Source organism: Globicephala melas, chromosome 3 (assembly GCF_963455315.2).
Source record: "Globicephala melas chromosome 3, mGloMel1.2, whole genome shotgun sequence".
NCBI lineage: Eukaryota > Metazoa > Chordata > Mammalia > Artiodactyla > Delphinidae > Globicephala > Globicephala melas.
In genome coordinates this window covers 49,508,708-49,625,845 of record NC_083316.1, presented here as the reverse complement: position 1 = coordinate 49,625,845, position 117,138 = coordinate 49,508,708, and the positions used below count along the sequence as shown (strand labels likewise).

Genomic DNA, 117,138 nt, shown 5'->3' with positions numbered 1-117,138 from the left:
ATCTATGACCAGAAATATTTCCATAACAAGTTATGGACAGACTGGGAAAAATCTCCTTGAGTTCAGAGTTAAATCTCCAACAATCTATATAAAAATTAAAATTTACACTGCAAAGGTGAAGAAGCAAAAGTAATAAAACTCAGTTACAATTAATTGATACATATAATTTGAAAACCAGCACACCAGTTGATTAGGCTGTATGGATTGAATAAGCATCCCAGCACCCACTCAAGGCACTGCTCCTTTGGGGATAAAACACCTTTCACTCTGAACAGATGACTTACAAATGGACTTTGGAAAAGATGCACTGTCCCCTTCTGATCATTGAAGCTTCCTAGGTCCACAGCCCTAAGTTCCCTATGTTTATATATCTATGCCATTTTAATAACCCATAACTGTTAAGAATAAAATAATTATTTTATTAAGAGATGGATCTGACTGAACCAAGAAACAATCAACTATGATTGAAAAGTACACCTCTCCTAAGCTATTCTTTAAAGCAAGCATAGTTCCCAGACCAGTAACATCAGCATCAGCATCACCTGGGAACTTGTGAGAAATGGAAATTCCAGGGATCTACTGTAGATTTACTAAATCAGAAATTCTGGGGGTGGGCCCCAGCAGTTTGGGTTTTAACAAGCCATCCAGGTGACTCTGATGTACACTCAAGTTTGAGAACCACTGGCCTAAAGGTTGACTCCAAGAAGCAGTTACTAAAGGTGTCTGTAAAGTACAGATTGTCAAACAATATTGTTTTCTACAATGTGCCTGAATTTACCTGTCATTTCAAAGAATTTGAAGTCTGCAACCTCATTTGAGTTATATTTTTCATGCCTCCAGAAAACTGTAAGACTGAGAGCAGGCAGGTTGTTGAGGTTCCTATCATGCTCAGCAATTCCTCTAAATGCTAATACCTTGGATGTCCCTGCTCTCCTTCTCCAGACTTTAAAACACAACTGCCCAGGCCCCAATGCCAGCAATTCTTATATAATAGATCTGGAGCAAGGCCTTGGTATCAGTATTTTTCAGCCCTGCACAACACACACATGTATGCAGCCCACCACCACCCCACAACGGCCCCCCACACACCTCCTCCTAATATATAGGCAGAGTTGAATACCATTGGCCATTGGCCTTTGAAACCATTGCTACATAGAGGTTAAAGAATCCAAATAAACTTTCAACAAGAGACAAGACAGGACACTGGATAATGATTAAGGGATCAATCCAAGAAGGAGATATAACAATTATAAATATTTATGCACCCAACATAGGAGCACCTCAATACATAAGGCAACTGTTAACAGCTATAAAAGAGGAAATCGACAGTAACACAATAATAATGGGCCTCTTTAACACCCCACTTACACCAATGGACAGATCAAACAGAAAATTAATAAGGAAACACAAGCTTTAAATGACACAATAGACCAGATAGATTTAATTGATATTTATAGGACATTCCATCCAAAAACAGCAGATTACACTTTCTTCTCAAGTGCACACAGAACATTCTCCAGGATAGATCACATCTTGCATCACAAATCAAGCCTCAGTAAATTTAAGAAAATTGAAATCATACCAAGCATCTTTTCTGACCACAACGCTATGAGATTATAAATCAATTACAGGGAAAAAAATGTAAAAAACACAAACACATGGAGGCTAAACAATACGTTACTAAATAACCAAAAGATCACTGAAGAAATCAAAGAGGAAATCAAAAAATACCTAGAGACAAATGACAATGAAAACACGACGATGCAAAACCTATGGGATGCAGCAAAAGCAGTTCTAAGGGAGAAGTTTATAGCTATACAAGCCTACCTCAAGAAACAAGAAAAATCTCAAATAAACAATCTAACCTTACACCTAAAGGAACTAGATAAAGAAGAACAAACAAAACACAAAGTTAGCAGAAGGAAAGAAATCATAAAGATCAGAGCAGAAATAAATGAAATAGAAACAAACAAAACAATAGCAAAGATCAATAAAACTAAAAGCTGGTTCTTTGAGAAGATAAACAAAATTGATAAACCATTAGCCAGACTCATCAAGAAAAAGAGGGAGAGCACTCAAATCAATAAAATTAGAAATGAAAAAGGAGAAGTTACAACAGACACCGCAGAAATACAAAGCATCCTAAGAGACTACTACAAGCAACTCTATGCCAATAAAATGGACAACCTGGAAGAAATGGACAAATTCTTAGAAAGGTATAACCTCCTAAGACTGAACCAGGAAGAAATAGAAAATATGAACAGACCAATCACAAGTAATGAAATTGAAACTGTGATTAAAAATCTTCCAACAAACAAAAGTCCAGGACCAGATGGCTTCACAGGTGAATTTTATCAACATATAGAGAAGAGATAACACCCATCCTTCTCAAACTCTTCCAAAAAATTGCGGAGGAAGGAACACTCCCAAACTCATTCTATGAGGCCACCATCACCCTGATACCAAAACCAGACAAAGATACTACAAAAAAAGAAAACTACAGACCAATACCACTGATGAATATAGATGCAAAAATCCTCAACAAAATACTAGCAAACAGAATCCAACAACACATTAAAAGGATCATACACCATGATCAAGTGGGATTTATCCCAGAGATGCAAGGATTCTTCAATATACAAAAATCAATCAATGTGATACACCATATTAACAAATTGAAGAGTAAAAACTATATGGTCATCTCAATAGATGCAGAAAAAGCTTTTGACAAAATTCAACACCCATTTAAGATAAAAACTCTCCAGAAAGTGGGCATAGAGGGAACCTACCTCAACATAATAAAGGCCATATACGACAAACCCACAGCAAACATCATTCTCAATGGTTAAAAAACTGAAAGCATTTCCTCTAAGATAAGGAAGAAGACAAGGATGTCCACTCTCACCACTGTTATTCAACATAGATTTGGAAGTCCAAGCCACGGCAGTCAGAGAAGAAAAAGAAATGAATGGAATGCAAATTGGAAAAGAAGAAGTAAAACTGTCACTGTTTGCAGATGACATGACACTATACATAGAGAATCCTCAAGATGCCACCAGAAAACTACTAGAGCTAATCAATGAATTTAGTAGAGTTGCAGGATATAAAATTAATGCACAGAAATCTCTTGCATTCCTATACACTAATGATGAAAAATCTGAAAGAGAAATTAAGGAAACACTCCCATTTACCACTGCAACAAAAAGAATAAAATACCTAGGAATAAACCTACCTAGGGAGACAAAAGACCTGTATGCAGAAAACTATAAGACACTGATAAAAGAAATTAAAGATGATACCAACAGATGGAGAGACATACCATGTTCTTGGATTGGAAGAATCAACGTTGTAAAAATGATTATACTATCGAAAGCAATCTACATAGTCAGTGCAATCCCTATCAAACTACCAATGGCATTTTTCACAGAGCTAGAACAAAATTTTCACAATTTGTATGGAAACACAAAAGACCTCAAATAGCCAAAGCAATCTTGAGAAAGAAAAACAGAGCTGGAGGAATCAGGCTCCCAGACTTCAAACTATACTACAAAGCTACAGTAATCAAGGTAATATGGTACTGGCACAAAAAGAGAAATATAGATCAATGGAACAGGATAGAAAGCCCAGAGATAAACCCACACACCTATGGTCAACTAATCTATGACAAAGGAGGCAAGCATATACAATGGAGAAAAGACAGTCTCTTCAATAAGTGGTGCTGGGAAAACTGGACAACTACATGTAAGAGGATGAAATTAGAACACTCCCTAACACCATACACAAAAATAAACTCAAAATGGATTCGAGGGCTTCCCTGGTGGCGCAGTGGTTGAGAGTCCACCTGCCGATGCAGGGGACACGGGTTTGTGCCCTAGTCCGGGAAGATCCCACATGCCATGGAGCAGCTGGGCCCGTTAGCCATGGCTGCTGAGCCTGCGTGTCAGGAGCCTGTGCTCCGCAACAGGAGAGGCCACAACGGTGAGAGGCCCGCATACTGGGAAAAAAAAAAAAAAAAGGATTCGAGACCTAAATGTAAGACCAGACACTATAAAACTCTTAGAGGAAAACATCGGAAGAACACTCTTTGACATAAATCACAGCAAGATCTTTTTTGATCCACCTCCTAGAATAATGGAAATAAAAACAAATATATACAAATGGGGCCTAATGAAACTTAAAAGCTTGTGCACACCAAAGGAAACCATAAACAAGACCAAAAGACAACCCTCAGAATGGGAGAAACTATTTGCAAATGAATCATCAGACAAAGGACTAATCTCCAAAATATATAAACAGCTCATGCAGCTCAATATTAAAAAAAACAAATAACCCAATCCAAAAATGGGACGAAGACCTAAATAGACATTTCTCCATAGAAGACATACAGATGGCCAAGATGCACATGAAAAGCTGCTCAACATCACTAATTATTAGAGAAATACAAATAAAAAGTACAATGAGGTATCACCTCACACCAGTTAGAATGGGCATCATCAGAAAATCTACAAAGAACAAATGCTGGAGAGGGTGTGGAGAAAAGGGAATCCTCTTGCACTGTTGGTGGGAATGTAAATTGATACAGCCACTGGGGAGAACAGTATGGAAGTTACTTAAAAAACTAAAAATAGAATTACCATATGACCCAGCAATCCCACTGCTGGGCATATACCCAGAGAAAACCATAATTCAAAAAGACACATGCACCCCAATGTTCATTGCAGCACTATTTACAATAGCCAGGTCATGGAAGCAACCTAAATGCCCATTGACAGATGAATGGATAAAGAAGGTATGGTACATATATACAATGGAATATTACTCAGCCATGAAAAGGAATGAAATTGGGTCATTTGTTCAGACATGGATGCATCTGGAGACTGTCATACAGAGTGAAGTAAGTCAGAAAGAGAAAAACAAATATCATATATTAACGCATATATGTGGAATCTAGAAAATGGTACAGATGAACCAGTTTGCAGAGCAGAAATTGAGACACAGAAGTAGGGAATAAACGTATGGACACCAAGGGGGGAAAGCAGTGGGGGGGGGGGTCGGGGAGGGTGCTGTGATGAATTGGGAGATTGGGATTGACATGTATACACTGATGTGTATAAAATGGATGACTAATAAGAAAACAAAGAAAGAAAAAAATATTTCAACTGGGGATCTGTGTGAGGAAGATTTAAACATTTCTGATGTTAAGTGCCCATGCTGTTCTTCTGCACTCTGCCTTATCTCCTCTTCACATTCCAAGGCAAATTATGATGGATAGGGGCAAAAGTGGAAGAATAGAAATAATTAGGATCATGAAGCTCCATACCACCATGTCCCACTTTCGTAACTCGTGTAAACTCCAGAGAAAGCATCAAACACGAGCCACTCATGGAAAGTAGAAAACATTTTTTTCAAAACCAAGAAGTTCCCTATTATACAGATTAGCACACTTACAGGACATTACTAGCAGTATTATTGTAAAAATCAGACCTTGATCTTATAAGAACATATCTCAACAGGAGTGACTTTTAGCCATTCAGACTCAATCTCTTCCTGAGTATTCCGTATTTAAGGAGAATTACATCACTGTTCTTATCCTCAGGTTTGACAGAAAGAAAAACTTGATAAGTTACAATGAAGATAAGCAAGTTTTTTTTCTCTCTTTTTTCTGAATTTATCTTCCCAATTATATCTGTTTTCTTTTATTCATCAGAAATTGACTTCAGATATTTCTCTAACATGTTTCAAAGACTCTTACTCAAATGGTTTAGCTGGGCCACTAGCCTGACACCAATCCTTGGCCTCTCTCTCCTTTAATTAGATAAATCAGATGAAAATGTTGCCCAGGGGGCTTGGGTGACTCATGTCACTAGACAGGATAATAGGCAGAGGAAAAGATATCAGACCAATACCACCATGGATACAGGGAAGCCTGCATTTCACTCAGTAGAAGTATAAAATCTCACAGAAAGCTTACACTATTATGACTTTTCTTTCAGCTCTTCAAGAGATAGATGGACAGGACTAAGCAGCATATTGCAACTTGAGTTTGCCATGGATCTGGAAGGAAAATTAAAATCTGTGCTGAACCACTAGTATTTAAGAGATGTCAACGGAGTAAAATATTTCCCCTGGCCAGAGGCCTCCTCACACTGTATAAATCTTAGGTAGTATCAAGGAAAGCCAAGTTTATAGTTATCAATATAAATGTCTAAAACCTCAGTTTTTAGACTAATTTTAGCTAATCATCTGAGGTCGAGAAGCCAACTTATGCAACTATTCAAGCAGAACAGACTGTCAGCACTAAAGAAGAAAGCTAACCATAGAAGATAATACCTATGTAAGACTCAGTGAGGTCTTCAATCCGATCAGCTGATTCTCATAGGTGAGGTAACTTGTGACTCCTCCCTGGAAAACTGCCTAGAGGCAAAAAGGTTCTGAGTACTTGAAGCTGGGAAGACAAGGCAGCCTAAGAAAGAATATCAGAAAGATGGGGAGCAATGGAGTCACATGTCACATATATTTAAATTGAGTAAATATTGTCCATTTATGTCTGTTTTTCTATGAAGGGACATGAACCATCAAAGACTGTACTCAGCTATTAAAAAAAATGGTCAAGCCTGGAAACCAGAATTACACTCATTCTCTGAAAATAAATCAAATAATGATGAAGTAATAACATTATATTTTATTTATGAGTAATTATCTTTTCCTTACTAATAAATATAACAATTTTCCCAATAGCCCTATGTGATGGACAAAGAAAGAGAAAACTATCCCCCATTTTATAGATGGGAAAATCAAGATCCCAAGTTATTGATTTGCTTAAATTAGCAATAAAATTGAGGACTCGGGACAACAGATTTCTTATTTCACAAGAGACACTAGAAGAGTTAATGTGATTCACACAAAAGGAATTTGGTTACAGTCACAAGGCAGAGAAATAGGATTTCCTTGACAGATTTGGAAACAAATCACATTCTGTGAAGCAGTGATGTTCATTTGCCTATTTTTCATTCTGAATCTACCCTTCTGTGTGCTTTTACCTGTGGAAAATATGAAAATTAATAAAAATGGACAACTATATCTAAACTACTATAATTAACAAACTTATTTAGGAAGTTTAGAATTTAAAAGTCATAGTACATCCAGGGGAATACAATGAAATACTGACATACTAAATTTTAAACGATGGGATACATAATGTGCCAAATAAAATACAATCAAGAATAGAAGGAAGTTTTTTAACATCATAAAGGAAATCTACTAGAACCTACAGTAATCATCATACTTAGTGATAGAAAATGTAAAGAATTCACATTCTTTACAGGAAAGAAATGCCTGCTACTACTTTTACTTTCCAACATTGTGCTCAATGTCTTAATAATTCAGTAAGAAAAGACAAAGACATTAAGAGAGGAAAAGCTTAAAACTGTCATTATTTTGAGGTAATGAGTTATAACTTACAAAAAAGCCAACAGAAAAGGCAATTAGCTCTAGTTAGAATTTATTAAGGAGACTTGATATAGATGTTAACACTAAAATCAATAGCTTTCCTACTCCTTATCAATATCCAATTACAAAATGTAATGTTTTAAGTTCCCATTTTTTAACTTTTTATTTGAACTAATTATAGATTCATAAAAGTTATAAAAATACTACTGACAGGTCCCACATACTCTTCACTTGGTTTGTCCCAATGGTTACCTTCTAGAATGAGAATATTATACCAAAGAAAGAAATTGATATTGGTATACAGTGTGTATGTATTCCTATGTCATGTTATCACGTGTAGATTCATGTAACCACCCTACAATCAAGAAACAGAATTAAAAGATGTACTTCATGCTACCTTGAGAAGATGTAGGTATAGATCTTACCTATCTCCTTCCTCCTCACCATCCCTAATGCTTGACAATAATTAATTTGTTCTCCATCTCTGTAATTTCTTCACATCAATAATGTTAAATAAATGGAATCATACAGCTACAGCATGTGACTTAAGTTTTTTTTTTTTCCTGTTCAGCATAATGCGCTTGATGAAAACTGGATATTTTGAATATTATAATGTAATAGCCCTGAAAATCAGACTCCTTCCCCCCCTTTGGAGTCTGTTTATGTAGCTTGATGTAGACACTAGCTCTTTCTTTATTTAGTGACTTTGTTTTGTGACTTTTCTAAACGATTTTTGTTAAACTGTACTTTTTTGTTCTATGTGGTCTCTGAAAGGAACTGTTCATTTAGCGTAGGTTCAGCTAGTATTTTGAAAGGTTTCCTTAAATGCCAGGAGCCAGTTGAGATAGGGGGGAGAGAGAGAGCTGAAAAAGAAGTAGAACAAGAAGGAGGAGGAGGAGAGGAAGACAAAGGAGAAGTAGAATAAAAGTAAGAAATAAAAAGAAAAGAAACCCTTTCCCAGTTTTTGAAGACTGGTACTCCTTCAATGCTTAACCAAGCTATTTACAACCCTGCCTTAGCTTTCACTTCTGCTTGCATTGTGCCTAGAGATAAGTCAGAGGTAAAAGCTTAAGGTCTTCTGAGGTCGTGCTAAGCATGCATTCTGCCCTGGTCATGTCTGTGGCATTCTAAAGTCCCCACTATACACAGACACTTTTGTATGCTCAAATTCCCCAAAGAACCTCTCTCCCCAGCTTTACCTCCCTGGCTCCCAGTGTCTATAGTTGGCCTCAATTTAACCTTTTGCCTCAGGTGGCTGCTGATTGTTCATTTACCTCATAATATTTTTGAACAGTGACCAGCACTTTTCTGCCCTCAGTGAGTTCCAAGGTAGGTGAAACAAACCTTGCCCTCAGGTAACCCCCAGATAGGTTAGAATAATAGTTTACGAATAAAGTCAGCTCTGCTCCCTCCAAAACCAGAGACTAAGGTCCCATGCTGGAAATGCAGGCTGCCATCTTTAAGACCGTCATCAAGCCTGGGAGAGGTATGGAACAAGGGCAAATAAAAGGCTGCCAAGCTTTCCTACCATTTTTAAGTTGCCTTTTTCCTGATTCAGCCTTTGTTTGGTTGGTATAAACCTTTGACTATTTTCCAGAATGCTGACGAAGTTGATTCTAATAGCATTTGCTTTCTTATTCAATGTTTCCATGGAGGCCTGAGCCCTTGGAGCTACCTGCTCCACCATTTTTGCTAATGCCACTCAGTTTAATGCCTTTGAGATGCACCTAAGCTCTTGTGTATATCAATAGCTTATTCCTTTTTATTGCTGAGTAGTATTTCAGGATATGGATCTACCATGGTTTGTTTACCCACTCACCTATGATAGGACACTTGGATTGCTTCCATTTGGGGCTATAATAAATGAAGCTGCTATGAGCTATCATGTACAGCTTTGTGTGGACCTAAGTTTTCATTTAGATGCGATGAATGCCCAGGATTATGTATGCTGAGTGACATAGTAAGTGTATGCTTACTTTTTTAAGAAACTGCCTATTTTCCAGAGTGACTATACCATTTCATAGTCCTATCAGTAACGTCTGAGAAGTACACTTTTCCACATCCTAACCAGTATTTGGTATTGTTACTATTTTTCATTTTAGTTATTCTAATAGGTGTGTACCAGTATCTCATTGTGGTCTTAATTTGCATTTCCTTAATAGTTAATGATGTTAAACACACACACACACACACACCACACACACACACACACACACACTGGAATATTATTCAGCCATGAGAAAAAAGGAAATCTTGCCATTTGTGACAGTATGGGTGAAACTTGAGTGCATTGTGCTAAGTAAAATAAGTCAGACAGAAAAAGACAAACCCTTATGGCTCTTACATGTGGAAACTAAGAAAACAAAACTCACAGAAATAGATAGTTTTATGGTGGCTGCCAGAGGCCAAGGGTGGGAAAAATGAGAAGATATTCATCAAAGGGTATAAATCGCCAGTTATAAGATGAATAGTTCTGGAGATTCCAAGGTACCACATGGTAACAATAGTTAACAGTACTGTATTATATAATTGCAGATGGCTAAGAAAGAAGGTCTTAAATGTTCTTACCATAAATAAGGAATGGTAATTATGTGAGGTAATGGAGATAATAACTAACCTTACTGTGGTAATCACTTTGAATATATGTGTATCAAATTATCATGATGTACATCTTAAACTTATACATGTCAATTATATCTCAATAAAGCTGGAATGAATGAATAAATAAATACATAAAATAACACAGGTTTCTGAGCCTCAAAAAAAACTGTAATGGGATAAGCAAATATATTTAATTAAAAAGACAAGTTGAATTGGAAAGCATATCTCTAAATACATTATATAATTATATGTTATTATATTTATTTATTTATGTTTTGTGGTACGTGGGCCTCTCACTGTTGTGGCCTCTCCCGTTGCGGAGCACAGGCTCCGGACGCGCAGGCTCAGCAGCCATGGCTCACAGTCCCAGCCACTCCGCGGCATGTGGGATCTTCCTGGACCGGGGCACGAACCCGTGTCCCCTGCATCGGCAAGCAGACTCTCAACCACTGCGCCACCAGGGAAGCCCTATATGTTATTATAGAGACATCTAAAGTACGGTGATTCTGAAAGCTTTGAAAGTAAAAGAATTAGAAGTTTGGTCATTTTGATTATAATTAACCAAAATCACAGCATTATCTGTATACAGACAGAACCAGTTTAGAAAGATTACTAAAAGGATAAAAGATCTACGTTAAAACTTATGCTTAGGAAAATATACAAGGAAAATGAACCAAAAGGCCAGTTGAAAACTGGGAAAAGTTATTTCCACCGCATATGATAGATGAAGGGTAAGATGTCCTTAACATTGTTAAAAGAAGACTAAAACCCTAGAAAAAAATTTTTCAAGCAGATCATAGAAAGGGAAATATAAATGGATCTGAATACTTGAGAAGATGCTCAACCTCATTCATTATGTAGCAAGTATAAATCCACACGGAGAGGCCCTTAGGCTATGTGGAAAGGAAGAGAAGCTCAGCTGAACCCAGTCTTCCAGTTGTCATTTTGAACCTCTAGAAAATACCAGCCACCAGCTGAACAGCAAGTGACCCCAGACAACACCATATGGAAAAGAAGAATAATCCAGCCAAGCCTTTCCCAAATTCCTGACCCACGTATTCAAGCACAAATTAAATGATTGTTGAATCTTAAGCCACTCAGATTTAGGGTGATTTGTTATACAGAAATAAGTAAACAGAAATTGGTCCCCAGAAGTGCTACTATAACAAAAAACTAAAACATGTGGCAATGACTTTAGGAACCAGCAGCAGGCAGAAGAAGCTGGAAGAGCTTTGAGGACACTATTGATGGAAGGAGAAGGGCACTGAGGCAGTGTCAGCAAAGAGTGGAAGGAAGGGGAAAGAGATACTAAATTCTAGAGTATCTGCCTCTCCAACTTTTCAGTCTGATATATCTTTTTCCCAGTTACAGCTTCCCAGGTAACTGGAAACTGTGTCTTGTCCACCATTCTCTTGACCCCGCCTGAGAAACCTACAATCTAGCTTGTTTTGTGTGCGGATGGGATAGCCTACACTTCAGAGAGGTTTGGCTTCTTTGCCTTTTGTTGGCTACTATTGGTTTGATCAAAAACAGCCACATAACCTGTCAGTGTTAATTCTTAATCCTCATTCCTCATGCTTCCATAGAGACAGAAATGATTTGTACACTACTGACCAGGAGGAGCCGGGTTGACTCTTCTCTGTCCCTCTTCATCCCTTCCCATGGAGGAGGAGACACTTGATGGGATGCTAAGTTCAAGAAAAGAATTCAAGTTCAAGAAAAGAATTCTTTCTGTTGAAAGAATTCAACAGTTGCTCCAGATTCTCTCCTCCATGTCTTTCTGCCTGGAAAGACTGCTGTGTGGTAAGCTTAGCTGGGAAGGCTATGCTGTGAGAGGGGAGACCTGCTGCTGTATCTCTCATCTCTCATTTGGTTCTAAACTATGGTGGAGACAAGGAGGATATTTACACCCCATTCCCCGAAAATTCAAAACTTCTAAGATGTTTACCTGTATCTTAGTTACAGGAAACTACTCGCTTACTTGACTCTATATCTACTCAATTGCATTCTAGAGCAGAGGTTTTTAATCATATAAGCTTAGAGGATCTTTGTGCACCATGAAAATATATGCATAATCTTGTCTTCATTTGTATTTTTTCTAGGAGAGTGTCAGTAGACTGCTCTCATCAGATTGTCCAAGAGGTCCATAACCTAACTCTGGTTAAGAACTAATGCTCTTGAAATATCCTGCTGAGCTCCTATTTCCTATTCCCACACCCTCACCCCACCCCATGCACCTAGTTCTTAATTGCAGAAGTAAAGGATCCTTTCCTCTTTCAGAGTATTCTCTGACAGGTGTCTGCTTTCAAGGATCTTAATTTTGCAATATCAGTGTATCCCAAATTTAGGAAAATAGGAAGATCATCTTCACCAAAGCTAAATATGGAAATGAAATTTGACAGTCTACAAGCCTCGGGAACAGATGTGTTTCAAAATTCACACTTTTTCAAACTTTAGAGAAGATGGTGCATATATTCTATGTTACCCAATGCCACCAACAAGGCCTGGAACAGTATTCCATGACCAAACACATAAGTATTTCTGCAACAAAACATGAATATTCACACCAAGTGGGAGAGAGACTGTAAATAGTGTCACCTCTATTCAGTCAGGTTTTTGCTATAAAATGAGTTACGAAATACTTCTTTTTCAGTGACTTGGGGGGAGCATGTGGTTAAAGAATTGTGAACCTATAACTAAATACCATCACTGCCTTCCTTTAATCTCCCCTTGTCCAAGACTAAATAATTCTAGTTTCTTAAATATTTCTTTGAAAGTCTGTTTGTCATCATCTTAATTATCCCCATAGCTGTCCTGTTTCAGCATAATCTGGCAAACAACAGAACTGAGAACACTGTATGTTATTATGCAGTAGGGTTTAAAGGGAAGATTACTTTTGACTTCCTAGGACTGTGATGATACCTGAAAATATTCAACTTCATATAGCCTCAGAGACAACACAATTTGCTCTGCATCACTCTTCCTAAACTTGATTATTAATCCCTGATCTAAACTCCAGTCTCCAAACATCTGCAAAAGTAATCTTCTTACAGCCCCTGGAAATAGGCCCAGTGATCCTTTTATCCTACAACAAAATGAGCTGTCCAAAAACGGAACAGGCTGTCTTAGAGTATAATGAGTTCCCTTTTATTAGAGGTTTTTAGGTGGAAGCTAGACAATGTAGTGAATGTGCTCATAATACTGAACAAATAAACAATGAAAGAAGTTCATTTAATCCCTATGTGATTGCACATTTCATCTTGTAAAGCCACGGACACAGAGTTCATAACTAAGCCTTGTTCCACATGCTCAAATTTATTAACTCACACTTGGGCAACTAAAGCTATGATCTCAATTGTTTTCTTGGCCACTGGGAGAATGAGTATTCTATTTGGACTCATAGGGTGCTCATGTCACAGGACTGCTCTTCCCTAGAAGAGGCAGACAACTAGAATCCGTTTCAATTCAAATCAGTTAATGAGTATTTATTGCTAACTTGCTTGATCTCTAATAAACAGCATAGAGTCTGTTGAGGAGAAATTTATGTGTATATATAATACCTGGAGAACCACACTAAGGACCACATAAGCATCTGTGAAATAATATGGTGAATTCCTTAGGCAAGAATACAGAAAAAATTTAAATTAAGAGTTAAGGCACTCAGATTGAGGAGTCTGAGTCTTGCTACGGACTGGGCCATCTCAGGGCAAAAGAGAAAACTAGATGGCATTTGTAAACAGGGGACCAACCTATTTTTCAACCTTTCTTCCACTGAGTATTCTTGGGTCTTCAGTCCAAAATTCTCACTGGATCTCGTTTTCTTCAAAACTTGATATCAGGAAAAATTCTGATCAGATTATTTTTTTATTTGTATCAGATTCTATTGAGGGTTCAATAGCATTTCGCACAGTGCTAGACCCCTTAATAAATCCTAAATAAATTGTAGCAATTATTATAAATAAAGCATTGTATTTCTAAGGGTATTATCAAGAGATAAAAAGTTGTAATACAATAGAAAAGAGCTTAAATGATGTATTATTATATGATTATAAAAAAGTTGCAAAAAGACATATGTAATATATTAACTTTGAAACACACAGAAAATTGCTATATGCTCAGATATATGTGGTGAAAAATATATAACTGTATATGGGAAATCTACTCTCCCACATAACAATAGTGATTTTTCTCTGGGAAAGAAGGAAGTGGAACTGTGCCTATAATATTACCTTTAAAAATTCAAACAAGGTATATACATTCTCTTCATAAACATTTGGCAACACATTGTGTGGGTCGGGGATGACAAGAGAAAATGGCCAAAGATAACAAAGTCCTTTGACTAGATTCCATTAGACAATAAATAATTCTTAAACATCATCTATATTCAAGTCCATAGTGGTGCTATGGTTGCTCCAACATGAACATGACAGAATCCTTGCCCCTGAGATGTTTGTGTTCTTACTCAGACACAGAAAACAACCAGGAATGATGTACAATCCTTTGGAAATTGATGACCCCTCAATATGAACAACATCTAGCATGTTGTAGTAACCAGAAATGCTTGCTTTATCAAAATTGGGCACTGTTTCAGGCCACATTTCCAAATATACTTCTGCCTACGTGCAGTCCAGTACAGTGAAATAAAATCAGGGTTTTCAGATGAGTATCCTGCGTTTAAGTCTTGGCCTTCATGCTAGACAGGCCATAGAAAAGTCTTTTTACTTCTTTAAGGCCTCAGTCTGTTCATCTGTAAGTTAGGGATCAGTAGTAATACCTGTATTACAGTTATTGTGGTTATTAAATATAGTAATTTTTTTCTAAAAGAAGTTCTTGATTGTATATAAATTGCTATACAAAAAAATTTTAGCACCAAGTAAGTACCCAGCACCATACTAAGTACTAATAATTCAGAGATAAATAAAATATGGACTTTGTCCTCAAGAAACTTATAGGCTGTTTTGAGAAATACTGATAACTAACTGTAAAACAAGGTATGATAAATGGTAACAACTTGTTATGAAGATCCAAAAGAGGGAGAGATTAATTAGGAAAGTAGGCAGATGAATGAGTCATAAAGATAACAAATAAGATGTTCCATATGAACTGTAAAGAATGACTAGAAATGTGTTGAATCAGCTGAAATTAAGGCAAGCTCATCATGAACTAAAGTTAGGAGATGGGCCAAAGCACTTGGAGAATAGTGAGATGGCCTTGTGTCTAGAGTAGGGGGTACATGGTAACAAAAAGTGGGAGACAAGTTCTCAGAATGAGGTTGTGCCTGATTTTAAAAGATATTGATGTGAAAAGAGTCAGGACCATGTTTGTTGGCCATGTGGGGCCATCAGAGCTTTTTGAGCAAGAGAGAAAATAATACCACCTTGGTTTTAGGAAAATTAATTTTTTGAAGACAGTATAAATGACAAATTGAAAAACCCAAATTGGGTATATTAGTAAGGATTATTTTTTGGCTCTAACCTGGATGAGGGATGATGTGACACTGGACAGAGCAAGAGATTGGGGCAGGGTTGTTTCAAGAGAATGGACGAATTGGAGAGCTATCTCAGAGGAAAATGAGATACACTTCATAACTGATTGTATATAGAAAGTGAAAGAAGTCAAAGATGACTCGAGGCTTCCACCAGGGGAACTGTGTGGATAGTAGTGCCATTAACCAAGACAATGCCCAGATAGAGAGATGTGTTTTGGAAAACGGAAGGGAATGAGTTCAATTTGGGGTAAGTTGAGTTTGACAAGCCAGCAGGATATCCAGATGGAAATGCCCAGAAGGCTGGGCACAGATGCAAAGTGAACAATTTACTTTGCCATTCTTTCCTCCACTGCAAAATGGATGGGATATTGCTTGCCACTTCTCTCCGAGGACCGTGGAGAGGATTAATGAGGCAGTGTTCACATTTATTCCACACCGAGGATCAGTGAGAGCTTGGCAAGATATTACGTTGAGTCCCATTATGTTAACTTGGAAACAAAGCAGCTTTGATATGAAAGCCATTGAAGGAGGAGAATGCAAACTACAAGGCAACTTTGTAGAATATAATTGTACCTCAGGCAGCCAGTCCAAGTACTGCCTTGATGTGGGTGAGCACTAACCTGTTTCCAGCTGAAGGCAAAGAAAGTGAAGCAGCCTTCCTATTGTCTGCATTTTCTTTTTGAATTCCTTCCCAAAGTCACCAGGACTCGGCCCAGATGTGAGCTCAGGAATTAGTTAAATAGAAACCTTACAACACTTTCTAGTGAAACTCATCTCACAATTTCTCCCATCATCAATAACACTGATTTCTGAAGCAGGACTGTTAGCTGCCTCTGTCCTATATAAAAGTAACTTTGTTTTATAAATAAGTTCCACAAATAAGTGATATCATATGATATTTGTCTTTCTCTGTCTGATTTAGTTCACTTAGTATGATCTCTAGGTCCATCAATGTTATTTGTGAATGGCATTATTTCATTCTCTTTTATGGCTGAGTAATGTTAGAAAAAAAATTTTATGGTTACCAAAGGGGCAAAAGGGGTTTTGGATTAAGAGATACACACTACTACACATAAAATAGATTAAAAAAACAAGGACTTACTGTATAGCACAGGGAACTATATTCAATATCTTGCAATAACCTAAATTTAATGGAAAAGAATTTGAAAAAGAATATATATTCTTTACACCTGAAACTAACACAACATTGTAAATCAACTATACTTCAATAAAAAAAATTGAAAAAGAAAAAGTAACTTTGTGTTGGCTCATATGCCAGTGATTAACTGGCAACACTGAGGTCACCAGGTAACATATGCTTGAGACCACTGCCAAGCCAGCAACTCATATCTGACATGTTCCTTCTAAAATGTGGACTCAGGCAGAGAATTATGCCTATTCATAAAATGGAACCTTCCAGAATATTTCAAAACCTTTTAATTTACAAATTTTATTTCCTCTTCCTACACTTCAGAGCGGGCAGAGAAACAAAACACAGAATTAAAGATATATGATACAATAGAAAGAACATGTTCTTTGAGGGTTCTGACAGATCTGATTTCCAATTTGCCGTTTACTGTGTCCCCTTGGTTCTGGTCTTTCTGGGCCTCAATGTCCTTAGTTGTAAACCGCAGTGTCATAAGGATTGAATTCTTGCCACTTGTTATCTCTGCGACCTAGTGCAGATTACTGAGACTCTTTCTGCTTCAGTTTTCTCTTCCATCAAATGAGGATAATGTTACCTGCCATAGTTTATGTAAGAGTTGGATGAAATAAAATTAGTCTTTAGCTTTGGTTCTGACACATAGTTATTTCTAAATAAATGGCAGCTGTTATACTGGTGGCAGTGGTACTTCTGCTGCTGATGTGCTAATATGAAGCAGATGGCTCATTAAAGGTCCTCAATAAATGTAAATTTAACTATGGAGTGTGAGTAGGGATATCACTATAAGTAGCTCCCATGTGATTCAGGTTACAATATACATCAGTGGTCATTTTATTTAATTTTAATTTTTTTTTTTGAGGAACAAGAGCCCAGTGTTTTTATTTGATCATTTCTTGCATTTGAAGTACTCCTCAATGGCATCCTTGGCCTGAGCCTCTTTGCCACAGCCCTTAACCACCACACAACTGCAACCAACCGCTTTACGGGTTTTCCCTCTCTGTCAGTTTTACAGAGGCCTACCCATCCCCCTAGTTTCTTGTTGTCATCAACCTTAATCAGATTGATTTGGTGCTCAGCACAAAGGGCCTCCACCAACTTGACATACATAGGCTCATCACAGTTGGATGCAAGCACGCAGAGATGGGCTTGACGCTTGTCTAAGGCTTTGGCAGCTTCGCATATTCCACGTGCTAGGCCATCGTGGATAAGGTTGGTCTTCAGCACCTCTTGCAGAGCAGGATTAACGTCCATTACACCTCCAGCAGCAGTGCCTTCCTCGGCCCTGGCAGTGGGTTATGGGTGGAGCCGAATCTTAAGTGCACCCGAGCCTCAGTCTCCGCGCGACTCCGTGGCGTTAGTGGTCATTTTAAATAGGAATAGAAACCACCAAAGGACAGCCTTGGGTGGATAAAAGTATATTACCTGCTTTGCCTTGGCTTTCAATGAGGAAACCTAATAAGTTGGATATTTTTTTAAATACTAAAATAAAATAAAATAAAACTTTGGAATTAAAAAAATAGTTATGGTAGAGCCAATTTCTTCATCTTCAGTGGTGGTTTCCCAGCTGCTCATAGTGAGGGTCTTCAAAGCAGGCCCAAGGAGCCTCTCTTGGCCTCATCCTAAGAAAACCTCTGTATATGAGATGTAAATGATGTTGGGGATATCCTGAGTAGCTGAGAAAATCAGCAGAGATGACAAGACAAAAACAGATGCCTCCCAACTTCAATTCCAGTGGTTTCAGGCACAGGTGGAGACATCTATGAAAGGCAGAAACACTTTCTTCTGCAACAATTTTCCTCTCTTTATTAGAAAAATAGGTGGTTTCTTGTCTAGTATTGTATTTGTTGCCATGTTGGCACTTTAGAATAGCTAAACCTTATATTCCTTAAAAACAAGGTCATTTGAGAAAGATTTAGGAATTAGGCAAAGATTGCCTCTTTCCTTCCTTTCCTGAAGTTCAGGTTGTTGGAACTAGAACTAACCCTCCCTTTTCATCCAAACCTAAGTCCACTACTAATCAGGAGCAGATTTACTAGCTGTTTCTTCTAAAGACTGCTGTTTCTGCACATACCTAATTTTAGAGGATTCTCAAACATCCCCTGCCATTGCCTTCCTCACCCTATCATCCTGTGCCTCAGAAAAGATTCAGTAATCTGTATGTCCTCAGGAAATAGGAATTTATTGTGTTTCATCCCCTAGAAGTACCTACTATATTTCCTGGAAAAAAGAATAATTGGTCTTAATGATGTCAATTCTGCTTAATCTTTTATTACATTTCATTAGAATTTGGAAGAGGTAGTTCACATCTCTCTTCCACTGCACCCCTCCCTGCAACCCTTCTAAAGACAGAATTTTAAGCAGGATGGCATCTAGGGAAGAAGGGAAGAAATATACAGTAGAATAAGTCTTTCTCACCACCACTTTAAGCCCTACCATGGGCACCATGATTTATTCCATCTCTTTATAAGACCTGTGTTTGTTATATGAAAACAAAAACTAAGCACTTCCTTGGTGGTCCAGTGGTTAAGAATCTGCCTTGCAATGCAGGGGACGTGGGTTCGAACTCTGGTCAGGGACCTAGGATCCCACATGCCACAGGGCAACTAAGCCTGTGTGCCTCAACTACTGAACCCACACACTCTAGAGCCCATGTGCCACAACTAGAGAGAAGCCCACTCACCACAATGAAAGATCCCATAGGCCGCAACTAATACCTGATGCAGCCAGATAGATAGAATTGATTTTTTTAATACTTTTTAAAAATAAATTTATTTATTTATTTCTGTATTTATTTTTGGCTACGTTGGGTCTTCGTTGTTGCGTGCAGGCTTTCTCTAGTTGCGGTGAGCAAGAGCTACTCTTCATTGCGGTGTGCAGGCTTCTCATTGCGGTGGCTTCTCTTGTTGCAGAGCATGGGGTCTAGGCACACAGGCTTCAGTAGTTGTGGCATGCGGGCTTCAGTAGTTGTGGCTTGTGGGCTGTACAGCGCAGGCTCAGTAGTTGTGATGCATGTATTAGTTGCTCTGTGGCACGTGGGATCTTCCGGGCCCAGGACTCGAACCCGTGCCCCCTGCATTGGCAGGTGGATTCTTAACCACTGCACCACCAGGAAAACCTCAGAATTGATTTTTTTAAAAAAGGAAAATAAAAACTATACATAATAACAGCAATGACTATAATTCCAGCCAAACAAATTAGTTTCAAGCACCCTAATGCAAGTTGTTGGATTTGTGAATGGTAAGGAACCTGCAATGGAAACAGGAAAATTTATATCAGACTCAAAATCAGTCTCATATTTAGGATGTACTTTTTGTTATATATGTCCTGAAAGCTATTCTTCCACGCAGGATGTCAAATTCTTCCATTAACTAACCTGTTGCCTTGCTGAATAGAGGAGTGAAATAAACACTTAGAAGTGTTTATTTTGATTTCCATTGTTAGCACCAAAGTTTCAAGGTTAAGATGTTGCCTTTTATTTTTGTACAATGTTGCTATTAAAGTTGTTGCACTTTCAAAGGTGATTGTGCAGTTGGCCAACTAACTGCTGTGGAGGTATAACTTTTACCAGTTACACTGAGAATTAATATTTTCACACAGAATTTTGTTCTAAAGAATATCAATGTTAGAAATGATTTGTAAAACTATAAATTCATTTGACTGACTTCATTAAAATATTGCTGCCAAACTCTAGATATCATAGAAACAAAATAAAGGATTATTATCAAAGGTGAAAGTGCCTGGAAAGAACAAGAAGTATGCAAATACTAGTGTATTATCATAATGTTCCTCAAAAAGAAATGTATTATAAATTTTTTTCCATACCTGGTCCCAAACATGGATTTTTAATGTAGGTTAAGCAAAAGTCATATGCAATAAAACCATTATGATAAGGATTATAACAATAAAAAACATGAAAATAAATGAAAGTCATGTATCATTTATGGTTAAGAATATAATCTTAAAGTGAGAAATTAAGTCTTATAACTGATTAGAAATTGTAGTGTTGAGATTCATGGCAGCCAAAGAAAAGAGGAAATCATTTATTTGCTCAGGAGACACAATTTTACCTAGCATTAAACTCTAAGAGGAACTTAAAAACTTTTCTTTATATAAAGAACATTTAACTAGCTATTGAGCAATGAATTAAATAGCTGTTTTACAAAAGATATGGAAACTATATTCATGTAACTGAGTTTTACACAAATTTACAACAAAAAAAATTGCCAAGAAAATAGTAAAATCATATTTCCATTAAGAGTTTCCACCTGGCTCTAAAACAATGCAATCCACAGGTGCTGTTTTATTTTTATTTTATTTTATTTTATTTTTTTGCCGTACGCGGGCCTCTCACTGTTGTGGCCTCTCCCATTGTGGAGCACAGGCTCCGGACGCACAGGCTCAGCAGCCATGGCTCACGGGTCTAGCCACTCCACGGCATGTGGGATCTTCCCGGATCGGGGCACGAACCTGTGTCCCCTGAATCAGTAGGCGGACTCTCAACCACTGCACCACCAGGGAAGCCCCCACAGGTGCTGTTTTAGGTAGCTTAATTGATAACAGGAAAAAAAAGCTCTCAACAAAAGAGGTTACCACTTTACATTTGAAACAAAAAGTTTAATGGATTATCTGGTAAGCAAGAGAGATCTGTATGAACAGAGCTCAGTATTACTGATCAAAGCAAGTTGCTGATCTTATACAGGGTTTGGGGAAGCAGAGATTTTGGGGACTGTTAGACTTTCAGAACTCGGAATGACTCAGAATTAGTTGATCTTTAGTAGTTATGGAAGTGTCTCTAAAAGTGGAAGCATTTCAAGCAGTAGAAGAGTCTCTAAAAGTCAGTCATAGTGAGGCTATTGCTGATTGCCTGGCCTTCAGCCAAGTGATGATGTTCCCAGTGGGTAGCTTTCAGAAGTGTAGTTAAAGAAGCAAATTTACAGGGATTGATTGAGATGGATTATGACCAACTTTTTTGAGTTTGAAGTACAAGAAGTTTTTCTTCTCAGAGCAGAGGATCTAGAAATGGATCACTATTTCTCCCCAACTTAACTTGGATAGGATTTTTAAGAAGTTCATTAGTAGTCAATTTGGATTTTAGTTCTTACTGAGTCCCTGAATAACAGATGTTATATGTTTGAGAGGAAATCAACATAACTTTGGAAACCAGATGTGTAGGTAATAAAGTTAACATATTGTTATAAAAAGTGAAGAATCTACATTGTTACTTTTCTATATGCCAGCAGTGAACAATAGGAATTTGAAATTAAAGGTACAAGCATTTGCCTTAGTGCCAAAAAATAATAATACTTGGGCATAAGGGTAAAAAAAGAAGTACAAGGTCTATATTAGGAAACCAAAAAACTGATAAAAGAAATTAAACAAAAAAATCTACACAAGTGGAGAGATATTCCATGTTCATGGATAGAAAAAGTCAATATTTTTAGAATTTCAGGTCTTCCCAACTTGATTTATAGAGTCAACAGAATCCCAATCAAAATCAACCCCTTATATAGCTACTAGGAAAATTAAAAGACAAAAGTAGTAAAATCATCTATATCCACAATAAGTAGTTAAAGGAAACAAAAAAATGTAAAATATGATATCAGAACATTAAATATACAGGAAGGGGAGTAAAAATGCAGGGTTGTTAAAATACCTTCAAACTAAAGAAATCAGCAACTTTAATCATATATATAATGGTAACACAAACCAAAAATCTATAATAGATACACATGTAAAAAGAGAAAGGAATCCAAATATAACACTAAAAATAGTCAGCAAATCATAAGGGGGTACAGAGTAAAAGAAGAAGAAAAGAACAGCTGCAAAAACAACCAAAAAAATGGAAATAAGTACATACTTATCAATAATTACTTTAAATGTAAATGAACCAAATGTTCCAATCAAAAGAATGAATACAAAAACAAGGTCCACATGTATGCCACCTACAGAGGATTCATTTCAGATCTAAAGACACACACACACTGAAAGTGAGGGGATGGAAAAAGTATAAATGGGAAATAGAAAGAAAACTATGATAGCAATTTAATATCAGATGAAATAGACTTTAAAATGAAGACTGTAATAAGAGACAAAGAAAGACATTATAAAATGATCAGGGGAGCAATCCAAGAACATATATCAATTGTAAATATATACGCACCCAACAAAGGAGCACCTAAACACATAAAACAAATATTAACAGACATAAAGGCAGAAAGTGACAGTAAAACAATAATGGTAGAGGACTTTAACACCCCACTTACATCAATGGATAGATGATCCAGCGAGAAAATGCTGGCCTTAAATGACATTAGACCAGCTGTACTTAACAGATATAGAGAGAGAACATTCCATGCAAAGCAGCAAAACACACATTCGTTTCAAGTGCACATGGAACATTCTCCAGTGTAGATCACATGCCAGACCACAAAACAGGTATCAATAAATTTAAGAGGACTGAAATCATATCAAGAATCTTTTCTGACCACAACACTATGAGAATAGATATCAACTGCAAGAAAAAAAATAGCAAAAGACACAAACACGTGGAGGCTAAACTATATGCTACTAAACAGGCAATGGGTTACTTAAGAAATCAAAAAATACATGGAGACAAAAGAAAAGGAAAACCCAACGATCCAAAGTCTATGGGACAGGAGGAGACCTTCAAGATGGTGGAGGAATAAGACATGGAGGTCACCTTCCTCCCAACAAATACATCACAAATACATCTACATGTGGAACAACTTCTACAGAACACGTACTGAATGCTGGCAGAAGACCTCAGATTTCCCAAACGGCAAGAAACTCCCCACGTACCTGGGTAGGGCAAAAGAAAAAAGAAAAGACAAAAGAATAGGGGTGGGACCTGCACCTCTGGAAGGGAGCTGCGAAGGAGGAAAAGCTTCCACACATTATGAAGCCCCTTCACTGGCGGAGACGGGGGGTGGGCGGGGGCAGGGGGAATCTTCGGAGCCACAGAGGAGAGCATAGCAACAGGGGTGTAGAAGCCAATGTGGAGAGATTCCCGCACAGAGGATCGGTACTGACCAACACTCACCAGCCTGAGAGGCTTGTTTGCTCACCTGCCAGGGCAAGTGGGGACTGGGAGCTGAGGCTCCAGCTTCGGAGGTCAGATCCCAGGGAGAGGACTGGGGTTGGCTGTGTGAACACAGCCTGAAGGGGGCTAGTGCGCCACAGCTAGCCAAGAGGGAGTCCAGGAAAAAGTTTGGAATTGCCTAAGAGGCAAGAGACCATTGTTTCGGGGTATGCTTGGAGAGGGGATTCAGAGCATTGCCTAAACGAGCTCCAGAGACCAGAGATGGGGTTGAAACACTAAGGCTGCTGCTGCAGCCACCATGAAGCCTGTGTGCAAGCACAGGTCACTATCCACACCTCCTCTCCTAGCAGCCTGTGCAGCCCATCACTGCCAGGGTCCCATGAAACAGGGACAAATTCCCCGGGAGAACACCTGGCATGCCTCATGCTGTTACAATGTCACACGAGCCTCTGCCACCAGAGGCTTGCCCCGCATTCCATAACCCTCCCTCCCACCAGCCTGAGTAAGCCAGAGCCCCCTAATCAGCTGCCACTTTAACCCTGACCTGTCTGAGCGAAGAACAGATGCCATCAGACAAGCTACATGCAGAGGTGGGGCCAAATCCAAAGCTGAACCCCAGGAGCTGTGTGAACAAAGAAGAGAAAGGGAAATCTCTCCCAGCAGCCTAAGGAGCAGTGGATTAAATCTTCACAATCAACTTGATGTACCCTACATCTCTGGAATACCTGAATAGAGAACGAATCATCCCCAAATTGAGGTGGTTTACTTTGGGGGCAACGGTAGACTTGGGGCTTGTTTTCTGAATCTAATTTGTTTCTGGTTTTATGTTTATCTTAGTTTAGTATTTAGAGTTTATTATCATTGGTAGATTTGTTTACTGATTTGGTTGCTCTCTTCCTTTTCATTTTTTTATATATAGATATATATGTTTTTTCCTTTTTCTCTTTTTGTGAGTGTGTATGTGTATGCTTCTTTGTGTGATTTTGTCTGTATAGCTTTGCTTTTATATTTGCCCTAACGTTCTGTTTATACTTTTTTTTGGGGGGGGGGTATAGTTTTTAGCACTTGTTATGATTGGTGGATTTCTTTTTTGGTTTGGTTGCCCTCTTCTTTCTTTCTTTCTTTTTTTCTTTTTTAAATTACTTTTTAATATTTTTTAATAACTTTTTTATTTTAATAACTTGTGTTTTATTTTTTCTTTCATTCTTTCTTTCTCCCATTTCTTTTCAGTGGTGTGGCTAACGGGGTCTTGGTGCTCCAGCCGGGTGTCAGGCCTGTGCCTCTGAGGTGGGAGAGCCGAGTTCAGGACACTGGTCCACCAGAGACCTCCTGGCTCCATGTAATATCAAATGGTGAAAGCTCTCCCAGAGATCTCCATCTCATTGCTAAGACCCAACTCCACTCAACGACGAGCAAGCTACAGTGCTGAACACCCTATGCCAAACAACTAGCAAGACTGGAACACAACCACACCCATTAGCAGAGAGGTTGGCTAAAATCATAATAAAGTCACAGGCACACCAAAACACACCACTGGACGTGATTCTGCCCACCAGAAAGACAAGATCCAAACTCATCCACCAGAACACAGGGACCAGTCCCCTCCACAAGGAAACCTACACAACCCACTGAACCAACCTTAGGCATTGGGGGCAGACACCAACAACAACGGGAACTACAAACCTGCAGCCTTCAAAAAGAAGACCTTAAACACAGTAACTTAAAATGAGAAGACAAAGAAACACACAGGAGATGAAGGGGCAAGGTAAAAACCCATCAGACCAAACAAATGAAGAGGAAATAGGCAGTCTATATGAAAAAGAATTCAGAGTAATGATAGTAAAGATGATCCAAAATCCCGGAAATAGAATGGAGAAAACACAAGAAACGTTTAACAAGGACTTAGAAGAACTAAAGAGCAAACAAACAAGGATGAACACAATAAATGGATTTAAAAATAATCTAGAAGGAATCAATAGCAGAATTACTGAGGAAGAAGAAGAGAGAAGTGACCTGGAAGATAAAATAGTGGAAATAACTACCACAGAGCAGAATAAAGAATGAAAAGAATTGAGGACAATCTCAGAGACTTCTGGAACAACTCTAAATGCACCAATATTCGAATTATAGTGTTCCCAGAAGAAGAGAAAAAGAAAGGAACTGAGAAAACATTTGAAGAGATTATAGTTGAAAACTACCTTAATATGTGAAAGGAAATACTCAATCAAGTCCAGGAAGTGCAGAGATAAATCAAGGAGAAACACGCCAAGACACATATTAATCAAACTATCAAAAATTAAATACAAAGAAAAAATATTAAAAGCAGCAAGGGAAAAACAACAAATAACATACAAGGGAATCCCAATAAGGTTAACAGCTGATCTTTCAGCAGAAACTCTGCAAGCCAGAAGGGAGTCACAGGACATATTTAAAGTGATGAAAGGGAAGAATCTACAACCAAGATTACTCTACCCAGCAAGGATCTCATTCAGATTCGACAGAGAAATTAAAACCTTTACAGACACGCAAAAGTTAAGAGAATTCAGCACTACCAAACCACCTTTACAACAAATGCTAAAGGAACTTTTCTAGGCAGGAAACACAACAGAAGGAAAAGAACTACAATAACAAACCCAAAACAATTAAGAAAATGGGAATAGGAACATATATATTAATTAATACCTTAAATGTAAATGGATTAAATGCTCCAACCAAAAGACATAGACTGGCTGAATGGAAACAAAACCAAGACCCATATACATGCTATCTACAAGAGACCCACTTCAGACCTAGGGACACATACAAACTGAAAGTGAGGGGACAGAAAAAGATATTCCATGCAAATTGAAATCAAAAGAAAGCTGGAGTAGCAATTCTCATATCAGACAAAATAGATTTTAATATAAAGACTATTAAAAGAGACAAAGAAGGATACTACATAATGATCAAGGGATAAATCCAAGAAGAAGATATAACAATTGTAAATATTTATGCACCCAACATAGGAGCACCTCAATACATAAGGCAAATACTAACAGCCATAAAAGGGGAAATCGACAGTAACACAATCATAGTAGGGGACTTTAACTCCCCACTTTCACCCATGGACAGATCATCCAAAATGAAAATAAATAAGGAAACACAAGCTTTAAATGATACATTAAGATGGACTTAATTGATATTTATAGGACATTCCATCCAAAAACAACAGAATACACATTATTCTCAAGTGCTCATGGAACATTCTCCAGGATAGATCATATCTTGGGTCACAAATCTAGCCTTGGTAAATTTCAAAAAGAAAATTGAAATCATATCAAGTACCTTTTCCGACCACAATGCTATGAAACTAGATATCAATTACAGGAAAAAATATGTAAAATACAAATACATGCAGGCTAAACAATACAATACTAAATAACCAAGAGATCACTGAAGAAATCAAAGAGGTAATCAGAAAATACCTAGAAACAAATGACAATGAAAACATGATGAACCAAAAACTATGGAATGCAGCAAAAGCAGTTCTAAGAGGGAAGTTTAAAGCAATACAATCCTACCTCAAGAAACAAGAAACATCTCAAATAAAGAACCTAAACATACACCTAAAGCAATTAGAGAAAGAAGAAAACAAAAAACCAAAGTCAGCAGAAGGAAAGAAATCATGAAGATCAGATCAGAAATAAATGAAAAAGAAATGAAGGAAACAATAGCAAAGATCAATAAAACTAAAAGCTGGTTTTTTGAGAAGATAAACAAAATTGATAAAGAATTAGCCAGACTCATGAAGAAAAAGAGGGAGAAGACTCAAATCAATAGAATTAGAAATAAACAATAAGTAACAACTGACACTGCAGAAATACAAAGGATCATGAGAGATTACTACAAGCAACTATATGCCAATAAAATGGACAACCTGGAAGAAATGGACAAATTCTTAAAAAGGTATAAACTTCCAAGACTGAACCAGGAAGAAATAGAAAATATGAACAGACCAATCACAAGTAATGAAATTGAAACTGTGATTTAAAATCTTCCAATAAACAAAAGTCCAGGACCAGATTCCTTCACAGGTGAATTTTATCAACATATAGAGAAGAGATAACACCCATCCTTCTCAAACTCTTCCAAAAATTTGCAGAGGAAGGAACACTCCCAAACTCATTCTATGAGGCCACCATCACCCGGATACCAAACCAGACAAAGATACTACCAAAAAAAAACACTACAGACCAATATCACTGATGAATATAGATGCAAAAATCCTCAACAAAATACTAGCAAACAGAATCCAACAACACATTAAAAGGATCATACACCAAGATCAAGTGGAATTTATCCCAAGGATGTAAGGATTCTTCAATATACGCAAATCAATCAATGTGATACACCATATTAACAAATTGAAGAATAAAAACCATATCATCATCTCAATAGATGCAGGAAAAGCTTTTGACAAAATTCAACACCGATTTATGACAAAAACTCTCTAGAAAGTGGGCATAGAGGGAACCTACCTCAATATAATAAAGGCCATATACGACAAACCCGCAGCAAATATTATTCTCAATGGTTAAAAACTGAAAGCATTTTCACTAAGATCAGGAACAAGACAAGGATGTCCACTCTGGCCACTATTATTCAACATAGTTTTGGAAGTCCTAGTCATGGCAAACAGAGAATAAAAAGAAATAAAAGGAATACAAAACAACAACAACAAAAAAAAAAACAAACAACCCAATCCAAAAATGGGCAGAAGACCTAAATAGACATTTCTCCAAAGAAGATATACTGATTGCCAACAAACACATGAAAAGATGCTCAACATCACTAATCATTAGAGAAATGCAAATCAAATTACAATGAGGTACCATGTGACACCACTCAGAATGGCCATCATGAAAAAGTCTACAAAGAATAAATGCTGGAGAGGGTGTGGAGAAAAGGGAACACTCTTGCACTGTTGGTGGGAATGTAAATTGATACAGCCACTATGGACAACAGTATGGAGGTTCCTTAAAAAACTAAAAATAGAACTACCATATGACCCAGCAATCCCACTACTGGGCATATACCCTGAGAAAACCATAATTCAAAAAGAGTCATGTACCACAATGTCCATTGCAGCTCTATTTACAATAGCCAGGTCATGGAAGCAATGTAAGTGTCCATCAACAGATGAATGGATGAAGAAAATGTGGTGCATATATACAATGGAATATTACTCAGCCTTAAAAAAAATGAAATTGAGTTATTTGTAGTGAGGTGGATGGACCTAGAGTCCATCGTACAGAGCGAAGTAAGTCAGAAAGAGAAAAACAAATATCATATGCTAACAAATATATACAGAATCTTAAAAAAAATGGTTCTGATGAACATTGTGGCAGGACAGGAATAAAGACGTAGACGTAGAGAATGGACTTGAGGACATGGGGAGGGGCAAGGGGAAGCTGGGACAAAGTGAGAGAGTGGCATGGACATATATACACTAACAAATGTAAAATAGAAAGCTAGTGGGAAGCAGCCACATTGCACAGGGAGATCAGCTCAGTGCTTTGTGTCCACCTAAATGGGTGGGATAAGAGGGTGGGAGGGAGATGCAAGAGGGAGGAGATATGGGGATATATGTATATGTATACCTGATTCACTTTGTTATAAAGCATAAACCAACACACCATTGTAAAGCAATTATACTCCGATAAAGATGTTAAAAAGAAAAAAAAAACTACATCTATGGGACACTGCAAAATCTGTTTTAAGAGGGAAGTTTAAAGCGATACAAGCATACCTGAGTAAAAAAGAAAAATCTTAAATAAACAAACTAACCTTACACCTAAAAAATAGAAATGATCAATGAAACTAAAGCTGGTTCTTTGAAAAGATAAAGTCAATAAACCGTTAGCCAGACTCATCAAGAGAGAGGATTCTTATGAATAAAATCAGAAATGAAAAAGGAAAAGTAACAACTAACAGCACAGATATACAAAGGGTCAGAAAATATCACTATGAATAATTATACACTAATAAAATGAACAACCTAGAAGAAGTGGACTCATTCCTAGAAATGAACAATCTCCCAAGACTGAATCAGGAATTAATAGAAAATATGGACAGACCAATTACCAGTAATGAAATTAAATCAATAATTTTAAAACTCCCAAGCAGCAAAAGTCCAGGACCAGATGACTTCAAAGGTGAATCCTATCAAACATTTAAAGAAGAGTTAAAACTTATCCTTCTCAAACTATCCCAAAAAATTGCAGAGGAAGAAATACTTCTGAACTCATTCTATGAGGCCAGCATCACCCTGATACTAAAATCAGACAAAGACATCATAAAAAAAGAAAATTTCAGGCCAATATTGCTGATGAACATAGATGCAAAAATCTTAAACAACATATTAGCAAATCAATTCCAACAGTACATTAAAAGGATCATACACCATGATCAAGTGGAATTTATCCCAGGGATGCAAGGATTTTTCAACATTCACAAATCAATCAATATGATACACCATATTAACAAACTGAAGAATAAAAACCATACAATCATTGCAATAGATGTAGAAAAAGATTTTGACAAAATTCGACATCCATTCATGATAAAAACTCTCGAAAAATTGGGTACAGAGGGAACGTACCTAACATAATAAAGGCCATGTATGACAAGCCCACAGCTAACATCATACTCAATGGTAAAAAGTTGACATTATTTCCTCTAAGATCAGGAACAAGACAAGGATGCCCACTCTCTCCACTTTTATCCAACATAGTATTGGAAATCCTAGATGCAGAAATCACACAAGAAAAAGAAATAAAAAGTATCCAAATTAGAAAGGAAGAAGTAAAACTGTCACTTTTTGCAGATGACATGGTACTGTACATAGAAAATCCTAAAGACACCACCAAAAAACTACTAGAACTCATCAATGAATTTTGTAAAGTTGCAGGATACAAAGTTAATATATAGAAATTCTTTGTGTTTCTATACACTAAGAACAAACAATCAGAAAGAGAAATTAAGAAAACAATCACATTTATAATTGCAGCAAAAAGAATAAAATACTTAGAAACAAATCTAACTAAGGAGGGCAAAGATCTATACTCAGAAAACTTTATGACAAAAAAAAAAATTGAAGATGGCGCAAGCAAATGAAAAGATATACCATGCTTTTAGGTTGGAAGAATTAATATTGTTAAAATTACCATATTACCCAAGGTAATCTACAGACATAATTCAACTCTTCTCAAAATAACAATGGCATTTTTCACAGAACTAGAACAAATAATTCTGAAGTTTGCATGGAAACACGAAAGACCCTGAATAGCCAAAGCAATCTTGAGAAAGAAAAACAAAATTGGAAGAATCAGGCTCCCTGACTTCAGACTATACTACAAAGCTACATTAATCAGAACCAGTACAAAAATATGCACATAGGTCAATGGAACAGAATAGAAAACCCTGAAATAAAGTCATACTTATATGGGCAATTAATCTACAACAAAGGAGGCAAGAATATACAATGGGGAAAAGACAGCCTCTCCAATAAGTGATATCAAGAAAATTGGACAGCTACATGCAAAGAATCAAACTGGACTACTCTCTCATACCATGCACAAAAATAAATTCAAAATGGATTAAACTCTTAAATATAAGACCTGAAACCATAAAAGTTTTAAAAGGAAACAGGCAGTACACTCTCTAACATTGTTCTTAGTAATATTTGTTTGGATATGTCTCCTCAGGCAAGGGAAACAAAAGCAAAAATAAACAAATGGAACTAAATCAAGTTAAAAACCTTTTGCACAGTGAAGGAAACTATCAACAAAATGAAAAGACCACCTACTGAATAGAGAAGATATTTGCAAATAATATACCCAATAAGGGGTTAATATTCAAAATATACAAAGAACGTATACAATTCAACACCAAACAAAGAAACAACATGATTAAAAAATGGTCAGAGGACCATAATAGACGTTTTTCCAAAGAAGACATACAATGGCCAACAGGCACATGAAAGATGCTCAGCAACACTAATCATCAGGAAAATGCAAATCAAAACCACAGTGAGATATCACCTCATACCTATCAGAATGGCCATTAACAAAAAGACAACAAATTACAAGTGTTGACAAGGATGTGGAGAAAAGGGAACACTCATGCACTGTTGGTGGGAATGTAAATTGGTGCAGCCACTATGGAAAACAGTACAGAGGTACCTCAAAAAATTAAAAATAGATCTACCATATAACCCAGCAATTCAATATTATATATATATATATAAAATATTACTATATGTATTCTATGTATAGAGAGAGAATATTAATATTACTCAGCCATAAAAAGATAATTATTACCATTTGCAAAAACATGGATGGACCTAGAGGGTATTGTGCTGAGTGAAATAAGTAAGGCAAAGACAAATATTATATGATTTCACTTATATGTGGAATCTAAAAAAACACCAAATGGACAAATATAACAAAATAGAATCATAGATACAGAGAACAAACGGTGGTTGTCAGAGGGGAGAGGGTGAGGGGAGGAGAGAAATATCTAAGGGAGATTAAGAGGTACAAACTTTTGATTACAAAATAAATGTGTCAAGGTACAATGTAGGGACTATAGTCAATAATAATATAATATATTTGTATGGTGACAGATGGTAACTAGACTTAACACAGTGATTATTTTGAAATGTATAGAAATATTGAATCACTATGTTGTGTGCCAGGAGCCAACATAGTGTTGTAAGTCAGTTATACTTCAAAAACAAACAAATAAACAAAGAACTCATAGAAAAGGAGATCAGATCTGTGGTTACCAGAGGCAGAGGGTGGGGGTAGGGGAAATTGGATGAAGGTGGTCAAAAGAAAAAAACTTCCAGTTATAAGATAAATAAGTACTAGGGATCTAATGTACAACATGATAAAGATAATTGATTATATTTCAATTACATGTGAAATTTGCTAAGAGAGTAAATCCTAAAAGTTCACATCACAAGGAAAAAAACTTTTTTCTATTTTTTTAATTTGATATCTATATGAATGATGGTCACTAAAGTTATTGTAGTAATAGCTTCAGGATAGTGTAAGTCAAATCATTTTGCTGTACACCCTAAACTTATACAGTGCTGTATATCAATTATATCTCAATATCTCAACAAAACAGGAACTAAAAAAAAACTTCTACTCTGTGAAAGGCACTGTTAAAAGAATTAAAAGACAAGTAACAGACTGGGAGAAAAATATTGTAAGATACATATTTGATAAAGGATCCTAAAATATGAAAAGAACTCTTAAAATTCAACCATATGGAAACAAAGAACCTAATCTAAGAAATGGACAAAAGATATGAACAGACATCTCACCAAAGAATACGTACCAATGGCCAACAAGCATATGAAAAGATGTTCAATATCATAAGTCATTAGGGAAATGCAAATTAAAACTACAACATGAATGCCAATCCACGTTTGGATTTGGTTAAAATCCAAAATACTGACAACATCAAATTCTGGTGAGGCTGCGGAGCACCAGGAACTCTCGTTTATTGCTTGTGAGTATAAAATGATACAGCCCATTTGGAAGACAGTTGAGCAGTTTCTTACAAAACTAAACATACTCTTACCATATGATATTGCAGTCACTCTCCTTGGTATTTACTCAAATGAGTTGAAAACATATCTACACAAAAACCTACACCCAGATGTTTACAGCAACTCTATTTATAACAGCCAAAACTTGGAAGAAAGCAAGATGTCCTTCAGTAAGTAAACGGATAAACTGTATACATTAATACAACGGAATATTATTCAGCAATAAAAAGAAATGAGCTATCAAATCACAAAAAGACATTAATTAGATCATTAAATGCATATCACTAAGTGAAAGATGACAATCTTTAGAGGCTACATACTGAATTATCCCAACTTTATGACATACTGGAAAATGCAGATCTATGGAGACAGTTTAAAGATCAGTGGTGCCCAGGGGCTTGGGGGAAGGGCAGGAGGGATGAATAGGTGGAGCACAGGAGATTTTCAGGGCAGTGAAACTATTCTGTATGATACTGTAATGTTAGTTACACTACATTATGCATTTGTCAAAATCTATTTAGCTGTATAACACAAAGCGTGAACCCTATTGTAAACTATGGACTTTAGTTTACAAACTATTAACATAGTTTAATACTATGTTATTAAACTATGTTAATAACACTGTACATATCAATAATAGTCATCAATTGTAACAAATGTACCACACTAATGCAGGATGTTAATAATAGGAGAAACTGGGGAAGGAGAGAGTATGTGGTAACTCTCTGTAATTTCAGATCAATTTTTCTGTAAGTCTAAAATTGCTCTAAAATATAAAGTCTATTAATTAAAAAAGAAGTGAAGAATCTAACTTGACTTCTTGCCCAAAGAAAAGGCATTCTATCCCTGCAAGGAAACAAGCTACATGAGTCAAAAGGTCAACAAGTAAGACAAAGCTCTTCTCAGGAAGCAGATTTAGATTTGCTAATATGTTCAAAACTACATAATCTAAACCTCTAAAGTATATTTTAAAAAGCCAATAGGACTCTGAGAATAGATGACTTACCCTTGGTTCTCCTACGTGTTCAGCATGTCAACAAACTACTTTTTCCTAAAGCCTTTGCCTTATATCTACCCTCAAGAAGTGGGTAAGGGTGTGTGTTGAAGGAAAGGTAGATCTTGTAAACCATCAGAGATGAAGCAACCCTGGGCACATGGCATGCTGGAGTATCCTGTCAGGGAGATAAGAAAAAGCAGAGACTGGTGTAAGATTGAGGCTAAGGATGAAATCACTGGGCAGAGAGTACCCTAGTACAAATTATAAAGTCCCAGATAGTACAAGAAAAGACTAAGCTGGATATTGATACACAAATGGTAGAATAATGTTTTGGGCATCATATGGGGACATAGACTTCTCAATAACAGAAGTGGTCAAGTCAGGTGGGGACCAGAAACCCAGCTCAATTCAGGGAGAGGCTTACTGTGAGAGGAAAGGAGTTGGGGCTCTATTCCTACACACTGAGTTCTACGGACAGGCTCAAGACCCATTAGGACCCAGACTAGAAACTAGTTGCCATGGCTTTGGCAGTGTGTCCATCATATGAGTGGAAATGGAGATTGTAGATCCAAGCTCATCAGTTGCTAGGCTTCCCTCCCTCCCTCCAGTTTCACTAGGCATTTTTTGGATATTCCAGACCACAGTCTGATGGGGAAAAAAGTCCATGATATTCTATAACATTTTGTTCTCAATGGTTTTGAAATTAAGTGGAACTGAGCCTGCGAGTAACAGACCTCTAGTATATCCTGCAGGTTGAGCAGAGGTAGTCATTTTCTGAAATACCTGATAGGAAGAGTAAGTTCTGAAGTGTTGAAGCGTTTGCTAGAGAGTACCTAACTGTGCGGGACTTCTGCATGGGCAAAAGATCAGCCCAAGAGCACTGGGAAAGATGGCTCTGCAAAGACTGGAAGGCTGGAAAAAAGGAAGTTATACACCAAGAGACTTCTCTTTATTGTCATCCCTCCCAACATACACTTTCAATTGTATGCAGACATCCTGACTCTTTTCCTAATGGAACCTGGGATCCCAAGATGTTGGGATCCTGGGATCTCAATATCCATTGTTCTTCTGAATCTCAGTTATTCCAACCTCCCTTCTCAACTACCAAAGCCAGTTCAGAAGGGAGAGTTCAAGGTACATGCTAAACAGGGGCTAAAAGGAGTGTGTGCATGTGTGTATCTGACAAAACATGCACCTCTAACTGAGTATGATCATGTTTTTAAATCATGAATGACTAGAATAGGAAACATAAAACAGCCATTATGTCTTGACAGGTCATTTCCAGGCCACAGGAATCATTAAAACTAGCGGTTTCAGGTGCCAATCAAGGAGCTTCCCTCCAGAGATGACACATATCAATCAGACTGATGAGTTTTCACAATCATGATATTTTACAGGACCAAAAGCTCGCTAAATTATAGATGTATTTCTTCATTCAATTCTATATAAATATTCCCCAAACCAGTGTTAGTGCCTTTCCATGGAGAGCAATCAATATGTGCTTACTTGATTGAATCAAAATGAATTATTTAATTGAATTGGCTCATACAAAGTAAATGCTCAATTAATTTATTTTTTGTATTGATTTAAGGACATCTTCATCTTCAGAACTGACTGTTAGCAATTAAGCCAGTCTCTGCACAGCCTTTAATGGGATTACTGCTCCACAAGTTTGACAGTTGTGCCTGTACTAATCAGGAACAAAGCCTTGATATTCAGGTGATTGAATAAGTGATCAATTATTCAGGTAATAAGTGATGTTAGGTCAAAAGAGAGGTGATAGAATCTTTGTATCTTTCCATTCATTTGTCAACAAATATTTTTTAGCACCTACAATGTGGCTTATAGTTTCATTTCTCCATTGTTAAAACAGTTCCTATCGAATTTTTGATATTTTATAAATTGTTGCCAAATGAAGTTATACAAACATTTGTAATGGACTTAGGTCAAAATCATTTTAGTGATTCCCTTATAAGGTTAGGAAAGCATTTAAACAAAGAAAGGGCACCTCAGAACATTATAGACTAATTCGTTAGCAGATTATGTTAATGCTATTGCCTACAGCTATTCCAGTGGAGTAATTTTTGGTAATTGTGCTTGCATACAACAAAGTAAAAAATTATTGAAATGTAGAAATCCATTAAAGTTTCAGAAAAGCACTAGAAGCCTTTTATATTTTATAGATCATGTAATGCAAAATTAGTTCAGCACTAAATTATTCATGTTCTATATAACTCTTCACTGAAATACCAAAAATCTCACCTTGGATACATTTTAATGAGCATTTTCTAATTTAAAAAAATAAAAATATTATCAAAGGCACCAACTGTATGCTGTGCTAATAAGATGCTGCCACATACAAAGATACCTCAGTTATGGGACTTCCCTGGTGGCACACTGGATAAGACTCCATGCTCCCAATGCAGGGTGCCTGGGTTCGATCCCTGGCTGGGGAACTAGATCCCACATGCGTGCCGCAACTAAGACCCGGTGCAACCAAATAAATAAATAATAAATAAATAAATAAATAAATAAATAAAAAGACACCTCAGTTAATGAAACTCTGGACACAAAGGTTATTTTTAATAGTAAAGAAAATTGACTAAGTCAAATAAACAACAGTCCTTTTAAATCATAAAAAAGCACTTTGGCATAGTTCATGTGTCTCAGGCCCAGAGACATTCATAAGATGCATCTACATATAGTTGTACCTGACATAATTACACACACACACACCAACACACACAGTGTTACAGGTATGCCAAGCAGAGAAAAACTGGGAAGTTTCCAGGGTCCTCATCTTTTCTTTCCCAAAGGAGGTACCCCTCCCCATCACCTTGCATGAATTCTCTAGCTCCTTAAACGCCGACTAGTTAGGTATAACCATATTACTGAGTTCTAGACACTGGAATAAATACCAATGGAAATATTTGCCACTTCAAGACCTGGCCCCTAAAAACATCCACATATGTTCCTCACTGCCTTTTTCCCTTTTATGGCTAGTTGAAATAGAGATGACCCTCCCACCCCTGCAGAGACCATGGAAGCTACATATTAAAGATGGCAAAGCCTCCATCAACCAAGTCCATGGAGAGCTACATGCAAGAAGGCCACCATGCCAACCTAGGCAAACACCCAGTGCTCTTAGCAAGAAATAAATCTCTTTTGGTTTGACACTGTACACATTGGGATCTATCTGTTATAACAGTTAGCCTCAGCTACCAACATGCGGAGATGTAAATCTAGTCATGCCTCTAGATTTTTTCATAATGGCCATTTTGACTGGCGTGAGGAGATACCTCATTGTAGTTTTGATTTGCATTTCTCTAATAATTAGTGATGTTGAATGTCTTTTAATGTGCCTCTTGGCCATGTGTATGTCTTCCTTGGTGAAATGTCTATTTAGGTCTTCTGCCCATTTTTTAATTGGATTGTTTGTTTTTTTGATATTGAGTTCCAAGAGTTGTTTGTATATTTTAGAGATTAATCCTTTGTCAGTTATTTCATTTGCAAATATTTTCTCCCATTCTGAGGGTTTTCTTTTTGTCTTGTTTATGGTTTCCTTTGCTGTGCAAAAGCTTTTAAGTTAAGGAAGTCCCATTTGTTTATTTTTGTTTTTATTTCCATTACTCTAGGAGGTGGGTCAAAAAAGATCTTGCTGTGGTTTATGTAAAAGAGTGTTTTTCCTCTGTTTTCCTCTAAGAGTTTTATAGTGTCTGGTCTTACATTTAGGTCTTTAATCCATTTGGAATTTAAAGGTGTGGTGAAAAGGGAACCCTCCTGCAGTGTTGGTGGGAATGCAAATTGATACAACCACTATGGACGACAGTATGGAGGTTCCTTAAAAAACTAAAACTAGAACTACCATATGACCCAGCAATCTCACTACTGGGCATATACCCTGAGAAAACCATAATTCAAAAATAGACATGTACCATAATGTTCATTGCAGCTCTATTTACAATAGCCAGGACATGGAACCAACCTAAATGTCTGTCGACAGACGAATAGATAAAAATGTGGCACATATATACAATGGAATATTACTCACCCATAAAAAATGAAATTGAGGTATTTGTAGTGAAATGATGGACCTAGAGTCTGTCATACAGAGTGAAGTAAGTCAGAAAGAGAAAAACAAATACCATATGCTAACACATATATATGGAATCTAAAGGGAGGGATGGTTCTGATGAACCTAGTGGCAGGACAGGAATAAAGATGCAGATGTAGAGAATGGACTTGAGGACACAGGGTGAGAGGGGGAAGCTGGGGCAAAGTGAAAGTAGCATCGACATATATATACTACCGAATGTAAAACAGTTAGCTAGTGGGAAGTAGCAGCATAGCACAGGGAGATCAGCTCGGTGCTTTGCGATGCCCTAGAGGGGTGGGATAGGGAGGGTGGGAGGGGGGCTCAAGAAGGAGGGGATATGGGGACATATGTAGGCATATGGCTGATTCACTTTGGTGTACAACAGAAACTAACACAGTATTGTGAAGCAATTATATCCCAATAAAGATCTATTAAAAATAATAACAATAAAAATAAATAAATAAATAAAGCTAGTCATGCCCACCTGTGTTTAGTGTTCTCTGGGTCTGCTTCCTTAGAGGGAATATTCAAAGAGTTAAAACAGCTCTAGCTACTTGAGATGTTTTCCCCTGAGCTCTGCAAGTCGATGAATTTATGCCAGATTTAACCTGGATTTTCCCATTGTCAAGTCTAAATACTCCATCCAGACCTCCTCCCCTACATCTTCCCCATTTTCCCTGTCTAACCACAGACCAATCCTCTTTACTCCCATTTCCAATTTAAGCCTGTCTTCTTTTCTGCCCTAGGACTTATAAGTACACTTTATACTTTTGACACTTTGGCCATAATTTTCATTATTACCAGCAATGTTTTATTTGCCTCATACAACCTGAACAGTTGTTATATAAAATACTTTTCACCACTTTTGAGCTGTCTGAAGGAAAATAAGACACTCCTTCTACCTCAGAGTGTGTCCCTGAGTTACACAGTAAGGTAAGTAAAGAAATAAAGTGCAGTGTGCTGCTCTACTGAGAAGGGGGAGTAAGGAGTGGTAGGGGTTAGACAGGGAATCCAGTTGGTTCACTAGCATGACAACTTATCAGCATTCCCTGGTTAGTGATACTTTCATGGTTCTTCTGCTCTCATACATTCTTAAAGATGATAAGCTAACTCAACTAAGCTTTATCAAATAAAAATGTATGGAATATATATTATATGCTGAAAATTATATTAAGGGTCAAAGAGAATACCAAGAAGTAGAGGCAGAGTCCTTTCCCACTAAAAGCATATGGCCTAATTAGAGACACAAGATATACACATTTATGTTACAAGACAGTGAGTGTACGATTAAGTGCTAAAATATATCACACAGATAATACAGGCCTGAGGTGGGTCAAAGATGGAGGAGATTGGTGTGAAGTGCATCTGTCAAGAGACATTTCAGGAAGTTATAGGAAAGGGATGAAACTTGAACCAGATCTGATTTCTCTTTTCCTGTACCCTAAGTGGTTTATTTTTGCCTCGACTCTATTCAACAGCATGCATAATTTGATAAAGTTCCAGGAACTAGAAAGCCTCCCCTCTGTTGACAGATATAGTTTACCTAAAAATGAGGATGTCAGAGATTCAGAGGGTATGAGCTCTACCTGGCTCTTGTCTTCATTATGAGTTCTCCTCTGGGCAAAAGCTATAAAAGAGCACAGCACTTACATATCTGAAACATAATGAAATGACATGTTTTTAAAAGGTCAAGATGCCAGAATGCAACATAACTATTGTGTTAAACTCATATTTTTAAAAATCAGCAACCTTAAAGTCTTTGCAGAAAATTACAATTAAATATTAGATAGAATGACATTAAAAACCCTTGAAAAACGTTATGAAAAATGGCATTCTAACAAAATCCAACCCCACCAGAGGTCTAAGGTAAAATTTCTTTCTCTAGCATCTTCCATTCTCAAAGAATTCCCTTTTGGGTTATAAAGTCTGACTTAGCACAATATTTTAGATCCATAACAGCTCAAAGAGTCAAATGTTAGGAACCAGGTGGAACTGTAGGTATTACAATCTTTAGCTTACAATTACTCATCTATTTGGACTCTACCAAAGTACTTGACTTTGAAAGTATTTCATTTGGTTGGCTGCTTTTAACTCTGAAGTCTTTCTAGTGGAGCCTGACTCCCTTGTCGGACTTTTTAGAGGCAAAAAATGACATTTAGAATGCCGTCAACACACTCAGTTTGTGACATATTAGTTGTCAAACCCAAAGCTTGGAGGTTGACCTCTTCAATGGTTTACCAAAAAAAATTATCAAAAACAAATCAAGGACAATGTATGTTTTTTAAAGTTTCAGGTTTTAAGTCAAACATTCATCATATTTTAGTTATTATTATTGGTGTGATGTTGTTAATATACTGAAGATTATTTAGTTCTTCATTTAAAATTAAATTACACAAAACTATGCCCCATCTCTACTAATATCCCGAAATATCTCACCCCTTTGCTCCTTCTTGCTGGCACACACATCCCGATAAACTCCTACTTCTAATTCAAGAGTCAGCTAAAAGCATCACCTCCTTTGGGGAGGCTTTCCTAGTCCCTCAGTCAAAATGAGACAGTCTAATATTTGTAGTTACCTGATATTTTGCATATTCCTTCATTTTAAAAATCATATTTCATTATATTCGTGCATTTTTCCACTAGGATTCCTTGAAGGGAAGGATTGTTTTTTATTCATCTTTGCTTTATGGTATCTGGTAAATGGTTACCATGCAGCAGGAATTTAATAAACATTTTTAAAGAAATATATAAATGAAGGGAACTAAATTCTTAAGTAAGAGGATCTGTTTTTTAAAGTATGCACTACATTATACAAAAGGACAAGAAGGTAGTTAACCACTACAAAGTGCAGAATTTATGCAAGTTGTTATAATAAAAATTAGTATCAAGTACATTATTTATAACAGAATCTACACTATAAACCCACAACCAACTTGGTTAATTTAAATCATATAATTAAAAGAAAGGATAAATGAGTATTTAATAAACAAATAAGAAAAGTGGTTGGTGAGTGATGTGAGCAGAAGGCTTGTATACTGCTACTATAAAAAAGAATATATATTTACATTATCAAATAATTTTCTGGAAAAATGTAATGAAAATGTTTCCCCTATGAATCTAAGTAACTGATCATTAAACTATAACACTCTGAGCTCTGATACATGTTCCTTTTTAGCACTGATCTAAATCTATGCCTGATCTGATTCATGACAACTATGCAGCTAAGGTAAAGACCAAGACCTGAAAGTGTAAAAGTGCTTATTGGATTCTTTCTCATTCCTGAGAATGATGAAAGTGACAAAAGCACACTGCATTGCAGAACGTACTTCCCAGTATTTTCTAAATCTTAAAATCTTATTTCTAAATTAGATAGGTAGGTGCATAAGTTGTGTAGCCTTGCCACTAGTTTGTCACCTAGAAGAAATAAAATGCTGCTACTGTCACTATTTCTTCCTGGTGCTCTCTTGTTCTGTTCTCATAATACATTTTCTCAGGGGCAATGCATTCTTTCACAATAGACCATGGGCTAGAAGTATCAAAGTGTCTGAGAAATTATTGTTCCCATTGCTCAGTAACACCATATACTGCATCTGAATTCAAATAATCCCAACATAGATCAAAATATTCATTTCTAATCCCACATTTTTCCTTAATAAAAATACATCAAAGATTGGAAAAGACATAAAACACTACCACAAGTTTATGGTGATTTGGCTATAAAGAGCTTCACAGAACTCGTTCTGCCAACTTGTGGTAGCTCCATCCCACATACTTTTATCCTCTTGCAAGGAAAAAACCATGGACCCTGCCTAGTTCTACTGACTTACAAAGAAAACACCATGGACATAACACAACAAACAATAAGAGGAAGATGCTGAAAGCCGGAAAGAAGGCAGCAGATTCTAGGCACCTTAGGACATAAGCAACAACATGGCAGTGAGTCCCCTGGGTTTCCTTAGTGCCTCTTCATATATCCCAGATAGAACACTGAGCCCCCAACTCAGAACTACTAACAGACACAGATTTTTTAAAAAGCTCCAAGAAAAACCTGTTTATACTACACTGTTTTCTACATCCAGTTGCTTATCCTAGAAAAGACATATGTATATTCATGTTTGAAGAACAGCTGACACTCAGAAAACATCACCAAGAACACAGAAGTCAGATCTTTACCTCCTACAGGAGAAATAATTATAAAGTATGTTTCTGTGTAGATCAGTGGTTCCCAAACTCTGTCTTTAATCACAATCTCCTAGAGGACTGGTTGAAATAAATTGCTGGAATTCAGCCCCGAAGTTTCTAACTCAGTAGATCTGGAGTGGGGTCCAAGAATTTACACTTCTGAAAAGTTAATACCAGCATAACTCCAAAGGCAATACCAGTGATACCAATCTGTACCGTGCAATGCCCAACTTAACTGTAATGTTAATACTCTCGCATTTAAGCCAAAATCCCAGCTACAAATGTACTGCTAATGGAGAATAATATTCTGTGTGTATCATGCACTGAAGACATAATCTTCCAAGTGGATAATACTGTTTGCCTGGAAGGTAGAGAATATTTCCACTGTCTATCATTTTGAGAAGAGTTAGGTTTGGGGGCAGGAAATGGGCATATAGAAGGCAAGCTTTAGAATATAAAATACAGTGAGGCAGCGGGATATTTCCCTGCTTGGGTACCATGGCTGTTGGAGTCTGAATACAAGAAGTATAGAGATGAAGCCCTAAAGTCATGGAAATTAGTCTTCTTTGGAAAGCTGAGGGATTAGTACCACAATCTGGGGAAAAGAAACAACAGCAGACATTATGCAGTTAGATAGTTGATTCCTATGTAGAAAAAGAAGACAGTGGTTTTGGATCTGTGAAGTAACAGCAATACATAGCTGATCCTGTCTTACCACTTCTGGGACGATGAGGAAACATGGAAGTAACTTATAAGAGAGCTGAAATATGTGGACACTAAAGATCCCATAATGTGGAGAGCTTTGGGGCACTCTTAGCCAAGCTTAGCACCAAGGGATTATCTATCCTCAAAGAACCATCGTAGTCTCCACAGGAATTTGGATCATCTAGGCTTCATAACATCAGTGATTCCATACTAATTGCATGACAGAGCAAGACTAAATGCAAAAGTCACACCACGTGGTAATAGATTTCATGGCAGTAGACTGGAAAACCCCAGGGTTCTTTCTTGTTGGTGTAAAAATGTGAACTGCTTTGGGGTTGTGTGAGATTCTGAAGTTTTTGGGCAAATTAAGGGTAGGGGAAACCCCAAGAGGGAGATTCTAGATTTCCTGATAAAGAAGGAAGTTGGGTACTGAAGTGATTAATTGAAAAAATTAAGGAGATGTGACCAAATTGGTCTTCTGAATCAGTGGAGCATTTCATACCAATTATGTGGTTGTTGTTCAGTTCCCTGTAGCTGGTTGGCTCATTGGTTAAATCATGATGCTAGGAAAGAGTGGATAGGAGATTTAATTTTACACTTGAATAGGCCTGTTTTGCTCATGACACAGGCTCTGGATTCCTCCCTAACACCGGCCAGGCATTTTACAAAAGGATGGTGATAATCCAGATTAGGAACTTGAAGAAATCATTGCTGATGAGTACAAATTCATTACCATGGCTGGAATAAACACCTCAAAAATGCACCTGATGTTAGTGGGTAGTTGTATTAGCTTCGTATTCCAAAAAATACAGCACTATTCTGAAAAAGCAGAATTCCAAATTGACTGAGAAATGCCAATTTGACTCTCATAGAGATCCTGGAAACTCGTTCAAAAAATGTATGCGCCAGATACCACTATGCTAAGTGCTTTACTGTATTCTCCATTTATTCCTTATAACAACCACATGAGATGGGTTTCATCCACCGATTACAGATGTAAGAACGTCTGTAATTTGATTACAATTTGAAAGTTTTCTAAAAGAAGGTTCTGAGTTATTAGGATGGTGCTATCTAACAAGCTTTATCTTTTTAATATGGATCCCATGAGTCCAATCAGTACAAAAGGCATGAAATAACCAGGGTCAGAATTTGGTCAAACTGACTTGTACCCATGTAATTATAAATTAACAGCATGCCTGATGAATCCCTCTGGGAGTCTTTTGAGTAGTTTAACGTTAGGTCCCAAACCTGTCTGTGGATAAAATTAACCTGGAAGAGTGTAAATCTATACCTTATTAAAAATTCCCAAGTTTTCTTCTGATATACAGCCAAGTTTAGAAACCATTAGTTCGTTCTGTTTTTTTTCTGAAAGAGCTGGAATAAGCAAGCATAGAGAGACGGGCCCAAGGGGTGCTACAGCTTTTGGTAATACAGCAGAAGTAGTAGGTTGAAAAGCCCTCCTGCTTCAAATCATATAGATTTTGGGTAGATTACCACAAAGAGTTTTGGTTTGGGTTTTGGTTTTTGAAGTTTTTATGGAATAATAAAAAATACAGTAAAGTATACAAATTGTGAGCATAAACTCAGTGAATTTTTACAAACTAAACAAAGCCATGTAAACAACAAATGGATCAAGAAACAATACTACACACATCCCAGAGGCCACCCTTATACTCCCTTCCTATCACTGACCTAACCCACTTCATCTCAGGATAACCACTACCCGATTTAAAATAGCACAGATTAGTTTTGCCTGGTTTTATATCTATATAAATAAACCATATAGTACAACTTTGCTATCTAGCTCCTTTTCATTGTTGTAGATGGTTCAGTCTCATTGCTGTATAGAATTCTACAATTTATCCATTCCTTACAACAATTTATTTTCCATTCTATGGTTGACAGACATTTGGGTGGTTCCCATTTTTTGGCTTTTACAAAAAGTGCTGCTAAGAAAATTCATGTATGTGAGTAAGTACATGAAATAAGTACATTGAAACATACACTTTTTTTCTGTTGGGCATAAACCTAGGAGTGAAATTTCAGCATCATAGGAATGAGTATATCAGTTATAGTAAACACTGTCAGTCTTACGAAGTGACTGTACTGATTTATGCTCCCATCAACAGTATAGGAGAATTCTAGGTGCCCTATATAAAAATCAACACTTAGTGTTTTCCATCTGTTTAACTGAAGCAAATTCAGTTGTATAGTGATATCTCACTCTGGTTTTCATTTTCATTTCCCTAATGGCTGATGAAGTTGATGATCTTTTCATATGCTTTCACATCTTCTCCCACTGCATAGGTTGTCTTTTCACTCTTCTAATGGTTTCATTTTATGTACAAAATTTTTAATTTCAATATCATCAAAAATATAAATCTTCTTTTTTTTTTTTCTTTTTTTTTTGCTATATGTGGGCCTCTCACTGTTGTGGCCTCTCCCCTTGCGGAGCACAGGCTCCGGACACGCAGGCTCAGCGGCCATGGCTCACGGGCCCAGCTGCTCCGCGGCACGTGGGATCCTCCTGGACCGGGGCACGAACCCGTGTCCCCGGCACCGGCAGGCAGACTCCCAACCACTGCACCACCAGGGAAGCCCCAAATCTTTTCTTTTTTGTTTCGTGTGTCTTGTTAAACATTTGTCTATCCCAAGGTGAATAATATTTTCTTATATATTTTATTCTGAAAATTTCATAGCTTTACCAGTCACAATTGGATCTTTGAGCTATTGTCATTTTGAATAAAATTTTGTGTGTGGCATGATATGAGTCAAGATTCTTTTTTTTCCATATATATATATATATATATATATATATATATATTCAGTACAATTTATTGAAAATACCTTCATATCCCCCATTGAATTGCAGTAATTCCTTCACTGTAAATCAGTAAATTATTTAGGTGTGACTACTTCTAGAATACTTTTTCCATTTGTATATTTGTCTATCTTTGCACCAATATCGCACTGCCAAATACTATGACTTCATAATATCTGCAGTCTCATAGACTATTCAGCAAATATTCACTTTCCAAAAGAGGAGGTCTCTGTGACAAAACTTATATGAGAAGTGCTGAGAGGTAACAGAACTCTAACTTTTCAGTAAGTGGAGAAAGAAGTTGCAGAAAGTGCCCAGGGGAGCCACAATGAGTGGCTTTCAGAAAACACTCCTTTAAAAGTGAGTCATCACTCGGGCAGGCAACAGTCCCTTGATGATGGCTGCCTCTGAGCCAGCCTGTGAGACTTCGCAGCCCCAGGAGTCACACTAGAAGTCGTCCTGAGCCAGATTATATTCTGAGATTCAGAGGCAGCCTCTCTATACAGAAGCATCAAACTCTATGGAAATAGGCTATAGCTATAGCAATAAAAGACCCTCTGAGCTGAGAGGCTTAGAAAACTACCCAGGCCTCTCCCCCCAACACCTCCCACAAAAACTTCCTGCTAGTACCTAAGAAAATTCAATGCCATCACCTTGGAATAACAACAGAAATATATGTTTAATAAGATATTATCAGAAAAAGGGGGAAATGAACAGCTTAACCATTTTACAGATGATGAAAATTCACCAAGAAAATGTACCTGCAAAGCAGATAAAAAATATAAAAAAGGATTCTGGCTTCAGCTCTGACATGTAAAAGGTTTGGAAACACTACTTCTATCCCTACAAGAAAAACTTTAACAAACTGAAAATCAAGTACTTTTCTTTAAGCTGTCAGAAAACTGAGGTTGAAGGGCATATAACCAGGCTGAAATCTGGACAGTCAGGTTGCATCCAGAGAGATATAGCTCCTGAGGTATGCTTACCTGGGGCAGAAGCTGCTGGATGTCATAAGTTGGTATAAATATTAAATTAAAAAATTCTGTCAAACTGCTGGATACTAGGTGTGGAGAGTTTGAGAGTGAGAAATTTCTGGGGCCCAGAGTCATTGGGGAACCCCCTCACACTAATAAATTAATTAATATTTATTATATAAATATCATTAAAATAAAAAATCTTAGAGTACAAAGTTCATTTGAGGTCTAAAGATTACTTTTAGAACATTTAGCCTAACAACATTTGGTAACAAATAGTTTTTTACTATAAAATAGTCCATATGAAGTTGAAAATTAATTTTAAAATGTTTCTACCTTACCTAAACAGAGTGATAAAAAGCAAAGTTTATTATAACCATTAATCCTGAAAACAGCTAATTTTAATAAGAATAAGGAAACAATAATTATAACAATACTACCGTAAAACTAATAAAGAAGATAGACATTAAAAAGACCTGAAAATAAAGGCTTTACTTATATCTGATTGGTTTATATAACTACTTTTTAAATAAATTTAATTTTTAAAACAAAACATTACTAAAAACTGTTAAAAAGTTGAATGACTTTTTTGTATTAAATGTATTAAATCAAGACAGTATGGTACTGGCACAAAAACAGAAATATAGATAAATGGAACAGGATAGAAAGCCCAGAGATAAACCCATGCACATATGGTCACCTTATCTTCGATAAAGGAGGCAGGAATATACAGTGGAGAAAGGACAGTCTCTTCAATAAGTGGTGCTGGGAGAACTGGACAGGTACATGTAAAAGAATGAAATTAGAACACTCCCTAACACCATACACAAAAATAAGCTCAAAATGGATTAAAGACCTAAATGTAAGACCAGACACCATCAAACTCTTAGAGGAAAACATAGGCAGAACACTCTATGACATAAATCACAGCAAGGTCCTTTTGACCCACCTCCTAGAGAAATGGAAATAAAAACAAAAATAAACAAATGGGACCTAATGAAACGTCAAAGCTTTTGCACAGCAAAGGAAACCATAAACAAGACCAAAAGACAACCCTCAGAATGGGAGAAAATATTTGCAAATGAAGCAACTGATAAAGGATTAATCTCCAAAATTTACAAGCAGCTCTTTCAGCTCAATAACAAAAAAACGAACAACCCAGTCCAAAAATGGGCAGAAGACCTAAATAGACATTTCTCCAAAGAAGATATACAGATTGCAAACAAACACATGAAAGAATGCTCAACATCATTAATCATTAGAGAAATGCAAATCAAAACAACAATGAGATATCATCTCACACCAGTCAGAATGGCCATCATCAAAAAATCTAGAAACAATAAATGCTGGAGAGGGTGTGGAGAAAAGGGAACACTCTTGCAGTGTTGGTGGGAATGTGAATTGGTACAGCCACTATGGAGAACAGTATGGAGGTTCCTTAAAAACTACAAATGGAACTACCATATGACCCAGCAATCCCACTACTGGGCATATACCCTAAGAAAACCATAATTCAAAAAGAGTCATGTACCAAAATGTTCATTGCAGCTCTATTTACAATAGCCAGGATATGGAAGCAACCTAAGTGTCCATCATTGGATGAATGGATAAAGAATATGTGGCACATATATACAATGGAATATTACTCAGCCATAAAAAGAAACGAAATTGAGTTATTTGCAGTGAGGTGAATGAACCTAAAGTCTGTCATACAGAGTGAAGTAAGTCAGAAAGAGAAAAACAAATACCATATGCTAACACATATATATGGAATCTAAGAAAAAAAAATGTCAGGAAGACCCTAGAGGTAAGATGGGAATAAAGACAGAGACCTACTAGAGAATGGACTTGAGGATATGGGGAGGGGTAATGGTAAGCTGTGACAAAGTGAGAGAGTGGCATGCACATATATACACTACCAAACGTAAAATAGATAGCTAGTGGGAAGCAGCTGCATAACACAGGGAGATCAGCTCGGTGGTTTGTGACGACCTAGAGGGGTGGGATAGGGAGGGGGGGAGGGAGGGAGATGCAAGAGGGAAGAGATATGGTAACATATGTATATGTATAACTGATTCACTTTGTTATAAAGCAGAAACTAACACACCACTCTAAAGCAATTATACTCCAATAAAAATGTTAAAAAAAAAAAGACCTGAAAATAAAGGCTTTATTTATATCTGATTGGTATATATGACTAGTTTTAAAATAAGTTTAATTTTTAAAACAAAACATTACTGGGCTTCCCTGGTGGCACAGTGGTTGAAAATCTGCCTGCTAATGCAGGGGACATGGGTTCGAGCCCTGGTCTGGGAAGATCCCACATGCCGTGGAGCAACTAGGCCCGTGAGCCACAACTACTGAGCCTGCGCGTCTGGAGCCTGTGCTCCACAACGAGAGGCCACGACAGTGAGAGGCTGCACACCATGATGAAGAGTGGCCCCTGCCTGCCACAACTAGGGAAAGCCCTTGCACAGAAACGAAGACCCCACACAGCCAAAAATAAAAATAAATTAATTAAACGAAGGCTCAACATTAAAAAAAAAACTTACTAAAAACTGTTAAAAAGTTGAATGACTTTTTATTATTAAATGTTATAAAACTTTTAAGAGAATTTTGTTTTTAAAACACTGAAATACTTTGATACAAATCTAACAAAAAATGTGTACAGAATCTGTACATGAAAAATTATAAAATAACAATGAAAGAAGTTAAATATCTGAGAGGGTGTGGAGAAAAGGGAACCCTCTTGCACTGTTGATGGGAATGTAAATTGATACAGCCACTATGGAGAACAGTATGGAGGTTCCTTAAAAAACTAAAAATAGAACTACCATTATGACCCAGTAATCCCACTACTGCACATATACCCTGAGAAAACCATAATTCAAAAAGAGTCAGGTACCACAATGGTCATTGCAGCTCTATTTACAATAGCCAGGACATGGAAGCAACCTAAGTGTCCATCAACAGATGAATGGATAAAGAATATGTGGCACATATATACAATGGAATATTACTGAGCCATAGAAAGAAACGAAACTGAGTTATTTGTAGTGAGGTGGATGGACCCAGAGTCTGTCATACAGAGTGAAGTAAGTCAGAAAGAAAAAAACAAATACCTTATGCTAACACATATATATGGAATCTTAAAAAAAAAACAATGGTTCTGATGAACCTAGGGGCAGGATAGGAATAAAGACGCAGATGTAGAGAATGGACTTGAGTACACGGGGAGGGGGAAGGGTAAGATGGGATGAAATGAGAGAATAGCATGGACATATACACACTACCAAATGTAAAATACATAGCTAGTGGGAAGCAATGGAAAACCACATGGAGATCAGCTCCGTGCTTTGCGACCACCTAGAGGGGTGGGATAGGGAGAGGGGGAGGGAGATGAAAGAGGAAGGGGATATGGGGATATATGTGTGTGTATAGCAGATTCACTTTGTTATACAGTAGAAACTAATATAACATTTTAAAGCAATTATACTCAAATAAAGATGGTTAAAAAAAAGAGAGAAATTAAATATCTAAATAAATGGAGACACAGATAGTCTATTTTTATAGATTGGAAGATTTTATATTGTTAAAATATCAATTATGCCCAATTTGATCTACAGATTCAATACAATCAAAATCAAAATCCCAGCAAGCTCTTTTTGTAGATATTAATAAATATATTCTAAAATCTATATGGAAAGGCAAAAGTACTAGAAGAACCAAAACTAGTACAGTTTTTAAAAGAAGAACAAAGTTGGTGGACTCCTTATAACCCAATTTTAAGATTAAGTATAAAGTTAATTAATCAATACAGCATATATCAGTGAAAGTATAAACAAGCATATCAATGTAATAGAATAGAAAGCCCATGAATAGACCCACACAAATATAGTCACTGATTTTTGACAAAGATGCAAAGGCAATTTAATTGAGTAAGGATGGTTTTTTTCAGCAAATGGTGCTTCTAACTGGATATTCACATACAAAGAAAAAAAAATGAGAATCAACACAGAACTCACACCTTACACAAAAATTAACTCCAAATGGATCATAGACTTAAATGGAAAATACAACTTATAAAACATCTAGACAAAAACAGGAGAAAATATGAATAACCTTGGGTTTGTTGATGAGTTTTCAGATACAACATACCACAGGCAAGATCCATGAAAGAAAAAAAATTAATCAGTTTAATTGTATTAAAATTAAAAGCTTTTGCTCTATGAAAGATGCTATTAAGAAATTAGAAGATAAGTTTCGGACTGGAGAAAATACTTGAAAATCACACATATGATAAAGGATTTGTATCCAGATATGCAAAGAACTCTTAAAACTCAACAATAAGAAATGATCTCCCAAAATGGACTAAAGATCTGAACAGACACCTCACCAAAGAAGATATGCAAATGACAAATAAGCATATGAAAAGACAGTCAACATCATTTGTCATTAGGGAAATGGAAATCAAAACAACAATGAGGGCTTCCCTGGTGGCACAGTGGTTGAGAGTCCACCTGCCGATGCAGTGGACACGGGTTCGTGCCCCAGTCTGAGAGGATCCCACATGCCGCAGAGCAGCTGGGCCCGTGAGCCATGGTCGCTGAGCCTGTGCGTCCGGAGCCTGTGCTCCACAACGGGAGAGGCCACAACAGTGAGAGGCCCGTGTACCGAAAAAAAAAAAAAAAAAAAAAACAATGAAACATCACTACACACCTATAAGAATGGCTAAAATCCAAAACACTGACAACCCCAAAGGCTGGCAAGGAGATGGAGCAGTAGGAACTCTCCCTCATTGCTGGCGGGAATGCAAAATGGTACAGCCACTTTAGAAGACAGCTTGATGGTTCTTATAAAACTTATCATAAACTTAAATATGACCCAGTATTCATGCTCTTAAATATTTACCTAATTGATTTGATAACTTATTTCTACACAAAAACCAGCAGGCAAATTTTTATAGCAGCTTTATTAATAATCACAGAAAGCCTTCAACAATCTAGATGTACTAAATAGGCAAATGCATAAACTTGGTACATTGATGCATAAACAAAGTTTGGTCCATTGATACTACGGAATACTATTTAGTATAAATAAACATAAATGAGCTATTAATCCACACTCAGCATGGATTAATCTTAAATATGCATTGCTGAGTGAAAGAAGCCGTTCTGAAAAGGCTACATACTGTATGATTCCAATTATATGACATTCTGAAAAAGGCAAAAGTATAGCTGTAGTAAAAAGATCAGTGTTTGCCAGAGGCTCAGGGGTAGAGGAAGGTAGCATGAGTAAAGCACAGGAGACTGATCTGTTTTTAGCATGGTCAATCTATTCTGTATGATATTATAATTGTGGATATGTAACACTATGCCTTTGTCACAAGCCATGAATTTTAAAGCACAGAGTGAACTTTACTGTATGCAAATTTTTAATAATATTTAGAAGGTTCTGGGATCCCAGGATATAGCCAATTATACAGGCTCCAAACAAAATGTTTTGAACTCTCAAGAAAACAGGGAATATTAGTCACATGAGTCTTTCATGAAGAACTACTAAGAGACAAATTTAGCCTACTTCACCCGAAAAATAAATGGAGAAAAATCAACAGAAGGACTAGTGAATAAAAACTTCAGTAAAATATAAAATAGAAGGAGTGCTCTCACAGATAATTATCTGGTTCCTGATTTTGAAAAGAATGTTCATATTTGCCTTCATTACCTCTGTATCCTATGGATTACTGGCAGTGCCTTTTATTAGGTGAAAAATTATTTTCTATACCTAATTCACTGTGTATTTTTCATCATGAATTGCTGTTGATTTTATGTTTTTTCTGTATCTACAATTATTTTTATATGTCCTTTCTTCTTTAATCTCTTTCTTATATTCCTGAGTTAAATCCTACTTAGTCACAGTATTTTAAGCTATTTTTACATTGCTGCTTTGAGTATGTACTCACTTTTTAAGAATATTTACTTTAAATTCACCTATAGCATTGTAAAACTTTTCCTATGTTCTATTCTTAAGAATAATGTGTGCATGACAGAGATGCTGAAGCTTTCAGAAAATTGCTTGAGTCTGCTAATATTTTGACATGTAAATTTTAACCACTGTACAATTTTTAATGGTTATAAATATATGCAGATAATTTTTAACTCAGGTTTGGTAAATTAGATTTTTAGAATATTTCCTGTTTTATTATGTTCTTAATCTACTGCCATTAAGTGATTTTCATTGTTTTCTTATTATATATGAATCTGAGTCCTATCCCGTTTCACTCCTAACATTATTTTATAGCTTTGAACTTTTTAAGTTGATAAATAGTGGTTTCTGTGTAGAAAATTATAGCATAGAAATATAATGTATAAATTGCAAACCTGTAAAGGAGAATAAATAGAATGAAAAGAAAATCAATCCAAAAGAAAGCTAGAAAGGAGGAAAACAGGATCCAAGATAAAGTGAGACAAGTAGAAATAAAAAAAAATAGGATACAAAAATAAAACCGAGCATGTAGTTATAAAAATAAATATGAATAGATCAAGTTCACAAAGCTAAGAACAAGAATAAATCCAAAGCATATGGAAGGATATAAAGATAAAAACAAAATTAATATTATGAAATATAAAATAATATTATAAAAGAGACTTTTTAAAAGTTAGATATTAATATTCTAAAATGACTGATAAAACAGACAAAACTCTGGTAAGAGTTACCAAGAAAAAAAAATAGAAGGCACAAATTAACAATATTTGGAATAGGGGATTCTGGAGAAGATGGCGGAAGAGTAAGACACAGAGATCACCTTCCTCCCCACAGATAACATCAGAAATACATCTACACGTGGAACTGCTCCTATAGAACACCAACTGATCACTGGCAGAAGACCTCAGACCTCCCAAAAGGCAAGAAAATCCCCTCCTACCTGGGTAGGGCAAAAGAAAAGAAGAAAAAACAGAGACAAAAGAATAGGGATGGGACCTGCACCAGTGGGAGGGAGCTGTGAAGGAGGAAAGGTTTCCACACACTAGGAAGCCCCTTCGCGGGCAGAGACTGCGGATGGTGGAGGCGGGGAGCTTCAGAGTCATGGAGGAGAGCACAGCAACAGGGGTGCGGAGGGCAAAGCGGAGAGATTCCCGCACAGAGGATGGGTGCTGACCAGCACTCACCAGCCCGAGAGGGTTGTCTGCTCCCCTGCCGGGACGGGCGGGGACTTGGAGCTGAGGCTCGGGCTTCAGAGGTCAGATTCCAGAGAGAGGACTGGGGTTGGCAGTGTGAACACAGCCTGAAGGGGGCTAGTGCACCACAGCTAGCCAGGAAGGAGTCCGGGAAAAAGTCTGGAGCTGCCGAAGAGAAAAGAGACTTTTTCTTGCCTCTTTGTTTCCTGGTGCACGAGGAGAGGGGATTAAGAGCGCTGCTTAAAGGAGCTCCAGAAATGGGCGTGAGCCGCGGCTATCAAAGTGGACACCAGACACGAGCATGAGATGCTAAGGCTGCTGCTACAGCCACAAAGAAACCTGTGTGCGAGCACAGGTCACTATCCACACCGCCCCTCCCGGGAGCCTGTGCAGCCCGCCACTGTCAGAATCCCGTGATACAGGGACAACTTCCCTGGGAGAACACACGGCACGCCTCAGGCTGGTGCAATGTCACGCAAGCCTCTGTGGCCGCAGGCTCGCCCGGCATTCGTACCCCTCTGTCCCCCTGGCCTGAGTGAGCTGGAGTCCCCGAATCAGCTGCTCCTTTAACCCTGTCCTGTCTGAGCGAAGAACAGACGCACTCAGGCAACCTACACACAGAGGTGGGGCCAAATCCAAAGCTGAACCGGGGAGCTGTGTGAACAAAGAAGAGAAAGGGAAATTTCTCCCAGCAACCTCCGGAGCAGTGGATTAAATCTCCACAATCAACATGACGTACCCTGCATCTGTGGAATACCTGAATAGATGACGAATCATCCCAAACTGAGGAGGTGGACTTTGGGAGCAAGATATATCATTTTTTCCCCTTTTCCTCTTTTTGTGAGTGTGTATGTGTATGCTTCTGTGTGAGATTTTGTCTGTATTGCTTTGCTTTCACGATTTGTCCTAGGGTTCTGACCATCCGGTTTTTTCTTTTTCTTTTTTGTTTTTTTACCCTTTAAAATTTTTTTTCATAATAATTATTTTTTATTTTAATAACTATTTTATTTTATCCTACTTTATTTTATCCTCTTCCTTCCTTCCTTCCTTCCTTTCTCTTTCTTTCTTTCTTTCTTTCTTTCTTATTTTTTCTCCCTTTTTCTGAGCCATGTGGATGAAAGGCTCTTGGTGCTCCAGCCAGTCATCAGGGCTGTGCCTCTGAAGTGGGAGAGCCAAGTTCAGGACATTGGTCCACAAGAGACCTCCAAGCTCCACATAATATCAAATGGCAAAAATCTCCCAGATATCTCCATCTCAACACCAAGACCCAGCTTCACTCAATGACCAGCAAGCTACAGTGCTGGAATCCCTCTGCCAAACAACTAGCAACACAGGAACACAGTTCCACCCATTAGCAGAGAGGCTGCCTAAAATCATAATAAGGCCAAAGGCACCCCAAAACACACCAGCAGACGTGGACCTGCCCACCAGAAAGACAAGATCCAGCCTCATCCACCAGAACACAGGCACTAGTCCCCTCCACCAGGAAACCTACACAATCCGCTGAACCAACCTTAGCCACTGGGGACAGACACCAAAAACAACAGGAACTACAAACCTGCAGACTGCGAAAAGGAGACCCCAAACACAGTAAGATAAGCAAGATGAAAAGACAGAAAAACACAGAGCAGTTGAAGGAGCAAGGTAAAAACCCACCAGACCTAACAAACGAAGAAGAAATAGGCAGTCTACCTGAAAAAGAATTCAGAATAATGATAGTAAAGATGATCCATAATCTTAGAAATAGAATAAAGAAAATGCAAGAAACATTTAACAAGGACCCAGAAGAACTAAAGAGGAAACAAGCAATGATGAACAACACAATAAATGAAATTAAAAATACTCTAGATGGGATCAATAGCAGAATAACTGAGGCAAAAGAACGGATAAGTGACCTGGAAGATAAAATAGTGGAAATAACTACTGCAGAGCAGAATAAAGAAAAAAGAATGAAAAGAACTGAGGATGATCTCAGAGACCCCTGGGACAACATTAAAAGCACCAATATTCGAATTATAGGGGTTCCAGAAGAAGAAGAGAAAAAGAAAGGGACTGAGAAAATATTTGAAGAGATTATAGTTGAAAACTTCCCTAATATGGGAAAGGAAACAGTTAATCAAGTCCAGGAAGCACAGAGAGCCCCATACAGGATAAATCCAAGGAAAACACACCAAGCCACATATTAATCAAACTGTCAAAATTTAATACAAAGAAAACATATTAAAAGCAGCAAGGGAAAAACAACAAATAACACACAGGGGAATCCCCATAAGGTTAACAGCTGACCTTTCAGCAGAAACTCTGCAAGCCAGATGGGAGTCACAGGACATATTTAAAGTGATGAAGGAGAAAAACCTACAACCAAGATTACTCTACCCAGCAAGGATCTCATTCAGATTTGATGGAGAAATTAAAACCTTTACACGCAAGCAAAAGCTGAGAGAGTTCAGCACCACCAAACCAGGTTTACACCATAATGCTAAAGGAACTTCTCTAGGCAAGAAACACAACAGAAGGAAAAGAACTACAATAACAAACCCAAAACAATTAAGAAAATGGTAATAGGGACATACATATCGATAATTACCTTCAATGTAAATGGCTTTAATGCTTGCACCAAAAGACACAGACTGGCTGAATGGATACAAAAACAAGACACATATATATGCTGTCTACAAGAGACCCACTTCAGACCTAGGGACACATACAGACTGAAAGTGAGGGGATGGAAAAAGATATTCCATGCAAATGGAGATCAGAAGAAAGCTGGAGTAGCAATTCTCATATCAGACAAAAGAGACTTTAAAATAAAGACTATCACAAGAGACAAAGAAGGACACTACATAATGATCAATGGATCGATCCAAAAAGAAGATATAACAATTGTAAATATTTATGCACCCAACATAGGAGCACCCCAATACATAAGGCAAATAGTAACAGCCATAAAAGGGGAAATCGACAGTAACACATTCATAGTAGGGGACTTTAACACCCCACTTTCACCAATGGACAGATCATCCAAAATGAAAATAAATAAGGAAACACAAGCTTTAAGTGATACATTAAACAAGATGGACTTAATAATATTTATAGGACATTCCATACAAAAACAACAGAATACATATTTTTCTCAAGTGCTCATGGAACATTCTCCAGGATAGATCATATCTTGGGTCACAAATCTAGCCTTGGTAAATTTAAGGAAATTGAAATCGTATCAAATACCTTTTCTGACCACAACACTATGAGACTAGATATCAATTACAGGAAAAGATCTGTAAAAAGTACAAACACATGGAGGCTAAGCAACACACTACTTAATAACAAAGTGATCACTGAAGAAATCAAAGAGGAAATCAAAAAATACCTAGAAACAAATGACAATGGAGACACAACAAGCCAAAACCTATGGGATGCAACAAAAACAGTTCTAAGAGGGAAGTTTATAGCAATACAATCCTACCTCAAGAAACAGGAAACATTTCAAATAAACAACCTAACCTTGCACCTAAAGCAATTAGAGAAAGAAGAACAAAAGAAACCCAAATTTAGCAGAAGGAAAGAAATCATAAAGATCAGAGCAGAAATAAATGAAAAAGAAATGAAGGAAACAATAGCAAAGATCAATAAAACTAAAAGCTGGTTCTTTGAGACGATAAACAAAATTGATAAACCATTAGCCAGACTCATCAAGAAAAAAAGGGAGAAGACTCAAATCAACAGAATTAGAAATGAAAAAGGAGAAGTAACAACTGACACTGCAGAAATACAAAAGATCATGAGAGATTACTACAAGCAACTCTATGCCAATAAAATGGACAACCTGGAAGAAATGGACAAATTCTTAGAAATGCACAACCTGCCAAGACTGAACCAGGAAGAAATAGAAAATATGAACAGACCAGTCACAAGCACTGAAATTGAAACTGTGATTAAAAATCTTCCAACAAACAAAAGCCCACTACCAGATGGCTTCACAGGCGAATTCTATCAAACATTTAGAGAAGAGCTAACACCTATCCTTCTCAAACTCTTCCAAAATATAGCAGAGGAAGGAACACTCCCAAACTCATTCTATGAGGCCAACATCACCCTGATACCAAAACCAGACAAAGATGTCACAAAGAAAGAAAACTACAGGCCAATATCACTGATGAACATAGATGCTAAATTCCTCAACAAAATACTAGCAAACAGAATCCAACAGCACATTTAAAGGATCATACACCATGATCAAGTGGGGTTTATTCCAGGAATGCAAGCATTCTTCAATATACACAAATCAATCAATGTGATACACCATATTAACAAATTGAAGGAGAAAAACCATATGGTCATCTCAATACGTGGAAGCTTTTGACAAAATTCAACACCCATTTACGACAAAAACCTTGCAGAAAGTGGGCATAGAGGGAACTTTCATCAACATAATAAAGGTCATAAATGACAAACCCACAGCCAACATTATCCTCAATGGTGAAAAACTGAAAGCATTTCCACTAAGATCAGGAACAAGACAAGGTTGCCCACTCTCACCACTCTTATTCAACATAGTTTTGGAAGTTCTAGCCACAGCAATCAGAGAAGAAAAATAAATAAAAGGAATCCAAATCGGAAAAGAAGTAAAGGTGTCACTGTTCGCAGGTGACATGATACTATACATAGAGAATCCTAAAGATGCTACCAGAAAACTACTAAAGCTAATCAATGAATTTGGTAAAGTAGCAGGATACAAAATTAATGCATAGAAATCTCTGGCATTCTTATACACTAATGATGAAAAATATGAAAGTGAAATCAAGAAAACACTCCCATTTACCACTGCAACAAAAAGAATAAAATATCTAGGAATAAATCTACCTAAGGAGATAAAAGACCTATATGCAGAAAATTATAAGACACTGATGAAAGAAATTAAAGATGATACAAAGGGATATACCATGTTCTTGAAATGGAAGAATCAACATTGTGAAAATGACTCTACTACACAAAGCAATCTACAGATTCAATGAAATCCCTATCAGACTACCACTGGCATTTTTTACAGAACTAGAACAAAAAAATTCACAATTTGTATGGAAACACAAAAGACCCCGAATAGCCAAAGCAATCTTGAGAACGAAAAATGGAGCTGGAGGAATCAGGCTCTCTGACTTCAGACTATACTACAAAGCTACAGTAATCAAGACAGTATGGTACTGGCACAAAAACAGAAATATAGATCAACGGAACAGGATAGAAAGCCCAGAGATAAACCCCTGTACATATGGTCCCCTTATCTTTGATAAAGGAGGCAAGAATATACAGTGGAGAAAAGACAGTTTCTTCAATAAATGGTGCTGTGAAAACTGGGCAGGTAAATGTAAAAGTATGAAATTAGAACACTCCCTAACACCATACACAAAAATAAACTCAAAATGGATTAAAGACCTAAATGTAAGGCCAGACACTACAAAATTCTTAGAGGAAAACATAGGCAGAACACTCTATGACATAAATCACAGCAAGGTCCTTTTTGACCCACCTCCTAGAGAAATGGAAATAAAAAAATATAAACAAATGGGACTTAATGAAACTTAAAAGCATTTGCACAGCAAAGGAAACCATAAACAAGATGAAAAGCCAACCCTCAGAATGGGAGAAAATATTTGCGAATGAAGCAACTGACAAAGGATTAACCTCCAGAATTTACAAGCAGCTCATGCAGCTCAAATAAAACAAAAAACAAACAAACAAAAAAAACAAAAAAAACCTACCAATCAAAAATGGGCAGATGACCTAAATAGACATTTCTCCAAAGAAGATAATCAGATTGCCAACAAACACATGAAAGAATGCTCAACATCATTAATCATTAGAGAAATACAAATCAAAACTACAATGAGATATCATCTCACACCAGTCAGAATGGCCATCATCAAAAAATCTAGAAACAATAAATGCTGGAGAGGGTGTGGAGAAAAGGGAACACTCTTGCAGTGTTGGTGGGAATGTGAATTGGTACAGCCACTATGGAGAACAGTATGGAGGTTCCTTAAAAAACTACAAATAGAACTACCATATGACCCAGCAATCCCACTACTGGGCATATACCCTGAGAAAACCAAAATTCAAAAAGAGTCATGTACCAAAATGTTCATTGCAGCTCTATTTACAATAACCCAGAGATGGAAACAACTTAAGTGTCCATCATTGGATGAATGGATAAAGAAGATGTGGCACATATATAGAATGGAATATTACTCAGCCATAAAAAGAAACGAAATTGAGCTATTTGTAATGATGTGGATAGACCTAGAGTATGTCATACAGAGTGAAGTAAGTCAGAAAGAAAAAGACAAATACCGTATGCTAACACATATATATGGAATTTAAGAAAAAAAAATGTCATGAAGAACCTAGGGGTAAGACAGGAATAAAGACACAGACCTACTGGAGAACGGACTTGAGGATATGGGGAGGGGGAAGGGTGAGCTGTGACAAAGTGAGAGAGAGGCATGGACATATATATATACACTAACAAATGTAAGGTAGATAGCTAGTGGGAAGCAGCCGCATGGCACAGGTATATCGGCTCGGTGCTTTGTGACTGCCTGGAGGGGTGGGATAGGGTGGGTGGGAGGGAGGGAGATGCAAGAGGGAAGAGATATGGTAACATATGTATATATATAACTGATTCACTTTGTTATAAAGCAGAAACTAACACACCATTGAAAAGCAATTATACCCCAATAAAGTTGTTAAAAAAAAAACTACAAATAGAACTACCATACAACCCAGCAATCCTACCACTGGGCATATACCCTGAGAATACCATAATTCAAAAAGAGTCATGTACCAAAATGTTCATTGCAGCTCTATTTACAATAGCCAGGACATGGAAGCAACCCAAGTGTCCATCAGCAGATGAATGGATAAAGAAGATGTGGCACATATATACAATGGAATATTACTCAGCCATACAAAGAAATGAAATTGAGTTATTTATAGTGAGGTGGATGGACCTGGAGTCTGTCATACAGAGTGAAGTAAGTCAGAAGGAGAAAAACAAATACCGTATGCTAACACATATATATAGAATCTAAGAAAAAAAATGTCATTAAGAGCCTAGGAGTAGGATGGGAATAAAGACACAGACCTACTAGAGCATGGCCTTGAGGATATGGGGAGAGGGAAGGGTAAGCTGTGACGAAGTGAGAGAGTGGCGTGGACATATATACACTACCAAACGTAGGGTGGATAGCTAGTGGGAAGCAGCCACGTGGCACAGGGAGATCAACTAGGTGGTTTGTGACCACCTAGATGGTGGGATAGGGAGGGTCAGTGGGAGGGAGATGCAAGAGGGAAGAGATATGGGAACATATGTATATGTATAACTGACTCACTTGGTTGTAAAGCAGAAACTAATACACCATTGTAAAGCAATTATACTCCAATAAAGATGTTAAAAAGATATTTGGAATAAAAGAGGGTAAATTGTAAGGCAAAAATTTTTATGTTAGAAGTCTATTGATATAATAGACCAGTAAAGATGAAAACACAGATGAGATGTCAAATTCCAAAAATACATATAACTTTCAAAAACTGGCTCAAGAAGACCCCTACTATTTACATAAACATTACATAATTTGAGTAAGAAGTTAAAAACATGTCTCCACAAAGAAAACTCCAGACCCAGACAGTCCAATAGGTGAGTTCCATGAAACTAGCAAGGAACAGGTAATTCCAATTTACAAGACTTGTCCAGAGTTTTATAAAAAAAAAAAAGAGGGCCAACTCCTGAAATTGTTTATGAAATTAGTGTAACTAGAAACCAAAACCAAGCAAGTACAATATGGGAAAAGAAAACAATAGACTGACCTCACGCAGGAACACACATTCAAAATCATAAACAAAATATAGACAAGCCAAATCCTGAATTATGTGAAAAATATAGTAAACCATAGGCAAGTTTTTTTTTTTACACAGGAATGCAAAGTTGGTTAACTTTTTAAAACTCCAATTAATTTAATTTATTACATTAATGGATTAAAGGAGAAAACAATAGAATCTTATCAATAATGAAGGAAAATAACTTAAAATTCATTACCCCTTTATGATAAACAATTCAGCACATCAGCCCAAAAAAGAAAAAAACCCAAACAAACAAACATAACAAGCTAGCAAAATAAGAGAACTATCTTACCTGATAAAATGATAAATGTGGTATTTATAAAATGTATAGCAAACACAGTGATATGGCCAGATTTGTGATTAGGGGCTTTATCTTACTGGTTAAACAAAGAACTCTGAACTTTGGGGGGACTATTTTGGAGAATATTAAAGGACTTCAAGCAGATTCTCTGTCCATTTTGAAAAGATATTTCTATGGAATATGTAAGAGAAAAATTAAAATATAGGTCATGGTCTACAATCTAGTGTGTAACTCAAATAGAGAGGAATTGGAAGATTTGGAAATGAAGGGAGCGATATGAGATATTGAAGTAAAACAAAGTAAAAGATATCTTAATCCCAAACTCCTAATTTATCATATACACATTACTATATATAACATAGATAATCAACAAGGACCTACTTTATAGCAGAGGGAACTCTACTCAATATTCCGTAATAACATATAAGGGAAAAAAATCTGGAAAAGGATGGATATATGTATATGTATAAGTGAACCACTTTGTTATACACTTGAAACTAACACAACATTGTAAATCAACTATATCCCAATATAAAATAAAAATTACATTTAAAAAAAAGTAAAAGACTTTTAAAGAATTGCCTGTAAAGGGAGGAGAAGCAGAAATAGTGAAGATGTTTAGCTTTATTGAGTAGACACTGGGGGAAACAGGTAAGTCTCACTACCTGGAGGTGGGACATAGAACTACCCTTTAGGCAGCTGTGTGTACAAGTGTAAAGCTCAGCAGAATTGTGAGTGGTAACAGTAAGTGTAGTGCTTGAAGCCATTCATTCAGAGGAGGTCATCCAAAGAGTAGGTACAGAGGTACGTTTAAATGGAAAACAAAAATAAAAAGAGGAGCATGAAAAGCCAAGGAAATCAGAGGAGAACTAAAGGAGACTTCTGTCATTAAAGGTTTTAAGAAGAAAAAACTGGCCAACCATGTAAAATACTACAAAGCTATAATTCCCTTTTGTTCCCTCATTTTTCACCAATCATAAATCTTCAAATCACACAAGATCTTTTGCAAAGACCATTAATGTATATCTGTGAGCCAGCACTATCAGATCTGTATAAAGAAAAAAAATAGATATTTATCCCCACCTCTTACCTTGCCTTAATAGAAAGCTAGTTAGCTTCATCTGCCCCAGCAGAGTAAAACAGCTGTCATTAAGGAGGCATTGGTTAGAACAAAGTCTCTACTAACTGAATTATACCTAAGACTACAACAGTACATTGGAAAATGTTTCTCACAGAAAATGAGACAAATAATATGACTGCAATTATCAATGGACTTCCAATTACTGAGCTTGATAAAGGGAGAATAGAACCCAACCAAGGCAAAATGTCAGGATAAAGGTGCCGTAAGTGGACAATGGCAAAAGTGTCCATGGGAGATTAATGCTAATTCATTTAAATCCACTTAAGAGCTAATTTCCAAGAATTTAATCAAGTACAATGTTTTCTTTCTTTTTCTCAGAAAAAAAAGAAACAGCAACATAGATAAAAGAAGGAAAATATATTCTATTTTGCTACTCTTTCAACAGGCCTCACTTAATTCCATTCTAAACCCAATTCTACTCGCCAGAAATGACTTTTTTAACAGCTTTATTGAGGTATAATTGACATACAATAAACTGCACATATTTGAAGTGCACATTATGCTGTTTCGATCACTGCAATCAAAATAATTAGTATGTCCATCACTCCCAAAATTTCCTTATGTCCCTTTGTAAACCTTTCCTCCTTCCTCCTGTCCCCAACATACCACCCCCATATTTCCAGCCAGCCACTGATCTAATTTCTGTCACTATAGATCAGTTTATATTTTCTAGAACTTCACATAAATAGAACCCTACCTTGTATTACGTTCTTAGGACTGCCGTAACAAATTACCACAGGCCAAGTGACTTAAAACAACAGAAATGTATTCTCTAATAGTTCTAGGACTAGAAGTCTGAAATGAATGTGTTGATAAGACCACATTCTCTCTGAAGGCCCTAAAGAAGATGCCCTCCTTGACTCTTCTAGCTTCTGATAGTTGCTGGCAATCCTTGGCATTTCCTGTCTTGTGGCAGCATAACTCCAGTATCTGCCTCCGCCTTCACATGGTCTTCTTCCCTGTGTCTCCTCTATGTCTCTGTGTGTCCCCAAAGCTCTCTCTCCTTATAAGGAAATCAGTCATTGGATAATCCAGCAAAGAGTCTATTTTCAAATAAGGTCACATTCACAAGTACCATGCCTTAGGATTTCAACACACCTTTTGGGGACCAGAATTCAATCCATAATAGTCTGCCCCTGGTCTCCCAAAATTCATATCCTTCCCAAGTACAAAATACATTCACCCCTTTCCAACCTCCTCAAAAGACTTAACCCATTCTAGCACCAACTCTAAATCCAAAAATCTCATCTAAATGTCATTAACACAAAAAGTCCCAAAACTCATCTTCTAAATTATCTAAATCAAGTATAATAAGACTTGGGTTATGCTCCATCTTGGGGTAAAATTCTTCCCCACCTGTGGGCCTGTGAAACTAACAAACTAGTTATTTGCTCCCAAAATACAATGGTGGGACAGGTATAGAATAGATATTCCCATTCCATTTGGGAAGGAATAAAGATGTTGCAGTTCCCAAGAACATCTCAAACCCAGCAAGGTAAATTTCATTAGGTTTCAAGGCATGAGAATACTCCTGGCGTCCTGAAAATGAGTCTATCTTTTCAGTCATCTGTGTTTTTTATACATTTAAGGTAAAAATAACTTTCTCTGAACCTGATTAATTCAGTGTTTATTGTAGTGACTCCTGGACCATCTCATAGGTAGATCAGGTAACAGAATTAAAGAGCTTCCAGGTCTTATGGTTTATACCTCTAGGGAGACACAAAGTCCTATTGGTGGGCAGGAAATGTAGACCAACTTCAACTCTATAATTCAGGTATTAAGATTTCTACCTCTCTACTTATTTAGATATAACTTTTTAGTCATGAAGAAGCTTCCTGCTTATCCCTAGATAGAATTTTATAGTAAGGATACCATGCCCTATTACAATGGACAAATTGTATGTCTTGATTTTAACTAACAAGAAACCGAGGTGACCTTCCAAAGGCATTCTTTAACTTACTCTGCTGTATTAATCATGGAAATGTAGGCTGAGGCCACGTTTACCATGACTAGTTGTTTCTCTAGATCTTTTTAAAATTTTCCTGGGCTTTCAAGCTGTTTATTCATGTCAAACTGCATCAATGTACTTATTTGCATACCCTGTATAGGACTTTTCTTAACCTCTCCAGTTCCTACTCCTAGGGCACCATTAACTGCAGTCTCTTTTTACTCTGTATGGTCCTTGTAGGGATCAGAGAGAAGTGAAGTTAGCATTATGTAGCCCCACACTGATGCTCTAGAGTTCAAAAAATTTGAAGCTAGACTCGGGGGGTAATAGTCAACGCTTATTATCCCCCTGTTGGTATAATGAAATATAATTACTGCACTTTAACAGTGTTTAGTAATTACAGAATCCCACTTTCATAAAAAGAGAGGGCACGATTAGTAAATAAGTTATATTTTTTGACCACCTTGAGGAACCAGTGCAGGGCTTGGCTAGAGTTGTTAGGGTGAATGTGTTGGAGTCTTCGAATCCCCCCAATATTCACAGATGCAGATGTCACTATTTGGGGATGACATCCTGCTCCACCAAGCTGGTCTACAGGTCTAGTACTTTATCTTCAAAGCCAACATCCAAAATACCTGTATCAACCTAAATGGGAAAAGAATTTGAAAAAGAATAGATACATATATGTATAACTGAATCACTTTGCTATACACCTGAAACTAACACAACATTGTTAATCAAATATACTCCAATATAAAATAAAACGTTTAAAAAAAGAAAAAAGACAATGACAGGAAAATAATTACTGCCAAATCCAGCAATTAGGAATCGTTTTGGTAAAATGGTAGGAATAGATGCCAAGACGCAATGAGTTGAAAAATTACAAATAAATTAAACTAATTATTAAAGAACACTCCTCAAAATTTTTTAGAAATAAAGAGAAGAAACGGGGTAGGAGCTAAAATTAGATGCTCTGATAAAGAAGCCAAGAAAGAAAAATGAAGATACTCCAAATGGGAGGCTGAGTGAGGCTGGAGATAATGGAAGACAATACACCAGATGAAGGTCACTCAACTGGGGCTCAAAGAACATCCAAATAAGTTAGCTGCTATTATCAGGGAAGTGATTTGTTTAGTTTTGTAGAGGAAGTTCTATAAGTAGTCAGTCAAGGTTCCAGAAGAAATGTGAATTCCCACTTTGAGATCCTGTGTTAGGGTTATTGCTCACACTGCCTTTTCTTTCAAGTCGTCACAGACTGTATATAAAGCTTTTTTAACTGATATATTCCATAACATGTTTTGTAATGAGCTATTAGAGAATGTACTATACTTGCAGCTAATAATCATTTTATAACACTGAATTAAACATTTTAAAAGCATATTAATTTCTATGTTATCAACAAGACCTTAACATCCTTATGCATAACAAACATACCAAAAAGGTAGAATTCTTCTAAAAACTACCAGAAAGTGTTAGAAGATGAGGTCTCATTTAAATGCTAATTAATTTTTTTTTTCACATAGCAGACATTTTCAGAGTTAACCTTATTTGGCCATAGTTTATAGCAAAATAATAAAACTGACTTTCAAAAGAGTTTAACTTTTTGCATTTCTAGAAGATTATAATTATTCCTCTGTCCTCTGAGGCTTATAATTTGATAGCCTGTCACTCTTAATAAATAGACCAGTTTTGCAATTCTAATATAATCCTATCACATCTTATTATTAGATGATCATTAATACTTAAACCCAATGATCTATTCTTGCCCTCTGTTAATATATACTGTCATCCCTTATAAAAGAGATTAAAGGAAACAGAGAGTGTGTTCTCCCTGGGGAGAGGGATGAAATTTGTAATAAACTGGCAAGTAAACCTCATGAATAGCTTCTACACAGTGTCCCCATTCTGATCTAAATCTTTAACCAGTTCAAAAAATAAATAACTAAAAAGTAAAAATACGGATAGGACATAATGAGCCCAAGCACAAACCATGTCAAGAGAGAATCTACTGGAACAATGTCCTTGCTCAGACAACTAAAGGACCACATCTACGTTTCTACCTCTAACTCACTTCTACTTTAGATTTGAGGAGCCTGTGGAATAGTCCAAGTGTCCAAATATTGAACAGGATGCTAAATATCTCACAAGAAAGGGTAGCTGGAAACAACTTGATTTCTGTTTTAGCACTTTCTGTGTTAGCCTTTGATGTTCTAGTGATGAGGCTTTCATGTCTGCTTATTTTCTGGACTCTCAGACCTAGCATTCACTCCTTCATGTTACCTCAAAGCCAAGAGTATTTATACAAAAAGAAATTGGGGAAAAAACAAAGTGGAAGACCAAGTGTATTTGCTTCAGTAGGAGTGGGTTAATAAGGGGGAGAAAGAGTCAAGCAGGAGAGCACCACTGGAGAAAACCCCTCAAACTCTTTTTCTTCTCATGAGTCTCCCTCCAAGATGTGATAACTACTTTTAAAGGTGAGGTTTCCAACAACAGAGAACAATGGTGTCATAAATTACTATTTATTTATTTCAACATTTTGTTAAATAGTAATTTTCCCTAGTGGCTAAAACCAGATAGAATGTTATGGTATTAATGGTTCTTGGCTGTGAGGCTTATATTTCATTTGCAATCAAATCAGCAGGCTCCTCATCCTCTAAAGCAATCTGGATTTAAAAAAAAGAAAAGATACAGCCATCAGAATACTCAAGAGGAAACAAAACCGCACAATAAGGAAGAAAAACCTTTTCAAATTAATTTTTCAAAGGCTCCTAGATGTTATAGCATTAGGAAACCTCCTCCTGGTGTAATTAATGAAGTCTCTGCACTTAAAATGGACCCAAAGCAAATTTAGAATCTTTATTTTAATTAAAAAGGGCTCCGCTGTGAAGAAGTGACCTTCTTGACACCAAAAGGCATAGGACAGAACAAGGCAGAATACTTACAAGAGAACTAATGTAATAAACCTGAAAATCTGAAGGAGATCAAGAGGGATACAATTCTCTCAGCCAGAGCTGACCAAGGTTTTCACTATTTCCTTAGAAAGGAGAAAGTAAAATGCTAATCTCAAAACCCCAGTCTATAACATTTTAGTTGTTGCATCTTCAAAATAGCTAAATTCTATAAAGTTCTAAGTCTGTAACTCGTGTTCAGTCATTTACAACATACCTTTTTGTTGTTCTGATGAAGCCCCTCTGGGAGTGGGATTTATAGTTATGTGGCCCGTGTGGACCCTGATGGACAAGGGCTGGTGCCCAGAATGGGCAGATCACCCAAGTAAGCCCACCTTGCAGAATAGTACCTTAACATTTATTCCTGAGTAAGAGAATTATAACACCTGATTTTATTCATTCTTCTACAAGCATTCATTGAGCACCTACAATGTGTACTGCCTTCTGAGAAATACAAAAATAACAATTCTTGGGTGGGTAAGAAGAGGGTTCCTAAGGCATATGAATAAATGCCAAATTAAGGACATATCAAAATCTCCTGATTCCTCCTTAAAATTACTCTACCCCCCCCCCAACTATTCTGCAATGGCACATGGCCACACATCTCTTACAAACATTTCTACTCTATTATAGTTAGTTACTAGGGAGAAGTTACTGACATTTAAGTTTATGTGCCCAGGGTATTAAAAATATAGTGGGTGCTTTGGAGTATGTCTTTGGAATGAATTAATGAATTCAAAGAACAGAGACTTTACTTTTAGTTCATGTGATCTCTGGAAAGATATCAAGAAGAAGAAGGAAACTCAACAGACATGAAACAAAGAAATTATGATAGAAATAGTGGTGGGACATAATTTAGGAGAAAATGCCTCTGGTCTGGATAATGTAACTGGAAGATGTGCACCCTGTCTCCTGCTTCAGAGTTCTCCTCCCCTATGATCTACTCCTAGATCAGCCATCAAAATGTAACACCTACAAAAAATGAACAATTACTTAAGACAACTGGAGCTGATTTTTATTTTAATTCAATCTTCAAGACATATTCAGGTAATGGAGGGAAAAGAAACTTTTGATTTGAATTTTCCAGACAAATTATAGCTGTAGACATAGCGCTATTTTTCAGTGAAGTTCCATTCTCTTAAGACATTTTGTCTATTTATTGCATGTTATGGGCTAAATTGGGTCCCATCAAAAATTCTTATGGCCAACAAACACATGAAAGAATGCTCAACATCATTAATCATTAGAGAAATGCAAATCAAAACTACAATGAGATATCATCTCACATCAGTCAGAATGGCCATGATCAAAAAACCTAGAAACAATAAATGCTGGAGAGGGTGTGGAGAAAAGGGGACACTCTTGCACTGCTGGTGGGAATATGAATTGGTACAGCCACTATGGAGAACAGTATGGAGGTTCCTTAAAACACTACAAATAGAATTACCATATGACGCAGCAATCCCACTACTGGGCATATACCCTGAGAAAACCATAATTCAAAAAGAGTCATGGGGCTTCCCTGGTGGCGCAGTGGTTGAGAGTCCGCCTGCCGATGCAGGGGACACGGGTTCGTGTCCCGGTCTGGGAAGATCCCACATGCTGTGGAGCAGCTGGGCCCGTGAGCCATGGCCACTGAGCCTGCGTGTCTGGAGCCTGTGCTCCACAATGGGAGAGGCCACAACAGTGAGAGGCCCATGTACCGCAAAAAAAAATAAAAATAAAAATAAAAAGTATAAAAAAAAAAAAAGAGTCATGTACCAAAATGTTCATTGCAGCTCTATTTACAATAGCCCAGAGATGGAAACAACTTAAGTGTCCATCATTGGATGAATGGATAAAGAAGATGTGGCACATATATACAATGGAATATTACTCAGCCATAAAAAGAAACGAAATTGAGGTATCTGTAATGAGGTGGATAGACCTAGAGTCTGTCATACAGAGTGAAGTAAATCAGAAAGAGAAAGACAAATACCGTATGCTAACACATATATATGGAATTTAAGAAAAAAATGTCATGAAGAACCTAGGGGAAAGACAGGAATAAAGACACAGAGCTACTAGAGAATGGACTTGAGGATATGGGAAGGGGGAGGGGGACCTGTGACAAAGTGAGAGAGAGGCATGGACATATATACACTACCAAACGTAAGGTAGATAGCTAGTGGGAAGCAGTCGCATAGCACAGGGAGATCAGCTAGGTGCTTTGTGACCGCCTGGAGGGGTGGGACAGGGAGGGTGGGAGGGAGGGAGACACAAGAGGGAAGAGATATGGGAACATATGTATATGTATAACTGATTCACTTTGTTATAAAGCAGAAACTAACACACCATTGTAAAACAACTATACCCCAATAAAGATGTTTAAAAAAAAATTCATATGTAGGGCTTCCCAGGTGGCACAGCGGTTGAGAGTCCACCTGCCGATGCAGGGGACACGGGTTCGTGCCCCGGTCTGGGAAGATCCCACATGCCGCGGAGTGGCTAGGCCCGTGAGCCATGGCCGCTGAGCTAGCACGTCCGGAGCCTGTGCTCCACAACGGGAGAGGTCACAACAGTGAGAGGCCCGCGTACTGAAAAAAAAAAAAAAATTCATATGTTGCAATCCTAATACCCCCATACCTCAGAATTTAATTGTATTTATTTATTTATTGGCCATAAATGCATGAGTTTATTTCTGGAAACACAATTGCATTCCACTGATCTATATGTCTATCATTACACCAGTGTCATACTGTTTTATTTTTTTAATAGATCTTTATTGAAGTATAATTGCTTCACAATATTGGTTAGTTTCTGTTGTTTAACAAACTGAATCAGCCATATGCATATATATTGTCCCCATATCCCCTGCGTCTTGAGCCTCCCTCCACCCTCCCTATCCCACCCCTCTAGGTCATCACAAAGCACCAAGCTGATCTCCCTGTGCTATGCAGCTGCCTCCCACTAGCTAACTATTTTACATTCGGTAGTGTATATATGTCGATGCTACTTTCACTTCACCCCAGCTTCCCTCTCCCACCCTGTGTCCTCAAGTCCATTCTCTATGACTACATCTTTTATTTCTGCTCTGCAACTAGGTTCATCAATACCAATTTTATTTTTTTTAGGTTCCATACATATGTGTTAGCATATGGTATTTGTGTTTCTCTTGCTGACTTACTTCACTCTTTATGACAGACTCTAGGTCCATCCACCTCACTACAAATAACTCAATTTCATTTCTTTTTATGACTGAGTAATATTCCATTGTATATATGTGACACATCTTCTTTATCCATTCATCTGTTGATTGACATTTAGGTTGGTTCCATGCTCTGGCTATTGGAAATAGTGCTGCAATGAACATTGTGGTACATGTCTCTTTTTGAATTGTGGTTTTATCAGGGTATATGCCCAGTAGTGGGATTGCTGGGTGATACGGCAGTTCTATTTTAGTTTTTTAAAGAAGCTCCATTCTGTTTTCCATGGTGATTGTATCAATTTACATTCCCACAAACAGTGCAGGAGGGTTCCCTTTTTAACCACACCCTTTCCAGCATTTTTCTAGATTTTTTGATGATGGCCATTCTGACTGGTGTGAGGTGAAACCTCATTGTAGTTTTGGTTTCCATTTCTATAATAATTAGTGATGTTGAGCATTTTTTCATGTGCCTCCTGGCCAGCTGTACATCTTCTTTGGTGAAATGTCTATTTAGGTCTTCCACCCATTTTTTAACTGTATTGTTTGTTTTTTTGATATTGAGCTCCATGAGCTGTTTGTATATTTTGGATATTAATCCTTTGTCTGTTGTTTCATTTGCAAATATTTTCTCCCATTCTGAGGGCTGTCTTTTTGTTGTTTATGGTTGCCTTTGCTGTGCAAAAGCTTTGAAGTTTCATTAGGTTCCATTTGTTTGTTTTTGTTTTTATTTGCATTACTCCAGGAGGTGGATCAAAAAAGATCTTGCTGTGATTTATGTCAAAGAGTGTTCTTCCTATGTTTTCCTCTAAGAGTTTTATAGTGTCCGGTCTTACATTTAGGTCTTCAATCCATTTTGAGTTTATTTTTGAGTATGTTGTTAGGGAGTGTTCTAATTTCATTCTTTTCCGTGTAGCTGTCCAGTTTTCCCAGCTCCACTTATTGAAGAGGCTGTCTTTTCTCCTCCTTTGTATGCTCTTGCCTCCTTTGTCATAAATTAGGTGTCCATATGTGCATGGGTTTATCTCTGGGCATTCTATCCTGTACTACTGATCTATATCTCTGTTTTCGTGCCAGTACCATACTGTCTTGATTACTGTAGCTCTGTGGTATAATTTGAAGTTCGGGAGCCTGATTCCTCCAACTCCATTTTTTTCCTCAAGATTGCTTTGGCTATTCAGTGTCTTTTGTGTTTCCATACAAATTGTAAAATTTTTTGTTCTAATTCTGTGAAGAATGCCATTGGTAGTTTGATAGGGATTGCACTGAATCTGTAGATTGCTTTGGGTGGTATAGTCATTTTCACAACATTGATTCTTCCAATCCAAAACATGGTATATTTCTCCATCTGTTTATGTCATCTTTGATTTCCTTCATTAGCGTTTTATAGTGTTCTGAATACAAGTCTTTCGCCTCCTTAGGCAGAGGGAGAAAGACTTAGGCAGGTTTATTCCTAGGTATTTTATTCTTTTTGTTGCAATGGTAAATGGGAGTGTTTCCTTAGTTTCTCTTCTGATTTTTCATTGTTGGTGTATAGGAATGCCAGAGATTTCTCTGCATTAATTTTGTATCCTGCAACCTTACCAAATTCATTGATTAGTTCTAGGAGTTTTCTGGGGGCATCTTTAGGATTTTCTATGTATAGTATCATGTCATCTGCAAAGAGTGACAGTTTTACTTCTTCTTTTCCAATTTGTATTACTTTTGTTTCTTTTTCTTCTCTGATTGCCATGGATAGGACTTCCAAAACTATGTTAAATAACAAGTTTTTTAACAAGTTTTTAACAAGACATCCTTGTCTTGTTCCTGATCTTAGAGGAAATGTTTTTAGTTTTTCACCATTGAGTATAATGCTTCCTGTGGGTTTGTCATATATGGTCTTTATTATGTTGAGGTAGGTTCTCTCTATGTGCATTCTCTCGAGAGATTTTATCATAAATGGGTGTTGAATTTTGTTAAAGCTTTTTCTGCATCTATTGAGATGATCATGTGGTTTTTATTCCTTAATTTATTAATGTGGTGTATCACATTGATTGATTTGCATATACTGAAGAATCCATGCATCCCTGTGATAAATCTCACTTGATCATGGTGGATGATCCTTTTAATGTGTTGTTGAATTCTGTTTGCTAGTATTTTGTTCAGGATTTCTGCATCTATGTTCATCAGTCATATTCATCTGTAATTTTCTTTTTTTGTGATATCTTTTTCTGGTTTTGGTTTCAGGGGATGGTGGCTTCATAGAATGAATTTGGGAGTGTTTCTCCCTCTGCAATTTTTTGGAAAAGTTTGATAAGGATCAGTGTTAGCTCTTCTCTAAATGTTTCACAGAATTTGCCTGTGAAGCCATCTGGTCCTGGACTTTTGTTTGTTGGAAGATTTTAAATTATGGTTTCAATTTCATTGCTTGTGATAGGTCTATTCATATTTTTTAATTCTTCCTGGTTCAGTCTTGGAAAATTGTACCTTTCCAAGAATTTGTCCACTTCTTCATGGTTGTCCATTTTATTGGCATATAGTTTGTAGTATTCTCTTACAAATCTTTGTATTTCTGCAGTGTCAGTTGTGATTTTTCCTTTTTCATTTCTAATTTTATTGATTTGAGTCCTCTCCCTTTTTCTCTTGATGAGTCTGGCTAAGGGTTTATCAATTTTGTTTATCTTCTCAAAGAACCAGCTTTTAGTTTTATTGATCTTTGCTATTGTTTTCTTCATTACTATTTTATTTCTGCTCTGATCTTTATGATTTCTTTCCTTCTACTGACTTTGGGTTTTCTTTGATCTTCTTTCTCTAGTTGTTTTAGGTGTAGGGGTAGACTGTTTGAGATTTTTCTTGAGGTGAGATTGAATTGCTATAAACTTCCCTCTTAGAACTGCTTTTGCTGCGTCCCATAGATTTTGGGTTGTCGTGTTTTTGTTGTCATTTGTTTCTATGTATCTTTTGATTTCCTCTTTGATTTCTTCAGTCATCTCTTGGTATTTAGTAGCATATTGTTTAGCCTCCATGTGTTTGTGTTTTTTATGTTTTTTTCCCCCTGTAATTTATTTCTAATCTCATAGCGTTGTGGCTGGAAAAGATGCTTGATATGATTTCAATTTTCTTAAATTTACCAAGGCTTGATTTGTGACCCAAGATGTGATCCTGGAGAATGTTCCATGTGCACTTGAGAAGAAAGTGTATTCTGCCACTTTCAGGTGGAATGTTCTATAAATATCAATTAAATCTATCTGGTCTATTGTGTCCTTCAAAGCTTGTGCTTCCTTATTTATTTTCTGTTTGGATGATCTGTCCATTGGTGTAAGTGGGGTGTTAAAGTTCCCTACAATTATTGTGTTACTATCGATTTCTCCTTTCATGGTTGTTGGCATTTGCCTTATGTACGGAGGTGTTCCAATGTTGGGTGCATAAACATTTATAATTGTTATATCTTCTTCTTGGGTTGATTCTTTGATCATTATGTAGTGTTCCTCCTTATCTCTTGTAACAGTCTTTATTTTAAAGTCTATTTTATCTGATATTAGTATTGCTACTGCAGCTTTCTTTTGATTTCCATTTGCATGGAATATCTTTTTCCATCCCTTCACTTTCAGTCTGTATGTGTCCCTAGGTCTGAAGTGGGTCTCTTGTAGACAGCATATATATGGGTCTTGTTTTTGTATCCATTCAGCCAGTCTTTTCTTTTGGTTGGGGCATTTAATCCATTTACAATCAAGGTTATTATCAATATGTATGTTCCTATTACATTTTCTTAATTGTTTTGGATTTGTTTTTGTGGGTCTTTTTTTTTCTCTTGTGCTTCCCACCTAGAGAAGTTTCTTTAGCATTTGTTGTAAAGCTGGTTTTGTGGTGCTGAATTCCCTTAGCTTTCACTTGTCAGAAAAGCTTTTGATTTCTTCATTGAATCTGAATGAGATCCTTGCTGGGTAGTGTAATCTTGGTTGTGGGTTTTTCTCTTTCATCATTTTAAGTATATCCTGCCACTCCCTTCTGGCCTGCAGAGTTTCTGCTGAAAAATCTGCTGATAACCTTATGGGTATTCCCTGGTATGTTATTTTTTGCTTTTTCCTTGATGCTTTTAATATTTTTCTTTGTACTTAACTTTATATAGTTTGATTAATATGTCTCAGTGTGTTTCTCCTTGGGTTTATCCTGTATGGGACTCTCTGCACTTCCTGGATTTGGGTGGGTATTTCCTTTCCCATGTTAGGGAAGTTTTCAACTATAATCACTTCAAATATTTTCTCAGACCCTTACTTTTTCTCTTCTTCTCCTGGGACCCCTATAATTCAAATATTGGTGCATTTAGTGTTGTCCCAGAGGTCTCTGAGATTGTCTTCAATTCTTTTCCTTGTTTTTTCTTTATTCTGCTGCTTGGCAGTTATTTCCACCATTTTGTCTTCCAGCTCACTTATTTGTTCTTCTGCCTCAGTTATTCTGTTATTGATTCCTTCTAGTGTATTTTTCATTTCAGTTATTGTGTTGTTCATCTGTATTTGTTCTTTAGTTCTTCTAGATCTTTGTTAAACATTCCTTGTATTTTCTCAATCCATGCCTCCATTCTATTTCCGAGATTCTGGATCATCTTTACTATCATTACTGTGAATTCTTTTTCATGTTAATTGCCTGTTTCCTCTTCATTTATTTGGTCTTGTAGGTTTTTACCTTGCTCCTTCATCTGTCACATATTTTTTTACCGCCTCATTTTTTTTTATTTTTATGAGTGGGATTGTGTTCCTGTCTTACTGGTTGTTTGGCCTGAGGCTTCCAACACTGTAGTTTGTAGACTGTTGTGTAGAGCTGGGTCTTGGTGCTGAGACAGGGACCTCCATGAGACCTCACTCCAGTAAATATTTCCAGAGGTCTGAGTTTCTCTATTAGTTCAGTGGTTCAGACTCGGAGCTCCCACCACAGAAGCTTCCTTCACCTGACCCCCAGCTCATGAACGAAGATCCCCCAAGCTGCGTGAGTGGCAAAAAAAAAAAAAAAAAATTAGGCTAGGAAACTAACAGGTATGTTAGGAAGAATACAAAAATATTGAAACAACCAGAGGATACATCAGCACCACAATAGAAAAAAAAAAAATGTGGAATGCTTCACGAATTTGTGTGTCATCCCTGCACAGGGACCATGCTAATCTTCTCTGTATCATTCCAATTTTAGTAATATGTGCTGCTGAGGTGAGCACTAATTGTATTTATTAAGAGTCCTTAAAGAGGTAACTGAATTGATATGAGTTCATTGGGGTGAGCCCTAATCCAACATGACTGATGTCCTTATAAGAAAAGGAAGTGTGGACATGGACACATACAGAGGGAAGATGATATGAAGACAACAGGGAGAAAATGGCCATCTAATAAGTCAGAGAGAGGCCTGGAACACATCCTTCCCTCAGAAGAAATCAACTCTGCCAATGCCTTAATTGAGGACTTCCAGCCTCTAGAACTGTGAGAAAATAAATTTCAGTTGTTTAAGTCACCAGCTGTGGAACTTTGTTACGGCAGCCCTAGCAAACTAATACACTGCATTTAAATTTTGTAGCCCTTTAGCCATGCTTCAGTTGTTGTTTCCTTCATTTTTCCTAGGGGATTGGAAAAGTCTGCCCATCTTTGACACTCCCACTTTTGCATGGAGGGGATATTATGTGCAAACCAGTGGCCTTGGAGATAACTGGTCCCTTAGGCTGACTCCCTCCCAGAGAAGGCAAATTCATCCCAGCCACTGAACTATCTCTTAGGGAAAAAAAAAAAGAAAGAAAATATTTCTGTAACGAGGTAATGACCTCTACTGGCAGCTGTGTGGAATTACAGAGATCCCAGTTAGTCTCAAGACTTACGGAGAAAAAAAAATAGAACAGGTTTAAATGTTAAGAAGTGGTGACCTCAGAGGAATTTCTAAGGGAGAACACTGTTACCATCAACCAGTAAATAAATCTAAATTAAAGGAAAGTGTAGCAGAATAAAATAGAAGGAAAACCTTCAAATCATGTGTTGCTTATTGCTGCTGAGGGCAAGGTGGGCGAAAGGGAGGGTCACACCCAGTCAGGGGCATCTCCACACTCACATCCTCTGAAAGATTTCTAGCTCCTTGCTACTCAGAGCGTGCTCTGGGGACCAGCAGCTGAGGTCCCACCACAGAGTTGTTGAATGAAAATCTAAATTTTTTAACAAGCTTCCCAGATGATCTATAAACGCGTTAAAGCTTGAGGTGCATTGCAGACTTATTCAGAAAGGTGACATCTTTGTTCTCCTCTGGTAATTCAAAGGCAAATCAACCTAAAGAAGGTTCTAAGTTCCTAAGCTCATTTTTCTTCACATTAGTGCGTATTATCCAAATACCCATAAAATGTACAGGTTGAATTAACAAATGTTTAATTAGTCATTTTTTTTAAAATTTTTAATCCTGAAAACAACTAATGACAGCTTGGAACTCTCTGATTTCCAGGGTTTTCCATGGAAATGATGATCCTTCTAGCCCTCCTGTTAATCATCCTGTGTCAGGGAAGCAGGAAGTTTGAATTTTAACTCTTCTTAATGAATGCATTTCACATACCAGAATTACCTCGGCAATTTGCTCATGAGCTCTAGAAGGCATTACTAGATTGCAGTTCAAATTCATTTCATCTGCTTCCTAAACTGGCCCTATTGTTCATCTTCACACTATTCTAATGCATGGTACCAAGAAACAGCTACTTTTGTTCAATAAGAAAAACAGTTTTTCTTGTAAGTGCCCCTAAAAGCAGAGTGTATTAATTTGTTTAAAACACAGTTTATATCTGGTGGTGTTCTGGTGAATGTTTAATAACCAGCTTTCAATACAAAGTTGAAGCTATAATTTACAGCACTTGCCAATTGCCATAGTATAAATTCTCCCATCTTGAACAATTTCACGATACCAACATGATCATGAAGTTGGGGAAATATGCACACAGTTGCTTCATGACAGTACAAGCAGGCATCACTATGTATTTCCAAAATACCATCAAATACCTTCCCATTTCCCAGACTACCTTCAAAATACATGTCAGTGCACAGTATATGTGCTGTGCAATTGTACAACCTTAATATATACCAATAGAAAACTACCAGGTTTGGGATAAAATACTAGTTTTATTAATGATGTGATTAATGCTTTTATTATAACAGTAAGATGGTGATATAAAAATTCAATGCTATGAAACTCTCAGGAGCAGAGATTCAAAACAGCTACTCCAAAATTTACTCTAGTAACCTTACCCTTCCCACACTTCCCTGTAGGAGCTGTCTTCTACATAAAGAAGGCTAAGTTTGTATTTAGTGTCCTTGCAACTACCTTAAGGTAGTTCTCCTAGTTATGACAACCCTTCCCACGGTCTTCATTACCAATTACTTTTTGCTGGTAGTTTAAGGCCTTTCAATCTGGGCCAGTCATGCCTCTGGCAGTTTCTGTGCTCCATCTTTAATTTCTCCATCTCACACGAGAAAAACCTGTCTATGTTTTTATTAATTTCCGAGGACCATGATCCACCTCATAAATTAATTCATTAGATTTTCACCATCAATGCCACCATACAATGGAATGACACTGTTATGGGTTTAACTGTAATCTCCCCAAAATGTTTAAGTCTTAACCATCAGTACCTGTGAATGTAACCTTATTTGGTAATAAGGTCTTCACAGATGATCAAGTTAAGATGAAATCATTAGGATGGATCCTTACATAATAAGACTTGTATCCTCATAAAAAGGAGAAATTTGGACACAGAGCCAGACATGCCTGGAAAGAAGAACACCTTGATTTCAGACTTCCTAGCCTCCAGAACTGAGACAATAGGTTTCTGTTGTTTAAACCAATCAGTTGATGGCAGACCTAGCCAATTAACACAGTCACAATCAGAAGAGGCATGTCTCAACTAATTTTTTTTTACTCACATCCAACTTGGAGAATTAGTGATACTTTTATTCTTATAAAACTTGACCAAATTCTAGGTTATTCTAATAATTACGTCACTTTCATTCTTTGTATTCTGAGATGCTTTCATAATAGGAAGGAAAACAGTAGAGATACAGTTGGGCATCATACACAACACTGACTGCATCAATGAGAAAGAAAAGCACATGTGAACACAACTAGTCATAAGTGTCATGATAGAAAAAGTGGCTGAGAAATGCTACAATATTTGGTACAAAACTATTATCAACTTGCTAATGCAGTTACTAACTCCTACAAAAGGGGACTTAAATATGTAACTAAAGAGACCTCACTTTAACCCATTCCTCTAATGCAGAAATTTCCGAAACTGAAAGCAGGCTGGTGTAGATGTTCTGAGGAAGAAAAACCTACTTGGAATCCTTTGAATTGGTGCTATAGTCAGCCACAAACTCCATCTACATTAAAGGCAAGCTCTGAAAATTAGTTTCTAAACCCAAAGGCACAAAAACAGAAATGTAACTGCTAAAACTCTTATTTATTGAATCATAACATTTTAGATCCTGGAGGGATCTGGGAGCCTCATATTTTATAAGAAAGAAGTAAAACCTAGAGGTACTTCTCTAAGGTTGTAATTAAAGGGAAAACTCAACCCCATTTCTTAGTTTCTTATATTCTAGTCCCAACTACCAGAAATGAAGTTTATGAACCTGATCATGTCTCTTAGTCACTTCAAGAGAGCTTTTATAAAAATGCACATTTCCAGGGCCCAAGCTTAAAAATTCAGATTCAAATCCCAAGTTTTGCTCATGGATCTGTACTTAAATTCTTGGGGACTTCGGCCGTGTAGGGAAGTCTGAAACCACTTTTGAAAAAAATTCTGCCCAGAGACCTCTTACCTTTGGTCTGCTTCTCATTTCACTCAGACTCAGCTCTGTGTGATGATTATCACATCTTCTCTATTCCTGAGAAAAATGCTTAGGGTCCTGTGGACCTGCTGATAATACAGGTTCACACTGACTCTGATAATGTAGAAGCTGCTTCCCTTGACTCCTGGGCAAGTCCTTAGTACACAGAATATTTCAGAGCAGAAGAGGAAAAACAAACCTGAAACGTCTTAAAACAACCTTTTTTGAACGCTCTCATTTCATACTCATTTTCTGCTCCTTAATTTGCCCGAGTACATTCAATTTTCAGCCTCACACGAATAGCCATTTTCCCATTCACCAAGGGTAAGATGATTTATGTAGGGTGAGTTGTAATAAGCACAGGTTTCATTTATTTTCTATCATTGCTGTATCTCCTAGGGGAAGAGTTGATTTTAAAACAATAAACCAAAATGAAAAATTTATAAAACTATGGTGAAGTGAATCACAATTAGTTATAAAATTTGATAGTTCAAACTGGGACCTAGGATATCCCAGGGGATGGGGAGACTGAGGAGAACACAGGAGAGAGCTGAATGTAGGAAATTTAGAGGTGTAAATAACTTCGCATTGGTGGTAGTGGTGGTAGAGGTTGTCAACTGCAAAGTGTGCGACTAGAATGAAGCTGAGTCTATATTCTGGGCATCCATCCTGAGCTTTCTCACTCTCACACTTGAAGCTCCCGTGCAACACCAGAGAGGGAGACTGAAACTTCAAAGTTTAAGAGGTATGGTTGTACTGAAGATTTTACCTGTGAAACATCTCTCAAATATTCTTTCCCTTCTTCATCCCAGCTCTATCTCCTTAGGTGAGACCCTCATCAACTCTCTCCTGAAGTAGCTCAGGAGCCTCTAACTGATTTCCTTGCTTCCAGATTCTTCCATACTCATGCCCTTTCAGCAATACTTCTTTCCCATCTGAGCACTTCACCCTCAGTATCTCCAGCTCCCACACCCCACACCCCAGAGATCACAAGGCTTCTGGAAAATAGGAACTATCTCCTCTTGCCGCCTGTTCGGAGATTCCTGCTGTAGAACACAGGTTCAGGCTGAACTCCTGTAGCCTATACAGCCTGCAGTAATGTCAGGGTTTCTATTCCAAACTGGAGAACCCAAGGAGGATCTGGAAGAGTCATATTTTGAAATCTTCCTAGTTGGGCTGTCTCTCCTTTGGAGCCCTATTTATTTGCAAAGGACAAGAAAAAACAGGGCAATGGGGCTCTTTTGGAATTTGTGCTTCAGAGTCTAGGGTTGACCTTTTTGCCTTTGTTTCCAGCACTGAAACATGAGACCAGTTCGGTTCAGTGGCATACAGCGTGAGTAGGACTAAAATCAATTTCATATTCCTTTAGGTCTCCTCAGAAACTGCAATGTGAACCACAATTTTCCTATCTTTTTAATAATGAAATAGATATAGCACATCTTTATATTGACATTTTATGACTTCATATTTCGTTATGGAATACTTCCGTAATGAGCAAGGCATCTTCTGACACAGAGGTGTCCTGAACAAATCACCTCTGGACAAATGAATATGAACCTATGGAACTTTAGGTTCAGGTGAAGCATTTGCACAGTCCTGCAGTGTCCCAGTAGAATAGGGATAAACCTTCCAGCCCTCTGGTACTGCTCTCCAAGAAGTGAGAAGGAATCCAGAAGCTTAAGTACATGGTGTCAGAGAAATTCGAGTTGCCGAGCTTTCTTTTAGGGATATATATCTACAGAGCCCAAGAGGCATAGACGTACATGTTACCTGTCTTAGAAGATCACAGAAAGCTCCTAGATACCTGAATGTGGGGAAATTCGTCCTCATGACTACAGCTTAAGGAAGCCAACACTAGCCAGGCAAGAACTGTGATTTTCCAGCCACCTTGGAGTCCCCCTGGCCATGGTGAAAGCCTAAGTCCCTCACTTCCTTGGCTTTCAAAGACCTTCAGAAAGGAAGAAGGAAGAATTAGAGAGTTCTTGCTGGCTTTTCTTTAGCCTCTACCCCTAGTTACTCCTAAGTGGACAAATACATACAACATAGTGTTGTCCTAAATAAGAACTCAGGAACTGTGGAGTATAAGTCACCATGAAGGCTAGAGAAATCTCAGTAAGTCTGGTAACTGCTCATCTTAGGGGTACAAACGATTAAAAATAATCACAGTAAGGTGCATGGTGTAGCTCTAGAGTCCAGCATTTTCGTATTTCAACTATTCCTTTGATTCTGTAGCTTTTGTCTCTAACTTTGTGTCACCTCTTTCTGGGCCTGATGTCTTCTCTGTGGTCATTACACCATTGATGTCACAGCTGTGTCTGAAGCTTTCAATCTATGCACAGCTCTTGGAGAAATTTGCTCCTTTAACCCTGCTTATCTTCTGTCCAAGTCTCCGCTAGTGTGCTCCTCTCTGTGGAACTGTTCCCTGGCAGTGTGAGGCCCATCATCTATTCAAAGGCGATGATGTATACAGAGGCACCTGGTGCATATAGGTGCCTAAATACTAGTTCCCTTCTCTCAGGGCTACCAGGGAGGACTCCCCACTCAAGCCTAACTCTTTGAGATGAGACTCCCTGAGGCAATACCTCAGCTTTATTCTCTACCATCAAATATCACCTACAATCCTAATCTAGTGATATATCTGTGCATCTGCTTTCATTCAAAACCATCTCGAACTTAAACCAGCCTTTGTTTCTGTTATTATTTCCCCCCATTTGTGTTCCTCCCTTGGATAATGACTTCCTCGTCCAAATTAACTTTCACAAATACCTTAATTTACAAAAGCTATAAATAAAATTCTATCAATGCGAGTGGAGATGACACCTGAACGGGGGCACCCTGGTGAGAATTGGTGTCCTGACCTTACAAGCCTTCTTCAGACACCCCAAAGGTGGCTAAGATTGCCTTTGGCAGATTAGCCAAGGGCCCATTTCTTGAGAGCAAAAAATCAAGGCCCTCTGAGCTTTTCCAACTAACAATCGAGAAGCATATAACAACTAATAAAGTTAAATGCATGCATTCTTAAGGAGAAGGGAAACTTCAATCATTCTCCCTATGCTCTGGAAAATTCATGAATAAATATGTTATTGCAAATAGCTCCCACCTCAGAGATAGGTTTGTAAGAGGATGTCCTGTCCTTAAACTAAACTGCCTTCTTAAGCAGCTCTCCCACCTGGCAGTATATCTGGCAGAATTAGTGAGTAGGAATGACCTTTACTCAGTCTGTAATCTGAACATGTAATTGATGACAGACTCCAAAAGGATACTAACATCTGACCTGGTAATATTACATTTTCAAGGTAATTTGTGTCATAATGGTTCATTTAAAAACATGTACAAGCAATCTTATGCAGCATTGAATATAATTACTTGTTCACATTCTCAGGATCTAAAAGAAGCAGAATAGGCTTTTTTAAATCAATAGAAAAGCCTAAACCTAATGGATTATTCATTTAAACCTGTTCTGCTGATCCACAGATTTACAGTCCCAACACAGTTCTGAGCAGAGCTGGGTCAGAGTGAAAGAATCTATCCTACCCACCTCCCACTCTGAGGAAAAACTAGGTGTCAGGGGAAAAGAAGGCTGCAAAGAAGTTCCAGTGGGCGAGAAATTAGAGTCCAAGACAGTTTTAGGATGAACCAAGTTCTACATTAAAGCAGAAAGTGATGTGGTTCATTTTTCTATTCTAACTGTGTTATTCATAACAGCCTAGGATTTAGGAAAATAAGCCTAGGTGTCTTGGGTGGGCAGCAGCAGGAGATATGAGTGGCTGAGAAGAGCTTGGAGAGCACCAAGCATGGGCTGAGGGCTCCTTCTGAATGGAATGTGTCCTGGTTGGTAAGGCAAGAAAACTAGGGGGTTATTTTGACTCAATAAATGATTCTAAGAACAGTACTATTCTACACCTCTGTACCTTAGTAGCTTTCTGGGGTGAAATGAGTATGGAAAGGAGGGTTTTATGGTGAAAGGGATGCCTTCCCTTCCAATGACATGATGCACGGATGAAAGACAGGAGCAGGTTTCTGGATCAGAGGACTAAGCCAACCGACCAAGGTGATAGCAGGGCTCATTAAGCTTCCAGCCACACCAGGGCCTGCAAAACTGACAACATGAGGGTTCTGGGACTCCTCAGTGTATCTCCAGCCACATAACAGGGATGGGACGCAAGGGCTCAAGAGGTGTCACAACATTTTCAAAAATAAAAAAGCAAATTTGGTTCATTTTTAAACACTCACATAGGCCATATAACAACCTGGGAGTCTGCAGAAATTTTTGAAAGGGATCGGGGGGAGTGGAAACATGGAGAAAGCTGTATCCATAGGACAGTCAAATATTGAGTACTTCCATATTAAATAAGTGAATTCAAATGCCAAGGTTCAATAGCCATTCAATCAGATACAATGTTACATTTATATTATCCTTGTTTATTTTGCTATTAGAGATTGATTTTTACAAACCTGCATTCTGGATTACATTTTCTGAATTCTGTAATCTGAATTCTGTCATTGTAAATCAAAAACTCACACATTCAGGGCTTCCCTGGTGGCGCAGTGGTTGAGAGTCTGCCTGCCAATGCAGGGGACACAGGTTCGTGCCCCAGTCTGGGAAGATCCCACATGCCGCTGAGCGGCTGGGCCCATGAGCCATGGCCGCTGAGCCTGCACATCCGGAGCCTGTGCTCCTCAACGGGAGAGACCACAACAATGAGAGGCCCGCATACCGCCAAAAAAAAAAAAAAAAAACAACAACTCACATTCAAATATCACTTCATCATCACATGGGTATAATTTAAAACACATACACACTATTTAACTTTAATTGCTTTCAATACCCAACAGAGTAAACTTCTCAAAGCACTCATATTTACAGAAGTAAAAATCCATGCCTACTTTAACAACAGCTGTCTAATAAATTGAAATTGAAGCAATAAAGACTTGTAACACGTATCAGGTGAGAAAAAGGTAGACTCATATTCAGATATGGTTTGCTGTCATGACTCATTTCCCCAACCCTCTTGACAATAATGGGGAAAAGCACATAAATGAAATGTTAATTAAGAGTTCATACCAAAATCCTGCTAAGCAAAAATTCTAACTCCTATTTTTCGGTTAGTAGGAAAAGTCAAACATTGACAACATTTATTACTATGGTGTGATGATAACAGATGAACATTTTCCCCAATCTATACCTCATTGCCAGGAATCTGAGGTTCAGGTGTCAGCTGTTAGAAACGAGCCTCCTCCATCTGGAATTTCTAGAAGGTAAAGGGCATAAAGGTACTTATCACAGAACCCAGCAGGCAGTCCATAACTGTTAGTTTCTTTTCCCATCCTCCTTCCAACATTACTAACTCACCTGGTCGTAATTATGTCTAGTTCTCCTAAGTCTTCCAAGCTCGAAATGAAATATGAACAAATTCCACTGCCTCAAAATATACATAAAAAAGAAAGGTCAACTCTTCTTATCTCTTTTAAGTGTCCTATGCCTATAAATCCCACTTTCCTTAGCTCCAACAACTGTCTACTGATGGGTGACCATCGTGGCCCTCTGTATCCTCTCTGTGCAGCATTGTGTCCTCCTCATCAGGATCTCCACATTCGCCTTGCAGGGATCCACAGGAGACTGGTAGGGACCCAAGTAACAGCATTCAGAAGGGAAACGTTTACTCTCAAGTACTATCAAGTACCATGGCAGAAAGTGAGTAGTGCAAAATGGCACTACCTCTAGGATAAATGAATGTCATTAATTTTAATGTGACTTGGTTATAACAACAAAGGGAAGAGAGAAAATATGTATTATCCTGTTTCTTATTTTTCCTAATACTTTCTATCTCCTTTACCATGGATGACTGATAAGAAATCTATAAATACACTCACTTTACAAGTATTGACATTCTCTGATACATAAAACTTCACAATTTTCTTTAATAAAAATATTCAGAAAATTAATACTTCACTGTTCTGGGAAATTGCCTAAAAGAAATGACCCCAATGAGTCCTCTAGTGGTCTCTGTTATGTTTTATTCCTCTCATATAAAATATTCATTCAACAAATATTTATTGAATGTCTACTATGTACCAGGTATTGTAACCACCACGTACTGAAGTTACAAGAGGGAATTAGAGCGATATGGTCCCTGCTCTCACAGAAATTATATTCTAGTGAGGAAGACTAAAACTTAGCAAGCTGCAACTCTTCCTAGAGTCCCTTAAAAAAAAAATGCACAGGGTGTTGCAATGGAGATGATTAACATGACTGTAAGAAGAGGGCCTAAAGGAGACAGAGCAGAGCAGTCAGGAAAGGCCATTTTGAGCAGGTGACCAGTGATCTGACACTTGAAGAACAAGAAGAAGCAATACTCCCAAGGGCTGGAGGAAGCACATCTCAGGCTACGGGAAGAGCTAGGGACCTCTGCCTCAGAAAACACTGTGAGCCTTAGCAATTGCCTTGAGGAAGGAAGGCTACATGGTTAGACATTTCTCTTTGCTTGAGATCCTCTTCTGTCAGCCCTTATGTACCTCCAGGAGAACACACACTGCCCCCTTGACTCAGGTACGTTTCCAAACTGCCCAAGGATGCCCCACGTGTGGTGTCCATCACGGCATGCCTCCATTGTTCAATCTCACATGAGTAAAGAACTCACTGAGTGACAACCAAAATTAGTCATACTGACTTTGCTTTCTGAAACAAAATCAGAATGCAAGGCTGAAAATCACTAACACAGTGATTTTCATGCTGTGCTCTGCAAAGACAAATGTTCACTCTGAGACTACCTTTATATGAGGCCAAGAAAGTAGAGCTCTACCTCACTATGATCATTTTCATCTATTTAACATAATAGAATCTGTTCAAGAATTCAGTTAATAAAAGAGTTTTGTGAATAAAAGGGATTTGAAAACCATGGTTTCCAGCCTGTTCTAGGACCTCTGAATGAATGCAACTCTCTCAAGTATGGAAGAGATGTTGGCAAATGCTCTTGAGTTCCTCCAGGCTACCTCCTATTTTTCCAATCACTAAAGTTAAATCTTTTCTTTCCTGGTTCCCCAGCTCACATCCCATTTTGGCTTTGTACCTTGCATCCAGTCCTCTGCCTACTTGATAAGCCAACTTCTTTATCCTTACTTTAGGACAAAAAAAAAGACCAAAATCCTTAAAATTAAGATGCAGAGATCATTAATGTATAAAACTAGATCAATCCAGAAACAAACATTTTAAACATTGATTCTAAGTATGTTACTGATTTTCATTAGGGAAAAATTGAGAAAAATAATTAAAAATTCAACTTTCCAACTTTTCAAAATAAATACATGAAAATATACAATGTGATCCAAACACAAATCAAAATACATTGTATAGTCTCTTATTATGACCTTCTCTTTCGTCAGAATATATCTCCCTTCCGTCATCTCTTTACTCTGGAAGGAAAAAAAGACAAAATCAAGAGTTGAAAGAAGAGAGAAAAAAATACAAAGACTGAAAAAAAGTAGAAAGAGAAAGAGAACAGGACTGTTGCAGATAGGTTTAAAAAACAAAAGGTCATCTTTCAAACTTCCAAAAAACTGCTATCTCTAAAATTATTAACCAGATATTCCCATATATATTGTTGTTCAGTGACTTCATATTAGTAGCCTACAGAATGAGCAACCTGCAGAAGGCATCCATCCTCGTTTTTATGAAAATTTTATCAGCAGACTCACTGCATGCCAAGCCCAGGTGGACTGGTCCCTGATGATTTTCAGGGCAGCATGACACAGCTTTCTGGGTTTTCCTTCAGGGTTAGTTAAAATTAGATGCTAAGCACTCGAGGAACAAGGGAACTCATTTTTAGCTGTCACAGATGCCTATGCACCCCAGAGAAGATACTGATATTGCATTAGGCATGGTGGAGATGCCCACTTAATGTCTTGGGCAAATTCATTTACCTGTTGTGATGAGTTCATTTCCACAATGCAATTTCCAATCTGAAGCATGAAATCGAAATCAGCCAACTATATTCTAGCTTGTAATGCAGTGCAATGAACAAGTAGAATTAAAATCAGCGTAGCTCATCACTGCCCAGAAAATTAGTGAAAACCTCAGATTCACAAATCACAGGATTTATGTATGCAGTGAAATCTAAAAAATTATCTGTTATTTAACTCTAAAATAAACACATTTGAACATTGATACTCAAAGTATTCCTCATTTGAATTATACAGAGCTTAGGAAACCAACATGTGTTCTCAAAACACAAGAGCAGGAATAATTTACTGGTCTATTTACATATTAGCAGCACATGGCAGCATTTACAGGCTGTTCCTGTAATCTGTCCAAACCAAATTCATTAATTGGATTTCCTCAGCCTCCTGATATAGAAGATAAATCTGTAAATGTATATACCAGAAGATGTGCCCTTGGATTTCCCTGGGGGGTGAAAAAAACATGTTAAAACAAAACCACAAACACAAGAGGACAGCTATCAGCTTTCAATTATCCTTCAGAGCAGAGAGAATGTTCATTTTACATTTTAGGACTTAATAATAGAGAAAATAACTCTATGATCTCTAGTCACTTCTTGAAATTCAAACCTGGGACTCCATTGGGCCTCTAGAGATGTAAACAGTGAGCTCTTCTAAAAAGTTTGGAAAAGAGGCTTCCAGTAGAATAAGAAGGCAATCACCCTTCTGAAGAAATCTAGAGGGACACCATTTTCGCATGCCAGATTGTAAGAGGCAAAATAAACCCTTCCATTTCTACCTTGGGCATGGCTACCATTGCCACCCATTCCAAATAGCCCTACACTGGCTTAGGATGAGGTGGGATTTGGAGGTGCTCACACATCTTTACCCAGCCCCTCCTCCCCCCTAGTAATGAGATAGTGGTGTCCTCCAGCATAATATTTTTATCTTCGTAAGACCATATGTCCTGGGTTGTCACTCACATTGCTTTACCAAGAAGCAAACACATTATTTACTTAATTGATAAATACAGTTCTAATTAGAATCCCATCTGCATTCATCCTCTTGTAAAATTGCATGTAAATGAGCATGTTTGTTTTTTTGTTGTAATCATAGTCTTATGATGCATTTAAAAATATTTACATAGATAGACCTAGAGATTGCCATACTGAGTGAAGTCAGAGAAAAACAAATATCATATGATATCGTTTATATGTAGAATCTAAAAAAATGGTACAAATGAACCTATTTACAAAACAAAAGTAGAATCACAGATGTAGAAAACAAACTTATGGTTACCAAGGGAGAACGGCGGTGGAGGGGATAAACTGGGAGATTGGGATTGACATATACACACTGTTATATACAAAATAGATAACTAATAAGAACCTACTGTATAACACAGGGAACTCTATTCAGTTCTCTGTAATGACCTATATGGGAATAGAATCTAAAAAAGAGTGGATATATGTATATGTATAACTGATTCATTTTGCTGTACAGCAGAAACTAACACAACATTGTAAATCAACTACACTCCAATAAAAATTAATTTAAATAAAAATATTTAGAAGAAACATAAAATAAGCCCTTATTCTTAAGAACTATTAAAAGACAAGTAGATCATAGTGCATAAATAAAAGAGGACTCTTAAATAAACACATGTATATCACCTTCATATCAACATAAATATTTTATTTGAGAAGTCATATAACATAACCTTGAAATATTAGTAAAAGTTTGAATTTCTCCCTCTTGATTCTATAATTAGAAGCTAAACTAACCAATCATTTCCACTAAACACAGTGTTTCTACTACAATTTATTATAGTAACATGTTACTATAATCAATATACATCTGTCTTGTGCTTTGTATGTCTTTCCGCCCACCATAATTACTGTAAAGGCAATGTTATAAAACCACACTTTAATTCTTTATCTTGACTATAAATAGAAGGGTTTAGCAAGCCTTCATGGCCTTATATTTTGTGAACTTTATCTGTATACTGTAACTATAAATCCTCTAGCTTAATACATTACAAGTCAGCTATATTACTTTGTCTACTTAATAGACAATTTATTTATTTTTTTAACATCTTTATTGGGGTATAATTGCTTTACAATGGTGTGTTAGTTTCTGCTTTATAACAAAGTGAATCAGTTATACATATACATATGTTCCCATATCTCTTCCCTCTTGCGTCTCCCTTAATAGACAATTTAAACTAAATAATTGATAACCCTTGAGTTTTCTTTTGAGGAAAAAACTTATTATTTTATCCAGAAGGTGAGTCACTTAATCACATCTACGTTCACTCCTCTCATGAACACAGCACATCCACGAACCTCATAGGTGTCCGCAGGTCATCAGGTCAGTCACTTTTCCCCAGATCCACCCTGATTCTTATGTATACCACCACTCTATATTACTAGGGTAATTCCAGCATGCCTTTTGCCGGAGAATACACAAATTCTAAAATAATGAACCATTATTACAGGAAATAAAGATTAAGCCTTGAGGGAATACATCCAAGAAGGTAAGTTTGAATTGATACTTGGTGGAGAGATTTGCAGATAAAGGACAAAGGTTTAGAATATGAGATATATCCCCCAAAAAGGGGAAAAATCAAGGCTGGACTTCAAGGGCAGACACTAAACCTTTCCACTGCCTCATGAAAACTTTATAGTTCCTTAGGTAGGAAAAGGATTCCCAATTAGTTAAGTTTACAGTGGGTACAGCTTTACCATTTTCCCTACAGTTGGCCTTATCAGTGGCCCTTTGACCATAAAACTTTGGGGTGAATTGGTAATTGATAACATCCTACTAGATGCTCCTTAGCTTGCATGCTTATTACTAAGTTCTCTCTCCTAAAGAGATATGGAGCATAAATTACATGAATCATGCAGACATAATTCAACCTCAATGCTGAATGAGAAGCTTTTCCAAAGAAGCATAAGCTCAACTGCCTGTGATGTTCTCTTCAGGGACAGGCTCTGTCACAAGCAGAAATAAATCTTTAAATGTGATTTAAGCCTCTAGATAAGTTACTGACATACTCCTATTGACTAATGTCAAAATTTTATATACAACTATTCCAAGTTAATATGACTGATGTGTTTCTCGGCTGATTGGCTAGTCACTACCTCTTTTGATTGATGTTCATTAAGTTAATCAGTAAATTGGCACTTTAAGGTTCAATTTGCGCGTCTGGAGCCTGTGCTCCACAAGAAGAGAGGCCACGACAGTGAGAGGCCCACGCACTGCGATGAAGAGTGGCCCCTGCTCCCCACAACTAGAGAAAGCCCTCGCACAGAAACGAAGACCCAACACAGCCAAAAATAAATAAATAGATAAATAAATAAATAAAGTTCAATTTGATAGGGGGGTGTGTGTGTGTGTGTGTGTGTGTATATATATATGTATAAAGTTAACATAAATTTTCATTAGTAAGGATTTTTTTTTTTTCTGGTACGCGGGCCTCTCACTGTTGTGGCCTCTCCCGCCACGGAGCATAGGCTCCAGATGCGCAGGTTCAGCGGCCATGGCTCATGGGCCCAGCTGCTCCGCGGCATGTGGGATCTTCCCGTACCGGGGCACGAACCCGTGTCCCCTGCACTGGCAGGCAGACTCTCAACCACTGCACCACCAGGGAAGCCCAGTAAGGAATTTTTGAAAGGTACACATACGTGGCATGTTAAGGAGCTCGGTATTTCAAAAACAGGTTTCTGCTCTAGAATTTACCATAGTCATCAGTAGAATCTTGCAGTACATGATTGAATAAGTATGTCTGATAAAACTGTCCAAATGATTTCTGTGGAACTTCCCAAATCCTGTATTTCAGACATCATTATATTGGATTTACAGAATGGCTCATCTCTACTCACACTTAACAAAAAGTAAGGGAAGGGGAAGATGTTAGCAGAGAAAAGCTTCCAATCATACTCATTGCAACTATTTGATAGATTGAACTGGTGGAATAGGAGATTTTCCATCAAAGTTAGAAACTTAACCACCATAGTCACAGATGAAAAGCTGTGATTTAAAATATTAGAAGTTTTAAAAATTTTTATTAGACCAGAGAACTAATAAATGTCTATATTATGGGAAACAAGAGCTGGCATCCAGAGAGAGAATGAGACAGAAAGAGAGATCTTGTGCTCTGGTCACACAGAGGGAAGGAAGGGAGGAAGGAAACTAAATTGACAGCATTTTCCTCCAGATTCCATTTGACAGCCTAAATTCCTAAGGCAGTAAACATTTCTTTAAGGTCTGTGACCTCATTTTGACGCTTTCCAAAAGGCATCTTCTTAATATAATCACTTTAAAATATAATTTCCAAAATACCCCAGTTCCCAGGTAAATAAAAATATTTTCATTAGCAGAGGATGGAATGGGAGAGGATTGCAATTTAGTCACCTGATCACATTATCAGAGAGCTCTGCTCCTGACCTGAGATGGCTATAACAAACAAACAAACAAAAAAAGAAAAGAAGAAGAATCCAATATCACCCATATTTTATTTTATTTTTTTAACACCTTTATTGGAGTATAATTGCTTTACAATGTTGTGTTAGTTTCTGCTGTATAACAAAGTGAATCAGCTGTATGTATACATACATCCCCATATCCCCTTCCTCTCACCCGTATTTTAAATGTTGAGTGACCTGATATTAGTGGACTGATGGGAAAAGAAGAACATTTCACTTCTCAAAAGAATATCTTTTGAAATTTAAAAAAAAAAGAATATCTGGAAATAATGGACATAGAAATTGCTAAAACAAGAGCCTTAAGCTTACCCAAACTCTACCCGTTTTTTCTGATTGGAGAGGAAGTAATCAAATTACCCTAAGACTGTGGCTTAGTTTAGCAGGGCAGAAAGTAATCAGAAATAATTTGAATTGTGCCAAATACCACCCATCAATACACACTGTTGTGCCTGAAACTCCAAAACTCAGGGTCATTCCTCAAAGTCAAGGCATTTTTTTTCTATAGACTTGTGTTAGAATAAATAATAATATCTGGGAAGGATAAAAATTTACACCTTCGTTTTTATTGTTATAATAGTCTCTTCCATACTGAATTCATCACAGAAATTTATTTCTGAAAGACTTCACCAAGCCTTAATATGCTAATGAGAATTGTGAATCTTTAAGATGATGGTATAGAATGCAGAATTTTACAAACTTATTTTGCCAAGTAACTCTTTTTCTATCCCCCTGAGTTGTATCTACTGATATCTGGAGGAACACTAGAAGTTGGGTTTGGGAAAGCATGGGTTATCAGATACTCTCATCTAACAGAAAACATGGCCTTGGGGTCAGGAGAGCAAGGACATGTAAGTTTAAATAGAAGCTAGGCAGAAAGGAAAGGGCTGCAGCAGAGACACAGCCAGAAGCAGACCCAGGTGTGAAGTCTCCGTGAGCCAGAGCATGTGAGTGAGCACTAGGGAAATGTAAAGTGTGGGAAAGTTCTGGGAACAGGGACAGAGGAGGCAGGTGGGAGTAAGAGACACTCGAGATGAACTCTGTCTACTGCACAGTTCAGCATAGGCAGGCACTGTTCTTCCAGGACACAAAGCTTACTGTGAACAGATAATTTTTAGGGGTCTTATTAGCTCAGTGCTTTTAATCAACTAGGCTAAACATCCTGTCTGGCCACACTGTCTGTATCAGAAACCGAAGTAATATAAAAGGTTATATATTTTTATCTCTTAATTTGTTTGCAGGATATTAAGCCTGTCTTTGTTAGATAAGAAAGTGAGCAGGATTATTACTGGACTGTCTTCAGAAAGATCAGGAACTAGGCCCCTTCCAAAGTCCTGTTATCACCCTAGGAATGCTATTACCCTGTCTCTTTAAGTGTCCAGAGTCACGTGTCCTGCTTTTCTCCCTTAATTCTAACCCTGTTAAAACCTTTTCTTACAAATGACTGTTGAGTTTATGTACATTATGACTTAAAATCCTGCTAAGGCTTAAAATCTTACCCCTCCCTGGGGGAGCTGTACTTTCATGACTTATGTGTATGTTCAAAGACAGATGTCCTTTCCTGACAAGGGGGCGGCCAACTAGGATTCTTTCTCAGTTTATATCATTGTCTTTAGGCAACAAAATCCCATTCTTCTCTCTCTGTAATTGTTTAATCTTTCTACCAAAATTTTATTTTCCTTTATAGCATCACTTACTTGACAGTAGTAGCTATATCTATCACAGTTGGTTCTTTGGGACTCTAGTAATCTAAGACAATTAAATTCATGCTTCTGAAAATAGCATTTTTTCCATTATAGTAAAAACAAAAAATCAACTTTTTTTAAATAACTAGCCTTCCCCAAACTGATTTTTACAGTAACATACAGGCCAACCAATCATGAAAGAGGAAATCATTCTTGGGAGAGAAACAGGAAAGGGATTACAAGAGTCATTTTAAACTTGAAGCTGTTTCCATGTGTTGACCTAAATAATTTGACAAATATCAGAAAACTTCAAATAACATCATTGTTTAATCAAGAAATCTGAAAAAGAGTAAAGGATCTAAGCTTTTCACCTTGGAACTATAAAGCAGAATTCAAAACTGACATTATAAGCCTCAGTTTCTTAGCCTGAAGAAAGAATCCCTGTAATGTTTAAAAAAAAATTTAATAAAAATTAAAGTCATCACCATTATCTTCAATGTAATCAGCAAGATAGCTGGGGTAATAAAGAATGGGCTCAAGCTGAGGTCACATGATCTATCTCCACCACTCACTTGCTGTGTGAGCTTAAGCAAATTAAACAAGAAAGTTTAGCCTCAGTTTCCTTGTAAGAAATATGGGAACAAAATAGTTTCTTCACAGATTGGGAGGATGAAAAGAGAACTGATGTATATAAGAGCTCTTTGTATGCTCTAAAGCACAATTCAAGTATTAGTTACGGGAAGGGTTTCTAATAAATAGAATGCACATTTCCACCAAGCTGCTTTGCCCCCAGAAATCTTAATAAACTTTTTCTGCATCCCATTTCCAAGTCCAAAGCTTTCTCCAAATTTCCAGCTTTCCTTCCTCAAAGCTCTGACTGTACTCCAATATTTGTGTGGGTCATCATGCTTAGGCATCCTATCAGTTGTATAGAATTTTCCGCCCTTTCTCCAGTAGTCTCAGGGAACCCAATCAGTCAGTTTACAGTTGTCCTCCCTTATCCTCAGGAGGATATGTTCGAAGACCCCCAGTGGATGTCTGAAACAACAGATAGTACCAAACCCTATATATACTATGTGCTTTTCCTATAATAAATAGCTATGATAAAGTTTAATTCATAAATTAGGCACAGTAAGAGAATATCTGCATTGCCAGCCTCCCTACTCTTGTACTTTGGGGCCAGTTTTAAGTAAAATAAGGGTTACTTGAATACAAGCACTGTGATACCATTACAGTTGATCTGATAACCCAGAAGGCTACCAAATAACTAAGGCAGGATGGAGCAGGATGGTGCCAGATTTCATCACGCTACTCAGAACACTACCCAATTTTTATAACTTATCTATGTTTTATTTCTGGAATCTTCCATTTAATAGTTTAGACCATGGTTGACTGTGGGTAACTGAAACCATGGAAAGTGAAACCACAGTAAAGGAGGGACCACTGTATTGTGAAATAAGTTATTATACTGAAGATTTCAGGCTTCTGCCATCTCTCCACCTGTGCTCCTGATATCTGATCCTCTCTGCTGAGAGCAGTTGCATGGCAAGTGCAGCCTATTCTTCCATTACAAATGCTTTTCTCACAGGGAGTGGTCTCATGTGCCAGTGAATATAGTTATCACCAGCTATCCTATGCATATAACGATTGTAAAAATGAAGATAGAACACAGTTGAAAAGTTATTATAGCAAACTTGACCTACCATAGCCACCCTTGCAAATTATGAAAAATGCTCCTTTTGATTTCTACACTCAGGAAAATGATGTAATCCTGAAGCACAGATGGGAAGGGGGGAATGCAGTACACCCAAGAGGAATTCATGGCTCTTTTACACATTAAACCTACTCTACCCTTTGAGGAAGGGGGGTGGGGGTGGGGAAGAGAGCAGGAGAAGGGCAGTCCCCATGGAAATGACCTTGGCCTTTTTCACTAGACAACACAAGTGCCAGGGTCCCAGTGTTCCATCTTCAAAAGACAGACTTGACTTAGCAACTACCCAGCAACTTTCCAGAGACCTAAGAACCTCTAGGCGACTTCTACTGTTCTTCTATTTACTCTTCTATTTATTCTTCTATTCTTCTATTTAATTGAACAAATAATATTTGGGGAATAAGAAGTTTTCATGGGTAATAAAGCATTCAAAAAATTGGCCATCCTTTCTAGAACTGTAGATGAAATGTATTTGACTCTCCTAGGATCCTGAATTGCTATATCCTGATCAGAGGCCTTATGTAATTTGAGAAAAAAGACGTTTGCATGCAAAGAAATATATATGTTCTCTATGCCTTCCTAAAAATGTCTTTCTTTTTTTCTCCTAGTAATCTGGCTTTTTAGAGAAAAGCCAGATTATATTAAATTAAATTATAATAAATTATAAATGGATCTGGCATTTATTTTCTACTATTTTCTACTCACAGAGATTATTCAAAAGACCATAGCTATAATAATTATTATTTTATTTATTTTAGCTTTTCATTGCCCACAGAACATTTTTATCTGATCTTCCAGAAAAGTTGAATGGATGGAAAATACTACTGTGATGATTATTTCAATTTTATAATGAGGAAACTGAGTCTCAAAGCAGTTAATAAACTTGCCTAAGACCACATAACTAATAAAGGGCAGTGCCGGAACTCAAACAGATCTTCTGATTTTTCACCCCATGATCCTATGCTTCAGCGAAACAAATTTGCTGAATCATATGCAGCAAATCAATGCAAAAGCAAAATCTTAAATATGATATTTTGAACCCAGAGTGAGTCTTCATGTTATCTAAAACATTTTCCTCATAAGCATCTTAGTTTCAATAGAACACTATTAGAGTAAAGCTATATCTATTAGTGGTGGAGAAATATTGTAACCATTGTTAGTCCCGACTTTCAGATTTTTCTAAGGATTGTCTTTATAAAACAGATTAATGTCTACAGTTTTTCCCTCTTCAAATATGAAGAATAGAAGCAATATTGGTAATGTTGTTGTCCTGGCCAGGGTGCTTTGCTGTAGCCAACAAACCCTGTGTTACTGGTTTAAGCAGAGAGAAGACAGAGGGAGTCCACAGAATCTTTGTAAGGCTGAAGAGTCAGAATCCAAGCTGCGCTTCTGGGGAGAACACCCAGAGCTACATCTCAGAGCCAACCTACCAAGAAGGAAACTGCTTCCTCTGCCATCATCAGAAAGTGCCTAAGTCAGGGGGCTGCTACCATCACTGTCAGTAATAGAGCCTTCCTCAGTGCAATTGTCTAAATGTGTGTGTCCCCCCACAAAATTTGTACGTTGAAATCCTAATCCCTAAGGTGATGGTATTAGGATTTGGGGCCTTTGGGAGGCGTTTAGGTCATGACCACAGGGCCCTCATGAATGGGATTAGCGCCCTTATAAAAGAGGTTACAGAGAGATCCCTTGCCCTTTCTCTGCCATGTGAGGATACAATGAGAAGTCTGCAACCCAGAAGAGGGCCTTCACCTGACCTGGCACCCTGATCTTGGACTTCCAGGCTCCAAAACTGGAAGAAATAAATTTCTGTTGTTTATAAGCTACGCAGCCTGTGGTATTTTGTTACAGCAGCCCAAACGGATTAACACACTTTCTCTGTCTCAGTACCTGCTGCAACATGGAAACTCAGCACCATGCCTCTTCACTACACGTGACTCAATTCTGCATGAAGTCTCTTGCAGGTATATCTGGTGGGTAGAATCTAAATCACTTATTCTTCTCCAAAAACAAAGTTTTCATTTGTTAGTTTCCTCACTAGGATAGTAAGACATAATTCAATGGAATTATTACAAAATGGGAAGGCTTTTAAAAATATTTTTGTGCAACCAGATATAACAGAAGTCCATTACAGAGTTTAACTGTTCAAATGAGAATAACAATAGAACTATCATATGGTATTGTCATATGGATTAAGTGAAATAGAATACATAAAATGCTTAATACAATCAGTACAAAGGAAATCATCAATAGATATTGTATATTATAATGTAAAGGTCTGCTGAGTAGAACCTTTCCTACTATTCTGGAATTGGCAGTGAGGCCTCACAGCTGAGGACACAGAATTGTCTAGTAACACACTTCCTAAATAAACGTACAAGCAACTGGGGAGCAGGACAGCCCCTCCAAGTTCTTGTAAAAGGTGAGTATATTCTCTCTGTTGCTCCAAAACATCCCTCAGGACTCTCCCCCGAGACAGAAACAGAAAAGTAGAGAGGGAGAAAGGGAAGAAGGGGTTGAGGATCCACAGACTCACACGTGACTGATTCTAAGGTCTAATCAGGGTACTGAAGCTTTTCCTCATGGAAGGAGGAAGGAAGGCAAGTGCTCATCCACCAAAGTCCAGTGAGGGCTCCACCAAAAGACCACTTGTAGGATTTGGGGGTGTCTACAGGAAAAAGAGACGAGCATCTCATTCCTAGTGTTACTGCTAATCTGAATAGACAAGAAAGTTGAACACAGATGGCAAAAGTGAAGGAAGGAACGGAAGCCATGTGGTGTCTGGTGATGTTTGAGTACGTGAATGATGTGTGATGTATGAGTGATGTATGAGTCTCTCATATGTCAAGAGAACACTGGAACATAGTAGCAAGGCTTGAGTTATGAGCTCACATCCTAAATAGGAGGGCTCTCTGTTGCTTCAGGAAGCAGCAGGAGCTTATGGCCATGTGATATACTAATGGTGAAGGAATCTGGAGGCCAAGGGAAAAGTTTGAGCTGGAGATGGATATTCCATGAGAGTAATTATGAAGTGGGTCCCTCCCACAGTCCACCTAAAAAGCTTACACATGTGTCCATACATCTATTTCTATCTTCTCCCTCTCATGCCATCTCCTTCCTCCCTAGTCCAACACACCAGAGGAGGAAAAGGGGAGGGAAATGGACTTTAATAGCGAGGGCCTCCTTCCGCCCCCCCAGTGCTGCATGCCCCCTCAGGCCACTGATGAACCCTGAGCTAGGAAGAGGGGGTAGGTGTGATTGAAGTTTTATATTGGACTGGACTAGACTTAATAACTGAAATTTATTTGGAAGCTATGAGATCTGACAAAGATGTTATTAAGATCTAGGAAAGCCAGATTCAACAGAATAATGTCAAAGGCACTGGCTGAGAAGAAATTAGACCCTTGCATGTTTGTATCCATTAGGATAAACTTTCAAAAACCAGTTACAATGGGATTGCTTTTATTATTTGTATTCACTCCCCTGTTTTTCTGTCAGGACTTGGTTCACCTTAGAAAGATAAAGCAACTAGAACCAAGATAGCCAGTGGCCTCAGCTAATGCCATGAAAGTGTCTCACCATCCTCTGAAACTTTTCTCACCAATATAGGCCCAAATTTCTACACTATGTAGGCAAGGCAGATGGAGGACAATGAACTATGGTTTTTCTTCTTTAACATTTTTTTTTCTCTGCCTATTTGTTTGCACCCAATGCATATCTTAACTGGAGCAGTATCTAGGAGAATGTATCTTCATGCTCTCTGTTAGACCATGATCTGCTTCCCCACAACCCCTGATTTACAATGTTGGAATGTTGTAGCACAGCTTCTGAAACTTAAAAAGGCACATAACTCACCTAGGAATTTTGTGAAAATGTAAATTCTGATTTTATATGTCTATGGAAAAACCTGATATCCTGTTTTTCTAACACATTTCCAGGTCTGTGGACCACATCTTGTGTGACAAGGCTCTAGAGTAGAGAATACTCCACCTCATTAAATGAGAGAACCAACAAAAAAAACCACACCACACACAAAGCTTTCCAGATCCTCTGAAAAGACATCAGTAAGAGCAAACAAGCAGGAATTCTATTTATTCTGCCATTACAACATTGTTCAGACTGTATTCTGTATGCTTTAGGACTAGATTTTTCATATCTACACTGGTCTCTTTTCATGGTAATGTTTATCACCTGATAGGAATCATATTTTTCTTTCTAGTACATGAGATATTCTTAGAATATTTAATAAAATTCATTTCTCACCTGAGAAAATCAACTGAAGTCAACATTTAAAAGGTGACCTGTGGTGTCAGGAGGAGTCAATCTACAAATTTGACTTATGAGGGGAAAGAAAAGGTGTGGGACCTTAATCACAAAATTCCTAACAATTGAATTCTGTTCAATTCCATGTATGTGCTAGAGTTCAACTTGTCTTTCATCTTACATAGAATTATTCTGCTTCATCTTCTTTTCGTGCTCCTCTTGTGTCATTGTTTATATTTAATAAAATCAAGTATTAGGTATTTTTAGGATAGTCATAGATTTGAATACTCTTGTTAGGGGAACCACTGACTGAAACCACCCTGGCCAGGCATGAGTTATCTTAAAACAGGAGGTCCCGGTAAGGAACTTGGAACTAACAAGCTACCACCAACCAGAAGAATTTGGGAAAGGTCAAAAGGAGAGAAGAGATGCCAGTCCATATGCCTACCAACCTCCCAGAATCCTTCTCGCTGGAATCCATCTTGGTTAAGTGATGCACGTGCCACCAGGAAGGACCCTGAGTCAGAATGATTAGCCAGAGACAACCAGGAAACTAACCCCATTACCATAAACCTGAGACTGCGAGTCACATGGCAGAGCAGCCCTCCTGGGTTCCCTTACCCTACTGCTCTCTGCCCAGGCAGCCATTCCCAATAAAGTCTCTGTCAGCACATGTGTCTCCTTGGACAATTCATTTCTGAGTGTTAGACCCACTCTAACACTCTAAGAGACCACTCTCGAGCCCTGGAAGAGATGTCCCTTCCTGCAACACTCTGATCTGTGGACAAACTATTTGACCTGATGATGTTCACTTTTGAAACAGGAGGAAAGGGGGCAGGGCACAACCTCTAAAAGAATGACATAGCCATAGTACATAACAAAAATTAGTGAGAACCAACTGGGTCCAAGATGGCAGAATATTCGACTTCCACTAGACCTTGAGCCTCATTATAAGCTCATTGTGACACATTAGCATGTTAAGTGACACACCCACCAATGCCATGACAGTTCTGAGGCTAACCATAAAAGGTCAGAAAGTGGGAGGTGGCCCAATTTCTGGAAATCCCCACCCCTTCCCCAAAATAACTGGAATAATCCTCCCACTCATTAGCCTATGAAATTACCCAGCCCATAAAAATTAACCACCCCATATTTTGAAGCCTCTTGCCTCTTGCCTTCCAAGATGGCCCACACTGTCTATGGAGTGTGTTTCTTTCTAAATAAAATCGATTCTTACCTATCACTGCATCTCCGAATCCTTTCGCGACAAAGAAAGAACCTCAAATTCACCAGGAACACTTTCAATGAGCGTAGAGCCCAGCAATCTATTTTAACAAACACCCCAGTTGATTTTGACACACAAAAATGTGAGAATAATGGCTATAAACCTGTGGCTTTCAAACCAGGCTCTCAAGCCTATCTCCTCCACCACCCCAGTCCCCAACGAGTCCCTGATTCTGACTGAACTCTTCCAGAAGTGGGCCCAGCCACCTGCATTTTTTCAAAACTCCCAGATGAGTCTAGTGCTCTAATATCCAAATAAGGTTGGAAATCACTGCTCTAAGGTGTGTGTGCTGTTCGGTACTGAATCATATATGGACAGATGTACAGTTGAGGACAGAGCTGAGATTTGAACCCACATGCTTGGATTCCAGAATGCAGCACTATGCTAACATTTTGGTTCCCAATTCCTCTGTTCCAATTCCATGTAATTATCTCCATTCCCAGTCAAACTTCAACTTTATGACTATCTGTGATTTCTCTAAGTTTGCTTCTATAATATTTTTCATCATGGCTCCTTCATGCTGGGATTGATCTCTCTCAATCCTCATTTTTTAGGTCACATGGACATTGAAACCCTCCCTTCCTCATACCCCTTTGCTCTCTGCCTCACACACAATAGCTCAATCATTTGGAGATCAAATTCTTTGTTAATACTTGAAATTCCAGGCTGTTAAACCTGAAAGGATCTCTGGGATCAGCAGGTCCAGCTCATTAGTATAATTACTCTAGATTTTCCAGATGAGATCTTCTCAATTATATACATTTCCTGCAAAGGATATGAAGGTAGTGCAAGCAAGTCCTCTGACACAACATGCCAAAGGAAGTTTTGTTCTTTGGAACAAAGAGAGTTGGAATTGCCAAAGTCATCTGTATAAATCTTTATTTTCCTTTTACTGTGGTGCTATGACCCATATGCTCTAAAATCCAAATACAGGACTCATGTGGAGAAGAATCTCAGCCTTTGCTTCAGGGTAAAGAAATAAGCAGAAAGGGGCTGGGAGGGGATTAGTGAGGGATACAAAATCCCAAGCCTATTTAATGGTCTGTGCCTTGTCTCAAAGCACCAAATCACACTGGTGCTTCAAGTTGGAATACATAGATGAAAAAATAGCATTAAAAATATTGGGTATCTTGAAAGTGGAGAGTATTATCTTCAACTACTAGACCATTTTTACGAGCCTAAATATGAATGGGGAATGCTCTCCTACAGTTAAATTATGTGGCATATGTTAAATATGAATAACTCATGAAAATGAAAATTAAAGCCTATTATGAACTAATAATCTAGGGTTCTAGTGCTGCCTGATAATAACAGTTCTCTGCTTCAGATTTCTCATCTGTAAACTAAAAATAAAGCACTTTCCCTAAGAACCTCATTACATTATCCCAAATATAACATAACCAAGCATGTGTGAAAGGAATTTGGAAAACAAAGATAAGAAGAATTATCTTTACTATTAGCATCCTATAGCCAAGTAATATATTCTTTCCCAGTAACTAGTAGGTTTAGCTTCTGTGGGCAAAAGTGGCAAGTGCTCTGGGTCACTGTTTTGAGACGAGAACCATGATATAAGGCCCTTAAAGGAGTATCTTTAAAAAAAAAAAAAAAAAGACAGCTGCAGCAGCTGTCAAATTCTATCAACTACTGAATGTTCAAATGATCAAATCCCACAAAGATAGACAGCTTGACAGGAATGCTCTAGTAACTTTTTCTAACAGAAAAATTCCTTTAAAGTTTTTATTCACGCTGCGGATCGTAAGCAGTTTTGGTCGTTGATCCTTTTTGAAAATGAAACTGGATAAAATCCTTACCAGGAGAAAGGTGACCTCAAATCATCTCATGAGTCTTACCACAGTGAGGGCTGAAATAGGCACATTTGGCTTTTCTGACCATATATACACTCTTGGAAAATTTACGAGAAAGCCCAAGGGTATTATTACCAGGCAAATTTCATGAGTATAAGCAGTTTCTGTTTTAACTTGAGAGGTAGATGGGAAAGTAAAAAGAATTGCAATCCAGAGAATATACCCAGAGCCCTAGGGATGGTTTTTAATACTACTAATTGGTAGTAAATACTTTTGCCATATTGCCAAATAAGGCTTGTCTAACTATTGTATATTTTTTATAATCTGTATATTGCTACATATAAGAAAACACTGACCTAGAATTAACACTTAACAAAAAAGCAATACTTGGTGAAAAATAATCCAATACTGAAAATAATGAACAATAGTTGAAAGGCACTATTTATAGGAAGACTCTGTGTGTATGGATTCATCTCTGGTTTTCATAGGCACACCTTGCTTGTAACTTCCTTTAAACTACATTTGTCTAATCATCCCAGTCCAGATTCCCCATAGAAATATAAAAGTCCAAAATGTAATAGGCTTCCTTCAGTTTCCTACACATTGAGTCATAGAACATTTAGAACCAGAGGAGACTTGTGAAAGAGCTAATTCTGGACATCTATGCTCACCTCCCTCTAGCTGAGCTCATGGCAGTCATCACTGACCCACCATGGCCCCTTCTTTGATGAACAGTGACATAAACTAAGAGATCTTCTCATAATAGTCCATTGAATATACATGTCAGGGGGCTTCCCTGGTGGCACAGTGGTTGAGAGTCCGCCTGCCGATGCAGGGGACACGGGTTCGTGCTCGGGTCTGGGAAGATCCCACATGCCACAGAGCGGCTGGGCCCGTGAGCCATGTCCGCTGAGCCTGCGCGTCCGGAGCCTGTGCTCCGCAATGGGAGAGGCCACAACAGTGCGAGGCCCGCGTACCGAAAAAAACAAAACAAAACAAAACAAAACATGTCAGGGTGCCAGGAGGAAACAGTTGGTACCAAATTAACATACTTAACATAATTATGTTAAAATAATTATTATAATTATTAACATAATTATGTTAATAAACCAAATAACATAAATTAAACCAAATTAACATAATTCAAAGAGAGATTAGTAAAGAGACTATTTATCAAGGGAAAATCCTCAGCTTGTAAGGTAGGTAGGGACTATGTGGGTGAGGGATAAAGAGGGACAGCAGGGAGGGTCACACAAGGATAATATGCCCAAGGGCAGTTATGACCTTTGGTTGAGGGACAAAGTCAGCCCAAGGTGAGCTCACAGAGAAACATCCAAGCTCACTGTTATCTCTCCCTCCAGCCTCCTGCTGGGGCTCAGCATTTACCAAACCCAACAGGAAACCAGAAGACTAGGAAGCCTTCTGATATAGTCCCTAAAAGTCAGCCCCCTGGGACAGAGAGCAGGTTAGAGAAGGGTAGATAGGACATCCAGAGAGGCAAAAGGCAGTTATCCAGCGTGATTTGCTCTAGACCACATAGCTATTAAGTAACAGAAAAGGGATAAAAAACACAAGCTTTCTTGGTCTTATTCTCAAGCCTTTCCTTTGCACACCATGGTGTGTGTGCGTGTGTATGTGTTCACTTGGGGGCATGCACACAGGTGAGTATTCACATGTGCACCGTGAAGATAGGGAATTGGCCACTGAGCAGATTCATCTGGCACTCTGGGACTGGTTGAGTCAAAATTGTTCTTCAGCTCTGTGACCAGCCCAGGCCCTGAAGGTCAAGCACTCTGTGACGTTCTAGATCCAACCAACCTGATCACAAGTGTTGCAGTTTAAACGAGATGGCCTTTAGGACCCTTCCAAGGCAGTGTTGCAATGGACTGTAAGGATTGTTTCTTTCCTTCTACTGGGTAAAACATAAAGCTGCTTTCCAGATTTACGTGAGCCCAAATTAGCTTACCTTTCTGACCCATGGCATTACTGAAAATGTCAACCTGTCTTCAACCCAGTGTTATTCTGGAAAGTCCTGCACCCATAATTAACTCAGTGTCATGTCCCAACCTCCTGTGCATTTGGTGAAAGTAAACGAAGAGGATTTATTGAGCAACTGGCGGACATTCAAGTTTGTTTAAAATGCCACAGTACCTCAGCTACTACTGTTAGCTAGAAAGCCTCCCTCTTCTTTCTCTTAAGCTCATAGCATGAAAATATGTTTTTTGAAAGCACAGGTTTGGGTTGGGACAACTCTTTGTGTACTAAATCTTACAACAGGACCATATTTCTAGACATTCAATAAAAAACATTTTTGGCATGATATTGATATAGAATATTTTGCAAAAAGCTTCAGTTTCCCACTCCAATTTGGTACTGCATAGACAGGATATTAAATTTCCACCTGGATTACTACATGTTCACTTCCTTTGGTGTGAAGAAATCAAATCAGAATTAAAGCAATCAACCAGGAAACAAACAAGTCCTGATTTTCACATTCAATTCACATTAGTGATTGACTCTCTACTGTCATCTAAGTCACAAACCAAGAATGGTACTATTTGCTGAAGAAATTCAGCAACAGGTAACACACAAATAATTAGCCTGAAATATTGACCTGCTTTAAGCTACTCTGTCATCAAAAGCATTAGAAGTGTTATTAGTAAATATGAATAATATGGGTAAATATTCATGATTTTTTAAATGATATGAATTATGTGAAAGACTTTTCACTAAGAATAATAATAGTTTCTAGATGAAAGTCACTAAAAGAAATTCTGGTTTGGCATTAACAACAGAAAGAAGGTCACAAAAAGAAAGAACCAGTAATATAATCATATCGACACACTCATGTTGGCATATCACCCTCACTCTTACAAAATTCTTTCATACCCAGGTGAACCTCTGGTAACAGTTGAGCCTTAGTGGTTTGAACAGGTAAAAGATAATGAAGTAAAGAAAGAGATAAGAGGGGGGATACAAAAGGAAATACATTATCAGTTACTTCACCATTCAGGCCCCATATTCATCTTATCATATTTATTTATCCTACAAGCAACCTTTCCAGTTACCCAACTAGTCAGTGACAGAGCCAGAAACAAACCCAGGTTTTCTGATTCCTCTGGTGCCATTTCCACCATATTTCTTTTGATGATTCTCCTCTATTTGCATTGACTTCATAGCCCCACCTTTCTAGGCAGAGTACTTCAAACAAATGGACATGTATTTTAGTTAAACCAAAATAAGCTGTGTTAGAAATCAAAAGCAATTAAGAATCATATGCCACCTCTTCATCTGAGGTAATCTTACTCCAACAATTTTGGGCTCAGCTAATAAAGTAATGATGCCTCTAGGTTATAATCTCCCAGGTGGCAGCTTATTTTAATGTACAAATCATTTTTTGATAGAAATAACTTCTCTTTGAGGATCTCAAATTGTGTACAAGGCTACATTCAAATACGATAAAGATGATGGATCCTGAAGCCAGACAAACAAGCATAATCAGCGAGTGGGCAAATAAAAATGTAATTGAAAATTAACAATGACAACAGACATAGCTAGTCTATTTCTTTTAGGGCACTGTTTCCAACTATATGTGGTTTTTCTCCCATCCCACTACCAATTTGCTAATTCAGGTCCATGCTGTCTCAATATCTAGAAATGCTATTCTTGAGTTTGCCATATAATTTCTGCTCCTCCAATCTGTCCTCAATATAAATTAAAAGCAGGGAGTGGAGATAGTTTCAGTAAATGACCTAACAATTATTAAGCCCAAACTAAGTAAGTACTAACTCCATAGACACACAGACATATACACACAGAAACATACACTGGATTAGTCAAGGTTCTCCAGAGAAACAGAACCAATAGGATAGTACAAAGAACTCTGCATATGTAGTTCGTCATTTAAATTTATACACTTTGAGGTGAGTAACAATCTCTCCATTTTGGGTGAAGAAACTAGGGCTCAAAGAGGTTCAACGACTTTCCCAAGATCAGGCAGCTAGTAAATCAGAGAACCCAAAATATCAACCCACAATATTTTCCATATCTAATCTAATCCATATCTAAACCACATTCCACGCCTACATTGTGTGGTCATATACATTTTAGTAGCACAGCTGGCAAAAGTAACTCCCTTGGGATCTATGGCAAACGCAATCCCTTTGGCAAGTGATCCTTAGGTTCATGATCCTTTTCCTGCCTTGCACCTGCTACTTCCTCTATTGGAAACTGTTGCCAGTCTTGCGAAACTGAGCTTTGGTCATGTTTCATCTCTTATAGGAAGCCTTCCTCATGTCACAGCTTGATTTCAGCACCCTTCTTCTGCTTTGCTACGCCCATAAGCATACCTCTATTACAGCATATGTCACACTGTAATCCAATCTACCATTCGTCTGTCCCCACAAAAGACAGTGAGCTTGAAAAATAGGTCTGTGTTTTGTGTATCATTATCCAACACCACACTCACTTTCCCACTGTAGGCTTTTAGCCTAAAGCAGGCAGAGCTGGAGCAAAGAAACGAAATAGCATTAAATCAAGTTTAAAGCTTTAATCATGTCTTAGACTGGAAATTCGACTGAATTGAGACAGAGTTTGTGACTTAGGTTAGAGAATGTCAATTACTCAAGAGTGAAGAGAATATCTATAGGACTTGATGGGTTCTTATCCAGTGGCTGAGAAAGTTTTAAAAACGGAGGGAAGAAAAATATAATTTTGCACTTTAGTTCCAACAGGCTTATTCAACAAACTGGTCACTTTGTATCCCCAGTGCCTAGGACTCTGAAGAAATAAAGAATGATTTTCCTTGCTCTAACTATGAAAACTCCCCTAGTAATTTCCTCGGAACTCAGGACATCACTTGTCCTTCTGAGCAAACTTTCCAGATACCAGAGCCCTCATCTTTAGAGATCCAAGAAGTGGGAAGAACTAACTCTGCCTTGAGAAATTTTGGTCATAGTATCTAACATTTATTACACATTTACTGTTCTAAGAAGGGATGTGGAGTCCTGCTACATATATTTTATCATTTAACTCTCATAACAGTCTTAAGATATAGGTATCATTATTGATCTTCCCATGTTATGGACATGGAACCTAAGACAAGGGAAGTTAAGTGACTTGCCTGAGATCACACTGCAAGTTGGTGGAGGATTCCAACCCAGACTATCTGTCTCCATAGCCCCTAGTCTTAACCAGTAACCAAGATTGTCACCTGTTTGGAGGTGGCTTCAAGGAGAATGCAGGAAGAAGGAATAGAGGAATTCCAAGCAGGGGGAGTTGCAGATACAAAGGAGTGAAAAGGAGCCTGGCATATTGGGGGAATGGTTAAGAATTCCCAAGAGCTGGGCTTTGGGAAGAGTGAGTGGTTGTCACAGGAGAGGTGTGTTGGGACCTGGCTGTGAGGGGCCTTTTTGACATGATGAGGAGTTTGAGCATCACCAGTGGTCTGCAGACTGGGGAACTGTTCTGGCAGCAGTAATGGCAGATGGAGAGAAATTCAGAAGGAATGGAGAAGCACAGACCTGTTGGAATCTGTTGATAAGAGTCTGAACTAAGGCAGGGGGAAGGGAGGCAGAGGACAAAGGCTTGCATTCAAAAGACAGTTCTGAGGTAGAAGCAACAGGAGTCAATGGACAATCAAATATGAGGAGTAAATGGAAAGGAGGGGAAAAGGGTGAATCTGGGGCTTATTGTGGGAGACTGGCTGGATGGTGATGGCACTGAGGCACAGGTTTGCAAGGGGAAGTGATGGGTACAGGTTGGGGTGCACTGAGTCTGAGGAACCAGAGTATCCACGTAAGATGTCTAGAGGCAGCTGCCTGTGCAGAGCTCAGGTCTTTCATAGAATGTTATCTGGTAAACTTTTGCTAAAAGTTTCTCTTCTAGTCCACGTTTATACACTGACATCTGGGCTGAAGCTCTGGAAGTGAGTGAAATCATCAGGAAAGTGTATAGAGGGAATGAAAAACAAAAGGGGGGGAGGACATTTTTCCCTTATTTTCAATGCTTAGGTTGTTGTACTCAGGTTCTTTTGATTCAAATGCCTTTTTATTAGATTTCCGATTCTATGAAATCTGACTGGGTAATAAGTTTTTATTCTCTAATTACTCTTTATTCTTTGTTTACATTTTATTTCTATGCTTCTCAGTGGATTCTTTTCTATATCAAATACTAGCTCTATAGACACATAGACACACACACTGTATTAGTCAGGGTTCTCCAGAGAAACAGAACCAATAGGATATAACAGATATGTAAAAGAAGATTTATTATGAGGAACTGGCTCAAATGATTATAAGGACTGAGAAGATCTGCCATCGGCAAGTTGGAGACCCAAGAAAGTCAATGGTATAATTCACTCTGAGTCTAAAGACCTGAGAGTGAGGGGGCTGATGGTGTAAGTCCTGGTCTGAGTCCAAAAGCCCAAGAACCAGGAGCGCTGATGTCAGAGGGCAGAAGATGGATGTCTCAGCTCAAGCAGAGAGAGTGAAACTACCCTTCCTCTGCCTTTTTGTTCTATTCAGGCTCTCAACAGATTGGATGATGCCCACCTACATGGAGGAGGGCAACCTTTACTCAGTCTACTAATTCAAATGTTAATCTCTTCCGGAGGCACCCTCACTGACACACCAGAAACACTGTTTTACCTGCTATCTGGCATCCCTTATCCCAGTCAAGTTGACACATAAAATTAACTATCACAAGCCCACCAGCTGTCAACTTGGCAACTATATGCATCTCCTTAAACCATACTTAATCTCCAGATAAAAACAATAACAAGGTCATAATTCCATCTAACATGATACAACTATCCTACATACAACTAAAAACGCACTAATACCTTTCCCAGAAAAAGAGGTAAAGTCCTTGAGTGATGTTTACTCTTCTCCCGACATCCAATAATTTAAATACTATGACGTAAAATCAACAATATTTAAATACTGATATCAAGTCAATATATCTTACCTTACATGATAAGGGAATAATATAGGAAAGAAAAAAGATATTATACACATACACAAACGTATTCATAAGAAATACGGAGGAAATACTCATAACAATTACAGTCCTCATTTTTGTAACTGGTCATGTGGTTGTAGCTGATATTTATAGCTACCTTCTTCTACCAGACATCCTGTATTCTCTTCGCCTTCACCAAGCATCTCAGCTAGTCATGGCTCATTACCTGGCAGGGTGATCATTCATTCCTGAAGGGTCTAGGCCATCAGTCCTACTTGGACGGGGTTGCTGTAGTTGACCATATTTACAGGGCATGGTAATACTAAGAGACAATCTAAGGGATCTCCTTTATTCCAGACATACTCTTCCTTACCTCCATTGTAGAAAAGCAGTCCAAGTTCTCCTTGATAATCAGGACCAATCACTCCAGCCAGCACAAGAACTTCCTGTTTTGCCTGCTGAGTCAGAGGCATGAGGACTTCACAGTGGACATGTCTTAACTTCCAGTTTAATGGAAACATTGTGTCTCCTGGTAGAAGCATTCCCCCCTCTGGAATTAAGACCTCTAGGCCAGCAAAACATAAAGTTACAGGAACAGATAGCAAAAATTTTGCTAGTGGGTTACTACAGGTAATGGTGAGTAGTGCCACTCCCATTCCACCCCTTGATACCTGAGCCCATGGACCCTGACTATGGAAAAAACAGCATCATATATTGTATGCTGATTTCAGAGCATATACAGCCCTCAAGAGAACCTTGCCTCAGCTCTGCAAGGAACTGCCACCTAACTGGTGTGGTAACTTAGTTTTCAAATGGCATCCTACCACTCTATCAAGCCAGCTGCTTCAGGATAGTGAACATGGGAAGACCAGTAAATTCCATGAGCATGGCTCCATTGCCATACTCATTTTTCTTTGAGATGAGTTACTTGATCAGAAGCAATGCTGTATGCAAATCTGTATGCAGAGTGTCTATCCCAGTAAGAACAAAGTACTGACCTTTCCTGACGAAAGTGGTCCCATGTAATCAACCTGCAACCAGGTAGCTGACTGATTACCCCAGGGAATGATGCCATATCAGGAACTCAAAGTTGGTGTCTCCTGCTGGCAGATTGGGCATTCAGCAGTGACCACAGCCAAGTTGGCAGTGGTCAGTGGAAGTCCATGTTGCTGAGCCCATGCATAACTTCCATCCCTGCCATCATGGCCACTTTGTTCATAAGCCCACTGGGCAATAACAAGGGTACCTGGGGAAAGATGCTGGCTAGCATACACAGAACAGGTTGCCCTATCCACTTGATTATTAAAATTTTCCTCTGCTGAAGTCCCCCTTTGGTGAGCATTCATATGGGACCACACACATGCATAAATTTCCTTTAATTTTCCTTCTAAAGTATACATGGCTCCATGATGTCTGGGGAACATGCCTGATTTGAAAAGGCACCAGGTCTTACCTTACAAGTATTTTCATCTCAGCAGCTCACATTATTATCATTAAGCTGTATTTATTAAGCATTAGATCACAGACAGCATTTTTGTAAATCCACTTGTAGTAGCCAGATCCCTTTTTGGCAAACTATCGGCTGGAATTTATATGATATAAATTCCAGCCGAGAAATTCAGAGCAGCTGGAATTTTCTTTGTCTTAGGCAGAGATATTATCTCAGGCTATACCGAGTCCCACTGGCTTAGTAAACAAAATAGGAAATGCATTATTTATATTGGTCTTCATTAATAATTAATAAAATTACAGGTGTGTGATGTTCCCCCGCTTCCCAACTCACATCAGTGACAGTGGTACATGATTTCCTTCTCCCAAAAGATCACAATTAAATGAATGTTGCTGACCGTATGTTGTTAATTAATTTGCGTGACCTTCTCACACTGAAGCTGGAAAATAATGAGGTAATTTTCAAGTAGATAAATAAGCTATGGTTTGTGAACTTTTTGTTCTTAGGTGTTGAAATTGCAGCAGACTCATTATTTAACTTCCTACAGACATCTAAAGAAATGATTATTATTAAATTATAAAGTTCCAGGAAAGAAAATGAGCAGAAGAGTACCCTTACAGCAGTGTGGGATTTGGCTTTCAAATCCAATTTTTCTTTTGATCACTTTACCTACCATCCACTCAGACTCTTCTTTTTCACCAACACCACAATCTTTTTCTCACCCTTTTACGTAAACATCTCATTTGGTAATTAACAAATAGTTAAGAAGCGCTGATTATACTTTACTGGACAATTAATAATAGTAATATTAGGGCTTCCCTGGTGGCGCAGTGGTTGAGAGTCCGCCTGCCGATGCGGGGGACACGGGTTCGTGCCCCGGTCTGGGAGGGTCCCACGTGCCGTGGAGCAGCTGGGCCCGTGGGCCATGGCCGCTGAGCCTGCGCGTCTGGAGCCTGTGCTCCACAATGGGAGAGACCCGGGTACCACAAAAAATAATAATAATAATAATAATAGTAATATTAAAATAATAATAATTTATCATATTTATAAAAGCTCCCTTAGAACTTTTTAAATGCTATCAAAAATATGATTTTATTTTCATGGTATATGCTAACCTCTGTAGAGATACAAAGATGATTGAGATCCTGCATTCAGTGTGGTAAAGTCTAATGGTAAAAAAATAAAATATGTAGCACAAATGATCAAACAATGCATCAGAAAATAAAAGGCCATGCTCTTCTCCACTCAGAGCTCCTTGAAGGCAGGGTCTTATTTCCTTCCTCTTGATTGCCAATATCTAGCTCAATAGTTGGTACAGTGCTTGTTGACTGAGTGAAGAGCCCTAAGAAAAGTGTCATTCTTTCTATGCTGTGTGTCACTAACTGTGCTGAAAACCCAAGACAGGGCAATAAAGACAACAGACCAGGTTCCCGCCCTCATGGCACTGATATTCTAATGAGAGAAACAGCCACTAATATGGAAGCAAACAAATAAAAAACTGTAACAGATTTGGTAAATTCCATGAAAAAAGTAACAGATAAATGGAATAGGAAATGATGGGAGGTAAGCAGAAGAGGAGGGTGACTTTAGACCAGGAGGTCAGAAGATGCTCTGACCTGAGAAAATGATGTTTAAGGTGAACTAAAAGGAGCCAACGGGAAGAAGCAGGTAAGGAGCATCCAAGGCAGAGGCAACAATAAATTGCAAAGGCTTGAAGGTGGGAAAAGCATAGAGAAGGAATTGTAGGAGGACAAGAGCAAAGCAAAGAGACCAGGTGGAACCCCAGTAAGAGGGGAAGATACCTTGGTCTAGGAAGGTGACAGTGGAGATGGAAAAACACAGGTAGGCTTGAGATGGATCTGGAGACATGGTTTCCCTGCTCTTGATTCTCTTATAAAATAATCTCAACTGCTTTTTATCGTCTAAGAATTCTTTACATTTTTTGATTTTCTAATGCACTTATGGATTTTTTTCAATCTTTGGGGGAAAAAATGGAAAATGACAAGTCTTTCTGATATTTCAAAGAACGTTGAGTAGAAGGAATTATAGCCCTTTACCTCATGCACATAAAACACTTTAAAGTAAGCAAAGTTTGAGTTTACAGTATTCTTATTTTCCCAGTCTTATCCTCTTTTTTTTTTTTTTTTAAATGAGTATCTTAGCTTAGGTTCCCTAGAAAACAGAGCGGGAAACAAAGACAAATTTCTTTTCAGGGACTGCGATCCAGGTAGCAAGAATTAGGGGCAGTGAATGAAGTGGAAGAGCTGGGAGAACCAACAGAAAGAGGCATGATGGAGATGGCTAGCCCCTCCCACCCACCCCATCACTGTAGCTTCAGGAGAGAAACCCTGGGAAAAAAGTGTTCAGATGGGGGCAGATGTACATTAAAGCATTCACTTGTCAATTACTGCTGTCAAAGATCTCTCAACAGATACAGTTAATTTCATTATCACAATAACTATGGGTGTGTTAGAGGTTGGACAAGTTGAATACCTCCAGGACTCCATTCCATAAGGGTTGCTAAAATATCATGAGAATCATTTTAACTTTTAAATGATTTACACATCAAAACAACTTTTAACACAATAGAAAGATGTAAATGGGCCCCTCTCCTATGCAGGCCATGTAAGAAATTGCTTATTTTGCCTTTTACTATGGTCATCTGCTCATAGTAGATTTGTCAGTTTTTATTTCCCATTGCCTTCTAAGGAATGCAAATTTTGGTATCTGGAGGAACTTCTATTTGTTAAACAGGAGTAAAACTTTTGTTCCTCATATAATGGCCTTTGATGTTACTGTAGGCAGTTTTAACTAGTGAGTGGGAGTGTCAAAGTTTGAATTTAAAACTGTTACAGCACTAAATTGCTCTGCCTAAGAAAGGAAAAATTGAGAATCCCAGATACAGATCTAGAAAATCTAAGGCAGGAGCAAGAAGGCAGAGTGTGGATGGGAAAAGAGAGGGAGGAAATGTGGTAGCTGTGAGGATGACAAGAGGAATTTGGAAAACCAGGTAGGGCTCACTGAGCTTGGTGTGCAAACTGTGAAACAGCAGGCACAGTGCAATACCAACCCTCTCCTTGCCACTCCACTTCACCTCAGTAAATACTTTATCATTCCCTAATGTTCTCATTGATGTGAAATTTTGTTTGGGAGAAAATAAAATAGGAAAAGAGGACGAAAGGAAGAAAGGAAGGAAGGAAGGAAGGAAGGGAGGGAGGGAGGGAGGGAGGAAGAATTTTTACTATTAATAAACCAGTTTCCCCTCTAAATAAATATTGAACGTGAACACATGCTTAATAAATATTGGTTGAAGTGGTGCATTTTTCTTTAATTCTATAGGCCACCACACGAATTTTTCTACACCTGACTAAAGTCTATTTCTACAATCCAAAGTAAATAAGTTTTCCAGCTACATGAGTCAGGACATAACTAATGATGCAATCTCAACTATAGAAGCCAGTATTAATTCTTCAGTATTTAAACGCCTTCTCTGTAAAGCCTGTCATTATCATGGAGAGATGCAAAGGTGGAATGAGACATAACCCTACTTTAAAGGCTTGGAAAATGTTTTTTCTTTTTCTTTTTTTTTTTAACTTAAGGGCTTTCCCTGACCTTTCTAGCACTCCAGTCTGTCAATGACAAGAAGTGGGCAAACTATGGAGAACAGTATGGAGGTTCCTTAAAAAACTAAAAATAGAACTACCATACGACCCAGCAATCCCACTACTGGGCATATACCCTGAGAAATCCATAATTCAAAAAGAGTCATGTATCACAATGTTCACTGCAGCTCTATTTACAATAGCCAGGACATGGAAGCAACCTAAGTGTCCATCATCGGATGAATGGATAAAGAAGATGTGGCACATATATACATTGGAATATTACTCAGCCATAAAAAGAAATAAAATTGAGTTATTTGTAGTGAGGTGGATGGACCTAGAGTCTGTCATACAGAGTGAAGTAAGTCAGAAAGAGAAAAATAAATACTGTACGCTAACACATACATATGGAATCTAAAAAAAAAATGGTCATGAAGAACCTAGGGGCAAGATGGGAATAAAGACACAGACCTACTAGAGAATGGACTTGAGGACATGAGGAAGGGGAAGGGGAAGCTGGGACAAAGTGAGAGAGTGGTAGTGTATATATGAACATATACACACTACCAAATGTAAAATAGATAGCTATTGGGAAGCAGTCACATAGCACAGGGAGATCAGCTCCATGCTTTGTGACCAGCTAGAAGGGTGGGATAGGGAGGGTGGGAGGGAGGGAGAGGCAAGAGGGAAGAGATATGGGGATATATGTATATGTATAACTGATTCACGTTGCTATAAAGCAGAAACTAACACACCACTGTAAAGCAATTATACTCCAATAAAAATGCTTAAAAAAAAGAAAATAAGGGGGCTAGGAAGTTAAAAAAAAAAGAATTGGGCAACTATCCCTCTGAAAAATTAATAAGACATGATAATGCTAAGTTTTTAAGACCTAATGATATGATTTTATCTGTTAAAAAAGAAATATACCATTCCTCCCACATTCTGGTTATTTGTCAAGGCATTATGGTTCATAATACGGCCTTCTTGGTACAGGTGGGCATATTTTCATTGGGCAGACCATGGGATGAACATCAGCTAGCCTATTCCATTCACACCAAAGAGAAATGTGCTTTGGACAAAGCATTTCAATTGCAGATTAAAGTACACAACAACATTTTCTGCATTAATATCTATTTCTATTCTGTATAATTCCTTTCCATTCAAATTACTGTGACAGCTTATTTACAAAATTGGCCACAATTATTCCCTTCTCTATATCCATACCCATTTGTAATGTGACCTCCCAGCTGGGCTGGACTTGTGACTTAGTTTTATCAATATAATACAGCTGAAGTGATGTTGTGCCAGTTCTAAGACCAAGCCACAAGAGAACATGTGTGCTTCGTGTATTAGTTTGCTAGGGCTGCAATAACAAAATACCACAGACTAGGTGGCTTAAATGACAGA

General features: G+C 37.8%; 1 non-coding gene and 1 pseudogene across 1 annotated transcript; both read right to left on the bottom strand.

Annotated features, from left to right (window-relative positions):
* Positions 1 to 17,589: 17,589 nt before the first annotated feature.
* On the bottom strand, positions 17,590 to 111,218 carry LOC115848388 (small ribosomal subunit protein eS12-like; annotated as a pseudogene).
* Positions 76,813 to 76,920, bottom strand: LOC115848562 (U6 spliceosomal RNA). Its single transcript, XR_004037744.1, has one exon. It is a non-coding gene; the product is annotated as a U6 spliceosomal RNA (small nuclear RNA).
* Positions 111,219 to 117,138: the final 5,920 nt, after the last annotated feature.